This window comes from Manihot esculenta, chromosome 12 (genome assembly GCF_001659605.2).
Source record: "Manihot esculenta cultivar AM560-2 chromosome 12, M.esculenta_v8, whole genome shotgun sequence".
Classification (NCBI taxonomy): Eukaryota; Viridiplantae; Streptophyta; class Magnoliopsida; order Malpighiales; family Euphorbiaceae; genus Manihot; species Manihot esculenta.
The window spans coordinates 33,728,643-33,838,628 of record NC_035172.2 but is presented as its reverse complement, the minus strand read 5'-3'; the positions used below and the strand labels follow the sequence as shown (position 1 = coordinate 33,838,628).

The 109,986-nt window shown below is 31.6% G+C and overlaps 6 protein-coding genes across 15 annotated transcripts; 2 read left to right on the top strand and 4 right to left on the bottom strand.

Annotated features, from left to right (window-relative positions):
* Window positions 1-22,714: 22,714 nt before the first annotated feature.
* On the top strand, window positions 22,715-24,593 carry LOC110627430 (probable 3-beta-hydroxysteroid-Delta(8),Delta(7)-isomerase). The gene is made up of 4 exons (XM_021773731.2): window positions 22,715-22,921; window positions 23,595-23,741; window positions 23,811-23,919; window positions 24,148-24,593. The coding sequence occupies exons 1-4, from the start codon at window positions 22,780-22,782 to the stop codon at window positions 24,410-24,412; spliced, it is 663 nt and encodes a 220-aa protein (XP_021629423.1). The 5' UTR covers window positions 22,715-22,779; the 3' UTR covers window positions 24,413-24,593.
* A 1,700-nt stretch (window positions 24,594-26,293) lies between these two features.
* LOC110627977 (myosin-13) lies at window positions 26,294-29,546 on the bottom strand. Of its 6 annotated transcripts, none has more exons than XM_043948592.1 (3): window positions 29,413-29,545; window positions 28,674-28,785; window positions 26,294-28,581 (listed from the first exon to the last, which is right to left on the bottom strand). In XM_043948592.1, the coding sequence occupies exon 3, from the start codon at window positions 28,528-28,530 to the stop codon at window positions 26,485-26,487; it is 2,046 nt and encodes a 681-aa protein (XP_043804527.1). In that variant the 5' UTR covers window positions 28,531-28,581; window positions 28,674-28,785; window positions 29,413-29,545; the 3' UTR covers window positions 26,294-26,484. The 6 variants fall into 6 exon arrangements, with proteins under 6 accessions (XP_043804527.1, XP_043804526.1, XP_043804528.1 ...); XM_043948591.1 differs by having other exon boundaries at window positions 28,881-29,465; XM_043948590.1 differs by having other exon boundaries at window positions 26,295-28,554; window positions 28,674-29,194; window positions 29,413-29,546.
* A 131-nt stretch (window positions 29,547-29,677) lies between these two features.
* On the bottom strand, window positions 29,678-45,174 carry LOC110627978 (protein SCAI). Of its 4 annotated transcripts, none has more exons than XM_021774403.1 (9): window positions 44,562-45,173; window positions 42,037-42,243; window positions 41,652-41,921; window positions 41,013-41,079; window positions 40,746-40,937; window positions 40,554-40,645; window positions 30,835-31,017; window positions 30,611-30,747; window positions 29,678-30,531 (listed from the first exon to the last, which is right to left on the bottom strand). In XM_021774403.1, exons 1-9 carry the CDS (start codon window positions 45,051-45,053, stop codon window positions 30,345-30,347), a joined length of 1,827 nt encoding a protein of 608 aa, XP_021630095.1. In that variant the 5' UTR covers window positions 45,054-45,173; the 3' UTR covers window positions 29,678-30,344. The 4 variants fall into 4 exon arrangements, 1 of the variants encoding a protein (XP_021630095.1); XR_002489943.2 differs by having other exon boundaries at window positions 30,331-30,531; window positions 40,550-40,645; window positions 44,562-45,174; XR_006347887.1 differs by lacking the exons at window positions 29,678-30,531; window positions 30,611-30,747 and adding an exon at window positions 34,315-38,924 and having other exon boundaries at window positions 30,885-31,017; window positions 40,550-40,645; window positions 44,562-45,174.
* An 8,726-nt stretch (window positions 45,175-53,900) lies between these two features.
* On the top strand, window positions 53,901-67,428 carry LOC110628226 (LMBR1 domain-containing protein 2 homolog A). 2 transcript variants are annotated; one of them, XM_021774781.2, is made up of 14 exons: window positions 53,901-54,190; window positions 54,805-54,881; window positions 59,094-59,252; window positions 59,588-59,804; window positions 60,358-60,444; window positions 60,522-60,661; window positions 63,955-64,035; window positions 64,139-64,203; window positions 64,829-65,004; window positions 65,097-65,227; window positions 65,318-65,399; window positions 65,836-66,049; window positions 66,186-66,286; window positions 66,517-67,428. In XM_021774781.2, exons 1-14 carry the CDS (start codon window positions 54,023-54,025, stop codon window positions 67,006-67,008), a joined length of 2,190 nt encoding a protein of 729 aa, XP_021630473.1. In that variant the 5' UTR covers window positions 53,901-54,022; the 3' UTR covers window positions 67,009-67,428. The 2 variants fall into 2 exon arrangements, with proteins under 2 accessions (XP_021630473.1, XP_021630475.1); XM_021774783.2 differs by having other exon boundaries at window positions 54,130-54,190; window positions 59,116-59,252.
* Window positions 67,429-78,534: 11,106 nt separating this feature from the next.
* On the bottom strand, window positions 78,535-78,999 carry LOC110627642. The gene has a single exon (XM_021773987.1). The coding sequence runs from the start codon at window positions 78,997-78,999 to the stop codon at window positions 78,535-78,537; it is 465 nt and encodes a 154-aa protein (XP_021629679.1).
* A 27,539-nt stretch (window positions 79,000-106,538) lies between these two features.
* On the bottom strand, window positions 106,539-108,813 carry LOC110628083 (homeobox-leucine zipper protein ATHB-6). Its single transcript, XM_021774551.2, has 3 exons — window positions 108,200-108,813; window positions 107,586-107,962; window positions 106,539-107,497 (listed from the first exon to the last, which is right to left on the bottom strand). Exons 1-3 carry the CDS (start codon window positions 108,258-108,260, stop codon window positions 107,009-107,011), a joined length of 927 nt encoding a protein of 308 aa, XP_021630243.1. The 5' UTR covers window positions 108,261-108,813; the 3' UTR covers window positions 106,539-107,008.
* Between the last annotated feature and the right edge of the window lie 1,173 nt (window positions 108,814-109,986).

The following is a 109,986-nucleotide window of genomic DNA, read 5'->3' as shown; positions in this document are numbered from 1 at the left end:
TAATTTTTTTATATAATTTTTTCATTTTTAACAATTTTGTGAAGCAAGTTAATTGAGCTAAGTTTTTTTTCTTTTAAATTATTTCAACGTTTGTGAAGCAAGCTATTTAAAATTTTTCTTTACCTAAACTGATTTAAAATTTTTAGTTTATGCCAAACTCTGACAAAGCACATCACCATTTTCTCCAGAATTGATTTAGAATTTTATGTGTAAGTTGGACTTCATGAAAGAAATCATTATCCATAAACATTGGATTTGATGATAACTAGGAATAGATAATAGTTTTTTTTGTCCAAAAATAATAGATTCAAGTTAAGGAAAGTATACATATGGAGATTTTTAATTTTTTAAACAAATCCATACTTATAATGTATTTCTGTGAATATAATGTTTTCTTTAAAAAACATTTACTATTTAGTTCCTATTTTTTACTAAAATTATGACTTAATCCCTTGATTTTAGAAATTAGGTTATTTGCTCTGTTTTAATTCCATGAAAATGATAGGTGAAACAGTTTACCTGTTAATAATATAACCATTATTTGGAATGTCAAATTTTGAAAAAATTCAAAAAAAAAAATTTATTTTTTAAATTTTTATATTGGACAAAATCAATAATATAAGAATTTTATTTTTTTAAATTCTTGTGAGAATTAATTTTGAATTAAAAGTAAATTTTGTCAAAATTGTTAGAATTTTGCAAGAGATGATTTCACTTAAAGTTATTTATATCAAAATTACTTGATTAGCCCTTAATTTTTTTTGTTTGTTTTAATTTTAAATTTATTTCTTATTTTTAATTAATAATTGCTCTTTTAATTTAATAGTGACTATTAATACTTAATACATTTATAATTAATATTAAAAGTTTATTATATAATTTTTTAATTTTTTTTAAAAAAATCATATTTTTAAAAATGAAAAATTATATAAAATTCATATTTTAAATATTATAAAAATATTAACAGAAAAATATTGAATGTGGTAATGATTCTTATTTATAAGAATAAATATTTATGGTTAGTTTAAAAATAATAAGAATGATGAATAAATTAAATCAATTTAAATTTTATTATTAATCTGTGTTTGGTTGCCGAGACTCTAATAATATATAACTAATAATATATAACATTTAAGTTAAGTCAAAACACTAAAATCTTTTTTTGAAAGTAACCAAAACACTAATACCTTGTTTGGTTTAATCGTGTTATTTTTAATTTTTCAGGAGTAATTTAATTAAATTGAGATAAGTAAGTTATTTCTGATTCTTGAAGAAAAATATCAACCAAACAGAAACAATTTTTATATTTATAGAAAATTTGAAATTCCCTAATTGAATTACTCTCAATCAAATAAAGTCTAAATTTTATCATTTATCATTTCATAACTATTTTTATTTTTTTTATAATAATATTTAATTATTAAATTAATGGATATTAAAAAAATCCATCTCCCTAATATTTAGTGTTTGGTAGACACTAATTGTATTTCTTTAACTTATTTCTTTATATTTTTAACAAATTTATAGATTTAATTTCTAATATACAACATCTTCTTATTGTTACTTTTCACTATTTTTTATACCGTATTGTATATTTGTTATATTCATAATAATATTATTAATTATTTGTGATGTGTTAAAAAATACCATTAATTTATTAATTTAAGAATAATTTATATCTTTTATTATTGATTTATTAAAAAGATATTAATTTATCTTAATTTATGATTCATATTAGTATTTGAATAATGTTTATTCCAATATTTTCTTATTATTTTGTATTTAATAATTAATTGTATATTTATTTTATACTGAACAATTTTACTTTGAATAACCATATCAATTACCAACTATTAACGGCTAATATCTAAATACTAACCGCTATTAAAACAATTAACCTACTTAAATAGCTACCCACTGTTCAAACCACTGTTATGCCGATGAGGGCTAAATTAGCACTTAGACTTTCACCCCTGCTACAGGTTCAATGCACTTGGACAAACCAGTTTCATGGCAAAAACCTTTCAGGAGCAACAAAAACCATCTAAATCCTGTCCAAAACTCAACAAAACTACTCTAAAAAACTCAAGATCAGATGCACAAGATAAACAATTACACTGCAAAAAAAAATGGACAAAAGCAAAATCCATATTGTTTTCTGCATACCCATCAAGACTACAAGATAGCACTATTTCCTATAAAATTGAACTCAAAATGCGATCCAAACATTATGAAGAACAAATTCAGTTGCAATTCAACCGAATTCAATATCAAAAAAAAAAAAAAAAAAAAAGCAGCTAAAAGCATAACTATAGGAATTGAGTTCACCTGAACATGAAGCGTATTTCCAACACTTTAAAGACTCCTTTTCGAGCTTCAATTGGGCATCAATGAACATGTTCATCCTCTAGCTCCACCATTTGCTGTTGCGTGGAGCTCTCGATTTTCTCATTTCGATGCCTGCATGCTTCGATCTCCTCATCAAATTATCCAGAGGAAGCAAAAGGAGTGGCAATAGTTGGATTAATAAAGGGAGAAATGTGGAAAGAGCCCAAGGGTTTCTGCTTCCACGACGAGGAATGGGAAAAAAATTTATCTCAGCTCGTTATGGTTAAGATGAGTTCATTTATGCTTTGATTGGATCGAGGGAAGAGAGTGGGGGAGAAAAGAACACAAAGGAAAGGAAAGGAAATTTTTTTTGAAAAAAATTTTTGTTTGGACAATTATTAGAAGAGAGAAAAAATGAGAAATAAAGGGATATTGTATTCCCCTTTTGGTGGGAAATGGAGAGGTATGGACAGAATCTAAGGCAGCGTTTGATTTTAAATTATCTATTTTTAGAAAGTATTTTTTATAAAAAATAATTTTTTATGATAAAAATATATTTTTTATAAAATAGCTTTATCTCTTAATTTATTATATTTTAAATTATATTAAATACTTTTCAAATATCTATTCCCAAGCTTTATACATCCACTTGTGTACTCGAAATCTGGAAACATGCACGAGGCTTTAAGCCTTAATTTTCTAACCAGAAGTCCTTATTAAAACAACACATTAAAGTATTTGGATTCAGAAAGAGAGGGATGATAAATTGAATCATGAGTATTGATAGTTACAGATGCATAAATATAGCTAGGCCTCCTTGATTTCTTTTGGAAACACATGAAAATTTTTCCAGCAAGGCCAATTTCTCTCACCAACTGCCAACACTCGGTTTTGGTGCGTGTCTCTCTCGTAAAATAGTCTATAAAATGACAACTCTCGCTCTGGTCCACCACCCTTTCGATTGATTTGATTCTTCACGGCTTCAATTTGAGTTTTGAAAAGTAATGGGGTTTGATGTATATATCAAATCATGCTTTTGATTAGAAACCGTCCAATTTGGATTTGGGTAATGAGCCTAAATCTGGATGATTAGGTAAGCTTCTTGCTCATCCGGATTTGGATATGTTGGTCCGATCTTGACCGGTTTATGAACGTTAAATTATGTAAGGCATGTCTTATTTCAGCGTACCCAACAAAAGATCTTAAAGGGACACTTCCTCACTTGTGGTTTGGTTTTGTGCCACACCTACATCCAGTGGCGGAGCTTCCCTTTGATAGGACACCATGCAGCACCACCGGCTGCGCCGCTGCGGCACCTTCATTCTCTTCAAAGCATTTTTCAATCGCCGGTACAAAATATTTTTCGGTCATTAGTACGGCACGGACCCCTTGCCGTACCGTCCCTCCGCCCCTGCCTACACCTCCATAACATATAAAATCTAATCAAATAATGTTAATATTTTAATGGCTTATTATAAAATTTGTGAGAACAGGGAATAATGTTAGAGAATAAATAGGCCTTATAATAATAGTAGTTTTTATTACTATGAAGTGTCCATTACGAAATATACTTTTTAAATTTTAATTGATAAAATATATAAATTAATTTTTACAACTTGACATAAATAAAAATTTCTATATAATAAATCTAAATTCTAAAATAAATAAATTTTCTTGTGATTGACAAATGACTTTTTATTATATTTTTTCTATTTGTCTATTTTACCCATATCTTATTATTACTATTAATTAATAAATAATTCTTATTTTTTTTAAAAAAAAAGTGACTTTTCAATTTAATAGTAATTAATATGCATATTGAATAAAATATTATTAGTTTTATTATTATCCCTAATAAACATATGATCTTTTAGTTTCATAATATTTAATGTAAGAAATTTAAATACAACTACTATATATATATTGGGATGAACATTCGGTCGGTTCGGTTCAAAATCGAATCGAACCGAATAAATCGAAAATTAAAATTTTAGTATTTATGAAAATCGAATCAAATCGATTTTGATTAAAAATCGAATCGAACTGAACCGATTTGATTCGGTTCAATTCAATTCGATTTGATCAATTTCGATTTTTAATAATTTTTTTATTTTTTATATTTTATTTTTAATATTTTAAAATTTAATTAAAATATTTTAATCTGAATATAATTTCATTTCGCTATATTAATGAAAATAATATATTATTATCACTAATCGGTTCGGTTCGATTTTTTCGATTTTTTTCTGATCAAAACTGAACCGAACTGAAATAACCGAAATTTTTAAAATTAAAAATCAAATCGAACCGAATTGAATAAAAAACCAAATCAAATTTTAAAATTGATGAGGATTAGATAAAATAGTTTGTCTAGTGAATTAGGCACTGTTGACATAGCTCAGGAAGTAATTAATTTATAAATTACACTTGGATGAAAAGTTGAGGGCAATGTTGGCTAGGGTCACATAGCCGACCCTTGTTCCGTAGCCACATCAAGCAAGTGACCTTTTGGCACCATTACTGGTGTGGTCCAAGTTCCCTGGAAGTGCAGGACTTGTTCCGATTGATGGGTGTGGATTAGATTCAAACAGCACTACAACAACTCACTCCACTCCCATATATAGGACAATTGGATTTATCATCCACTCAGATTCTCAGATATTTATTCACAATTCTACTACATTATGTAATAATAAGTAATCTAGCAATCTTTATATTTTAGAGTATTATTTACGATTGATAACTAGCTCACTTCCAATTCAAATATGAGATATGAAACACTTCTAATTTTTTTTTTAAAAAAAATAGTTTTATTTCCTTATTTGACTTATCATTTTAACCTATTACTTTAACATGTACCTTAAATATTGAAAGGAACACAACAGCTGCCTAAGTCAAGATGAAAATGACAAATTTTGGAAGCATCAATCCCCTTTCATAAGGTAGTAGAAACCTTAAATTTTTAGAACAGTCAAATTATTCAGCATGCTCAACTATTCTCCTGGCTGGAGGTGGAACAAGATCCAAGCATGTGCTTGGGGTCTTAACACAAAGATTAACTTGTGCATGATAAAATTTAGCTTTCACATGCCAATAATTTTTATTCTTCTTCGAGTCATAAGTTTTAAACCTATTCGGTAATAATTCTCAGATTCGTATTTTAGTATTTTAAATACTAATATTTAGAGGTCAAGGAGATAGATTATAATATTTTTTTTATACAATTTTTTTCATTTTTAACAATTTTGTGAAGCAAGTTAATTGAGCTAAGTTTTTTTTTCTTTTAAATTATTTCAACGTTTGTGAAGCAAGCTATTTAAAATTTTTCTTTACCTAAACTGATTTAAAATTTTTAGTTTATGCCAAACTCTGACAAAGCACATCACCATTTTCTCCAAAGAATTGATTTAGAATTTTATGTGTAAGTTGGACTTCATGAAAGAAATCATTATCCATAAACATTGGATTTGATTATAACTAGGAATAGATAATAGTTTTTTTGTCCAAAAATAATAGATTCAAGTTAAGGAAAGTATACATATGGAGATTTTTAATTTTTTAAACAAATCCATACTTATAATGTATTTCTGTGAATATAATGTTTTCTTTAAAAAACATTTACTATTTAGTTCCTATTTTTTACTAAAATTATGACTTAATCCCTTGATTTTAGAAATTAGGTTATTTGCTCTGTTTTAATTCCATGAAAATGATAGGTGAAACAGTTTACCTGTTAATAATATAACCATTATTTGGAATGTCAAATTTTGAAAAAAATTCAAAAAAAATAAATTTATTTTTTAAATTTTTATATTGGACAAAATCAATAATATAAGAATTTTATTTTTTTAAATTCTTGTGAGAATTAATTTTGAATTAAAAGTAAATTTTGACAAAATTGTTAGAATTTTGCAAGAGATGATTTCACTTAAAGTTATTTATATCAAAATTACTTGATTAGCCCTTAATTTTTTTTTGTTTGTTTTAATTTTAAATTTATTTCTTATTTTTAATTAATAATTGCTCTTTTAATTTAATAGTGACTATTAATACTTAATACATTTATAATTAATATTAAAAGTTTATTATATAATTTTTTAATTTTTTTTTAAAAAATATATTTTTAATAATAAAAAATTATATAAAATTCATATTTTAAATATTATAAAAATATTAACAGAAAAATATTGAATGTGGTAATGATTCTTATTTATAAGAATAAATATTTATGGTTAGTTTAAAAATAATAAGAATGATGAATAAATTAAATCAATTTAAATTTTATTATTAATCTGTGTTTGGTTGCCGAGACTCTAATAATATATAACTAATAATATATAACATTTAAGTTAAGTCAAAACACTAAAATCTTTTTTTGAAAGTAACCAAAACACTAATACCTTGTTTGGTTTAATCGTGTTATTTTTAATTTTTCAGGAGTAATTTAATTAAATTGAGATAAGTAAGTTATTTCTGATTCTTGAAGAAAAATATCAACCAAACAGAAACAATTTTTATATTTATAGAAAATTTGAAATTCCCTAATTGAATTACTCTCAATCAAATAAAGTCTAAATTTTATCATTTATCATTTCATAACTATTTTTATTTTTTTTATAATAATATTTAATTATTAAATTAATGGATATTAAAAAAATCCATCTCCCTAATATTTAGTGTTTGGTAGACACTAATTGTATTTCTTTAACTTATTTCTTTATATTTTTAACAAATTTATAGATTTAATTTCTAATATACAACATCTTCTTATTGTTACTTTTCACTATTTTTTATACCGTATTGTATATTTGTTATATTCATAATAATATTATTAATTATTTGTGATGTGTTAAAAAATACCATTAATTTATTAATTTAAGAATAATTTATATCTTTTATTATTGATTTATTAAAAAGATATTAATTTATCTTAATTTATGATTCATATTAGTATTTGAATAATGTTTATTCCAATATTTTCTTATTATTTTGTATTTAATAATTAATTGTATATTTATTTTATACTGAACAATTTTACTTTGAATAACCATATCAATTACCAACTATTAACGGCTAATATCTAAATACTAACCGCTATTAAAACAATTAACCTACTTAAATAGCTACCCACTGTTCAAACCACTGTTATGCCGATGAGGGCTAAATTAGCACTTAGACTTTCACCCCTGCTACAGGTTCAATGCACTTGGACAAACCAGTTTCATGGCAAAAACCTTTCAGGAGCAACAAAAACCATCTAAATCCTGTCCAAAACTCAACAAAACTACTCTAAAAAACTCAAGATCAGATGCACAAGATAAACAATTACACTGCAAAAAAAAATGGACAAAAGCAAAATCCATATTGTTTTCTGCATACCCATCAAGACTACAAGATAGCACTATTTCCTATAAAATTGAACTCAAAATGCGATCCAAACATTATGAAGAACAAATTCAGTTGCAATTCAACCGAATTCAATATCAAAAAAAAAAAAAAAAAAAAAGCAGCTAAAAGCATAACTATAGGAATTGAGTTCACCTGAACATGAAGCGTATTTCCAACACTTTAAAGACTCCTTTTCGAGCTTCAATTGGGCATCAATGAACATGTTCATCCTCTAGCTCCACCATTTGCTGTTGCGTGGAGCTCTCGATTTTCTCATTTCGATGCCTGCATGCTTCGATCTCCTCATCAAATTATCCAGAGGAAGCAAAAGGAGTGGCAATAGTTGGATTAATAAAGGGAGAAATGTGGAAAGAGCCCAAGGGTTTCTGCTTCCACGACGAGGAATGGGAAAAAAATTTATCTCAGCTCGTTATGGTTAAGATGAGTTCATTTATGCTTTGATTGGATCGAGGGAAGAGAGTGGGGGAGAAAATAACAGAAAGGAAAGGAAATTCTTTTTAAAAAAATTTTTGTTTGGACAATTATTAGAAGAGAGAAAAAATGAGAAATAAAGGGATATTGTATTCCCCTTTTGGTGGGAAATGGAGAGGTATGGACAGAATCTAAGGCAGCGTTTGATTTTAAATTATCTATTTTTAGAAAGTATTTTTTCTAAAAAATAATTTTTTATGATAAAAATATATTTTTTTTATAAAATAGCTTTTTAAAAAATAAATAAAGTAAACTTATTTTTAAATTTTAAAAAATAATAATGTATTTAATATAATTTAAAATATAATAAATTACGAGATAAATTAATAAATTCTATTACACTTAATTAGAAAAATATAATTTACTAAAAATAATTGAGATAAATTACTTTTTTTTACAAAAAAAAATAAAATACTGTACTCAGAAAATTTATTTTAGCAATGCAAATTAAATAATAAAATATAGTCAATATAAAATTTTTAATTATTTTATGACCTTCTTTATTTACATGGTTAACATATTATCTATAAACTCCTTTAATATTTAAATTATTATTTACAATTGTGAATAAATATGTATTTAATTATACATGTATATTAAAAATAATTTGATGATCGACACGTGGCCATATGTGTATTACTTGAAAAATAAGTTGATAATCGATTGATTTTAAAATTAAATTATTTATATAGCTTATCTCTTTTACTAAATTTAAAATTATATTAGTATTTTTTTATAAGGAGATAGGGGAGTGGGGCATTTCAAAACTAAAAAAAATAATAATAATATAAAAAAGGAAATTTAATAAAAAAAATTGACAGACATGTAATTAAATAATATTGTAATACAAAATTTAATTGTATTTAATATAAATAATTAAAAACTTAGATCATTAATAAAATTTTCCATTATAATTCTAAAATCAAAATATATAAAAAAAAACATTATTACTCTTAGTATGAGAAATCTTAATGGTTTTCAATTTTAAAAAATATATTAAAATATTTATAAATTTTTAAAAAATTAATCATCTCATTAATTTTAATTATTAAGTATTAGAAAAAATTTAAAATATTTCCTAGAAACTTTTTAAAATTTAAAATATTTGAATATATTTTTTAAAAATTTATAAATTAATAAATAAATTTCTCCACATGCACCGAATTAATAAACACTTAATTGTTAATATTAAAAAAAAGGCTATTTAATAAATTTTTTAAAATTTTAAAATTATTTTTAATATATATTTTAAAATTGATAAACAACAGTATACTTTTTAAAATATAGTATTATAACTTATAACTCTCTTTTTATTTTTTTAATAATAAATAATTTAGTCTTAATTTTTATTTTATTAATAAAATAATTTTTTTATTAAATTTACGAATAATCAACTACTAATAAAAAAATCAACTCAAATTAAAAAAATTAAATTATTATAAATTATTAAATTTTAAAAAATTAAAATATTATTAAAATTTAAATGACTAAATTATTACAATCTAATAATAAATTTAAATAAAATTATTATTTTATTAATATAATGAAATTTTATGAATTAAATTATTTATTATTAAAATAGAAGGGACTAAACAGTAAATTTTTTTAAATTTTAGGGATCATATTATAAATTATCAACCAATAGTAGAAATCTAAAAATTTAAGTTAGGGCTTGTTTTTTTTTTAATATGCTTTTCGATTTTACTCATTTTATAAAAATTTATATATTTTTTTAAAACATACCCAACTTATATTAATAAATTCAAAATAAATATATTTTGAAGAAATACACTCTAAGCATTGGAACTTGACAAAAAAAGGTTACTATAGTTAATAAATGAGCATAATGATTTGCTATAGAAAAATTTATATCTATATAATTATTAAAGATAAAGTTCTTAATTCAGTTTTAAAATAATATTAAAAATTTATTTGTATAAATTTTTTCAAGTTGAATTAATTTGTTCACCTTAAAATTTTTTTAAAAAATATTAAATAATTTAACTTATTACTCATATAAATAATATTTGATTTTATATGTATTTAAAATATTTTTTAAAAAATTAAATAATCTAAAATCTATTAAATAGTTTAATCACTACTTATAGAAATTTTTTTTTCTAAAAATTAAAATTTTATTTTCATAATTATAAATAATCTACCATAAAATTTCAATGGGATAAATAGAGGGTTTTTTGCAAAATTAGGAGCGGGAAAATAAAAATTTATGGATATGGGGTTGGAAAACATTTATTTGCTGATTAGGGGTTTGTCTGCCACATGGCAGGCGAAAAGAGCGTGCTTCTCAAAGAAGTGCCAAATGAAGTCTTGGCGCCTATTAAAGAGGCGTCAAGCATGGCCTAACGGCTCTGGCACCTCTTTGAGAAGCGCTAAGTGTGGCCTGACAGCCCTGGCGCCTTTCAAAGAGGCGCCAGAGCAATTCCTGGTGGCCCTAACGCTCCTCAAATAAGCGCCAAGGCAAGTCCTCGCTTTCAAAAATATATTATTATTTTAATATATTATAAATAATAAATTAATAATATGGAATTTGTATATATTAAAACTAAAACTATAATAAATGTACATACTTTGTATTAATGTTTAAATAAAATTAATAATTTATAATGAAAAAAATAGTGAATTTAATAATGATATAACTAAATTTAATTTAAAAAATAAGAATAAAATTAATAATAATTAAATTTAATTATACAAAAATTCACATTAATATTCTCAATGATGTCTAATGATGACCATGCAAATGATCGCCCGTGCCACAATGTCGTGGTCTCCTCTCATTGGAACATCTTGTGTTGTACCGACGCCCGTCAAATGATGGCTCATGTTGAGTCTCTTGAGAATTTCCAACATCATCGTCAGCCATAGATATATTTAAATCAGGAGATTGAGATCGATGTCTTGAACTCTCCCCAACAACTGGATCCTGAGTTGCAAAGCCGAAATCTCCTGAATAAGGGGTTGCAGAAAATAACTCAGGAAAATCCGAAGAAAACAAGCTAAGTTGGCTTGAGGGATCATCCAGTGATTGTCGAGGGAATGCTGGAAAAACAGACTCTGATGGAGTATGTGGTTGCGCAGGGGAGAAGAAGTCGAACGACGTGCTAGCCATGCCTTCCCCTCCAGTCTGATCGTAATTGGAAGGAGTTGGAGTAAACAACTGAAAAGGCATAGAAGAAGGTCCTGGTGTCCATCCTGTATTCTGACTCTGAAAATCGTCTCCATAAGTGGGCATTTGTGAAGATTGGCCCAATTCTGTATATGAGCCGTATGGATGGAATGCAACCGGTGATGGTATCTGCATTACACCAGGATTGGCGTAGGCCGTGGAATCTCCGTCTGCCTTGATGGCCTGGTAGTGTGGCGACGATGTCGTGGAGGATTCCTGGAGGAGGAGGGTGCGTCATGTACGTCATCTGGAAGCGGTTGGGAAGGTGGCGTCGGTTGTGGAGGTGGTATTTGGAAAATGCGATCGAACAAACGAAGTGCATGAAACATTGAATTAACCGCATTTCCAATCTTGTCTACTGTTGGGTGACGAACTTGACTCGCCCATAAGCGGCAGTTCTCCAGACCATCCTCCTGCAAAATGTATTTATTAAGATATCTATCCCAAAAGTTAAGTAATGTAAATATTTATATAATTAATACAAAAATCATAGTGACTCGCCCATTACCACAGCGCCGATTGATGCACCCTTTTGAGACACCCACCGACGTGCATTCATTCTGTACCATTCCATATACTGTGAATGGTAATGTAATGGCTGGGTCATAGTATTGCTGGCGACAATCCGTCAGTGTCTTGATTCCCAGAGCGTAATCCAATGTTGGTTCTCAGCCATCTAGTTGGTAGCTGATGAAGTTAATTTTATTGAATGCATATCATCTGTTTGACGTGGTGGTTGTGGAATAGGTTGAGAAAATCCAAACTGTCTCAACACCCTGTCAGGTTGATGCCACTCAACAATATGAAAACAAATCAGTGGAACAACCGATCTCCATATTTGTCTACCCTGTAGACAGTAATCTGGCATAGCATCCACCACAAGTTCAGAGTATGGCTCCCATATAAACTGTGCAGATAAGATAATGTCAAAGGTAAAAATTATATAATTTGAATTGACATGTAATTTAAAGGTATAGAATGATGACCTCTTTGGCTTCCATGCGGTCAAGTTGGTACCGAAGTTGCACTAGCACATGCGTTGTAATTTTGGTAATACTTCTAGCATTACTCCACCTACACAATTTATAGTTTGGAATTAGTAACAAGATGTTGGATTTGATAGTATAGTAGTACACAATTTACAGCATATACCGACTGCCAATCGGTATATCTGGAAGGGGATGTATCTGGGAGATGGTAGGGGCTATTGTTTTTATTCTGTCCCATGCCCAAATCTGTAAAATATGCAGTGGCCCGCCAACTTGCTGCACTTGTGGTGATGTTGCTCTGCAAAGCTCTTTATAAAGCCAAGCAAGGCAGGTTGCACCCCAACTATATTGACCACAGGTGTTGAAATTAGCGAGTAGTGGCAAAAACATTAGATTGACCCTATGAGCAGACCGATCAACGAATAGCGATCCACCTATTAGCCGTAATAGGAAAGCCCGAGCATGCCTCTGAATAGTAACATCATTAGCGTACTTTGGAATTTGGTCAAAGTTATCTCTCAACCAGGTGAGTGCAACAGTATTTCCCTTCATAACTTCTCGATCCGGGACCAACCCAAGCAAATCTTGACATAGTAATTGCCAAGGCTATCCTGTAGTCCCAGTAATAGCATTGCCATCAATAGACAATCCAGATATCAGTCCCATATCTTGAAGTGTAACAGTACACTCTCCATGGGGTAACATGAAAGTATGTGTTTCTGATCTCCATCTCTCAACCAAAGCCATTATGAGGTGGTGATCTAAATGGAAGAAGCCTAATCGAACAGCTCCGTAAAATCCACTAGCACGAAGATAAGGGATAAGCCTGTCATCAATATCATGACCGTGTAATACGGTAGAGGATCGTCAGCATGTGATTACACCAGCCTCTTGTTGATCATCCCACACGACTTGGGACCTATGAGATGCTTGGAGATATAGCAATGAAGTATCACGTGGTCCTGGGTTGATGAATAATCTACTGTCATTTGAGCCGTCCATTCCTGCAAAGGGTTATTATAACTATCAATTCCTTATGTCAATAATTTTAATTGCTAGACATGAGGATAACATAACAGAAATAAAAGAATAATGTGAATTTATAAGGCAATTCTTTGTTTTGGTACAAGTGATGAAGACATAAACCTGACCTCCTAAACCTGACCTCCTAAACCCTAAAACTCAACCTGATTACCTCAGCCCTAAACCCTAAATCCTAAACCTTAAATCATAAATCGTAAACCTTACCTAGTAAACCCTAAATCCTAAATTATGAATCCTAAACTAAAAAATAGATATCCTAAACCCTAAACTCGATGGTAAAGACATTAGTTTAGATAACAAAGACAGTACATGGAAATGAGCTATTAACATATACACAATTTTATCATCTAGTAACCATCTTCTACCCGTTGCTCAGAAAATAAATGACATATTATTGTCAATATGTTAACATATTACATAACACGATAAATGCATGTAGACATTTCAACAGTATTTCAGTAGACAATGTGGCAAATATTTTGTAAAATCACCACAATCATTGTCACTATAATCAGACAGGTAATTATCGTGTACGTTGAAATTGCTGGAACATGATAACTGACTATCGTCGTATACACTTGGAAATTCACTTTGTTCAGCATGATATTTATCTAGCCTCATCTCCATAAGCCTAATTTCCTTAAGTAGTTGATCCTTGAGTTTATTAACTTCTTTACATGTATTACGAGCCATGTCTACCGATGTAGCTTTTGGAATAGGCAACTCATGGTAGCCACAATAAGCTTCCAATTCGCATCGAATCTCCCACAAACGTTGCCAATCAGGTTGAGGAGCAATTGTCGCATTTCCAAAATCAGAAATTTTTTTGGAATGATATCCGACAAATATATGGTTAGCAAAACCTTATTCCAAACAAGCATTAATTGGTTGATTTGAAAAACATCGCTTGTGACCATACCATGAACAATTGTTTGGATCAATATATTTATCTATTAGAGTGTTATGACTATTATCTTTTCTCTTTCCTCTGCTTGATTGGCATGCTGATGACTCACGAAGATCTTTGGAGGATGACATTTTCTGGATGTAATATGCGTAAAATGTTAAATGGTTAAATGTCATAAACAATCAAGGAATCATAACAAATTACAGATATTTGCATAAAATAGGAATGTGAAAATCATAAATTTTTATTCACAGTACATGTCTTTTTATTATGTCCCAATTGGCCACATATAGAACAGTGATTTTTTATAGGAATATTAACTTTTGCACCCCTCCAATCTATTTAATTCTGAATCTTCGATGACTTTGGACGCCCTTTTTTCCTAATTCGGTTCTTGTTTGGAATTAGTGATAATTCATAATTTGCAGGCCAATAGTCTGAATTACCTAATGGAATGAACATGTCTTCGTAATATTTAATTGACATTTCGAGAGTGTAGTAGCTATCAACGAATTGCTTATAATCCACAGACCTCGACATGCAGGCTGCTATGGCATGTGAACATGGAATACGTATCTCTTGAAATTTACCACAAGTACAGGTCCCTTCTATAAGCTTAACAACTTGTTTTTGACCTGATTTAGCACTTCGAACTTCGACAACCAAATCATCACGATTAAATGTCGTAACACGATAGCCATTTGCTGACTGTGCATTTTTTTGTATGATTTCACCAATTGACTGGGTGAATCTATAGCCATCTTGTTGCTACCGAAGAAATTGACTCCTTCTTGTATCGAAGTAATGCGCATATCGATAAAATATTTTTTCAACCATTGCTGTAATAGATAAAGCTCGAAAGCCTTTCAACATTCCATTGACAGACTCAATGGTGTTAGTCGTCATTGATCCATATCGCTTTCCACCATCGTGGGAACGAGTCCACTTCTCCAAAGCAATCTTCACAGCCCATTCAAAGGTCTCGAGATTGACTTCCTTAATTTTATTCACCGCATCATAGAATTTTCTCTTTTGGTTATGATTAGCTGTTACGGTAAAAATATATCATTGAATATAAATAGGTTGTATACAATAAAAATTTTAATTTAAAATAAGTACACGCAAATGAAGTTTTACCAGCCTTTCGCAAACATTCCTTCATTGTTGCATTCTTGAATTTTGTGTTGTAATGGCTCAAAATGTGTTGTATGCAGTATCGATGGTGTCCACTTGGTGGTTGCCACCAATCCTGTTCCATAGATTTCTTAATTCCAATGTGACGATCAGAAATGACACATAAATCTTCGCGTTCTGTGACATAAGCTCTCAAACAAGACATAAGCTCTCAAACAAGACATAAGCTCTCAAACAAGACATGAACCATCCCCAATTATTTGAATCCTCCTTCTCGACAATTGCAAAAGCCAATGGAAATATCTGATTATTTCCATCAAGCCCTGTTGCACACAATATACACCCACTATATTTACCGTAAAGAATATACCGTCAACAAAAATTACTGGTCGACAATGCTTGAATCCTTCAATAGATTGACGATAAGCCCAAAACATGCAATCAAATACACGAGAAGTACGATCCAAACGATCGTTTATGTAATGGGAATCATCTTCAATTATGAATGTAACGACCCAAAATCAGACCACTACCGGCGCTAGGATCCAGATCGACTTAAGGTCGCCGGGACCCGTAGCAAGCCTAGCATACAACCTGTCATACCTGATAAATCCCATACATGATCATACATTTTCATAAAACTTAAACTTTTTCATACACCGAGCTTGACCTGTGCATGCACTAATACTGAATACATAAAAACCCCACACTAGAGCCCTCATCAAATGCTCTAGTGGGGCAACATATCATATATCAAGCTTGGTTTACATCACATTAACAAAACATTACATAAAGATCATGTATCAAAAGGGATTAACCATAAACTCTAGGGTCAAGCACAATACTAATCCTCAATGCAATTCTAACAATATCTTACATTACATTATATTATCTTTCATGTCCATAACTAACTATCACATACACTATGCCTTTACTCTTGCTGACCTCTTGGTCTATCCCGAACCTGCAAGCCTGGGGGTTAAGGGAAAGGGGTGAGCTACTAGAGCCCAGTGAGCAGAATAGTAAAACAATATATTAAAATCTATGCTTTCATGAAATGCATCACATCACAAACAATTCACATCAAGGATGGACTTGTCACCAATAGCCCTCTACACATTCCAATGGTGCCAGGGGGCGTAGAATGGGCCCCACTGGTCTTTCTCTTACTCTGTGCCAGGGGCGTAGAATGGGCCTCACTGGACTTCTGTACCGTATCATCGTCATCATATCATATCGAGGGCTAATGGGTCATCCAACATCCATCCACATCAATATCATAGAATGCAATGCAACATATTCGTGATTTCTAACGCAAACAACCTAGTATATATCATGGCATTCGTGATGCATGAACATGCTCAAAATTTATTTGCTTTGAAACATAAAGATCCATTCTACTCACCTCAGGCTGACTCTGAACAGACTCTGAAGCAGCTATCTCACTGCTGGGGTCCTCGGTTCCTCGGGTCTGAACCTACACAGGTGGACTCAAATGAGGGACCAAACATACACTAACATGACTCTAAACATCTCCCCAAAATCCCCCTAAAATATCATAAAACAATCATAGAAAACATGCAAAGGAAGGCTGGACAGGGCACTTTCGGCGACAGGTTCGACGGCCGAAAGTCCCTCCAGAGCCGAAAGTCACCCACCTTCGGCGGCAGGTTCGGCGGTCGAAACTCCCCTCCAGAGCCGAAAGTCCAAACTTTCGGGGGTAGGGTTCAGTAGCCAGAACTGCCTCCCTAGGCAGGTTCGGCAGCCAGAACTACCTCCCCAAGCAGGTTCGGCAGCCAGAACTACCTCTCCAAGTAGGTTCGGTGGCCGAACATGGCTTCGGCAGCCGAACCTGAGTTCGGCAGCCGAACCTGAGTTCTTCCAGAATGGGAGAACTCAAGCCTCTCATGCACATTTTGCCTCCCAAACCCTCCAAACTCATGCACAACACTCCCAAGCATGCATAAACACTTATTCAAGCATATAGGGGCTTAAAACTAGCCTATACCCCAACAACAACAACATATAGCATACAATAAACATACATTTCATCATTTGCTCACATAAACCCTAACATTTACAACTACTCTAATCATGCATCCAATGCCCTTCAAACCTCTCAAAACTTACTAAAAATATAAAACAAAGGTAGGATCTACTCTTACCTCTTGAAAAAATCGAGAGGAGAGGCGATCCAAACTTGGAGTTGTGGAGAAATGGCTCCGGGGTCTCCAAGTTTCCAAACTTCGATCTTTGCTCAAAAATCTTCAAAACCAAGTTAAAACTCATCAAAAACATGAATGATTTGAAGGAAGACATCAAAACTAACCATGGAAGGGCATGGACTCACCTTTGCCCGAAAATGGAGGAGAAAACTCGCTCATTTTCGGACATGGGGCCTTTTATAGGTGGCTGGCCAGACCACCTTCGGGGGCCAAAGGTGCTTCCTAAACTGCACCATGTTCGGCCGGCGGCTGAACTTGGCTTTCCTTGGTACTTTTCTTTCAAAAACTCAATTTCTTTCTTACTTAAAACCTTAAAACACATGAAAACATTTTAGAAAAACATATTTTACCCTTCTAGAGGTTTCCAACATCCGAGATTCCACCGAAAAATAGGAATTCCGATGCCAGGGTCTAGCCGGGTATTACAACGAAGATCGAACCAGGATTGAAGTGGCACACTGCATTCATGTACTTACGGAGCCTTCCATACGATTCATCCCATCCACCAAAAATTTTTCTAATTGCAAATTGTTTTGCCTTCCATGTCTTTAAATATGATGGTTCATATCCAATTTTATCTCTAACTTCTGCCTGAAGTGTTTTTATTTTAATGTGTGGCTGTTCTTCTATCATAGGCAAAATAAATTGACATACAAATTTATTATCCAATTGAGGATGGTCTTTTTCAACCATTGGATTAGAACAAGTATGCAGCCCATTATACGATACAATTCTCCAAACCTCAGATCCCTCCTTCATTGATGCACACAGATGCCATTTATAGTTATGTTTTTTATATTTGCATTTAATACTATATGTTTTTCTCTTTGTCTCATCAGAACAAAACTGATGATGTCTACGCAAATGATACTCCTTTGATGCTGCCATGAAAACATCTCTGTTTGGAAAAATCATCCCAACAGAAAACTCCATATTCGGACTCCAAAACATATCAGTCGGTGGCTTTGCATAAGGGTCTACACGCATTAATTCAAAATCTATTTCTGAAAATGGGGGTGGATGCACAAGTGGCAAAATAGGATTAGTATATTGAGCAACAACATTATCATCACCTGATAATAATTCGTCGTCCTCAATCCAACCACTTTCGTACTCGTTAATGTCAAAATCAGATAATCTCTCTGAATCAACATATTCATCAACTTCATCCACAAATTCATTGACAATATTATCAACACTATTAAAGTTAAAGTCTTCAGTACAAAATGGACTAGTTGGACATACTATAATTTCATCTTGCTCTTCAGTATTCGGACGCAAAATACAGTGTGAACTCATTTTTGGATCATTAGTATAAGAGGGACCAGCACAATCATCTTTCTGATTTATATGAATATCTCTAACGACATCGACATAAAAAATTATACTTTCAGATCCTAGTATACAGATGTAATCGAACATCATCTCTACATCGGCATCATTGAGCAGCTTAACTAGTTCAAATTTGTAATCGTTATCACTAATAATTGGTTTCTTATATTCAATCTTGCATATGAATTGATTATGGTCTGACAAATTTATAGAACGAACTATTTTCAAAAGAAGATTCTCATAAGTCAACCTTTGTTTCATACGGAAGAAATTGTGCTGGCCACCAACATAGTCGTAACCTAATTCAGTTATAATAACATGACCATCCCAGTGTACAATTCCATAAGTCGGAAAACTCATTTTTGTCAAATCTAGTCTATATTTCAAACATAACAAAGATAGAGTAAGTATTTAATTAACATTAAAAATTAAGTGCAATATAATTACTCATACCTGTTTATTTTGAATAATGTGATCTAATAGCCTTACAATGAAAATTGTCTACCAAACTGCAATATTAATTTAAATTTTATATTTAGCACCAAATACATTATATCTTTACATAAATATCATTAAAATAAATATATTATATCATAAAAATTAGCGCATAATAATAATTATATTACACCACATAAATTATTAAATAAATATATTAAATAATGTAACTAACCTTCACAAATTCTTTAAGATTGAAAGGAGGGTGTATTGAGATTGGAAATGAAAATTGTGAGGGAATTTGAGTAGAGTGGAGGAGAGTGAATGTGAGGAGTTGAGTAAGGTTGGAAAATGATGTGAGTAAGGGTGGGGTGGGATGGGCAGGGTTTTATCAATGGAAACCTAGCGCCATTTAAAGCGGCGCCAGGCTTTCCTGTCGCTCGAAGACCGCCTCGGGACTGCATCCTGGCACCACTTTAAGTGGTGCCAGGATGCAGTCTTCTAGCAGTCTCGAGGCGTCTACTGGTACATGCCTCGGGACTGCATCCTGGCGCCACTTTCTCTGCCATGAAGAGAAATCTCTTCATGGCAGAGAATATTTGCCATGAACAAAACCTGGCGCCAAGTCCTTGCGCCAAATAATTAATCTGCATTGTTATACATAAATTTATATGTATATATACATACATATCTTATTTTACTACTCTTAACTCACTTTTTTTTCTTTTGAATTTTGAAATGTTCGTATATTTTTAATATATATTTTTCTAATTTATTGGTGTTGTATTTTTTATGATTATAATATTTCAAATAAAAATTTTAAAATGAGTACAAATTTAGTTATATAGTAATGTGCCTTATAAAATGAATAGAACATTCAGCTTTTTTTTTTTCTCCATAATTATCAAAATAACATGGTATAATTTAATAGAATGTTATTCTTTTATTAAAAATTTAATATTTTACATATGTAAGTTAAAATTATAATTTTTAATATCTTTAAATTTTTAATGCATTTATAATTAATTACAATTAAATTAACTATATATATATATTTTTTATTTTAAACCTTATTATTTAAGACCAATTACTTACATATTATACTTTATACATTTTATTCTAAAGCCTGTTTTTAAATAATTATTAAATCAAATTTTTACTAATAAATTTAGAATAAAAATATTAATATTAAATATACGTAACACAATAAAATATACATTTTAAAATAAAAAAATATTACAAATTTAAAATACTAACTAATTACATAGATTTTAATTTTTCTATTTATTTTTACATTTTTCAAATTTGCGCCCTTCGCTTGAACGTTTAGCGGATTTAAATATTCTTCCCCTTCTTTGTTCCAAATAATCATATATATTCGCTTTATAACTTGTACATTCACCTCCTCCTGAAATTAATAAGTCAGTAAGTATACTGTTAAAAATATACATTACATTAAATATTAAGTTTAACTAAATATGTACCTCTTAATCTTCTATTCTCTCTTTTACAGAATTCTTTTTGCAAAATAGGAAGACTGTATTGCAGACGCATCCAAGGTGCATAATCTAATTTTTCATAAATATGAAAATAATAATTGACTATATCAGAATAACTTTTTATTTCGGATTTTGACCAAATAAAACTTAAAATCTTAAAATAACATAACGGAATAGTTTCAATCAAAATATCAACCATTTCTATATTCCGCATATTATAATCAGAACAAATTATTTCTTGCAACTAATAATTAAGCCATAAAATATGTTGAAAAAAATTGCTTTGAGAATCTATTCTTAATTTATATATTTCTCTCCACATTTTTTTCACTCTATTTTTAGCTAATTTACCTCGTAAAACTTTTGGAACAACATAAATATGAGCCATAAATCAATTAAAACAGAAAAAAGAAGAGAATAAAGAAGTGTGAAAATAAATCACCAGGAAAGAAATAAGTAAAAGGAGAGGGAAAAATGAGAAACCATAGGGGAAAATGAGATTGGTGGTGGAGGGGGTATTTATAGGATAAGGTGAAGAGTATATATAGGGTGGGCCGGAATATGTTGGCGCCTCTTTAAGAGGCGCCAGGATGGGTTGGCGCCTCTTAAAGAGGCGCCAGGTCTGTGAATTTCCGAGGCGCCAGGGTCAGGCTGGCACTTCTTTAAGAAGCGCCAGCCTGACCCTGGGAAGCATCAGGCCAAGCTTTCCGAGGCGCCAGGGTCAAGCTGGCGCTTCTTTAAGAAGTGCCAACCTGTCTGGGAAGTGTCAGGCAACCCTTTCCGAGGCGCCAGGGTCATGCTGGCACTTCTTTAAGAAGCGCCAGACTGTCTGAAAAGCATCAGGCCACGCTTGGCGCCTCTTTGATAGGCGCCAAGACTTTATCTGGCGCTTCTCGCCTTTCAAAGAGGTGCCAGGCTCTCTTTTCGCCTGCCACGTGGCAGGCGAACCCCTAATCGGCAAATAAATGTTTTTCAACCCCAAATCCACAAATTTTTATTCCCCCGCCCCTAATTTTGCAAAAAGCCCATAAATAGATATATACAAAACTATCACTTTTTAGCTATAAAATAGTTTAAAAAGGAAAAAAATAATTAAAATACTTAAAGTTTAAATTTTAAAAATTAAAAGTAAATTTTTTTAATTAAAAAATAATAAAATAAGGTGAACGTTGTAAAAATAATATTTAAATTATTATTATATATATGAAAGAATTATTATTTAGTTTCCATATTTTTAAAAAATTTATTAATTTATTTCTATATTAGAATCGCTTGAATAAAATGTTATTGTATTTTATAAAATTAAATTATTTATTAATTTATAAAAAATATCAATCAATTTATTTTAATTTTAGTTAGAAACACAAACTCATATATATATATACATATATTTAAATTTATAAATTTTAAATAATACATAGTTAAAATTGTATAAACTAAATAATTTATAAATTTTTAGTAAAAAATTAATAATTTTGATTTTATAAAATAAAAAATTATAATTATATAATTTTAAATAGAAATCAACTATTAATTTTTTTTATATATATAAATTTGGAGATTTAATAATAATTTTATTTATTTATTTAGAATTAAGATAAAATTACTTAAATAGCACTAAAATTCTTTAAGAAGTCTAGAGGCCCGACGTCCGCCACTGAATTAATGATTTCCTAGGTTTTATTTTATTCATGGACTAGCTAGTAATTTTGTTTTTCAAATAAAAAAATAAATGAACCGCCGACTATTTTAAAGTTGAAAATCGAATACCAATCACAAGCGAAGGCCAAGTAGTAGCAGAAAGAGACGACGACCAAAAATGGAGGGGCAGCCGCATCCTTACGTTCCGAGAGATCTGAAGCTGCCGGATTATGTGCCCGTAGTCCTCTCTCAGTCCACCATCGTTGGCGTCTATGCAATTTCTTCCTTTGTCGTTGTCTCTCTCGTGTGGATACTTTCTGGTAATTTAACTGTGTTTTCTGCTCACCTAAATGCTTGCTGATCTACATTTGATTTTTGAGTCATTAATCTTTATCATTGGAATCAGAGTTCATTAAAAAGAATCACCAGCCTTGAATTAGAATCTAGCATCATGCATTTCTATTACGTCTTTCTCATCTCAGATCCCTCCACAATTCCCACTTCAGTGTTTGTTATTATGACTGTGTGAGCCTAATTGCTGCAAGCTAAACATGTGTTGCAGTCGAAATCCCAATCCTGCAAAAAGTGATGGTAATATTGGAAGATAAACGAAGAAATTTATATTTAAATGTATTTGTAATTTAGATCTATATGTATATGCAATTTAGATCTAAATGTACATTTAAATTTAAAAAAATTGATGGTCAAAACTCGATGAGTTAAATTTTTATCCTCTGATAATCATCTCCTTTGTCATGCACATTGGCAACTCGTCCTTGCCAGTTGATGGAGGAAAGCAAGTAAGCTGCATCTTGTAATTTGCTTTGGAAGCTTTACTGCTGGTTTCATCTCGTTGCTGGTGTAACTTTTCATTGAATCCTGATTCTTTTTTTTTTTTTTAAATATCTTCAGTGTGTTGCTAGCTTGTCCTAGTTTGTTTAAAGTGAATCTAATTACCCGGCTTACTGGATTAGCTTGTTCTTCCTATGCCAGGAAGGTCCCACAAAATAGCAAAAATTGATAGATGGCTCATGTGCTGGTGGGCTTTTACTGGTCTCACGCATATGATTCTTGAGGGCTATTTTGTTTTCTCTCCCGAGTTTTACAAGGAGAAGACCCCTTTTTATCTGGCTGAAGTTTGTGAGTCTCCCTGCGCTTTCTTTTTCTGTTACGTTAAATGCATATGTTACTCATATTTACTGCTGACAGGGAAAGAATACAGCAAAGGTGATTCAAGATATGCAGCAAGGGATGCTGGAATAGTTGCCGTGGAAGGATTGACTGCAGTATTAGAGGGTCCAGCTAGCATTCTGGCAGTGTATGATTTATTTTCAAGAACAATACTTTTTATTTTTCTGGTGTTATTTATGAAATAAGACCAGGCTATCTATTTATTATTGGGAAAAAACCTAGATCTAGTCATTCATAGATCTAAGATATAAACATGTACGTCCTACCATATATGTTGTGCCTTATATATATAATGGATATTTTACCTTCGCCCACCATTTTATTCATAGCAGAATTATTTGTTGACACTTGGCAGATATGCAATTGCTATGGGGAAGTCATATAGCTACATACTTCAGCTTGCCATTTCTCTGGGGCAGCTCTATGGAACTGCTGTGTATTTCATAACTTCGTTCTTGGACGGCGATAACTATTCTTCAAGTCCTTATTACTACTATGCATACTATGTTGGTGCAAATGCCTCCTGGGTTGTTATACCATTACTTATTTGTATTCGTTGTTGGAAGAAAATTTGTTCAGCATTTCAGGTGCAAGGCCAGAAAAAGACCAAAAGTCGCTGAGAGATGCAGAGAATATCTCACTTCAAGACACAAACGAGATCATTTGGCTTGATGTTTGTTCAGTAACTCTTTTATTAGTTCATTGTTGTCTAGTATGTAGCTTGAAACATCAATTTAATTTTGGGAATTCAATATGCATTTTTATCCAAATAATCAAGTAAAAACAATTAGCTGGATGCAATAGCTTGCCATTCTCTGCAACATTTATAGATGCACAGGTATATGTGATCATAAGCTTCAAAATGCTGGTAGACATTTTATATCAAGTTATCAATAGGAGCATTTTGGATGCCCTTTTTGTTGGGATCGCCGTAAAGCTCTTATTAGAATCTTTAGATTTTTGGTAGTGCAGAAGCATAAGTGCTTTTGCAGAAAAGTATTGCTGTTTGTTGATCATGTATTTACTCTGAGCTCAGACGAATTTGATTGGTTTTCAAATGTAGAAAGATGGATTCGTTCATTAAAAGGGCTGAACATTTTTGTTAGCCTAAGGGATGGAATGATGAAGTATTTCCTCTTTCCTCCTCCAATAAAGTGGTTATTTTTTTAATATTATAATTTTAATAAGTTTAGAACTTTAATAAATTAAAAAATACAGTAAATATATGATAAGTTAATACCAGAAAATACAAAAGTACGAATATATATTTGATAAAATAAAATAATTTAAATTTCTACATGATGAATAAATACATTACATGAGAAACTAGAAAAAAAATTAACTATGATACTGGAAGAAATGAGCAAGACGTCTGATTGCTTTATTAATCCTTTTTTTTTGCGGAAAATACTTGTCTGAAGTCTGAATTCAGAATCAAAATACTGACAAACAAATGGATAGAGTTTATTTTTGGGAAATTTATAATTTAATTTCTAAGTATTAACAAACAAATTGATTCGTTTATTTTTGGAAGATTTATAATTTAATTTCTGAGTATTATCATTATTAACAAGTCAGTTTCTGCATTTACAAAAACTTATTAAAACGTCCTTATTTTTTTTCTCTGTTAATGAAATAGTCATTCCATCCAACCAAAATATAATAAAAGACTAAATTACCCTCTCTCTTCTCCTTCTCCTTCTCCTTCTTTGATTCTTCCTCTTTTTATTTTTCTTCTTCTTCAATTCTTCTTCGGTTTTTTTTTTCTTTTTCTTTTTCTTCTTCAAAGCAGAAGAGAGAGGTGATTTTTCTTCTTCTTCTTTATTATCATCATCTTCTTCTTTTTTTTTTCTTTCTTTCTCTTCTTTTCTTTTTTTTTCTCCTTTTTCTTCTTCTTCTTCTTCTTATCTTTTTTCTTCTTCTTTTTCTTTTTCTTCTTCTTTTTATAAGAGAAAGATGTACTATTTCGTTGATGGGAGAAACGATAAAAATATTTTAATAGATTTGAGAAAAGATAAGAATATTTTAATAAATTTGAAAAAAGATAATAACATTTTAATAGATTTCTAAAAATTGATAATGACGTTTTAATAGATTTTTAAAAATATAGATACTAATTTGTTAATAACGACAATACCTGAGAACTAAATAAGTAGTTTTATTTGAAGGCAAAATTAGATTTTAAAAATTTTATATTCCATCACTTATTTCGTTAATAGAGAAAAAAAATATAAAAATATTTTAATAAATTTCTAAAAATATAAAACGTGACTTGTTAATAACGGAAGTATCCAAAAATTAAATAATAAATCTCCCTTTATTTTCATACATGTTTATGCCTATCCCCTCTCTTTTTGGAGAGAGAACCTTTTTCATATATTGCTGATCAAATGCTTTTCTTGGTTAAAAAGGCAGTCCATGTTAGAAAATGATAACACAAAATGAGCTAAACAATCAACATCAGCAAAATATTTTTCAACTTAATTATACACACTCATTAATTTTATTTTATTTTTCAAGTAACAGTATAACATAGATAATGAGAATTGAAATATTCACAATATAGACACTAGTAAATAATTAAATATATACCTTTACCCTATAATTTAAAAGAATAAAAAAATTAAAACAAAAAATCAAATGTAAATAAATCAGAGCTACAAGCTGTTGGAGATTTAAATAGAAACAACGTTTATTCGCCAACAGAAGCTTCCTTTTTTAGAGCTTCACCGGCGAGTGGTGAAGACTCCTTCTTGTGATCTTCAGAACCAGCAGAGGAGGGTTCCTTTTTGTGAGATTCACCACCGGCTGATGAAGGTTCTTTCTTGTGAGTTTGATCACCACCCAATGATGAATCCCTTCTGTGAACAACTTTTCTCCTTGTTATAATATCTCCAAATCTTCTTAACAATGCCTTCTTCTTCTTGGGGTTCCTTTCATTCTCCCCATCATCAATATGAGTCCCATCTAGATGTTCTAAATCTTCAGCATTTATTGATTCATCATCTGTAAATGTAGAGGACTTTCTCCGATGGTGGTAGTGGTGGTGGTGGTTGTTTTGGTGGTGATTAGCTGCTGCTGCTGCTGTTGATACAGGTGAATCTACATCAAATATTGATCCTTTAAGGGGATCTACATTCTCTGAATCCTCATTCTCCTCGTTATCTTCATTGTTCTTTTCAGAAATTTTATGATCCTCCTGTGTTTCCTTGTGTTTAGGATGAATTATTAGATCCTTGAGATTAAGGCTAAAAGCATTGCTCAGTTTCCTTTCTTTATGGGCTATCTCCTTCTCTGTGGAGATCTCTGGCTTGAGCTTTTGTTCTTGTTCCTTATCTTCAGCTTTACATTCTTTTCCTGTAGCTTCAGCCAACAGTCGCTTCAACTCTTTGATATTCTCAGTAGCTGTAACTTCATTGGCTCTAAGATTTTCGTTCTCTCGAGTAATGAAGATAAAAGCATCATCTTTTTCAGCCAGCATATCTTTGAGTTGGGAATTTTCTGATTGAGCAATTGCTGCAGCTTCTTTTGCTGCATTAGCTTCATTCAAAGCCTGTTTAAGTATATCTCGCAGATTCTGATTTTCTTGTTTTGATGTTACGTTCAAGTTCTCGGCTGCAGTAAGTGCTTCAAGGAGTCTATTGTTCTCTTCTTGTGCCGCAGCTTTTTCATCCTCAGCTTGTTTGATACAATTTACAAAGCCCATTTCTTTACCATTCCAAGCTAGAAGTGTCTCCTCCGCCTCTACTCTCAACCGATCAGCCGTGTTCCGGTGAAGATCAGCCCCTTTCCTTGCTTCATCCAATAGAGTTCTATGCTTCTCCTTGGTTCTCTTGAACTTCTGTTTCCATTCTTCTGATTCCTTTTTCAACCTCTCTAGCTCAACTTCAGTTTCGATTAGCTTCTCTTTGGATTGGTGGGCTTCTGTTGCAACTTCTTTTAGTGCTATTGCTAAGTCATCCAAGGCGTCCTTGTTGTTCCCCTCAGCTTCAGTTGCTAGCTTCAGTTCATGTTTAAGCGATTCAATCTCTTTAACCAATCTTTCAGCCTTAGCTGCTGAAAGTTTCTCACGTTCCTGAGCTTTAGCCAGATACTCATTGGCAAACACAAGTTCCGATTTTAGACTCGCTAATTCTCTGTTGAATGGAGACTTATCATCTTTTTTCTTCTCTGGTGAACCCAATTTGTCAACTTCATCATGGAGGGTGGTGACCTCAAGCTTCGACTCTTCAAGCATTATCTTGGTTAGCTCAAGCCGTTTTGTTTGAGCAGCCAAAGAATCTAACATTTTCGTTTCTGAATCCCTGCCTGCTCTTATTTCTGTCTCCAGTTCCTTAATTCTTTCTTTGCTTTTGGACAACAAATCTAATGCATGAGTCTCAGAGAATTGAGCCTTACCTATCTCCTCTTTCAGTTTCCGCACTAAGGCATCTTTCTCTGCAAATTTAGCTTCCAATTCCTTGGCCCTCTCAACTTGAGACGCAATGGCTGCCTCTTTGATCTTTAACTCTTCATTGGATTTTGATAACGATTCTATTGTGGAATTTAGGTCTGAAAATACATCATCAACAACCTTTCTATTGGACGTTGCTTCATTTTGTTTTCCATTGGCTTCATTAGCTGCCTTTTTCATCTCTTTCAGCTCGTTATGGAATCTCTCTTTTTCTCCTTCTGCTGCAGCCAATCTTTCTTTGATATTCATAAGCTCCTTCTCCAGTTGCCCAGCATCCTTCTGCATCTTGGAATCTAAGAAAATTGGTTTCTAACCACAAGTATCAAAAACCCACCACTATATTATCAAATGGTTGTTATGATTATGTTCAGAAGGTAAACAAAAACTTAAAGAATAAAAGAAGAATGGGAGGGGAGAAGTTTGTTTACCATGGATAAGTCTTCAAGTGATGGATCGTAGCTTTTGCTATGTCTTGATGCAGGGATAGACTTGGAAACAACCAATGAAGGAGTCTTCAATGAAATCAATAAAGACCCGAATCTGAAAATTTACATATAATATCACCAATGAAAAGCCAAATACAAGGAGAAAAAAAAAATTAAAGACAAAGAATGGAACAAGGAAGAGCAACCCACCAAGGCCAAATCTCCCTAAAACGGGAACAAATGAAAAAGATATGGAGCAGAAAAGGAGAGGAATGAAATGCATGGAAGTTTCAAGGGAAGATGAAGGAAGATAAATGGAAGGAAAACTTGGAGTTATTCTTGGTAATGTATTAAGTTGATATATTTGGAAAAATCAATAAATGGATTTCAAAATATAGCTATTGTCGTGGAGAAATTCTAGAGAGAGAAAAAAGCGGGGTACAGAGAGAGAAAATTGGGTTAGGTTGTGTTATGTATGAATAACCAAAGTTGGCGGATTCTCCAGTAAGATGAACCTATGGCTGCTGCAAAATTGAACCAAATGTAATATTAAAGGTATTAAAACCATTACAATATGATAAAGAAGTTTCCAATGTTGACCCAATTGCCTTGTTTTTATCTGATGGTTGACGTGGTCATTGGAGAATTAACCACAATAACTGTCATTATTATATCTTTCTTTTAGAAAGAACCTGGACAACAGTTCAGAATTAGTGAGAAAGATCTTTCTCCTTTTCTTTACCTTCAAAGGACAGTTGAAAATTGGCGAGAATGGTTAATAATAGGATCTATAATTGTGCTGATGTTTCCTAGATGAAGTGCCTCCTATCTGGCTTGATTCTACAACCCTTGTTTACTTTCTGCAAGGAACATTATTTTCTGAGGAAAAATTATCGGATTCTAATTGTCCAAACAAAAGAGACGTACTTTCAGATCCACAGTACAAAATGTATTAAAAAAAATTAAATTAAATAAATGCTTGTTCACCTCGCATCAATTACAATACATTAAAAAAATGATAAAATAAACAGGACATCACATTACACTTGTCAAAAGGAAGAGCCGAAACAACCGAGACCAAATACAGGAGCATTAAGCAGAGTCCAGCTTGCAACAAGTACATCTATTTTTAAGGTATTCTGCAAATCCTACTACTCGATTTAATTACATCTGCCTTTTAAGCAGCTTCTCCAAGAATAATATGAAACAACTGTAAAAGGTAAGAAGGAAACAAACCATTTTGACTACCTGATTTCTTATACAAAGATACAAAAAGATGACTAGCACTGCTTCAAAATAGCTCTTAACAAACCATAATAACGATTAGATTATTACACCAATCAGCCCCTAAAGAATTAAACTATACTTACACACCAGCAAATCTTCGAGCATCCAGCTAACCATTACAGCAAACCAGTATACGATTTCAGCCTAGTTGCCGAGAACTTGGCAAGGTCGCACATATGGGTGATAAAACAAGCAGAAGCAACCATGCTCGTTGAGACATTCTTCACTTGCCAACTCAAGTTCCATCACAAGTTATATCTCTCTTAATTTCCCCTAAAAAGCCAAGTTTCAACTTCAATAAGATGCCTTTTCTCATCAAATGGATGGAATTTGAGTCTCAGAGCCTGAATTTTATCCCTCAAATTTTTTTCTCAACAGCTTGTGATTCTAATTGTCATCAAAATGAAAATAATGAGCAACATTTAGGTGATTTGAAAGTCGTTGGACTGCTGAACGCACAACTTCAGAGCTTGGAGACACAGAACTGGGAAGATGGGGCAGGCAAACAGGCAGATATTGCTCATAGTCTCTTGGAGAGCAGAAGGTAGATAGAACAGAACGGCAGAATATAAATCTGGACACATATTCCATAAACATATCAGGTTTAGCTAAAATTTAATGACATCCAAAAATAAAACGAGAGAGATATACACCTGAGAATAAGCCTTCTCAGAAACGGGTCAGATAAAACTTGAGCCCAAACAAGATCTAGGCTATTTGATGTGCACAGAACCACCTCCCACTTGGAGAATGCACTGGAGATTATCTCCTCAGCATCATTGTAAACATCCTAAAAGCAGAGACCACTTAACAAAGAAGACCAAGTAGGAACAGTAGGATTGTCACATTGACTGAAAACATTACACAATCAACTTACTGTATCAGCATCAACAGATGAGAGGCCAACCATCTGATGAAAAGCTTGTAGAGGAGCAGTTAAAAAAAAGGTAAACTGACTTCCACTATGCGTTGTATCAACACAAGCTAAATTCTTGAATGCTGGCTTCAAAGGCGAAAGTAGCAATGCAGATGGCTCTCCCCTTTCTGCACCATGCAAGGCCTGAGAATCATCCAGAATTCACATGTAAGCTGACAATCAAGAAATGGAAAGGCATAAGAAATGCAGAAATCTGGAAATTCGACACCTCAGGACAATTAAGTTCTAGATGATTTTGCTTCAAATATTCCTTTTCCAAATAGGAAGGGAAAAAATTTTACATCTATATATATATATATATATATATATATCTAGGTTCTAAAATAGGCTATAAAGAGGTTGATAAATGACATGTTTAGGTTCATATAGTTATGCCAAGTGGCAATCTTAAACATGTAAATTTGTGTCAAGTAGCACAACATGACATGTTTTATTTTTATTTTTATTTTTATATTTAATAATATTACTAATTAATATGCCCATAATAAATGTAATTTATTATCTTCATTATTACAATTTATATATGACTTTTTAATTTCTTACCACTACTATAAGTATGTGACTTTTTAATTTTCTATCATTACTATTAACATGTGACTTTTTAATTTCCTACAACTTTTTTAGTATAATATATTAATCACAATAAAATAAAAATTTTAACATATATATTTTATTTTTATTTTTAGTAATAAAGAAATTATAAAAAAAATTATAACCAATATTATTAATTAGTTGATACTACATGTTTTTCAGCTCATATGCGAATAATAACAAATATATGAGAAATTACTAAGTGCACAATTAACCCAACATAATTATGTCATATAGCATAAATTTATAATTTTTTATACATTTTAAATTTTATTTTTATATAGAATAATAATTAATATATATGTTAAATATAATTTATTACTTTTATCATCATTATTAATGTATGACTTTTAAATTTCTTACTTTTTGATATAATAAGTACAATTTATTATATTGATCGTTACTAACCTTTTGATTTTCTACTATTTTTTAATATAATATATTATTGATATTATAATAAAAGTTTTATTGTATTTTATTATAAAAAAATTATTTTATTTTTTATTTTAATAATAATATAATGTTAAAAATATATTTATAAAAATTAGCTAACTACCATATAAAAAGATGTTTAAATAATAAAAATAAATCACTGTTAATAAATAAATAAATAAATATATATATATATATATATATAAGTCCATTCTCGCAATAGTGTTAGTTTATTGATTTGACAATTTTTTGAAATCATATCTAATATAATCTAATTAACAAATGTCATATATTTTTGTTCTTCTAATATGAATAATTATATAGAATATATATATATATATATATATATATAATCGATTAAAATTATTATAAAAAATATTAATTATGATAAAACATAAACAATTAAAGAATTAATAGAACTAATAGCATAAAACATTATCAAATTAAAATTTTATTCAATTCAAATAACTTGTAAAAAATAAATAGATATAAATAATTAAAGTATAATAACAAGTAGAATAGTATTTGTAATACTCTAAATCACGCGTTACATACTTTGAACAACTAAGTTATTAAATCTGAATTATTATAATTTACTATATTAATAATTGTGATAATTTTAGTCTCTTCACTTTCTATAAAATATAACATCCGTATGTCCATTCTATATAAAACTCACTAATATAATCTCCTTCCTTCACACGACTCTATTTCCTTCATTTTCAATTGGTTCATATTTTAAAATTTTTTTCTTATTGTTCTTTTTATATCTGGCATAGATGCGTGGCTTTATAACTCTTGCCAGTCAACTCAATCCTCTTGGATAGATAGGAGTTGAATGAGAGTTATTCAAATATTGGGATTTTTTATTCAAGTGATTCTACTCCTCCACTGCCACCATCAATGCTGTCACCACTATTGAAACTTAGTAAACTTTATTTTCCTAGAGATATAGTTTCTTAAATAAAATAATGTTATTAAATATTAATAATATATGATAGTAAGTAATAAAATTTTTAATTTTATTTGATATAATTAAATTTATTGATGCATGGTTTTGTACTTGATTAATATTTGAAATCTTTAAATTTCTTACTCTAGAATTGAAAATCATGTATATTAATTAGTCCCCTATAATTATTTTTTTGTTGTTTTATAGTAATAAATTACATATAAAATATTTTAATACCCGCACAATGTGCAGACTAGTTTTTGTAGAAAGGCAACACATTTAAATGCATGTCATAGAGCTCAAATCCTTTCATTGAGTCCCGACTCGGTACATAAACAAATGAATCCCATCAACTCCCAAGCTTAATACTTTCTTTATAGGAATAGTAATGAGTTCGGTATCCGCAAATATTGTCCCATACCCATTTGACAAATTTACTGCCCAAACTTGATCAAACTCATACAGGTGAAACAATCGATACATGCTGGGGATAGACATAGCACTGGACAGATTAGGAAGGCAAGGACAACCAACCTGAGAGTAGATAACTCCAGTCATCAGATCGGATGATTGCATGGAAGTATTCAATTAAGGAGGAACTGGTTCGAGTAAAGGATGTTGGAAAACTGATGAATAAAGAAGAGAGCGAGTCCGACTCAATATGAGAGGTAGCAAGCAGGTAGATAACTCAATATAAGATGACCGGGTGGAAGCGTCAGGAAAGGAGGAAGGCCAACCGGTTTGAGTAAAGGAGATTGGACAACCAAGTGAATAAAGAAGAGCGTATTGTAGGCTCAATAGAAGAGGTAGCAACTAGCTTCACGTATTTCTTCATATCTTAATTACAGGAGTTGAACAGTAATTTTCTCTTATCAAATCCAAGATCATAGAAATGAATTATGTAATTCCTTAATCAATTGTAATATCAAATAGGGATCACTAGTATGTACATTTATATATGGATTGAATAAGAAAGGAGTGGAAAATTTTCATGTCATAATTCTTTTGCTTTGTAAAGGCCGCTAGCTCCCTCGTCTCATGCACAATAGGTAGGGAAAAGAACAACTCCAAGTTTCCTTTAGCAAGCAATTGTCCTTTGACGTTGTTGAAATTCCTTTTATAAATAGCCTAGACTTATACTGATTGGGTGCATAATTATGTGATATAATTGAAATAAGATTAAGCTATATTAAGATTCTTTCTGTAAATAGTCTAAATTTATAATAATAATTAGAGATATGATTATATAATATGATTGAAATATGATTCGGCTATAATTAAAAAATTAATTTATTTTCTTGCATGGTACGTACTCTTGTAAGTAGTATATATACCCCGATTAGCTTAAGGGGAATAATCAAGTATTTTTTCCTCAAAACTTCTGCTTTCTTCTTCTTTTTTTCATCATCTGTTTTATGGTTTCAGAGCCAAGAAACTTGGTTTACCTGTGAGTAGCAGATCTGCCACTTTGCTTTGGAGACTTTCTAGAAATCAATTGGTCGCACCACCTAGGCCATCCTCCTCGTTGGCTTCCGATTGGCTTCCCGGTGAAGCACCGCCGCCAAAATCGGTCCCATGCGCCTCCACACCGCTCAAAGCAATCTGTCTCATGAACCATCCTCCAGCGACTGTTTCATGCCGGCGAATCTTCCTCCAAATCTCCTTGTTTGGCAGATTCAAGTCCCTATTCAGTCCCTTATTCCAAAATCTCTCTTGACATGTCTCAGAAGAAAAACACCCTCAATATAGGTTCTAAGTCCCTTAAACCTTTCTTTTCAATTTGCTACGGTGAAATTGCAAGGAAGTAATAATTATATGTCTTGAGTTGCATCCATAGACTTATGTTTTTTAGAACAGAGGTATGATGATTATTTAACAAAAAATGCCACTGATATCACTACCACTAATAGAATCAATTGGGTTAAGATGATACTCAATTATGTAGTCTTCTATGGCATTCGTTAGATCCAAACTTGTTGTAAGATTTGGACTAAGACCAAAACATTATATACTAATGACATACAACGCATCCATAAGGTTGTGTCAGATATGGTTCACTTACAACAGAATCATCAAGATATCACTAGTTACTTGAGTCAAGTAGAAACTCTGAAAGATGAATTTAATTCTCTTATGCCTTTTACTGATTATGTTGATGCGCAAGAAAAATAACGTGATAAATTCTTTATGGTTTTGGCATTAATTGGACTGCGATCTGACCTTTGCTCTGTAAAAGATCAAATTTTGATTGGTTTAGTTATTCTAACTTTAAACGATGTGTCAGCTAGGCTCTTACGTATTTCCCTTAGTAAGAGTGACGCTGCAGATATGAAATTCTCAGTTTTGACTGTGCAACAAGGGAATCAAGGATAAGTAGGAAATCACAAAGGTAAAGGGAAAAAGTTTCATTGCTCCTATTGAGATAAGAAAAGTCACACACGGAATACATGTTGGGTATTGCATGGCCGACCACCACGGTCTAATCAACCCGATAATACTGGCAAGTCAGCAGCTCATCTTGCCCAATCTAATGAAGAAGGCCTGCTTCTACAACCTACCAATAAATCTCAGGAACTAGATTCAATCACTTTAACTAAAGAAGACTATAAAAAATACTTGCAGATCCAAACAGCTAAGCAACATCATCCATCTTCCACCATTGCTCACTTCGGTTATTACTTTGCTTGTCTAACTAAGTCTTCACCTGTTGATCCATGAATCTTAGACTCTGGTGCTTCTGATCACATCTCTGGTAATCATAATCTTTTCTCTACTCTTGTTTCACATTCCACACCATCTAAAGTCACCTTAACTAATGGTTCACAAACTCAAGTTATAAAATAGAAAAAATACAACTTCTTCCTTCTATTTCCTTAACTATTGTCTTGTTCACTCTCGAATGTCTATATAATTTAATCTCCATTAGTAAATTGGCCAAAAATCTTAATTATTCAGTAACCTTTACTTCTGATTCTGTTGTGGTGCAGGACCGGAGTACTGGGAAAATGATTGAAACAGGATCTGAGTCACAATGATTCTACTACCTCTCAACCTCTCTAGTTGCTTTTATTTCTACCACTTCCGTTGAGCTTATTCATAACCGTTTGGAACATCCTAGTCTTATCAAATTGCAGAAATTGTCCCTAGTCTCTCTTCTTTGTCTTCTTTAGCATGTGAGTCATGTCAATTTGGAAAACAAACTCAGGCTTCATTTCCCTAGCAAGACAATAACAGGGCCACCTCGATGTTTGACATTGTTCATTCAAACATTTGGGGTCCAAGTCGTGTTAGTACAACTTTGGGATTTCAGTATTTTGTTACATTTATTGAAGATTATTCTCGTTGCACTTCGTTTTTTTTAATGAAGAATCGCTTTGAGTTATTATCCATTTTTTAAAAATTGTGTTGAAATACATAATCAATTTGTTTTTCGCATTAAGATTTTGCATAGTGATAATGAACGATAATATCTTTCCTCTTCTTTTTCTCATTTTTTGTCTAATCAGGGTATTACTCACCAGACTTTTTGTGCCCATACTCCTCAACAAAATGGTGTTGCTTAGCGAAAAAATAGACATTTGATTAAAACCGCCCGCACCTTACTCATACATCATAATGTTCCGTTGCGTTTTTGGGGCGAGGCAGTCCTTAGTGCCTGCTACTTGATCAATCGTATGTCTTCTTCTGTTTTGCAGTATCAGAGTCCTAATTCAGTTCTCTTTCCTAACCAGACCTCCAACCAGTTGTCTCTACGAGTTTTTGAATGTATATATGTTGTTCATGATCACACCCACTAGTAAAGACAAACTCCAGCCCAAATCAGTTAAATGTGTTTTTCTCGGCTTCAAAAAGGTTACAAATGCTATGATCCCACTATTAACAGATATTTTGTCTCTGCAGATGTCACCCTTTTTGAAACCTCCCCTTACTTTTCTTCTTGTCCAACGCACAAAACCTTCGTTCCTAGAGTTTTGCCTATACCTTTAACTCTTATCTCTCCTTGGCCTCACGTCATTCCATCTCCCACTCCTACACCACCTCTTCAGGTCTACACACGTCGGCCTCACCCATCCGCTAATAACAATGATACTTCTGTCCCTGATGCAGATACTTCTAATGACTCACCTCCAGTTCCATCGTCACCTACTTTGGTCATGCCTATAGTAGCAACAGCTACTCCTCTTGCTCTCCGAAAAGGTATTCGCTCTTCTCAAAATCCTCATCCCATTTATAATTTTGTGAGTTACCATCGTTTGTCTCCTTCCTATTATACTTTTATTTCCACCATGTCTGTTGTTTCTATACCCAAGACAGTTAAAAAAGCATTGGATCATTATGGTTAGTGTAATGCAATAGTTGAGGAGATGACTGCTTTTCATAATTATGGAACTTGAAAACTGATCTCTTTACCACCTGACAAGTCTACTATTGGTTGTCGATGGGTGTACACAGTTAAGGTGGGATCTTATGGCAAAATTGATCGCCTTAAAGCTCGTCTTATAGCTAAAGGTTACACATAGATTTTTGGGCTTAATTACAGTGGTACTTTCTCTTCAGTAGCAAAAATAGCTTCTGTTCGCCTCCTTCTCTCATTGGCTACAATTAATCACTGAACCCTTCATCAACTGGACATTGAAAATTTCTTTCTTCATGCAGAGCTTACCGAAGAAGTTTATATGGAGCAACCTTCAAGGCTTATTGCGTTGCCGGGGGAAATCAGGCCTAGCATGTCGTCTTCGACGCTATTTATATGGTCTATGACAGTCTCCAAGAGCATGGTTTGAATGATTCAGCACTGTAGTTCACAAGTTTGAAATGTCTAAAAATAAATCTGATCATTCCGTATTTATTCGTCATAATGATGATAGATGCATTTACTTAGTAGTCTATGTTGATGGCATTGTCATCACAAGAAATTATCATAATGGAATCTCTCAGCTTGATCAACATTTGTTCAGTCATTTCCAAACTAAAGATCTAGAAAAATTGAAGTATTTCTTGGGGATTGAAGTAGCACAGTCTAAAACAGGTATTGCGATCTCTCAACGGAAATATGCTTTAGATATATTAGAAGAAACGGACATGTTAGACTATAGACATGTGGACACTCCTATGGATCCAAATGTCAAACTTGTTCCTAAACAGGGAGAGCCACTTAAAGATATACAGAAAATTAGTTGGCAAGCTCAACTATCTCACTATCACGCAACTAGATATTTCCTTTATTGTAAGTGTGGTTAGTCAATTTCTCCAAACCCCATACAGTAGTCACTGGAACACAGTCATCTGCATTCTTAGATATATGAAAGTAGCTCCAAGACAGGCTTTACTCTATGAGAACAAGAGTCACTCATAAATTGTTGGCTAGTCTGATGCAGATTGGACAAGTTTCTCTTTCGGATAGACAATTTATTTCAGGATATTGTATTATAATTGGAGGGAATATTATATCTTGGAAAAGTAAAAAACAGGGTATGATTGTAAGATCAAGTGCAGAAGAAGAATATCGAATTATGGCTTTAGTAACATGCGAACTCATTTAATTGAAGCAACTTCTTCAGGAATTGAAGTATAGCTACATTTGCCAAATGAAACTGATATGTGATAATCAAATTGCTTTCCATATTGTATCAAATCTAGTTTTTCATGACATGTTTTCACAAAATCCCTTCGAGATTCATGAGTCGAGTATATTTGTAACAAGCTTGGAGCATATGACATATACGCTCCAGCTTGAGGGAAAGTGTTGAGATAATTTTTGTAAATGGCTTAAATTTGTAGTGATTGTGTGCATAATTATGTGATATGATTAGGCTATAACTAGGAGATTATTTTATTTTATTTTCTATTGTATATTCTTATAAGTAGTATATATACTCCAATTGATTTAAGGGAAATCATCAAGTATCTCTCTCAAATTCTCTGCTTCCCTCTCCTTTTCATCTTCAAACGTGAACCATAATCCGAGACTGCATCATAAACCCAATTAAAATATATGCCTTACAACTTGTAGCCGCTCCAAGTCCGATTAACATTACTCATATACCACCAAAACCTGTCCAAACCAATTTAATATTTTAAATAAATTTAAAACATATTTAGTTAATAATTTATATTCCAGACATTTACTAGGCTTATAAAATGCACCGGTATATAAATCTAGCCACGGTCCGGTCGGACTGCGAAACTAATTGGAACCGGCTCGAGTCAAACCCAGAACTGGCACGGTCAAACTGTTCCTGTCCAAGATCCACACTGCAACCGCTTAGTAAGGGGCCAGTTACGGGCCTCCCCTATTGAGCCAAGAATGGAACTGGACAGGAACCGCCCCAATTCAAAAAAAAAATATTTATTTAAAAATATTTTTTAAAAAAAAGTACATTCCTTGGTTTGGTTTCCTATATATATATATATATATATTTTTACTATTGAAACTAAATAAATGAAGTTTTATAAATCTACATTTTATAAATTTATGTATTTTTGTATAGAATGTTAAATTGATAATATTATTGTAATTTCAAAATATTTCAAATTGGGGATGAACCAAAACTGGACTCAAACTGTTTTGAACCATATAACTGGATTTTAACTGAAATCATTTCAATCCGGAACCATTTTGAACCAAAAATGATTCGAACAGTGAAGGCCAATGAACCAGTGGTTTTGGCCCAAAACCGAACCGGAAGCAGCCCATGGGCGAGTCACCAGTACAGAAGTGTGATAAAATAGCAGAAAAGAAGTGAGGAAAAGAAGGGGGAGACCTCAGTTGATACAGAGGGAAATAAAGTCTTGAAAATTAATGTAGAAATGATGTCAAACAGAGTTGAATGGCGACAAAATATCAAAATAGCTATCCTCAACTAATACGAGATTAAAACTTAGTAGTCATTGTTGTTGATACTATGGAAGTTGACAAATGATACCATATAAAATATTTATTTAAAAAGCATCCAAATAAAGTGCATGCTGGCTTTACAAGCAGCCAAACTGCCAAAACAATGTACATATTCATGGCCAATGTTTAATCTTCTAGGATAACATGCTCAAGTGAAATTTATTGTGCATCAATTAAATAGTAGTCCCTCCGTCCCATAATTTTTATCTATCTTTCCTTTTTTAGACTATAGTAATATATAAACTGACTATTATAACTCTATTTAATTTTATCTTAATTCCAAAAAACCTCTCAAAACATCTCTTAATATTTAATAAAACTTAATGTATTTAAAATGAGTATAATTGAAAAATTAATAAAAAATCATATTTCTTAATATGTGTGAAAAGTAGAGTAGACAAAAATTATGGGACAGAGGGAGTACTATCTAAGCATTGAATTGGTAACTTCCTATTTCATATTAATGCACATGTAATATAGTGATGTGCACATCACCAGGTGCAGGGTTCACAACTCTTACCACTTCTTAAATAATTTCATTTTTGCCAAATCTCAAATTAATAGTGTCACCTGTATAAATCATGCTAAAACTTCCAGGTTACTAATTGGAAGAACAACTTTAGACATCTAAGGTAAACTATAAAAACAAAATACTTTAGACATTAAGCTGATCCTGAAATAAAGTCTTGCTCAGAAGGCCACAAGTTTTTGGTTTATCAACTATGCAATTCAGCAGCACAAATTAAAATCACCTAAGAAGCGATGCACAAGTTATGACAAACCTGCCTTGAATGCATGGCTGCTGTCACTATCAATAATCAAGAAAAGTGGTCTTCTAGTAAAAGGAATTATATCACCAGGATAAAGGGCATTTGGACCTGAAATATGAAAGCAGAATTCATACAGTGAAAAAAAGCATAGGTAGCAGAAAACATAGAGAAGTAATTGTCCTTTAACTTGGAATAATAAATCACCTACCAGCAGTTCCTCTGGGACCTAACCATAGGTAATGGTCATTATGATCACTCGAATCTCTCTTGCCATTAGAATGAGATTCAGATGCAGAACTATTTTGCTCACTGAACATTCCAGAACCAACTTTGTTTTTTGAAGACTTTCTTGACCCTCCAGAACTTTCCACATAAGAAGTATTACTTTGGCCCGCCTTCCCTGCACAAGGATTCATTTAGTCATAAAAACTTACATGGCCAGCAGAATCTAGAGCAAACGGAAGCTAAAATTAACCTGAGACTGAAAAATATATCAGCACAATGCCTTCAGGTGGAAGCTCCTCACAAATTGTTGCCATAACCTGCCCACAAAGTATGTAGTTTAACATTAGCCTTAATTATTATAAATCCACAACAAAAACGAACATGAAGAAGTACACAAGAAATAAATGTTAAAATGGTCATAACTAGTATTAGCACTACTTACTGAATCTCAAAGAGACTATATATTCTTTGTATACATTATATGTAACCTGTATTAAGTTTATCCAGTTGTCCCACTGATATTTCTTTACTTCTTACTGGAGAAACAATTGATAACAGACTAAAATTGATAGGAACTACTATTCACAAGGAAAATATAATATTTGACATTTATAAAGTTGAACTGGACAGAATATACATATAGACAACAATATGCTACAGCATAAATTGACTGTACACTGCATTTTGAAATGAGGCAGAAATCATTCACCATTTCACCAACAATTATAGCATCAGAGAAGGCCTAGCTACAAGGAATTATTCATAATAACCACCCAAATATGAGTAGTATATAACTACTTCAATATGAAAGTAGACATACCAATGTAATTGCCCATCCAATGCAAGTTAACCTTAAAAAACATAATCAAGTAAGAGCTCCAAATCTAACCGCTAGAAAATGTGTCACTGAAGGACGATAAAGAACAGCTTTCCTAGGATTTGATGGTAAAGTTGGATCCGTCAAATCTGCAGCCAGGTTTAAATCTATTAGTCCAGAAGCTCCAGAATGATCAGTTACAGTGCCATTCTCATATGGTTCAACTGGACGCTTTTGGTAGACTGATTCGACTGTATGCTTTTGGTAGAAAGATCCACTTGGCTCCCATTCCAAGCATTGCAGCATTCTGTAAGTGTCCAAAGTAATTTCTGCAAATTTAATCTGAAAATTACAAATAAGGCTGTAAATATATCTGTGTGCATAAGAAATTCCTAATTATTAAACTCCAAATGAAGATAATCAACATAGAATCACACAAACATCAAAAACTTGTCACCTCATTCCGGTGATAGCTTGTCAGGATTGCATCTTGAAACTTTAGGACCTTCCTCACATGGAAACGAGCCACATATGGACGAGAAGTTGGATGTGAATCAAACAAGACACAATAACGCAAAGGCCTGACACTTGCAAAGGCAGTATCAGCTTCCATAAAGCGGACAATTTCTTGCACCACTAACTTCCACTCTTTGAAATTTGTTTCCTGAGAATACATGATCCAGAACACAATGTCATGCCATTAGCAAGTACCAGCTAAAACTCATACAGTAAATTGCTCATTAGAGCTCTAAGGCACAAACACATGCAGGCACATGTGTACTTAAAGAGTTAGCTTAGAATAATAATAAATGCCTCCAAATTCATCATCAAGGGATTAACTTTCTACTAAATGATTTAGCATATAAATTTGAAATTTCTCTATTATCATTCCTATTTTTTTAAAAAAGTATTTAGATTGTTCAATTTACGAGAAGATAAATTTATTTTATATATATGAGCAGAAAAGAACAGAATAGTATATGTAGTCAGCAAACTGCAATTAGTATGGAGAGTAAGTCTTATAATTTTGCACCTCATCTTACCCATCCGATATAATATAATTCTCAATCTGATTAATGATAATCAATTATGGCATTTGAGTCATAGAAAGGGAACTAAACCAAACAAGGTAATATCAATGATTCTGAGCTTTTCAAAGTCCCTTTGCTAATGGTCCACAAATATGTAAAAGAAGAGTAGAAAACTAGGGAAAAAAGGTCCCTTCACCATGTCACTTTCAGCTTTTCATTTCTTCAAAACTTTTAAATTAAACAATCAGAACTTAAAGAGTTAACATTCACATGATCCATGCACCCATACACTTTTTGACTTTTTGCCTTGCATGATCTTAAGCGGTTTAATTTGAAGGGTTGTAACTTTTTCTATCAGTCACACACGCCAAATTGTTTGAACTCATAAAGAATTATCATATTAGTGCCACAAAATCTTCTAAACTCAGGCTACTTTCCCCCCTTATCTTTCATCTCCTTTCTTCTCCTTCCTGCTAAAACATGGAACTAAAAACCCACACTGCCAGCCAGTTGCCCAGCAATCCAGGAAGCTCAGCAATGGCAGGGTGTTTTTTCTTAATGGAAAATTCTAACTTCATTAAGAAACAAAGTGATCATTACATCCAGATTAATGGAGGAATTAATACCCTCCTAGACATCTATATCTCACATATGCTCAAAGTCAACTTTTTCCTATTTCTATTAGCTCCTCTATTCACAAGAAAAAAAAAATGCCAGAGGATAGATCAGCCATATAAATTGAATCACCAATAACATTTTAAAATAGGGGAAATCTTCCTTGTGCCTAAGGAAATAATTTGCAGTTTTAAGATTTCCACTAACCCATCCAACTCTCAAACCTCAGTAGCTCCATTTCCACCCAAAAAATACCCAAACAAGTAGCCAGACCGCAGCAACCTTTAGTGAATAAGATACCAATTACCAATACAGTTGGTTCTACAAATTGCCCATTCTCAGTATAGAACATTACGACTCCCACCTTAACTTTTATCAATTTTTAGAACAGTAATTAATTCAGCAACTTAGTTGAATCACATGCATCCTTCCTTCAAAATTGCATATGTGCAACTGGACAACTACGGCCATAGAGTTTGGTGACTCAACTGTCCTTCAAGTGCAGGAAACTAAATGCCATATCTAACTTGCAGGACCCATGATACCTACTTGATGGATCTAAGTAATATGGGTTCGCATAACATAGCATCACCTACATTCAGAAAATAATAAAAAACTTCTAAAAAAAAGTAAATAAAGGAACAATCTAGGTATGCCTTTCTCTCCTAGAAGTGAAAACTAGTTAAGTCTCATTAGGTTAAGGCTCCATTTCTGAAAAACCTAAAATAGTTGTCTGGTTTATGGCTTTAATCTTCCAAGAAAAACAAAAAAATAGGCAATCCTAGTTTTCTAACAAGAACAGAGCTCTGTTAGTAGCAGAAGTTAAATAATTCTCTGTTCCATGGTTATAGTTTTCCGGATAAACCAAAGAAACGTGGGAGTCTAGTTTTTATCAAATTTGAACTAATTCCTCACACATAAAATAATTAGTCCAATTTCACAAATTCCACAAAGAAAACGTTTGATTGCTAATTAAGCAATGCCCACCTAAAACCCGGTTCGGCCATCATCACCAAAAGAGCTAGTCCTGACCAAAAAGAAATTCCTCCATCTCCAATTCCACAAATTCCCTTATTTCATATCTCAACCTCCATAAAATCTACGAGCTAAAACAAAAGGTTACCACATAAATCTATAAAAAGACTTTCAGTGCCAAAATAATCAAATTTTTAGTCTCCAGACACTACCGAGCACTTAGGAAAAAAAAAAAAGAATAGACCACCAAAACAGAGCAAGACCTGAAGAGACAAATAATTGCAACCAAAAAAGGCACCAAATAAACACATTTTTAGCAACTAATGATTTTTTCAAAAAATTATTAAAAATTAAAAAGTACCCGGAAATTTGACTTGCTATCATCAACAAGAGCTCTAAACCTGTCGGCAAGAAATTGAACCATCTCGGTCCGGTTCAAAATCAAGGAAACGAGCAAAAACCGCGCGTAAAACCTCAACTCCTTAAATCTCACACCGAGATCCTTAGCTTTAGCTCCTTCAAAGTATTTTCGATGCAAAATCGCCTCATAGAACACGTAGGCTTCGACTAAGAACCTCGCATCACTGGTCCTCATGTACTGATTAAAGTATAGCTGGCCGATCCGGCTAGCGATCTCACCTATTTCCCACCGGTTGAGACCGGCCTCAACTAGCTTCGACCTGTTCTCTTGCTGGTACTTCCATAGCCGCATGTAGGGCTTGAAAACCTTCTGGAAGTAGTTGTTTTGAGCATGCCCGTACGACGGGAGGTCACGGACGCGAGCGAACTTCTTGTCAGCGCTCTCCACCAGAGCTCTGAAGGTCTGTGAAACGACGTCGCTCTCGGTGGCCATGAACGGAAGGAGGCGTCACTACCGGAGGTGGTTGGTGGTTATCATCGGTAAACGTGCAGAGCTCCAGAGAGAGCAAGTAAACTTCGCCTTTATTGTTTTTTTTTTCAGGTGCGAGCTGTGGATATATATATATATATATATGGTGTCAGCGTGATATATACACTTTGCTTCTTGGCTTTATTTTAGTAATTTTATATTCGCTTTTTCGATTTTCTTAATTAATAATTTTATTTTTTTTAATCGCAAATTACTAATTTTAGTGAATTCACGGAATTACAGTGGCGGCGTAGAGAGAGAAGCTGACCGGTTAGGCGACTGATACTGGCATTCTTGAGAGGAGAAGAGAGAGAGACTGTCGTCACGCGAATATTGTGAAGGGGAAATGCTTGTGTGCTCTAAGTTGCAACTAAGATTGTTTACTTTTGATCGTCAATGTAGATCCGACGTTCGAGAAAGGAGTAGAAAACAACTAGTCGAGAGCTTTTCGTTTTTGCTTAATGCCCTTACGTTCTGACCTTTTTTTATTTACACCCCCTAATTTTCGTAAAATTAAATTAAAAATAGTCTAATTAGTTTTTCTATCAATTTTATCAAAATTATTAAATTTAAAACTTTTATATTTTTAAATTAAATACTATTTCATGCATTAAATAGAACATAATTTAACAAATAAAGGTTTATAGACAAGACTCAAAAATTTAAAATTATGAAAATAGTTTTTTTCTTAAATAAAATTATCCACATGTCAATTTATATTATACAAGCAATACTATTCCGGAAAATTTAAGACCTCTCAAAAATTCAAACCTAATTCCTCCCATGCATTGACTTTTTGCAATGGTGAATTTTGTGATATTGACTATAATAGGGAATCCAAGGATCTTAGCTGTTGCTTCTAAATAATTACGACTACTGATCTGTATTGACTATTGAATAATAAATAATGCATAATATTTGTAGTATTATTAATCATAAGAGTAATTAAGTTGAATGATAATTGAATTTGCTATTGACTCTTGTTAAAATGATAATCTTGCATAATTGTAAAATATGAAAAGAATATAATTTTGCATTAAGCACTCCACTCATCTCTGTAATTTTGATTAATATTCACGTATAAAATTTCTTATTGCCCATTTATTATAAGAAAATAATAATTTCAATTTATTTCTATTCATTTATTTTTTTTAATTAAGGATTAAGAGAGTGAAATTTTAAATCTCTCAAATTTACTCAGATGTATTTACTATCATATTAAATCTGTGAGTGTTATTCATTTAAAATTTTATGTCTTCAATAAATTATAAGTTAAGAATATAATTTTTTAATTATGGTCTAATTTTAAAAATTCTAACCATAACATATGTAAAGAAAAATACATAAATGAAGAATATCAAAGAGATTATGATAGACAAAATGAAAAAAAAAAAAAAGAAAGAAAGGGAAATAAGCTTTGTGGTAGACCAAAATTGGAAGAAGAAAACAATTCATGTTGAGGGTATAAATTGGATAGGCACTTGGCAGAGGAATGTGGTGATGCAGCCAGTAGTAGCTAGTGGCTTCACCTCAACCTGAAAGGAATGTTTCTTTGCAGAAGACAAATTAGCTTTTTCTTTTTTTTCCCCTAAAAATTCCCATATTATATGTGGCAAATTATATGATGCATCATAATCATAAAGTAAAAGAAGGGAATTCTACATGCATTTGTTGCACATGCATTTAGTTAATAAATAAATTAAAATTATAATAAATCTTATATTTATTTATATATTTCATTAATTGGATATACATATATTCGTAAGAATTTTCCCAAAAGAATTTGGACGCCGACCCACTTCCCACCCATCCTTCCAATGAAAAAAATCCAAATCCTCACATGAGCTGCCAGATTATATCCTTTCAATTCTATTTGTATTTGTCAACAAAAACCAACTCAACTCATTGTGTGTTTGACCGCTGGTGAAAGTCTAATGATAATATTAGCAATAATTTTGCATGATGTTCTTAAGTATATGCATTTAATACTTTTGATGATTGTCGGATCTTCTATATCAGAGGTAAGTGGGACAAGGATGAGGTCTAATGAGGAAAATAAGTCCAAAATCCACCAAACCCTTCTAAAATAAATCAGTTCAGATTGTGTGTCTCAGTCCAGTCAGAGAATCAGACCGGATAGATCTCACACACTGACCTTTTTGAAAGAAACTTAGCCTAATAATGTGATCAGAGAAATGAAAACAAGTTCAGTCACTTCGCAATTCTATCCGCATACGCGTCGGAAGGAATTAAATGACCGTCTGGCGTAGAAAGGAGTTCTGACATATCCGTGCATACAGATCTGATCTAAGTAATAGAGACAGGTGATACTGTAGTAGAAAGGCGGTTAGACATTATTAGTGGATAAAAGAAAAATGAATAAAAATAAATAAATGTCTTTCTCTCCATCTAATCTCACATGACCACTTTAAATTCTATTTTCTCGATCTCAAAATATTAACTTTAATATAATTTTATATTCAGTCCAAAAATTTTGATCTATTGATTATTTTTTATTGGTTTCGGATAATAAAGTGTTCATAATTCATATATCGCTATTTAAACTACGGCAATAAAATTTAGTTGTACAGTACATCTTTCTTTAGTAGCTTGACACCCAACCTCACAAGACTCATAAACTTTCTCCAATGACTAAGGGATGAATTTAACATTTAGCAATAATTAATATGAAAAATAGACCATCAATTGAAACAGAAATTAAACAAAAAGAGAAAGAATTAGAAAAGTGTGGCTAGGCCAGCTAGAGCGTATATAGCCCACGTTGATTTGGATTCGGGGAAAAAAAGTCAGAGCAACTTAATAATTGATGTCTCATAATATAGTTGTCTTGTTATGCTCAATTATTTACATAGACCTGCATTATTAATTTATTTTTCTTATTAAAATAACTCTTTATAATGTTTATTACATGCTCGTGACGTCTCTATTGGTTAACCATCACTAATTTTTAAATCTTAGCTAAGCTCAAATAAAATTTTTTTGTGTCTAATAATATTCTATCCGTCTTATAAATTTTATTTATTTTATATTATATATATATTAATTAATTATTTAATTATATTTATTTTAAATATATTAAATTTTATTAAATATTAAAAAAAGGATACCTGCTATTTTTGACCCTTTAATTCTAGAGACGTTAGCATGCAGAAAAACAGTAGTCAGGGCAAAAGCTTACAAGTTCAGGAATGTAATTTTCAAATAAAATTCTTTTACGACAATTCAAACAATCAATTCCGTCCGACAAGCATAGCAAACAGACATTATACATAACATTCGTAGATTCGCCTTGGATGTTCTAAGAATAGAATTCACCTTTGCATGATATCACGCTAATCAAGCATGACTTCTATGGTGATTAGAGACCCAAAATTTGTTTTGAATCCAATGTATCAACTTTTAATATTCTCGTTTTTTTTTTAAAAATTTTTTAAAATAATAAAAAAATAATAAAAATTATGAAATGAATGAAATAATATTTATAAAACTATATATTTTTTAGATAGCAGTCAGAAATTTAAAATTTATCGACCTAATTAATTTAAATTCACAACGAATAAATATATTAAAAGGATAAAATAATAATTTATATTTAAGATTCAATGTTGAAACTTTTTATTAAGAGATAAGAAACTGTTACTATTTTACACCATCTCTTAGAAATCATAATTATGAAATGTATATATTTTAAATATGGAAAATATATGCATATATTTTAAATATGGAAAATATATGCTTTAGTTATGAAGCTTCTTGCATGGGACCTAAAAAAAAGGCAATCAAATGTGGACAATTTATATGAATCCAAAGGAGTAAAGGAAAGGAACAAACAAGTTCTTCCAAACAAGCTGATGAAATTAAGCTTCTACATGTGTGTGTATGTGTATGTTCTCAACTGTAGTTGACCTATTGGGAAAAATAATAATAATAAAGGTAAAAGAAATATAACGTCGTTTTAGACATAAATTCTAATGGTATAGTGAGATACTATTAGGTTTATCGTTAATTCGATTTGTTTTAAAGTCAAATTCAATTTAATAAATTAAAATTTGAAATTAAAGTATTTATAAAAATTAAAATCTAAATTGAACTGATTTATTCGTTTCGATTCGATCGGTTAAATTTTTTAATTTTTATATTTTATTTTAATTATTTTATAATTTAATTAAATTAATTCAACCTTGCTTAAGATCTAATATTCCTATGTTATGAAAAAAATATAATACTGATAAGTAATCGATTTGATTTGATTTTTTATGATTAAAATCGAACTAAATTTAAATAGCTGAATTTTTTAAAAATTAAAATTTTCTAAGACTAAAACCTAACCAAATAGAAACAACTAAACTTTTTGAAAATTAAAACTGAACCAATCGAATAATTTATAAAATCGAACTAAATTTTTAAATTAATTCAGTTTAATCAATTATTTTAATTTAAACCAAGTACTGCTCACATTAAATACTATAAATCCGTTCTTCTTAATTAGTAGTATTAAGTTCTAACCAAAAGACAAAATCACATAAGAAAATTTTGTACCTACTCATGATAGTATCCAATGCTAATCCAATGGCTCGAATCAATAACTTTTAGATATGAGTAATTTAAATAAAGGTATATAATAGGCATGAAACTTGAAACCAAACATGTATAATGCTTGTCTTCACAAAAAAGTTACTTTTCCCCATCAATGGAAATTTCTTGCACCGAATAGCATTGTTTTCCTTTTGTTTGATTTGGGATTGGAGTACTATAGTATTATATTTCTTACCAGACATTTTCTTTTATAAGAAGTCTTAAATTGTAAGTAGCACGTATTTGGGTTGTCATTTAGTATATTGATTTATTTGATTAGAGAAGAAGAGGTGGGGAGGACATGGACAGATCGGCACCACAATAAGCAAACATGTAAGAAGAATAATAGAGATTATTGGGATTATCGTGGGAGGGAGTGGTTGGACGTTGATTGCCTGAATTGGGTTTTCTTGCACAACAATATAATATAAATATTACGAAAAATAGGGAAAAAGAAAATTAAAATTGGTAATTCGAATCTCATATCAAAATTAATGAGTCTGGTTAAAATTACAAAACAATAATAAATAAATAAAGTTGAAAATCTTCTTGCCTTAGTCTCAATCTGAATAGAAGGCTGAGATTTAGTTTTGCAAATTTCAATGGAAGTCGTTTTCTTTTGCTTTATTAGGTAGAATGGTTCTCGAACCATTAATGTTGTATCCTTTTCTCTCAACATGTTATGTCATGCCACAGGCAGTTTTTTGGATTTTAATGCTTAGTTTTTGTTTTCCATTTATCTTCTTTCAAAATTCTGAAACCTCGTAAACTAAGAGATAATTTAGAAATTTGAATTCATTTTAAATTTTATTATTTATTAATTTTAGATAATATCTTCTGGATTCTTATTTTGCAGTGAGTATCATGACAACATATATAATAAAAATGGCGGTATTGAACAACTTTATGATTTTTTAAAATTTATAATTCAGTTTTTGGATATTATCATTATTAATAATTCAATTTTTTTAATTTAAAAAATTTATTAAAATATTATTATATTTTATTTTCATTAACAAAATAATCACTCTATCTATTTATACCATTAAAAATATAGCAAAATACTAAATTTCCCTTGTTCTTCTTCTCCTCCTTTTTTTTCTCCTCCTCATTCTTCATCGATTCTTTCTCATTTCCTTCTTTTTTATTCTTCTTCAATTTTTCTTTTTATTTATTTTTAATGAAGATGAGGAGGAGGCGATTTTTTTTTCTTTTCTTTCTTCTCCTTTATCATTATCTTATTATTATTATTATTTTTTCTTCTTTTTGGAGAAAGAGGAGGAGGATGGACAATTTCATTGACGGAAAGAAAAGACATTTTAATAGTTATGAAAAAAAATAATAATGTTTTAATATATTTATGAAAATATAGAGATTGATTTGTTAAAAATAGCAATATTCAATTACTAAACAAAGGGTTTTATTTAAGAGCAAAATTAGATTTTAAAAATATTTTCTCTAATATTTTATCTATTTTTAATGAAAAAGAGAATAAAAGAATTATTCCGTTGACGAAAATAAAAAATAAAAAAATTTTAATATATTTTTAAAAATATAGAAATTGACTTATTAATAACGGCAATACTCAAAAACTAAATAATAAATATCTCTTTTATAAATAAAAGATGCATTTTGAAATTTAAATAAATCACTTGCACTGTGAATTCTACTGAATTTTTTTTTCTACCATAGAATAATAATGCCATTAATTAATAATCTCTTTTGTTAAAAAGAAAAAGGAATTAACAGCCACGTGCGGTGGTGATGATAGCCAATGAAAGAAATAGTTAATCAATGGACAAAGATAAAAAGAAAAAAATAAGCATGAGTGTTAGCTTTGGAAAAGAGGCCATCCATTGATTGCTCCTCTGCACATAAAGATCAAAGAAAGAAATGGGAAGCCAATGGCCACCAAACAAAGTGGATAAAAACATGAAAAAAAGCCAATTGAGAATCTTCGAAAGCATCTTACCAATTAGAGGGGTCAAAAGAGGGAGGTGGGAAGTGATAAAAAAGGAGCAGCTAATGATGAAGATAGGGAAGGCCAGCAAAAGCAATTAGCCTTCAGACTTGTGCACAGTGGCCAATGGCCAGTGGTGTTTTGTACTTTTTGAACGGCCATACTCATCTGGCGGGTGTGGACCAGCTGGTTTCTGTGCTGCTGGGGATGGGGATCAATGGTTGTGTGGCTGAAACAGGACACTCTGACACAGATTTGCAGGTGTTGGTTGGAAGGTTTATTCATCAGTATTTTTCATGCATGCAAGTCTCAGTACAACGGCAACGGTTGTGCTATTTTTGTAGGTATTGGATCCAATTGAATTTTATTGAGGTTGAGTAATATATAATTACGTTGGAGAAAAATAAATATTTTATATAGATTATTAATTAAAATATATTAAATTAAATGAATTTAAATAATTTAAAATTAATTAAAATTATTATAGAATTATAGATTAATAAATAATTTATTTTTGATATGTATAACTAAAACGGCAAAATATAAAATCTCCTCTAAAGTTTGTAGAGAGATTTTTCTCTGTTTTAGGCTACCAAATCTTTTTTTTGCCGAGTCTTTGTGGCTGAAGGGGCAGGGGATGACTTCCCTCTAACCCCATAGAAGGTAGGTTTTCCTTCCTATACTGGTCTAAATAGCTTGTTTGGTTTGCATATTGACAGGTTAATGGAGTTTTATATAGGGAATTTCTTTTAGGACTTGCAAAGCTATTAATGGTATTGTGAATGCCACGAGGGTCTGATTCTAACAGTTGGATCAATATCACGCCTGCTTGCATGCTTTTTTGGTGACCTTAAATACCAAATTTGGTGAAGGAGCTTTGGCACTAACCTCCATCGGCTGTGGATCTTTTTGTTTCTCTTTTTTGGATGCTCCAATCTCAGTCCTCCTTGGCTGAACCTCATAAATCTTGAAGGAAGGCATAGGTTCCCTTCAGTGTTGCTCTCAGATTGACAGTGGAAAAGACGATAGTGAGAGTTTGACAGAGATTCTTAAAGACTTCTTGAGTTGAGGTTTGAGTGATGGGTTTAGGCCTAAAGTTGTGCTGTTTTGGGCCTATTGTCTTCTTTATTTTTTTTATATTAGGATAAAGCCCAACTACTTTATAATGAATTTTTATATACCTTAAAAAAATATATTAGAAAAAAATTTAAAAATTTAAAAATTTTTATATTTAAGTTTAAAATTTTAAATTTTGAATAATAAAATTAAAATTTTCTCATTTAGTCTCAATTATAATTAATAAAAATAAATTGAATATGGAAAGTTATTAAAAAATTATAATATAATTTCTAAAATTTTATTTGATTAATAAAATAATTCTTAAAATACATATTTTTATTTAATAATGTCCTTTTTTATTAATCTCACTATTCACTTCTCATTCTTATTTTTATACAATAAAATTTAATGAAAATTTAAAATATAAAAAAATTATAGTATAAAATATATAATATTTTATTTTATTTAATATTATTGATATGAAATATAGTTTTTTATCGAATTAACAAATAAATTAATATACATTATACGTATAATTTTTAAATAAATAATAATATAAAAATATTAAATATTTCAAATAATTTAGAAGAATCGTAATTGATAAATTTAAATTTTTATAAAAATTATAAAAAGAATAATTACAGAAATGATTTTATACAGTAAAATATATATATTTAATATTATTAATATAATATATATATATTTATATATTAAAAATATATAAAAAATATAAATATTTAATGAAATATTTTAATATATAATATTTATATAGTGAAAATTTATTTATAATAAATATTTATTTAATATTATATATAATAAATATAAAGTAAATTTATTTTTAATATAAAATTTAAATTAAAAGACTATATATTTATTAATATAAAATTTTAGAAATTATATTATAATTTATTATTAATTTTTTATATTTAATTTAATTTTTTTAAGTATAATTGTGATAAGTTGAGAAAGATTTAATTTTATTATATAAAATTTTAAATTTAAAATATAAATATGAATTAATATAAATATTTGAATTTTTTTTATTTAATATAGTTTTTGAGAAATAATTTTATATGAGTTATAAATTTTTTTAATTAAAATTAAATAATTAAAATCGAAATAAATATAAAAAATTGATTTTATATGAAAAGTAAAAATAATAAATTTTTTTTTATACAATAGTCTTGCAGACATCGGGCCTATTGAGATCCGTATTACCGGGTCCCTTTACAATTTCTTCGTCTTCCCCAAGTAAGGGTGGGAAACAGAGACATTTTTATCAACAACGTGAGAGAGATCGTTGAAGAGACGGGGGGAGATGTGGGTTTTTAGCCTGATTTCGCTGCCTATTACCCTAGGCATGGTGATTTTGACGTTGAGGTACTTCGCCGGCCCGGAGGTGCCTCGCTATGTCCTCTTCACCGTTGGATACACCTGGTTCTGTTCTCTCTCCATTATCATCCTTGTACCAGCTGATATCTATACGGTACTTGCAATTCCATCGTGATTTAACTTGTGTCATTTTCTTATACATGTGTGTAAACTTTGTTAATTTTCATTTTCTTTTACATGTATGTAAACTTTGTTAATTTTCATTTTCTTTTTCTAAAAGAAAAAGTTGAATTGCAATTTCTTCTGTTTCTTCTCTAGACCTTAATTGAGTGTTGGTTCATTTGAGCCATTTGGTTTCCTTGAAGATACCTTATGAAAAGAAGTGCAGCCTCATTTTATTATCTTAGCTAAAAACTCAGTTTGACTTATTTAAATGTGTCAACGGGAGAAGCTATGATGTACCCTTTTTATAATTTTTATTTTTGGTTAGTTTAAGAAAACTGGAGCTGAATAGGTTTTGAGTTTCAGTTTTGTTGAGTTTCCTTAAATGGTATTCAAGATAAACATTTTGATCGTGCTTAAAACTAGTATCTCATTCAATCCTCTTGGAGTTCACGTTGTCTGATTTTAGATATGAGAAATCCTATCGAGTTTCTACTTCCTGTTAGTTATTCCTGTCCCGTATCGTTTTAAGGCACTGGTACTGATCGTTTGATAGGGTTTTCAAAACATTCACTAATTTAGCTGAGTGTTTTATTGTGTGTTCAGACAAAATTTTATCTTGACAATGGAGGCATTTCTTTCTTTTGGAGCTTGGCCTATTGGAGTACATTTTTACTTACATGGTATGTCCCATTCTAAACTTGCACTTTTTTATTTTTATCCTTCTTTCTTTCCTTTTATTTACCATTCTGAGTCATAATGCTGAATATGGCACCATGTAAAGAGTTTCTATAATTTTGTTATTGAAAATGATGATGAAAAAAAGGAGAGGGAAGCAAAAGTTTTGAGAGAAAAATACTTGATGATTCCATTGAGGTATATATATTCATTACAAGAATATATAGTAGGTAAGAAAATAAATTAATTCTCTAATTATAGTCTAATCATATCCCATTCATATTCCTAATTATGTACACAATCACTATAAATCCAAGAAGTATCTCAACACTCCCTTCAAGCTAGAGCGAATATGTCATATGCTCCAACCTTGTTATAAATATATTTGATTCATGAATATCAGCTAGTTGATCATTTGAGTTGACAAAGCTAGTAGAAATGCATCCTAACTCAATCTTTTGCCTAATAAAATAGCAATCCACCTCTATATGTTTTGTTCTCTCATGAAAAATTGGATTTGATGCAATATGGAGGGCATTTTGATTATCACATATCAGCTTCATTTGGCCAATATCGCTATATTTCAATTCCTGAAGGAGTTGCTTCGACCAAATAAGTTCACATGTTGCCAAAGCCATAGCTCGATATTCTTCTTCTGCACTTGATTTTGCACCCTGTCTTTTATTTTTTGCAAGATATAAGATTCCCTTCAATCATAACATAATATCCTGAAGGAGATTGTCTATCTGAAGGGGAACATGCCCAATTTGCATTAGAATAGCCAACAATTTGTGAGCCATCCTTGTCTTCTTAGAGTAGACCCTGTTTTGGAGCTCCTTTGATATATTTAAGAATGCAAATGATTGCATTCTAGTGACTACTGTATGAGGTTTGTAGGAATTGACTAATTACATTCACAGCAAAGGAAATATCTGGTCGCTTGATAGTGAGATAATTGAGCTTGCCAGCTAATCTTCTATATCTAACAGGATCTTTAAGTGACTCTCCCTGTTCAGGAACAAGTTTGACATTTGAATCTATGGGAGTGTCCACATGTTTACAGTCTAATATGCATGTTTCTTCAATATATCCAAAGCATATTTCCATTGAGAAATCGTAATATCTGTTTAGACTGTACCGCTTCAATCTCCAAGAAATACTTCAATTTCTCCAGATCTTTAGTTTGTAAATGACTGAACAAATATTGCTTAAGCTGAGAGATTCCATCACAATCATTTTCTGTAATGGTAATATCATCAACATAGACCATCAAGTAGATGCATCTATCACCTATCACTGTTATGATAAAAAAATACGGAATGATCAGAATTACTTCAAGACATTTCAAACTGTTGAATTACAGTGCTGAATCGTCCAAATCATGCTACTGGAGACTATTTTAGACCATACAAGGATTGTCGAAGACGACATACTAAGCTTGACTCCCCCTGAGCAACAAACCCCTGGAGGTTGCTCCATATAGACTTTTTTGGCGAGCTCACCATGAAGAAAGGCATTTTTAATGTCCAGTTGATGAAAGGTCCAGTAATTCATTACAGCCAATGAGATAAGGAGGTGAATAGAAACTATTTTGGGTACTGAAGAGAAAGTATCACTGTAATCAAGTAAAAAAATCTGTGTGTAACCTTTAGCTACAAGGCGAGCTTTAAGGCGATCAATTTTGCCATCAGGTCCCCCCTTAACTGTGTAAACCCATCGAAAACCAACGATAGACTTGCTAGGTGGTAAAGATACCAGTTCTCAAGTTCCATTATTATGAAGAGCAGTCATCTCCTCAACTATTGCATTACACAAATTAAGATGATCCAATGCTTCTCTAACTGTCTTGGGTATAGAAACAACAGATACAATGGAAACAAAGTATAATAGGAAGGAGACAAACAATGGTAACTCACAAAATTATAAATGGGATGAGGATTTCGAGAAGAGCGAATACCTTTTCGAAGAGCAAGAGGAGTAGCTGTTGCTACTGAAGGCATAACCGAAATAGGTGATGATGGAACTGGAGGTGAGTCATTAGAAGTACCTGCATCAAGTATCATTGTTATTAGCAGATAGGTGAAGCCGACGTGTGTCGACTTGAAGAGGTGGTGTAGGAGTGGGAGATAGATTGACTTGAGGTCTAGGAGAGATAAGAGTTGAAGGTATTGACAAAACTCTAGGAACAAAGGTTTTGTGCGTTGGACTAAAAGAAAAGTAAGGGGAGGTTTCAAAAAAGGTGACATTTGCAGAGACAAAATATCTATTAGTAGTGAGATTATAGCATTTATAACCTTTTTGAAGCCGAGAATAGCTGAGAAAGACACATTTAATTAATTTAGGCTGGAGTTTGTCTTTATCAGGGGTATGATCATGAGCAAAACATATACATCCAAAAACTCGCAGAGACAACTGGTTGGAGGTCTTGGTTAGGAAAGAGAATCAAATGAGGACTCTGATGCTGCAAAACAGAGGAAAGCATACGGTTGATTAAGTAGCAGGCATTAAGGACTGTCCTGCCCCAAAAACACAGCGGAACATTATGATGTATGTGTAAGGTGCTGACTGTTTCAATCAAATGCTGATTTGTTCACTTCGCAACACTATTTTGTTGAGGACTATGGGCACAAAAAGTCTGGTGAGTAACACTCTTAGTAAACAAGAAATGAGAAAAAGAAGAGGAAAGATATTCTCGTACATTATCACTATGCAATACCTTATGCGAATACCAAATTGATTATGTATTTTAGTACAAAATTTTTGAAAAATGGAGAATAACTCAGAGCTATTCTTCATTAAAAAAAGCCAGTGCAATGAGAATAATTATCAATAAAAGTAATAAAATAATGAAATTCTAAGGTTGTATTGACACGACTTGGACCTCAAATGTCTGAATGAACAATGTCAAACATCGAGGTGGCCTTATTATTACTCACTTGGGAAATGAAGCCTAAGTGTGTTTTTCAAGTTGACATGACTCACATGCTAAATAAGACAAAGAAGAAAGACTATGGACAATTTTCTGCAATTTGAAAAGACTAGGATGTCCCAAACGGTTATGAATAAGCTCAGCGGAAGTGGTAGAAATAAAAGCAGCTGGAGAAGTGGAGAGATGGTATAATCCTTGTGACTAAGATCCTTTTCTAATCATTCTCCCAGTACTCCGGTCCTACACCACAACAGAATTAGCAGTAAAGGTTACTGAACAATTAAGATTTTTAGTCAATTTGCTAATAGAGATTAAATTATATAGATATTCAGGAGTGAACAAGATAGTAGTTAAGGAAATAGAAAGGAGTTGTACTTTTCCTATTCCTTTAACTTGAATTTGTGAACCATTAGCTAAGGTGACTTTAGATAGTGTGGAAGGTGAAACAAGAGTACAGAAAAGATTGTGATTACTAGAGATGTGATCAGAAGCACCAAAGTCTAGGATCCATGGACCAACAGGTGAAAACTTAGTTAGACAAGCAAAGAAATTACCAGAATGAGCAATGCCGAAAGATGAAGGATGTTGCTTAGCTGTTTGGAACTGCAAGTATTCTTTATAGTCTTTTCCAGTTAAAGTGATTAAACTGCAATTGGGGTATATATACTGTCTACAAGAATACATACTAGGTAAGAAAATAAATTAATTCCCTAATTATAGTCTAATGATATCTCAATCATGTCACATAATCGCATCCCTAATTATGTACAGCAGTTGATGTACCCTTGCTTGAACACACAGTAAAAATCCTGCCATTCAGTTATTGAACTTATGGATAAAGATATAGAAAAAAAAATACAATTGTTTAAATAACTTAAGTGAACTAACTTTATTGACCGGATTCGCATATTTCCATTGCACATGCAGCTGAAAGAAAATTGACTTAGTTCTGACAGACATGCATGAGAAACAATAGATTTCTGTGAGATGGCATTTTCTTTATTTCTCATGCATATATATTTTCATTTTCCATTTAGCTTTCACTTTGTCTTCTATATATTAAACATGGTCACATCCTCCCTGCCTGTGTCTGAACAAAATGGATCATATCAGTTTTCAAGGTGTAGGCAGCTTTTATAGGAAGCACAGAGAGGGAAAGTTATAAATACTTTTCCTTAAATACCATTTTGTTTGGTGATAATATTTTTCTTAAGGACAGTTGTAAATAGTTTTTTAGTCTTTAGATGCATAATTCCTCATTTACCTATATCATGTTATCTCTAAGCAGGGCTGTGGTGCCCCTTATTCAGGGTTTTGAAGATGCTGGAGACTTCACTGTGACAGAAAGATTAAAGACGAGTATACGCGCTAACTTGGTTTTCTATTTAATTGTGGGATCTATTGGACTTTTTGGACTTGTTCTCCTCATCTTGATGAAAAAAATAAGGTTTCTTATACCCTCCTAAAGTTCTTTGGACTACACTATTATGCTTACTTTATATTCTTAGTTTTGCAGTTTCCACGTGTTGTTAGTTCTTAATGTATTTGCATTTTCTTTAGAATCTCCTACATCTTTTCTTTCATTTACGTGCTGAATAAATCTATCTAGTATTCTTTCTGCTCTGCATATTGAATGAATCAGTTATTCACAATCATGTTATATGGACATGGAACAGTGATTAATGCATGTACCATATGGCGGTATACATCACTAAATACAATTCATTTTCAGTCTTTGAAAAATTGGTTAGGCATCATATTCTTTGCTATCTTTATTGACAGAAGTGGAAGTAATGTGCTTGGTGTTGCCATGGCATGCTCAAATACATTTGGACTAGTTACAGGTGCCTTTCTTCTTGGTTTTGGTTTGAGTGAAATTCCTAAGAGTCTGTGGAAAAATGCGGATTGGACAACCCGCCAAAAGGTTCTTACTCATAAAATTGCCAAAATGGCTGTGAAACTTGATGACGCTCATCAAGAACTTTCAAATGCTATTGTAGTAAGTGTCCTTTTAACCCAGCCCCCACCCCACTCTGCTTCTTTGTCTTGTTAAAAAAAAAAGGGTTATAAGTAGCATTTTGTTTTTATATCTCACAAACATGCCTTTATTTTCTGTAATCTTTAAGTTTTTTTTTTAGGCTTTGTCTGGAAAAATATTCTTTTCTTGGCATTGTAGAGTTCTTCCTCCCCCTCCCTAATCATTTATACTTCATCAGAATTTTTTTTTAAAAAAAAAAAGACATTGGAAATAGTGTATGTTTCAGTAATTAATGTTATTAAGCAATTTCTGATGTTTTCTTTCCTCCTCCTCCTTCCTCTTCTTCCTTTTTTGGGCTAAATAAGCATGTAATCTTTCTCTCAGTTCTTTTTTTTGCATATAATTTTTGGTGCAGCTATTCTGGTTATTTTAAATTATTTTCCAAGAGAATGGGAATTTCAAATTGTTTTTACATTTGCATAAAAATTTCAGTTTCATATGCATCAATGTGGTAGCATTCTAACTTGTTCTTTTTGCTTGCTTGTTCCTCAATTTATTTTGTTATCTTTCATAGGTTGCTCAGGCAACATCCAATCAGATGTCCAAGCGTGATCCTTTGAGACCGTATATGAATGTTATAGATAACATGTTATCTCAAATGGTAGTTCTAATTCTCTCTCCACTTGCTATATTGAGGCGTTTCTTCAAATGTTTTCAGTATTATATACTATTTTGTAGTTCAGGGAAGATCCATCCTTTAAACCACAAGGTGGCCGGCTGGGAGAAAATGATATGGACTATGATACGGATGAGAAATCTATGGCAACACTTAGACGTCATCTTAGGGGAGCTCGTGAGGGCTATTGCCGCTATAAAAGGTAAACTTGTTTGGTAAAATGAAAAAGTAGTAGTTGTTAGATGGTAGGTGTCCTAGCAGTTTTTTATTGCAAAATTATTCTTTTTAAATTAATTTTTATGTTATTCTTTTTAAATTAATTTTTATGTGATGAAATGATTTACATTTGATTAAAATTATAAATGATTATTGAAATATTATGTGTAAGCTTTGCTATAACTGCTAAGATCATGTTTAACAAGAGAAAATGTTTATTATGAACATATAAAAATTTATTATAGTCCTTGATTAATATTTGTTACTACTTTTTCATTTTTTACAACATGTTAAAGGTAAAAGTGATATAAGATAAATGGTAATAATTTTAAAAAGAATATTATATCTGTTATAGGTTATAGGAAGTAAATATATTAATATAGGAAGTAAATATTGATAGATGGATCAGTTGTTTAATATTAGGGATTGTATAATTATAGGTTTGATTTTCATTCCTGTTTAGATATCGTCTCATGTGTAAATAAGTTGTAATTTCTATCGTGAAAAACAACAAATATTATCATTCTACATGGTATCAGAGCCATTCTCGTAGAGATTTAATTTTTTTTTTTTAACTCTTTGACCAAGTTAATCTCAATCAATAAGTAAGATGTAAGTTGCATAAAACATTAAAATAACTAATCATATTTCAAAGGGGAAAAAGAAAAAAAGGATCAACTTTCGAATAATTAATCCACTAATAACAACAAAATAATGTGAAATTCTCGTGCCCTATGAAGCCAACCTGAAATATAACCTCTGCAGCCTTTAAAGTCTCATGAATATCCTCGTCATGTTTCCTTATAGCATGCATTCTCATCTGATTCATTTCTGGTCGATCTTGTGGATTATCACTTAAACAGGCTAAGGCACAAGTAATCATTTCATCCATTTCAATTTTGTTGTACTCCTTCAATCTCTTGTCGACAAAATCATAATTGCCATCGGACCGAACACTTTTAAGTTGAGGTACCATTGAACTATATCAGCAACAGTTTCTTTCCCAGTTATCATCTCCACAAGCATCAGACCATAATAATAAACACTGGTCTTCTGGGTAAACTCCCCACTATTAGCACTTTCAGGAGCCGTACATCTAACAGATTTGCAAGTAGCAGAGAAATCTGAAAAAAACTTTTCACGTCCATACTCTGCAAACTTTGGTAGAAAATCATTATCAATTAGAAAGTCATCTATCCAATCCTTTGTTATATCTCTGTTATAGAATTTACCTTGCTCTAACAGAAAACACAATAATTCTGCAACGCTATCCAAGATTGACATTCTGGTTTTCCAGTCCAAAGTTGATTGCTCTTCTCTCGTGAACAGTACCAATGAACAGTACCGAAAAAAAAAACGCCTCCACCCAATATACGAACGGCAAACAAACCTCAGATCTGACAAAGGGGACGGTGTGACAATTCCAGCGACAGTGAGATCCAAATGTGCAGAGCTAGTGGGCCTGTGAGGAAAGGGCTACCCGTGTGAGACGAGGTGGAGCCGCCAAGGTACTAGCGAACTACAATGCCCGAGGGTCCGGTCTTGGTTTAACAATTGTATTCGATTCAGTTGCGATGAGGATGTCGCAAATTTAGTAGGGGGGTGTGACGTCCACCTGCTAGCTTGTAGATTCCGTCTAACGTTTGGAGATTTAGGACTCTGTTCATCGGGTTACAAATAAAGGGTAACATTTGGAGACTTAGAGCTCTATTCATTTGGGTTACTCATAAAGGGTAACATTTGGAGACTTAGAACTCTGTTCATCGGGGTTATCCATAAAGGGTAACATTTAGAGACTCAGGACTATTTATTTGGATTATTCATAAAGGGTAACATTTGGAGATTTGGGCTCTGTTCATCGGGCATTGTTCACGGGAATTGTTCATCGGGTACTGTTCACGGAAATTGTTCATCGGGTACTATTCACGGGAATTGTTCATCGGGTACTGGTCATCGGTTACTATTTACGAGTACTGTTTACGGGTACTATTTTTTTTATCCTTTGTTTATTTTGATTGTTTTGGGTTGGTTGTCTTTATAGCTGAAGTTAAAACCAATGTGATTATTATGATGATTAAAATCACGGAACACAAATTAAATAGATCTAATTTTTTGGATTGGAGTAAAACTATCCGTATTTATTTACGAAGTATTGAAATGGATGATCATCTTACCAAGAATCCTTCAACTGATGAAACTCGTAGAGATTGGATGAGGGATGATACTCGTTTGTTTCTGCAGATTTGAAATTTTATTCATAGTGAGGTGATTAGTCTTATTAATCATTTTGAATTTGTTAAAGAATTAATGGAGTATTTGGAATTTCTATATTCTGGCAAAGGGAATATTTTCCGTATTTATGATGTGTGTAAGGCGTTTTATCAAACTGAGAAAATGTGGTCTTTTGTTCTAGTACTGAACCTGAATGTTGAGTCATGGCAAAAGCTGTTTGTGAAGTTTTGTGGGTGCGTCAACTATTGGAAGAAGTCAAGTTCACAAATTCGGTGTCTGTGAAATTGTATGGGACGAGTTGATTATACATGTAACAAGTTGGGCATTATTAACATTTATGCTCCAACTTGAGGGGGAGTATTATAGGTTATAAGAAGTAAATATGTTAATACAGGAAGTAAATATTGATAGATGGATCAGTTGCTTAATTTTAGGGATTGTATAATTACAGGTTTGATTTTCTTTCCTGTTTAGATATCGTCTCTGCATAAATAGGTTGTAATCTCTATCGTGAAAAACAACAAATATTATCATTCTACAATATCCTTAATGTCATTTGCTTATCAACAAGAGCTAGGGAAGCTTTACCAATCTGTAATTCCAGCTAACAGCTATTGGCTACAAGTTATTATTTATCAATAATAATGGCCCTTAATGATAATGTGTAATTGTTGATAAGATTTGTGAATTTCTTAGGAGGGAGGAAGGATAGCAGTCAGAATCTCTTATTTAGATTGCCACCTATGACATGACACTTTAGTTTTTAATAATTTCTGGCGTAGAAGAATACTTTTCATGGGACATTCTGTGTTTTTTATCACTGTAGTTTATCTGTGAATGTTTCAGATTTGTGATTTTTGGCTTAGAAGTATCATGAAATTATTGTGGAGGGTGCTTAACACTTCCAATGCGTTTCTTGTGAATGTTGTCAAACAATAATTTTGGATTACTCATGATTTGATTTTGTTTTGTGTATCAGTTTGGAATAGTGCCTTTGAACTCTCATTTCGCAATGTTTGTTGCCTGTATCTAAATTATTTTCTGCAGTGAGTACATGACCTTTGTCCTGGAAGCCCTTGAACTGGAAGACACAATAAAAAATTTTGAACATGGCAGTTCAACTAGATGGTTTGCTTCTGACTACGTTTCCTATTTTCATATAGTTCTTTCTTTACCTGTTGCAAGCTGCAAAATGTTTTCTGGGACCTAATACCTTCACATGCTATTACAGGAAATATATTTCCAGCTTCAGACCTGCTCGAACTGGTAAATTGGGGGCTTTCTTCGATAGAATGGGTAATCACCACATCTGTTAACCCATTTGTTCCTGTTTGATTTTAGATTGTATGTTATGAGGACTGTTTCTATTTTTTTAGAACTTTTTTCAAGAGTCATGATTCTGTTATGTAATTCAACAAAACAGACATCATTTTCTTTCAAGATAATGGAAAACAGGTGCTTTATGATCTGAATTTTTTCTGTTATTAAGTGATGATGTTGATGTATGATTGCCTTGGGGGGTTCTGATCTTGTTGGTTGTTCAGTCATTCATAGCTTGGGATAATTTGGGATTTGTAATTAGGGTTTATCATTTATTTGATGGCCACATAACATTATTGCTCAACCAGGAAAATTATTTGGTGATTTTTTTGTAAAAGATAAGAGGAAGGAAAATTAATAAGCTGAGATCATAATGCCATAATATTCAATAGTCACCCGACTATGGTCAACGATGGGTTTGTCTTGCCCCTATATATATATATATTGCATTTTGTTATTTATGTAATATTTTAATGAATCCCATTTGCTGGTAGTTGGATTTTTTTATTCAGTTGCTTTTTATTCAGTTGCTCAGTTGTATCGGAAAATATTAGCATTGTCTTGAATCAGAAATTCTTGAAAAATATGTGCTTGCTTGCAGAATTTTTTTGGCGATGCATCCTAAGAAAGCAATTTGAGAAGCTCTTGGCTATTATACTGGGTACTATGTCAGCTGCAATTCTTTTGGCTGAAGCAACTCTGCTACCATCTAGAGTTAAGCTCTCACTTTTTTCAATTCTTATAAAGTCTATGGGAAAGCAAGAGCTTTTTGTGCAGGTACATTCTCATCTTCTGTTGGATAATTCTATTATTGGTTTTATTCCCTATATGATGATATGTTTTACTATTCTCTGCTGTTTACTCTTCAGGTCTGGGCTCTTATACCTTTGATGTATATGTGCATCTGCACATACTACTCTTTGTTCAAAATTGGAATGCTAATGTTTTATTCATTAACACCTAGGCAGACAAGCTCAGTCAGCTTGCTCATGATATGCTCGTACGTATTTCCTTGGAGATATGTTATCATCAAGTCTTATTCCAAGAAACCATGGTGATGTCTAATATTGATAAATAACATGTTGCTTAGGATGGTTGCTCGGTATGCTCCTCCAATTTCGTACAATTTTCTCAATCTCATCAGTCTTGATGCTAAAACAATATTTGAAACAGTAAGTCCCCTTGTAGTTCTCATATATGTGCGGGTGGATGCACGTATGCACGTATATCTTGTGATAGGAGAAACTGAATCAAAATGAAGTATTACCTGATATCTATTTAATCTGTTTACTCATTGAACACTTTTATCTTGCTATCTCATCTGGTACCAATGCCCATATGTGGGAATCATGTACAAGGATACTTAGAGTGTGCATATGGTACATAAACTTTTAAGAAGTATTCAAATTCTAGTCTGGCTTAATTGTCTTCTGTTTTTTATGTGAACACTTTCACTTTGGGGGAACCTTGCTTTATTGGATAATGAGAAGATCTTTTAGATGTTTGGCTAACAGTGTTATTTCCTTGGGAATTTCCCATGTTCTCTCCTATTTCTCATCTTCTCCTCACATCAATCACTTTTGGCATAAAATTTTTCATTACTTGCAGCGGATGGGCAAAATTGATGATGTTTTAGAGATCTTTGGAAGTGGATTTAACAAAATCTATCCTCTCATAATGGTCTTGTACACCCTGTTGGTTGCTAGTAATTTCTTTGACCATGTGATTGGTTTCTTTGGAAGCTGGAAGATATTTAGTTTTCAACCTGAAGTTGATGATACTAATGGATTTGACCCATCAGGATTAATTATCCTACAGAAAGGTAACTGCTCTGACCACGTTTTAATAGTAATGCAGGATGCAATATACGGATTCTTGAAATTTAGTTGCACGTTTATATGTGTGGAAGTTTATAAGTATTCTATCTCCCTGTATCTGTGTGTGTGTGTCCTTTGCAGAGCGAACTTGGCTGGAACAAGGACAAAGCGTGGGTGAGCATGTTATCCCACTGGCAAGAAACTTTAACAGTGTGGATATGGAGTCTGGCAGCAATAATGCAGTATGGATTCACTTTTTAAATGATAATGGCATTTTCTTGTTTTTGTTTCTCAATTTTTTTTAATGTTATTCCCATATAAAACACAATTTGACTGGACTAGTAATACTCGCTGATCGTTTTGGAATAGTGAGGTTTGGTTAATGGGATTCTATCATGTGATCGCTATATTTCTTTTGCTTGATCCTCCTAAAACAATATTGCATCGTCTAACTACCAAGTGAAATTCACAGGATAAGACTGCTGTTGAAATGAAGGCAACAAATAGTTTAGTCACTGATGCTGCAGAGGGAAGCACATCAACACCTTCAAAAGGAGGCGGCCGCAGATACAGCACCACCAAAGAAGCTTTTGGCAACAAATATGGTTACTGGAGAGAACAAAGTAGACATGCCAATATTAGGCCTGTGGAGAGCAACATTGCCTCTGCCAAGGTGTCATTGCTTGATGGGGGCAACTCAGAATCCAACGACACACCAGGAGGACCATCTGGTTTGGCAATAAAATGGGAATCAATGAAGAATGGTTTTCAAAGATTTAAGGCAAACATAGGGGCCAAAAGATTTCTTCCTTTACGCCATATCCAGGAAACTAAACTCGTCTCCCGCAATTCATCATTCGAGCCTCTTGATGAAATATTCCAAAGATTAAAACAGCCATCCAATGACCATGGAAGTAACAGCGATGATGATGTGAATGGGCTGATATCAGGCCCTGGAAGATAACGGTAGATTTGTCCACAGAATAGGAACACATGGTTGTTATAGAAATTGAAACACAAAGATGTACAGATAAAGAATGATGCTCAGCGTCCCTGAAGATTTTTCCTGAATTTGGGAGGATGCGATCTGCCAGATGGAGACCTCATACATACATGAGATGAGAATTGAGAAACTCGGATGATATCGTCGCATGGAAGGAAAAACACGAGGGGAGAAAAAAATATACATTTATGTTCATGATTATTAATTGACCACCTGTAGGAGGAACTTGGTATTTCGATTCCATCTGTAGAAAACATTATTCACAATGTTTGCAATGCTTTTTTAACATTTTTTTTTTTGTTTACAGATTGGTGGATAGGTTTAGTGCCTTTGCCGACCAATGTTGAGATTATTTCTATATATTGAGATTATTTCTGTAAATAACCTAGATTTGTAGTAATAATTAGGGATATGATTGTGTGATATGATTGGGATATGATTAGGCTATAATTAGGGAATTAATTTATTTTCTTACCTTGTATGTACTCTTGTAAGTAGTATATATACCCCAATTGGCTTGATGGGAATAATCAAACATTTTCTCTCAAATCTTCTACTCTCTTTTTTTTCTTTTCATCAAAGTTTCATGGTATCAGAGTCAAGAAATTTGGTTCACCTTTGAGTAGCAGACCTGTCACCTTACTTTGATGACTTTCTGGAAATCAGTTAGTCTCACCACCCAGCCCATTCCCCACACCGGCCTCCGATCTATTTTTCGGCGAAGCACTGCCTCCGGACGGGCCTCCACGCGCCACCCTGCGCAGATTGCTTCCGGCCACGCGCCGGCGCATGCACCACTTTCCGGCGACCCTTTCACGCCGGCGATCCTTCTCCCAGCTTCGCCCGGCTCCGGCGACCACAGCCTAGTAGGTTCGGTTGTCAGATCAGCCTGCCTTCACACGTCCGTCATCCACGCGCGGATGCGTGCACATCCTCCGGTGACCGTTTCACGCCGGCGACTCTTCCTTCAGCCTCGTCCGACGCCGGCGACCCCAGCCCAGTAAGTCCGGTCGTCAGATTTACTGTTCACAGGCACTCTTTTTGGCAGATTCGGCTCCTTTTTGCAGATTCGGGTCTCTATTTGATCCCTTGTTGTTTCAGAATTTCTCTCGACATGTCTGAGAAGCAAAACGCCCTCAATACAGGTTCTGAGTCTCTTAAACCTGTCTTTTCAATTGCTACGGTTAACTTGCAAGGGAATAATAATTATGTGTCTTGGGCTGCATCCGTAGAATTATGGTTTGTGGGACAGGGATATAATGATTATTTAACAAAAAATGCCATTGATATCACTGTCACTGATAGATCCAACTGGGTTAAGATTGATGCTCAACTATGTAGTCTTTTGTGGTATTCATTGGATCCAAAATTGCTTGCGTTGTTTCAATCTTGTAAAACTTGTTGTAAGATTTGGACTAAGGCCAAAACGTTGTATACTAATGATATACAACGCATCTATAAGCTTGTGTCAGATATTAGGGGTGAGCAGTATTCGGTTCAAACCGAAAAAATCGACCGAATTGAACCGATTTGAAAATTTGATTCGGTTTTTTAGAAATTTCGGTTCGGTTTTTAATTTCAGAAATTTTGGTTATTTCGGTTCGGTTCGGTTTTGATCAGAAAAAAACCAAAAAAACCGAACCGATTAGTGATAATAATATATTTTTTCAATAATATAGAGAAATTAAATCATATTAAGATTAAAATATTTTAATTAAATTTTAAAATATTAAAAATAAAGTGTAAAAAATAAAAAAAATATTAAAAATCGAAACCAATCAAACCAAACCGAATCGAACCGAATCAGACCGGTTTGATTCGATTCAGTTTCTGACCAAAATCGGTTCTGTTCGGTTTTCATAAACACTAAAATTTTGGTTTTCGATTTATTCGGTTTGGTTCGGTTTTGAACCGAACTGACCGAATGCTCACCCCTATCAAATATGGTTCACTTACAACAAAATCATCAGGATATGGCTAGTTACTTGGGTCAAGTAGACACTCTGAAAGATGAATTTAATTCTCTTATGCCCCTTACTAATGATGTTGATGCGCATGAAGGACAACGTGATAAATTTTTTATGGTTTTGGCATTAATTGGATTGCGATATGACTTTTGCTCTGTGAAAGATCAAATTTTGACTGGTTCAGTTATTCCAACTTTAGAAGATGTGTCAGCTAGGCTCTTACGTATTTCCCTTAGTAAGAGTGATGCTACAGATATGGAATCCTCAGTTTTGGCTGTACAAGGAAATCAAGGACAAGGAGGCAATCGCAAAGGTAAAGGAAAGAAATTTCATTGCACTTATTGTGATAAAAAGGGTCACACACGGGATGCATGTTGGGCACTACATGGCCGACCACCACGGTCCAATCAATCTGACAATACTGGTAAGCCGGCAGCCCATCTAGCCCAATCTAATGAAGAAGGTCTACTTCCACAACCTACCAATAAATCTCAGAACCTAGATTCAATTACTTTAATTGGAGAGGACTATAAAAAATACTTGCAGTTCCAAGCAGTTAAGCAACATCCTCCATCTACCAGCATTGCTCACTCCGGTAATTCATTTGCTTGTCTAACTAAGTCTTCACCTGTTGGTCCATGGATCCTAGACTCTGGTGCTTCTGATCACATCTCTGGTAATCACAATCTTTTCTCTACTCTTGTTTCATCTTCTACACCATCTAAAGTCACCCTAGGTAATGGTTCACAAACTCAAGTTAAAAGAATAGGAGATGTATAACTTCTTCCTTCTATTTCCTTAACTACCGTCTTGTTTACTCCTGAATATCCATATAATTTAATCTCCATTAGCAAATTGACCAAAAATCTTAATTGTTCAGTAACCTTTACTGCTAATTCTGTTGTTGTGCAGGACCGGAGTACTGGGAGAATGATTGGAACAGGATCTGAGTCACAAGGTGTAACGAATGATTGGAACAGGATCTGAGTCACAAGGTGTAACGACCCGAAAATCGGACCGCTACCGGCGCTAGGATCCAGATCGACATAAGGTCGCCGGGACTCGTAGCAAGCCTAACATATATTCTGTATACTTATTAAATTCCATACATGATCAAACATATACATAAAAATTTAAACTTTTCCTTTCATTTACCAAGCTTAACATGTGCATGCACAAACTCATAAACATAAAACCCCACATTATTCATAAACTCAACATTAATCTAAACATGCATTTCTACCCCATAACCCCTCAAAACTTGCTTAAAATATACAAAAAAGGTAGGATCTAAGCTTACCTCTTGAAGATCGAGAGGAGAGACGATCCTAACTTGGAGATGGGAGAAATCTAGCTCCTTGGGTCTCTGATAAGCGGTTGTCAAAGCCGTAAAAAATAAACCTATTAAAAAATCAACAATAATCTTGTAGATAGTGGCAATAGGGTCGAACCACAGAGAATTGATACTAATGATTTTCCTAATAATGACTAGGTCAAGTAAATAACAAGTAATTAAAAGAGGGGGGTTTTGAGTTGATGGATTAACATTAAATAGCAAAAGAAAGCAATAATTTAAAGTTTGAGTAAATCAATAAGAGAAAAGCTTCTAGTTGAAGTATGGATCTATTTCAAATTGTTTAGAATTGATAATTGATTCTTTAATACTCCTATTTATCTCAATAAATTAGTTTAGGATGTGGAAGACGCTTCTCACAATCCAAATTCCTCCTTAGTTCTAGTTTGATTAGAAAACGTTCGCTAATCAAACACTAGTTAACAAGTTGCCAAGGAACGTCCTTGGGGCCTTTGGCATCGAACAACTGTTAACTGCATTAAGACTTAGAGAAACCTAACTCTAACCTTGCCAACCGCGTGGCTAAGTTTAGATCATGCAACTTGATTAAATTTGTGTTTAAATAATATAAGCAATTACAGACTTAAATCATTCAAACAATTTGTTACTTAAGCAATTTAAAAGCAATGGGCCCTTATTGATTCTAAAAGCAAAGCAACAATTATGGAAAGATCAAATTGCATAAATATTGAAAATAAATAGAAGTTTAACAATGGAGATTTAAATCTCCCAATTCATCACAAAATCTGAAATTCACCAACTTCAACTAGAAAAGAAGGAAATTAGCCACTCATGGTGGACTAAATACACAAAAGATGAAAAGAAAGGAAAGACAGAAGCTGCAGAGTTTCTGGCGAGGGGAGAAGATGCTGAGTAGCTGATCAGAAGATGCCCCTTGTTGGTTTGGAGGCTGCCCTTTTATAGCTGAAGAATTCCATCCTTCTAGGGTTTTGAAATTCCTTTTTAATTTGGCTTGTGATTCTTCTTTTGATATTGAATTTAATTGCAACTGGAATTTCTTAGGTGAGAAACTCTTTCGTGGCTCTTGGAATTGTGTTGGTAGTGATTGAGTTGGATTTGGACTTCTGAAAATTCAAAATTTGGTTCCCTGCTGTTTTCCAGCCTCTGCTGTCAATTTCTGCTGTCAAGGTGATTTGGGCAGTTTCTGCGAGTGATTTGGGCAAATCACTTGTCCAATTTGCCCCAATCGCTCTCTGGGATTCAGTCCAGTTTCTGTCTCTATCTCTTCGAGTGATTTGGCCAGTTTCTGCGAGTGATTTGGGCAAATCAATTTGACCCAATCACTTTTCCAGCTTTTTCTTCACTTTTTCTCCAACTTTCCAATTTCTTCCTTTTTCTGTAAAAACATAACAAAAACACAAATTAAGCTAGAAAAATGTGTAAATAAACAGTAATAAATATAATAAAAATGTGGCTAAATTATGCTTGATCAGTCTCCAAGCTCCAAAACTTGATTTTAGCTTCAAAAATCTTCAAAACCAAGGTAACACTTGTTAAAACTTGAAAGATTTGAGGAAAATCATCAAAACCAACCATGAGAGGGCATGGACTCACCTGTAACAGCCCGGAAACCGAACTGCTACCGGCACTAGGATCCAGATCGACTTAAGGTCGCCGGGACCCGTAGTAAGCCTGTTATCCTGTCTGTGTACCTGTGAAATCCCACACATGATCATCCATGTTTGTCAAACATAAAAACTTTTCTTCATTCCAAGGCTTAACCTGTGCATGCACTATCTCTGTTCTCTACCAATCCCTACTAGAGCTCCTCATTGCTCTAGGCGAATAAAACTCATAATGTTAAGCCTGGTTTTCTCATACACACACAACAATATATAAACATACACTGATCATGTGAAAACACAAAAAGGGATTACAACTCTTATAAGTCAAGCACCATGCTATACACTGTACATATACACTATCTCTATACATTTACATATCCACACTAGCTATTACAAAAGTACTCTTTCTGTACCCTGCTGACCTCCCTCTGACCTCTGAACCTGCACAACTGGAGTTAGGGGAGAGGGATGAGCTACTAGAGCCCAGTGAGTAGAACAGTAATAAAGAACAGGTGATAAAACATGCTCTCATGCAATGTAGCACATCACAAGTAATCACATCTCAGCATGGACGGATCAACACTCCCTCTATATCATATGCCTGGTCCCCGTAGGGCTGTTCCAGGTCTTTGTGCCTGGTCCCCGTAGGGCTGTTCCAGGTCTTTGTGCCTGGTCCCCGTAGGGCTGTTCCAGGTCTTTATGCCTGGTCCCCGTAGGGCTGTTCCAGGTCTTTCCTTTGAGGGCTATTGAATCCTTACTATGTCCATACAGTCATAGAATCAAGGATAAATGCAATGCATCATCTTCGTGTACACTAATGCACTCAGCCTATAGCATAGTCATGATGCATGAAACATGATAAAATGTCCATTTCTCATATTAAAACATTAAAGTAAGTTCCACTCACCTCTGGCTAACTCTGTGCTAACTCTGCAAGTTTTGACCTTGTACTCACTGCTGCTCTCTGGGGTTCTTCTGGTCCGTTCCTACACAGCTGGACACAAATGAGGGACCAAACTAACTCAAGAACATTTCTAAGAAACTCCCCAAAACCCTTCTAAAACATCCTAGAACATTCACAGAAAACATGCAAAAGAAGGCTGGACAGGGCACTTTCGGCGGCAGGTTCGGCGGCCGAAACCCCTCTCCAGAGACGAAACTCATGCATGTTCGGCGGCACCTTCGGCGGCCGAAGGTCTCGTCCAGAGATGAAACTCACATACTTTCGGCGGCCGAACTCCCTCTTTCGGCGGCCGAAAGTCCCTTTTCTAAACCGAAAGCCTAGCTTTCGGGGGCAACCTTTGGCAGCCGAAACTGCCTTCACAAGGGGTTCGGCGGCCGAACCTTCCTTCGGCGGCCGAACCTGGTTTTTCTCCAGGGGACAGAACCTTGCTCTGTTTCATGCAAACTTTGCCCAAAAACCTATAACATGCATATCAACGACTCCCAACTAGCACATACACATAGATATGCACAAAGGGGTCTCAAACTATCCTAAAACCCCAAACAAACACATCTAACAACACTGAAACATGCTTCAACTCAAAGATCATAAAAAACCTCACCTACACCTAAACATGCATACTACCCATACAAACTTCATAAAACCTTTAAAACTCATCAAAGAAGCTCAGGATCTTCACTTACCTCTTAAAGAACTTGAGGATGAAGGATCCTAATGTGGAGATATGAAGAAAATCTCTTCCTCCAAAGCTCCGCTTCTTTTGCTCAAAACCTTCAAAAATCACCAAAACGCTTAAAACCCTTGAAAGATTTGATGAAAATCATGGAAAACATGAAAGTCAATGTGAGAAGGTTTTGGCTCACCTCTGGCTGCAAGTGGAGGAGAAAATACCCTCCTCTCACCGACCTTTGGCCCTTTTATAGGTGGCTGGCCAGACCACCTTCGGCAGCCGAACGTGAATCCGAAACCATGCAATGTTCGGTGGCCGAAAGTGACCTTCGGCGGCCGAACCTTTGCAGTTCTCCCTTGTTGCTTTTCATTCCAAAACTCTTTTCCTTTAACACTTTAAAACATTAAAACATGTTAAACTACCTTAGAAAACATATGTATTACCCTTCTAGAGGGTTCTGACATCCGAGATTCCACCGGACTATAGGAATTCTGATGCCGGACTCTAGCCGGGTATTACATCACCATTGGCCGAAAATAGGGGAGAAAGCTCGCCCATTTTCGGCCATGGGGCCTTTTATAGGTGGCTGGCCAGACCACCTTCGGAAGCCGAAGGTGACTCCAAAACTCATGCATGTTCGGCGGCCGAACCTAGATTTCCCTCTATGGTCTTTTTCATTCAAAACTCAATTTCTTTCTTATTTAAAACCATAAAATACATGAAAACATTTTATAAAAACATGGTTTTACCCTTCTAGAGGTTTTTGACATCCGAAATTCCACCAGACGGTAGGAATTCCGATACCGGAGTCTAGCCGGGTATTACACAAGGATTGTACCACCTTTCCACCTCTTCAGTTGCTTTTGTTTCTACTACGTCCGCTGAGATGTCCTAGTCTTCTCAAATTGCAGAAAATCGTCCCCAGTCTTTCTTCTTTGTCTTCTTTGTCATGTGAGTCATGTCAACTTGGGAAACAAACTCGGGCTTCATTTCCCAAGCGAGTCAATAACAGGGCCACTTCGATGTTTGATATTGTTCATTCAGATATTTGGGGTCCAAGTCGTGTCAGTACAACTTTAGAATTTCAATATTTTGTTACTTTTATTGATGATTATTCTCGTTGCACTTGGTTGTTTTTAATGAAGAATCGATCTGAGTTATTCTCCATTTTTCAAAAATTTTGTGCTGAGATACATAATCAATTTGGTGTTCGCATTAAGGTTTTGCGTAGTGATAATGCACGAGAATATCTTTCCTCCTCTTTTTCTCATTTCTTGTCTATTCAGGGTATTACTCACTAGACTCCTTGTGCCCATACTCCTCAACAAAATGGTGTTGCCGAGTGCAAAAATCGGCATTTGATTGAAACCGCCCGCACCTTACTTATACATCATAATGTTCCGCTGCGTTTTTGGGGCGAGGCGGTCCTTACTGCCTGCTATTTGATCAATCGTATGCCTTCCTCTGTTTTGCAGCATCAGAGTCCTCATTCGGTTCTCTTTCCTAACCAAACCTCCAACCAGTTGTCACTGCGAGTTTTTGGATGTATATGTTTTGTTCATGATCATACCCCTGGTAAAGACAAACTCCAGCCCAAATCAGTTAAATGCGTCTTTCTTGGCTATTCTCGGCTTCAAAAAGGTTACAAATGCTATGATCCCACTACTAAAAGATATTTTGTCTCTGCAGATGTCACCTTTTTTGAAACCTCTCCTTACTTTTCTTCTAGTCCAACACATAAAACCTTTGTTCCTAGCGCTTTGCCTGTACCTACACCTCTTATATCTCCTTGGCCTCATGTCAGTCCACCCCTTCAGGTCTACACCCGTCGGACCCACCCATCTGCTACTAACACTGATACTTCTCTCCCTGATGCAGGTACTTCTAGTGACTCACCTCCAGTTCCATCTTCACCTCCTTTGATCATGCCTTCAGTAGCAACAACTACTCCTCCTCTTGCTCTCCAAAAAGGTATTCGCTCTTCTCGCAATCCACATCCCATTTATAATTTTATGAGTTATCATCGTTTGTCTCCTTCCTATTATACTTTTATTTCCACCATGTCTGTTGTTTCTATACCCAAGACAGTTAGAGAAGTATTGGATTATCCTAGTTGGTGTAATGCAATGGTTGAGGAGATAACTGCTCTTCATAATAATGGAACTTGGAAACTGGTCTCTTTACCACCTGGCAAGTCTACTATTGGCTGTCGATGGGTTTACACAGTTAAGGTGAGACCTGATGGCAAAATTGATTGCCTTAAAGCTCTCCTTGTAGCTAAAGGTTACACTCAGATTTATGGACTTGATTACAGTGATACTTTCTCTCCAGTAGCCAAAATAGCTTATGTTGGTCTCCTTATCTCACTGGCTACAATTAATCACTGGGCCCTTCATCAACTGGACATTAAAAATGCATTTCTTCATAGAGAACTCGCCGAAGAAGTCTATATGGAGCAACCTCCGGGGTTTGTTGCTCAGGGGGAGTCAGACTTAGTATGTCGTCTTCGACGCTCATTGTATGGTCTAAAACAGTCTCCAAAAGCATGGTTCGGGCGATTCAGCAATGTAGTTCAACAGTTTGAAATGTCTCGAAGTGATTCTGATCATTCCGTGTTTTTTCGACATAATGGCAATAGATGCATCTACTTGGTGGTCTATGTTGATCATATTGTTATTACAGGAAATGATCATGATGGAATCTCTCAGCTTAAACAACATTTGTTCAGTCATTTCCAAACTAAAGACCTTGAAAAATTGAAGTATTTCTTAGGGATTAAAGTGGCACAATCTAAAACAGGTATCGCAATTTCTCAATGAAAATATGCTTTGGACATATTGGAAGAAACATACATGTTAAACTGTAGACATGTGGATACTCCCATGGATCCAAATGTCAAACTGGTTCCTGAACAAGGGGAACCACTAAAAGACCCTGCTAGATACAGAAGATTGGTCGGCAAGCTCAATTATCTCACTATCACTCGACCAGATATTTCTTTTGCTGTAAGTGTAGTTAGTCAATTTCTTCAAAATCCACATAATAGTCACTGGGATGCAGTCATTCGCATTCTCAGATATGTCAAAGGAGCTCCAGGATAAGGACTACTCTATGAGGACAAGGGTCACTCACAAATTGTTGGCTATTCTGATGCAGACTGGGCAGGTTCTCCTTCAGATAGACAATCTACTTCAGGATATTGTATTATGATTGGATGGAATCTTATATCCTAGAAAAGTAAAAAACAGAGTGTGGTAGCAAGATCAAGTGCAGAAGCAGAATATCGAGCTATGGCTTTAAGGACATGTGAACTCATTTGGTTGAAACAACTCCTTCAGGAATTGAAATATAGCGATACTGGTCAAATGAAGTTGATATGTGATAATCAAGCAGCTCTCCATATTGCATCAAATCCAGTTTTTCATGAGAGGACGAAGCATATAGAGGTGGATTGCCACTTTATTAGGCAAAAGATTGAGTCCGGATACATTTCTATTAGCTTTGTCAACTCAAATGATCAACTAGCTGATGTGTTCACAAAATCACTTCGAGGATCACGAATAGAGTATATTTGTAACAAGCTTGGAGCATATGATATGTACGCTCCAGCTTGAGGGGGAGTGTTGAGGTTATTTCTATATATTGAGATTATTTCTGTAAATAACCTAGATTTGTAGTGATAATTAGGGATATGATTGTGTGATATGATTGGAATATGATTAGGCTATAATTAGGAAATTAATTTATTTTCTTACCTTGTATGTACTCTTGTAAGTAGTATATATACCCCAATTGGCTTGATGAGAATAATCAAGCATTTTCTTTCAAATCTTCTACTCTATTTTTCTTCTTTTCATCAAAGTTTCACCAACCAACAAAGAGTGACAGGCCTTTTCTAACACTTTGAAAGGTGGCATATGCATCTTGAAATGTATGTTTAGCAAGCACAAAGCTTTTTCAATTGATTAAAATTTGGTCTTCTTGTTCACTTTTCTTCTCAAAGGGATCACTCTCTCAAACTAAATCAATTAAAGAAGAGGTCATTGTCTGTATACATGTCAGATTTTTGGCATATTTGTGGCCGTCTCGCTTTATTTCAAAGCGGTGGATTCCGCTAAAGGTCATAAATAAAATGGTGGAAAGGTTTTTAATAATATTGATGAGATTAACATAATCCCATATCACTAATTTTGAGGACTATTAATATAATTAGTTGAGAAATACTAGTTATATTTAAAGTGATTGTTTAATATTTTTTATCGTATTAATTTAAAAGTATAATAATAAATGATAATTAAGAAAAAATTAAAATAAATAAAAATTATAAAATGGATGTAATAGTAATTTATAAGCTAGAAACTCGACAGTTGAATCTTGTTCATGCAAATAATTTAAAGAAAAAACCAACTTTTCAATATTAAAGCTCGAGAGACGGAAAAATAAAAAGCCACATAATAACAATAGAAATGATGAGAGAATGGAACACGGCTTTTAATTTTCCAAGTCCAAATTCCACACGTTAGGTTTAGCATACGTGTGAAAATGAACAAGCCAAGAACCTCTCAAAGACTTTGACCAGTTGCACCAACCTCGCTACCTTTTCCAATAATTAATATTACAAACACACTCACACGGAAATACAACAATAAGCAAACGCATCAAGAGAATGTGTAAAACGTTTGATTTTAATGCTTGCGATCGATCACAAGTATTCATCTTCAATTACTTGGTGGGAAAAGAAAAGAAAAGAAAAGGAAAGAAAAGGAAGGAAAATTTTGGAGGAGAAGAATCATAAATTCCCAGAAAACTTTTTGATAAGATTCATGTAAAGGAAAAGACAAAAGATTCAGATGTTCATATATAAATAAAACACAAAAATAAAGCTATAAACATCTTATAATTTCTAAAAAGCTTTCTCCTTCTCATCATTTTTTGAAGCAAAATATCTATACATTCAACGCAAACTTTCCCGGAAAATTAACCTCCTTATTCTTTCCTTTCAAATGAAGCAACTTTGACCAAAACCCTTTCTTCTTATTCTTCTTCGTCCCATGTTTCACATCTCCAACAAGGCTGCTTCTTGCCACAAAAGCCACCGATCTACTTTTCTTTAACCCATTTCCTGCACTTACCCTAAACGATATGGAACCCATAATATCAGACATGTTTCGTTGATGATGATATTGATGATTATGAAGACCTGGAGATAAATGGTTTGAAGAATAAGCAGATGAAAACGACATCGAAGAAGAAGAAGAAGGTCCAGCCATGGCTGCCGCTGCTTCTTTCTCACCGGAAACAACTATATAAAGTTGAGATAATCTTTCTCTTAAACATGATGGACAAACTCCTTGCTTTTGATTGTGATATGGGTGATCTTTGCATGCTTTCTCTGAATCTGAGAAACCCATCAGTTTTCTCTGAAGATCTAACGAGACCCAAATCTTAGATTTTGTTTTTTGGATCGCTACTGTTTAGCTTGACGTGATTCTCTTCGGTGTGGTTGGGTCTCTTTATATCTGGTCGTATGGGTGTAGACTGTAAAGAAAATATGTTTGTTTTCCGAGAAAGAGCTTTGTCTGGATTGGTCGGTCTAGAATCAGCGACAGCTACTCTCACAGCCCATTTAATGGATTATCACCGTAAACCTCAATCCAAGCTCATAATTAAAAACAAATTTTTTTTATATAAAAAAAAATCCCTTTTTGCAATAAAATAACTATGTATTTTTAATGAATTATACTATTTTAAATTAAATAATATAATTAATTTTTTGCATTTTGTATAAATTTTTATATAAATATTCAATTCAATTTTATTTTTATACGAGATTAAATCAATATTATATAATATTTTGAACAAACGTTTAATCTTTTAATTAATTAGTGTTTATAGCCAGCAGAACAGTTGGACAGCCTTGAAGTTCAACAATCAACAGCTAAATGGACGGCGGGGATTGAAAGTAAAAGACAAACAAGGGACCCACAAGTAGTTGATTAGATATCAGAACGTGTTGCCGCTGTGCACGTGGACACGGAGGTATATAGAGTTGAGCCACGCGAGTCACTAGGAGGTGAAAAGTCAGAGTCAGCCGCACGTGGATGATTTTATTGGTGTTCGTTAATAGTTTTTGTCTTTTGGTAAAACAACCTCGACAAAAACGTTGGGTTGTATGATTAGTAGCACAGTTTCTTCGTGCTACTCCTTCTCACGTGGCTTTGTTGTGTTCCTACACCATCCTCAACGCTAACAAATATTATTATTCTAGGGCTTATTTTGCTTCCTTATTCATTTATCAATTATTTAAATAATTTATAATATAATATCTAAAATTTAATAAAAAATAACAATTTTATAACGTGTTTAGTCATAAAATTCATATCAAATCCTTATTTATTTTAAGAATTCTTTTTTTTTTTAACATAAATTTAAGCAAGCAAATTCAAGATTTTACAATTTAATGTTGTTGGACTTAGGGCTGAGCATAAATCGGTTTAAATCGAAAAATCGAACTGAACCGATTGATTTCGGTTTAATAGTTCGGTTAATCAAAAAGTTCGGTTCGGTTCGATTTAAACGTGTTAAATAACCGAAAAATCGAAAAACCGATTTTTAATATATTTTTATTATTTAAAACACTGTTTTGATTTATATTTTTAAATTTTATATGGATTTATATGAATTTTTTAAATATTATCCTTATATATTCAGATAATTTTTATTGATAAATTTATGTGAAATATTTATTGAATTATTTTACTGAAATTAAAAGAAAAAAATTTTAAAAAATATAGATTTCGGTTTGAATCGAACCGAACTGATTTTTATCGATTTGATTCGATTCGGTTATATTTTTATAATCGGTTTTTTCGATTTTTAATATTTTTACAATTTGATTTTCGGTTTTTTCAGTTCGGTTCAATTCGAAATCGAACCGACCGATTGCACAGCCCTAGTTGGACTAAGAGTTGTTGATAAAAACATTAATTTTAAACTTTGTAAAAGAATATCTTAACAAAAATAAATTGAAATGTGCCTAAAATAAACTTAAACAATATTGATTGCGAATATAAAATATAAAAAGATAATTTGACTATTAAGTGAAACGTGTCTAAAAATTTTAATTATTCTTTGAAATGGTTTTATAATTCAAGAATCAATACATGCTTTCGATTAATATAAATTGGCAATAGGTATCTTTCAACATCCCACTCTACCCACATCCCCTCATGTATATATATAAAATTTATTATTTAGTCTTATAGTGTAGAAAAAAAATCGATTTGTGATTACTCAATTTGTAAAAGAGAAAAGATGATATGGTTAGAGTCTATGAATAGTTATTTTACCGCAAGTCAGTAAATTGATAAAATAAGTGAATATAATATATTGTTTTAAATTAAAAATAAATATATAAAAATATATATTTTGAATTCTATACTTATTTAATTTTATAAAAATTTAAAAATATGATTGATACCAGTTAGTAAACCGAGGATTGCATAGATGTAATGAGATTCTATTATAATATATGTACTTATTATAATTTTCTATGAACACTCGACTTGTTGAAAAGAGTGCGAACTTTATTAAAGTATTGCGCGTGGTATAATGTTTTAGTCTTTCTTTTTATGGATAACACCTTTGCAATTATGCATTATTAAATTCTTATCATGTGACCCTATTTTATGATAACAGTTCATTATTTTTAAGCGGTTATTATATTGTAATAATAGAGAAATTTATTAATTAATTATTTAATTTTAAAAAATATGTTAAAATATTTTTAAAATTTTAATAAATTTATTAATTAATTTTTATGTTAATTTTAACAATTAAATTTTATAAATAAATATAAATACCCTTAATACAAATGAACTAATTAATATATATTTGTATAAAATTAATAAATTAATTAATAAATTTTTTCACAGCACAAAAATTAAATGATAAAACTAATAAATTGACTAATTAATAGAATTTTTAAATTTTTAAGAACATGTATTTTTTAAAATTATTAATCAATTAATAAGTTTTCTTTTAATAGTAAAATTACTGATTAGTAAAATTTTAAAATTTTATAAATATTTTAATATAATTTTTAAAATAGATAACCAACTAATAAGTTTTTATTTTAACGGTAAAAGTAATAAAATTATTAATTAATAGATTTTTTAAAATATTATAAATATTTTAATATATCTTTCAAAATTATTAATTAATTAATTAATTTTTTCAAATAGTAAATTTTTTTGAATATATATATAAATAAATAAATAATATTTATTTAAATTTAATTTATCATAGATCTAACACAATTTCAAAATATAAACAGATAAGCCCTTTATATAAAAAAATAGTTGAACCCACTGCAATATTTTTCGAGTACACGGTGAATCTAATTCACTCAAAAATTTCCCAAAATATAAAACTAAGTTCCTAAATTCATTGCATACGATAGTTGATACAAGACCCAAGATTGCTAGAACATTTAGAAGGCAATGTGAGATGTACGTGTACATGCATGCACTTATGGTTTTAGGGTTTTGGGCCCCTTTTTCTATATCTCTTATTATTTTGTTGAGATTGGGCCTTCTTGGGTATTGGAATTTATATACTCACTTCTCTATATTTTTGGGCTTTGAGTCTTCTTCCTTAATTGGATTTCTCATGGCCTAGGGCTCTTCCCTTGAAGAATTCCATATGTATATACATCAGTTCCATAATAAAATATTATCTGCTTTTTCTTATGAAAATTATAGGTTGCAAAGAAATCAAAGCATTATTTTTGCAATGGGGAGTAGATGAGTGGTGTTTTCAGAAGAAGAGACCCATCATATTCCATGTCTTATTCACATTTAAAGCTATCTCATCACTTGTCAAAATTGGGCATTTTCAAACTTCAATTGCACAAAAAAAATCAATTCAATTTGTTACTCTGCATGGCAGCTCCACCTTTGATATATGAAATTCATGCACTTTTTTAAAAAATAATCGAAAAACCGGCACGTGTTTTTCTTTAACCTGGCTGTGCACTGAGAGGGTTGGTTGGTCTTCATCCTTTTTAGGGCATTTTGCCCCAATTGCCTTCTGGATATGGAAGGGCTACAGCCCCTTCGGCTTGGTGACCTCTCAAGAAATGGACAGCTTTTGGTCTGAATGTGTCCATCACAGCTTCCGTCATTGTAATGAAAAGAAGTGAGAGGCTCTTGTACTTGCTTATCCAAGGTAGGCCAACCCTTGCTCACATTTCACATCTCATTTTCCTCTCTCTCTCTCTCTCTCTCTCTCTTTTCGTATCAATCTGCAACTTGCACCTCTTATAATCATTATTTTAATATTTAATTTATTTATAATGACGATAAATAAATATCTTTAAAATACTCTCTGTGCAAATGAATATTCAATTTAATAATATATTTAGGATTTAGACAATTTTTTTACTATATATAATTATATATTTTAATAAATAATTTATTTTATATTTAATAAAATTATAATTTTAATTGTTAATTAAAATTTATTGGTCATGGCAATGATTAATAGCTTATTTTTAATTAAATTAAAAGAGGTGTATAAAATTAATAGATGACATGAAATTTAATCTCTTTGAGTAAATTTACCATTCAATGGGTGACCAGGTGGACCGAAGCTTGTTCAACAAAGAAATGGGCACCGAATGGAGGATACAGGCTAATTGGCTCAAGCCGTTTGAGAAATATTAACATATATATATATCATAAAAAAAATTTTAAATTTTCCATATATTTCAAATTATATATTATTTTATTTTAAAGATAATAATTTATTTGCTAGTTGGAAAAATAAAATTTATTAATTTAGAAAAAAATTTAATAATGAAGCAATATAAGTATATGATATGTTAAAAAATAATATAAATTTATTATTTTAACTGTATGAATTATATTTTTTTAATTATACAAAAATAACTATAGATTTGAAATTTTAAAAATACAATTAAATAAGTTAAATATATATTTATAGACTAAAATTTAAAAAGAAGGAACTAAAATAAACTAAAATTATGAATTTTTGAAATATTTTAACCAATAAAAAAGAGCGGAAAATGGGGCCATTGCCAAAACAACGGGCACGGAAATCCAGGGGTAGCCTCACTTGCGGAGATGCTTTTATAGCGATCTGTGCATTTGACGAAAAAGACATTTCTCCACTTCATGCATTGCGCGGAGCTGCCCAAAATCACTCACCAAATTTGGAACATTATACATTTCGAGTTAGTAGTAATTTAATTATTTAAAATATTTAAATGTAAAAAAAAAGCTAAATTAAACTGTAGGTATAAAGTTTATTTAATAATTTAATTTTCCATTATTTCTATTAAAGATTAATTCAATTTGATATATTTTTCTAAAGGGATGTATAAGCTTGCAGAGGTTAAATTGGTGTGAGTGAATATACGGTAGTGGAGAATGGGCCCAAAAATGGATAGAAAACGAGTTGCCGAGTATAGACGAGACACAGATGCAGGCAGGGCGTGGAAAAAGCTATTGAGCCGATCCAAAAGCCAACCCCTTTCTTTTCCTCTTTTCATTTTCTTACATTTACACATGTGATGTGACTTCATATGTGTCCTCCTGGGCTCCACCTCTCACCAACCATGTGAACTTGCTGGGCCCCACTTTCTTTTGCCTTTTCCATTTTTCCCTATCCCACGCGCCTCTTCTCAGCTGCCCCTCCACGCTTTCTCTGCTTCACTGAAAGACACTTGTCAGTTGTCTCCTTATATGTGATATGACCATCGTCTTATACACCCTTGTGCTCACAATTCAGATTTCAATGGTAAAGTAAATTTTACAATCGAAAGTAATACCGACTTATTGGCGATTAGCTTTTAAATTCGAGATTTAATAATAAATAATTAATTTTATTCAATTTCAAATATTGCATATGATTAAATTATATAAAAATAAAATCCAAGAAGGAGGCTGTTGGTTTATACGCGCCGTTGAGTGACAAGCGGGAGCACATTGGTCTCTCGTGGGCCAAGAAAGGGTATAGGTTGTCAACTATTGCTTTCAGTGGGCCCATTGGGCTCCACCATGACGTTTGTTCTCTCTTTATTATTCCCAACTATTTCTCTCTTTTTGGATTTACAAACATATCCAAATTCTCTTGCAAAATTTCTATTTATATTAGCCTTTTTTAAAGTTTTAAAAATCTTGTTGTAACCGTTTGAAATCTTCAAAATTTTATTATCTGCCCTTCTAATACTTTTAATTTGAAAATTTTCAATTCAATCAATATTTAAGTTTTTTATTGTTACTATAATTAATTTTAGTGGGTAGAAGAGATTAGGAGTGAACAGTATTCAGTTCAAACAAAAAAAATCAATCAAATCGAATTAATTTAAAAATTTAATTCGATTTTTTATTTATTTCGATTTAATTTAATTTTTAATTTTAAAAATTTTATTTATTTCGATTTGATTCAATTTTAATCAGAAAAAATAGAAAAAATGAATCGAACCGATTAGTAATAATAATATATTATTTTCAATAATACAAAAAAATTAGATTATATTAAAATTAAAATATTTATATTAGCTTTTTTAAATTTTAAAAATCTTGCACTCGCTTGTGAAAACTGGTGATAAGTATATCTGTATAAATCTAAGAGATCTCCTATTTTTCTTCGTCAATTTCCATTTTAAAAAAAAAATCTTGTTGTTACTGTTTAAAATCTTCAAAATTTTATTATCTGCCCTTCTAATATTTTTAATTTAAAAATTTTCAATTAACTCTTAATATTTGAGTTTTTTATTTTTACTATAATTAATTTTAGTGGGGTAGAAGAGATTGACAATGTGACAAATTAAAGGGGATTAAACCCTAGAAGAGAGAATAAAACAAAAAAAAAAAGAAAGAAAATAATATTGCTTGTATCAGTTTATATTTTAGTGAAAAATATATAAATTAAAAAAAAAAACAAAGAGTTCACATGATGCTTGAAATAAAAAATTGCAGGGAATAATCCTGGGATCTGCTGCTTTGAGCACTGAGATGTATCTGTCAGAATAATTAATTGTAATTAAAAAATTATTTACACACTCTTTAATATTGAAAATTAGATTAAACATGATTTAAAATCTTATTCAAGACAAAACATGAGATCATAGGAATCCTTTCCATTGGATTTTCTTAATGCAATTCTATTTATTTATTTATTGTTAATACCATAGGATTTGAATAATTATTAAAGTAATTATGGTTATGACTAGATTAAGAAGGAAATTAACCAATGAGAAGACTATATATGGACATGTTGGAAATAGTGCACATGCTAAGTTTGGTGGGTAAGCAACATCAACATGTCAATGCTAAATAAAATTTTATACCTAATTAGAAGTTAGTCATATTAATTTCATGCACCAACTTTCCAATTTTATTTCTAATTTCTATCCTTCTTCTAAGTGATAAGTCATTCTAAGCCTTCTAAAAAAAACACTCAAAAGCAATAAGCAAAGTTATAGTTGAATTATGAGAATATATAAGCAAACATTCTAAGCCTTCTCAATCAACTAATTAATTAAGTACACCTACAAATAATTATGATTAATGTTGAAAAATTATGCATTTCATATGATAAATTGACCACTTTATTTTAGTCTAATTACTTAATTTATAGTCTTCAGGAGAGGATATATATAATTGGGGGGCAAGCTTTTATTTCAGGTAGAAAATGAGGTATTGTTAAAATTGGTGACTTAGACTATTCCAATTTATTATACGAGTGTTTTTCTTTTGCCAGCTTTCTTGTGTGAAGAGTTTCAAAGTATGATGAATTCTTTTTGATGGAGTTCAAATGGTAATGGTCAAAGGAAAATCTATTGGTTGTCGTAGGACAGTATATGTGTTGCTGAAGAATTTGGTGGTATGGGGTTTAGGAATCTATCTGCCTTTAATTTAGTTACACTTGGAAAGTAAGGTTGGAGACTTATCTCATTAAAGTACTCTTTTTTATCGTGTGCTTAAAGCTAAATATTTTCTTGATGGTAATTTTCTTGAGATAGAGATGGGTTCTAATCCTAATTTCATTTGGAGGAGTCTTTTGTAGTCTAAATATTTGCTAAATGCTAGTGTTAGATGGAGGATAGAAAATGACTCTTTAATAAATATTTAGAGAGACTCATGGCTTCCCTATTAGAATAAGTTTTTCATTCAAACTCTACTGATTGATGGTTTGCCTGAGTTTAAGGTTTCAGGCTTAATTAATGAGGGTGATCATAGTTGGAATGAGCACATGCTTTTTGAGCTTTTTGTTTTTGAGGATGTATATAGTATTTTTTGTATTCCTCTTAATGTGATTGGTTGTATGTATAGGTAAATTAGGGATAAGAAATATTCTAACAAGTCTGGATACCGTGTTGGTATTAGTAATGATGAAAGGCTATCTCAGTTCATAGTTCTAGGAGAGTGGAAGAGGATTTGAAAGCTTCATACTATTAATGATGAAGGGGCTATCTCAGTTCATGGTTCTATGGGTACCATGTTACTATTAGTAAGAACTTTTTTTTGAAGAGATTTAAGAGAGATTCTACCATCTCAAATAAACTTAGCTAGTAGGTCTGTTGATTGAAGTGTGAATTGTCCTAAATGTGGCATGGTTAAGGATGAGTCGCATATTTTTTTGCATTGTCCTATTTTTATAGAGTGTGGAACCTTCTTAATTTAAGGATGGATTTGATTTCTTTTACCTCTTTGCAAAGCTTTTTCAAATGTATGGTGAGTTTTTTGGACTCCACCCTTATGGGCAAAGTTGGCACCACAATGTGCAGTATATAATATTATAAAAATTTGCTAGTGTACTAGAGTTAGGTTGCTAGTTGCCTGGTATTCATGATATTGTTCAAGTAGGTTCTTCAATCTTTTGACTGAACGGCAATCTATTCGTGTGAGTAACTAAGAGTTTTTAATCCTTATAATTCATTCTAGTCAGTAAAAACTTATGGTTAACAGAATAAAATATTATGTAGATTTTACAATATATAGAAACTTAAATTTTATCTCTTTTGGAGCTATTATTAAGAATGCTAACGGTCTTTTTATCTTTAATTTATTCGGCACTTATAATGGTTTCTGTCTGTCTAATCTTACTGAAACTTTTTTTTCAATGGAGATGGAAGAATATATATATACATATATATTTAATAGCGTCACAATCAGTAAATTAATTTAAAAATTTATGAAATAAAATTTTATTTTATTTAAATAAAAGTCTGATAGAATTTGATGTTATAAAATAAAATTTATTATTTAAATAAATTAAAGCCATTTAATTAGCCGGGTGTATATCGCAATTCTGGTCAAGTTGATGGGGATTGCTGACGAAAGAGATAGGGACCTAAGTGTTCCTTTCTCTAATCTTTAGCAATAAATCCAAAATTTTCAAATTGTGCCTTGATTAGTATATTTCTTTTTAGTGTATAGTTTTTCAATGTCATGTCCCCACCATCAACTATAAGACACACATCAAACTTTTTTTTTTTTCTAAAAATAAAAGTTGATGGAAGAGCTGTCTTCTTACATTAAATCATATTATATTTTTTAAAATAAAATAATATTTTTAATTAGTATTACATATATATATTATAAGGGAAATCCAGTATTTCTTGCTGGAAATATCTTCAAATAAGCACAAAAGAGGATAATTCAAGAAGTATGAAATAGATATTCTTGTTGGCTTGATTTTTGTAGCTTCTCAATTTTCTTCTTTTATTCCTTTTTTACAAAATTGGTGTTTTCCTCTGGCTAAGTTTGTGGCTTGATTTCACAAATTTATTAAATCCATATTTTTATTTGTATTATTAAATGGAATAACTATAAAAAATATTCTGAATTATTTGTGATTTAATAAATAAATAAATTAATTAATATATTTTAAACTAATCAATTAAATTTATTTATATTCTACCAATGAATATATCATATCATTATTTTAATCGGTATTAAAAATTAATATTTTAATATAATTAATAATTATTAAAAAACTTTAAACTTTATAAATTTTAATATTATACCTATTTTTTTAACAAATATACCTTAAATTAGTTTTTTAATTTAATTTGATTTTTAATTTTAATTCGCTTTATTTATAGTTATATTATTAACTCTTCTTTTTTATATTAATAAGTATAACTTTTTGTATAGTTATATTATTAACTCTAATAAATTAAGGGGCACAATTCTCTTCTATTTGAAAAATTAGCTATATTTATTATATTCACTCTAATTAAATTGAAAGTTAATAATCAAATTAATAAATTTAAAGTAATTAAATTCATTAGATAAAATATAAATTGTAATAATAAATTATATTAAATTTAGCTATTTTTTATTAATTAGACTGATTATTTACTTCAATTCTATTAAAATATATATAATAAGTATAATTAATTTTTCAGAAGTAAAAGTCATTATTTTTTATTTACTAGTGGTATTGTTATCATACCACTTATAACTATACAAAAAATTATAATTGTCGATGTAAAAAAACAGAAAAATAAATTATGGCCTTTTAGAAATGTATTATCGAAAGTTATAAATAAATTGAATTAAAATTAAAAATTAAATAAATTAAAAAATTAATTTCGAATGTATTTATTAAAAATAAGTTGAGGATATAATTATTGAAATTGATAAATTTTTAAATATTTTAAATAATTATTTATTTAAATTATATTAAAATATCAATTTTTGTGCTGAATATGATGATTAGGTATGATTCTGCTATATTTAACGATAAATTTAATGGTTGGATATAAATAAATTTAGTTGATTGGTTTAGAATATAATAATTAATTTTATAATTTGATATATATCTCTTAAAACATAAATAATTGACTTTTTTATCACTATTTTTTATTAGATTAATAGTTTAATTTTTTTTTTCTAATTTTCTTATTATTAATGATGGGGAAGATTCCGAAGAAAATAAATTGTTCCTAGTTGGAGGTTTTATAATTGGTTCATTTACACTACACAAATACACTAATGATAAAGTATTTGAATTAAAATGATAATTTTTTAATAAAATATATTTAATTATTATTGTTAATATATAAAATAATTAATAAGAGTATATCAATTTATTGTATCAATAAAATAAAAGTATTAATTAATTATACATCATACATAATAAATAAAAATAAAATTTTAAAAATAATATATTTTAAAAGTATATCTAGCTTACCTGCAAATCTGGCTCATAAGAAGACAGTGAAGCTAAATAAACAAATTAGGAGCAAAATTCTTAGTAATTTCACTCTTTTGTAACTTTTAAGGGACTAGAGCTCCTTTCAAAATCTCAAACTTACCATGCTAAACAGGATCGAGAATCTTGCACATCAAAACAACATTCAGCAAATGGATAAAGGCATTGTCATCTTTGGTGACCCGTTCTCACTTTCTAAGATGTCTACAAACTCAAAAGTCTCCACTAGTAACCAAGTGTTTTTGCATCCTTTCACCAAAACATCACAAAATAGGCACATAATTGAACTTCTCGTTAATCGACAAACTACACCATAAAAAAAAAAAAAATAAAAGCAGCATACAGAATATCTCTAAATAATCCTTCGCCCTAAAACTCACTTGCAAAACAACCAAAATAAAATCAAATATCTACAACCCAACTCAATGGTCGGCAAAGAAACCTATGTCCAAATTTAGAAAAGAATGTATTTTTCTGTTTAAAAGTGTAATACCCGGCTAAACTCTAGTGTCAGAATTTTAACTTTTCGATGAAATCTCCATTGAAATCCGCAATATCGAAATTGAAAACTTTAGAAGGGTAAAATAAGTTTTTATAAAATAAATTTTAAGTATTTTAAAATGTGTTAAAAAAAATTTTCAAATCATTAAGGTTCAGCCGCCAAACACAAATTAGCAGACCCAACTATAAAAGACTTCCAATCCGATTTTTAGATGAGTTTTTCTTTATTCTTTCAGGCAGAGGTGAACCTAAAACCTCTTGATGATTTTCACTTTATTTTTTCATAAATCTTTTAGAAATTCATAAGTTACCTATATTTTGAAGAATCAAGTTTAATTCTCAAGGTTTTTGGCCATCGAACCCTTTGGAGCTCATCTCTTTCTCCTTCTCAACTTCTTTCTTGTTGTGTTATGCCTTCTCCGAAGAGGTAAGTTGGACCCTCAATTTTCTTTTAGTTTTGAGAAGTTTATAAACTACTTTAAGCATTTTATTGCATGCAAAGGTTGAGTTTTTAGTTTAAGGAAAAGTTTGAGAGTTGGATGAGTTTTCTTGATTTGATGGTCTTGTTGAATGCATGTTGAAGTTGAGGATAGTTTTAAGTGATTGTTTGTATTTTGAGTTATAAATATATGGTTTTGAGTTGTTGCATGTGAGTTTGGGTGCGTTTGAAGGCTATTGGCTAAGAAAGAATCGAGTTTCGCATTGCAGAAGAACCTAAGTTCGGCCGTCAAACCTGCCTGTGAAAGTTGCCTTTTGGCTACCCAACCTACCTCTAAAGGTTTGACCTTTAGATCGTATGGGGAGTTTAGGCCGCTGAACCTGCCGCCAAAAGTCCCCTGTCTAACCGTTTTTAGCTCGTTTTCCACATATTTTCTCACATATTTTTAGGGGTTTGTTGGAGTAGTTTCAAGTGTTGTAAAAGTTATGTTTGATCCTTCATTTAAGTCCATTTGTGTAGAATCGGACTTGGGAGACTGTAGAGGCCAATAGTAAGACAACTGCTTCAGAGTTAGGTTTGTGTCAGTTAGAGGTGAGTAGAACTAAATTAAACTATTATTTTAAAAAAATCAAACATTTTAAGCATGCTAATGCATCACGAATGCCATATGTATATGATTAGATTGTTTTGCATTATAAATCATGAATATGATTCATTGTACGATTAATTATTGTTGTGAATGGATGTTGGATGACCTATTAACCTTCGACTATGCTATGATATGTTACGACGGATACGGAAGACCAGGGTGCCCATTCTATGCCCCTAGTACTATGGATATGTTATGTTATGTTTAAGAGGAAGTCCTGAAGAGTATTTGTTGTGGGTCAGACATTATTAGAATTAGGGAGTGTTACTGGTGATAAGTCCATTCTGATGTGAATAAATGTGTTATGACGCATTCATACGATCATATATTTTATTAAATTTTTTTATGATTATGTTTTTGCTCACTAGCTCTAATAGTTTATCCTTTTCTCCTAACCCCAGGTTTGCAGTACTAGAGTTAGCTATGAAGATCAACAGTGTTTTATGGTATAGTTCTGATATAATAGTTATAGTTGTGGACATGAAATAAATTGTGGTTTAGAATTATGTTTTATCCGAGTTTTCTTTTATAATCCTTTTGTTCATGATCTTATTATGTAGGAGTTTTAAAGTTTAAACTATATTTGAACCAAACTGAGGCATGTATTGATGACTATACTGGAGTATTTGATGAGTGTTTTAGTATGAGTTTTATATTTTTTAATTATGTTGCATGCACTTGATGCGCATATTGAGTTTTGATTCATGAGATAGAAATATTTTTATATTTTTTAATTATGTTGCATGCACATGATGCACATATTGAGTTTTGATTCATGAGATAGAAATATTTTTATATATATTTTTGATCATGTTTGGGATTATATCAAGTGTAACAGGATGTATAGTAGGCTTACTACGGGCTCCGGCGATCATAAGTCAATCTGAACTCTAACTCCGATAGCGATTTGGTATCTGAATCGTTATAGAAAAAGTAAGAAAAAGTTAACTAGGCGGCAAAGAGCAAGGGCCTAGTACCCAAAGAAATTCTCTCTTATTTGGTAGTTATATACATTAACCTGTATGAAAACTGAAAACTAGATAGCATTTCAATTTCAAAACTTAATCTCTCTTTATTTTATAGAGAGAGAGTTTTTCTCTCATCGTTGAGAGGTCGTCTGAGACATTAGGCCTTTCTTCTGCCAGCTACCTACTTGCCCCTGCCCTTCCTCGCCCGGACGTGGTTGTGCTCCCTCCCTTATGGACGAGGTTATACATAGGTTGTTTTTGTTTTAGCAGGCAGTTCTTAATGGAGAGAGTCCTTCTTTCGACCTTTCGACCTACCTAGTTGTTGCATATAGTTGTGTGTGCTTTCTTGCAGTTTTCCATTCTAGATCGAAGTGTCAAAGGCAACATGTTTATTGCGAAGTTCTTCGTTCTTCCTTCTCCGACGGCCTTCTTTGTTTTGGTAACACCTCGGCTTTAGAGATGGTTTGCATGACATGATCGAGGAAGCAGTCTTCCCTTTCATACGCATCTTGCACCTTCTTTGCTCGACTCGATAGATATGTTGTTCTTCCTTATTTCTCTGTTTCTTTTATTTCGAAAAGGCCTACAAATGCTTTGGGGTGGGTGGATCTTGAGCTTTATATGTATGCTTCAATTTTAATTGTCTTTCTTGAGGTTCCGTCTTCCTGCATTGGTGACGACAATAACAATAATTACAGAGATAAAACCGACAGTCTTTTGGACCTGTCCAGGTTAGGGAGTCGAATTGAGTTTGGATCGTTGGCCCTAGGGTTCATAGTTCTTTTCTTATGTTTTTTCTTGATCTTTTAATTATAGTGTTTCATATATTTATAACGCAGATTTTGGCCTTTTATTTATAAATTTTATTTTTGATAAATAAACTCTTAGAAATTAAATTAATTATTTTTTAGAAATGTAACTAAATAGTAGTTTTAACTAATAGTAGGAGTATCTTATGCACGTCATATTATTTATTTGTTTCTAATTTTAAATTAACTTTAATATTAAGAAATACTAAAAAAATAACAAAATTGTCAAAAATCAAATAATTAATTTTTAATTCAAAAAAAAAAATCAATTGAGTAGTCAAATCATGCCAGTCATTTTGTTGAATAGGTTTAAATACAATATATAAAACAATAAAATTTTTTAATGAAATAGAAAAAAATAATTAAAAATTAAAATAAAATATTTTCAGATTGAATAATGAATTAGGGCATGGTAGTTGGAGCAGAGTGTCTTAAAGAAACAATGTATAAAATGAAGAAGTGGCATACAAACTGACCTATCATGTGGTCCACTGCATGGAAATAATTATAATTTATTTGCAAATTTGTTGAATTTTTTTCCAGGATGTTCTGGTGAAGGTCTCATTCTCACTTTTATTTATTATTATTATGTTCCCTGTCAATTAAAGTTTCACCCATTTTTATTTTATAATTCACATTAATGCTGCATCAACCTCCATTTGATTTCTTTTTTTCTAATTAAATTATAAAATATGGGTTTTTTTTTAAAAAAAAAAAAGAAATTAAATGACACAAACCTTGTGGTAATCCTAAATTAAATAGGTAAGCTAGCCAGTAGCCACTTCTTAGAAGAATAAATGAATAATTAAAATCCATGTCTATGAGGTCACTTTCCTAATTACGTGGAGATAATATATCCAATTTCAACATTTTCTAATTTGAGTAACCCTAATCATTTTCCATGATAATCACCCATAGCTTCATTAATTCTGTAAATGTCTACATTAACCTGTAATTAATTTAATATGATTTTACAATATGTGTATTTTTAAAAAATTAACTATGAATTTGGCTTTACTTGTTATTAATAAATATTTTCTCCGATGGTTACCATGCTTTTGTCAAATGGTCTATCAATGATAATTCTTCTAAAAACGTCTCTTAAATATCTATTAGTGTTTTATAAAATTTAATAGATTTAATATGAATATAATTAAAAAATTAATATAAATTTTTTAATATATATAAAAAATAAAATGAAAATAAATTATAGAATGAAAATGATAGTTGGAAACTTATTTAATACTCCAGTAAATATTCTAAAACACTCACAGATTTAATTTGATAATAAATATATTTAAATAAATTTGAGAGATATTAGATTCTACCCTTTAATATTCAAAAGTAGAAAAACAAAAATCACGGAGATAGTAGGTGCCCAACACATTAAAGGAGGATGTGGCTATGGCTAATATCCAACGGCTGGGCCTGCTAGGTGGCTGGTTGTTTTCTTCTTTTTGGATAATTCTATTTTTGTTTAGAAAAATTAATATTTAAGTTTTATGGTATAATTTTTTTTTAATTTTAAAAAATATATTAAAATAATTTTAATATTTTAAAAAATTTATTAACTAATTTTTTTCGTTAATTTTATTATTAAATATTTTATTATTTAATCCTATAATTTTAAAAAAATTTATTAGTGAGCTCTTATAATTTTTTAAAAATTTGTTAATTATCAAAACTTTTCCTCCTCGAAAAATTACTTGAAGGTAAATAATTTCTTTATTTAAAAAAAATATTTTCTATATTTTAAAAGTATTATTAATATTTTTATAAATAATTTTGTTGATATATTTTATTTTTAAATTAAAATTAAATAATAAAAAATAATTTTTTAAAATAAATATTTTCAAAAAAAATTATTTTTTATAAAAATATTTTTTGAATATAAATTATTTTCTATTAACAAATGAAGCGTAACTATTAATCAAATAACAACAATAAGATCCATAATGAATTTAAATTACTTATGATAAGTTTTAATTAAATTTAAAATAGTTTTGAAATGTGAAAATACTAATTAAATTTAAATCTAAATATAATAAATTTTATAAATTGCTATTAAAACAATACATGCGGTTGGGAGTGTTAAATTTCATTTTAGTCCAATTGTATAATTTATCCTTTTATTTTACCCTTTAATTTTAATTTAATTTTATTTAATTTTTAAAAGATAAAATAATTTAATTTTTATAATTGATATTATTCACATTATAAAAATTAAATTAAATAATTAAAAATTAAAAGGATAATATATATTTTATTTTAATTTATAGAGATTAAATTATTTAAAATTTATAAATTAAAAAAATAAATAAAATTAAAAAATAAAATAATTTCTCATAAAAAGATGAGAGATAAAGTATTATTTGATGTCCACCTAGCTATATGATTCATCAATTACAAAAAATTTTTAAAAAATAAAAGTAAAATATCAGTTTTTTTTAAAATTTTTATAATGGTTAAAAAAGGCAGCCAAGTCATGAGCCAACGTAACGGCTAAGTCGAAGAGTTGTTCAAAACAAGAGAGAAAAAGGAAAGAGTGGGAAGGTCAAAGATGTTGACCATATGATTTAAATGGTAAGGAAGGAGCCGTTTGCCAGCGCACAAGAACAAAGTGCGTCAGTCACACTCATGAAATTTGTCTTGAACGGCGCCGTCTCATTCAAACTTCATCACTGTCTCTTTCACCTAATTACTTCTACGCCACCCGCCCTCCAAACTCATCCTTCCTTTTCTTTTTTTATTTAAAAAAAAAAAATGTTTTCACGAGTATCATGCTCCAGTTTTCTGCCCTTTTCTAGAACACAAGCTTTTTTTTTTTTTAATATAGTTTTAGAAATTAAATTCGAAAAATAATATTAAATTTACCATTAAGATATTAGCTTTCTTAATCAAGTCGATTAGCAGCTTAATTATAATTTAGCTCACACAAAGAGAAGAGTCTGCCCAATCAACTACGCAAAATGAATAATCATAAACCAACCCATATGAACATATTGATTTTGATGCTGCACTATGCATTTATAAAAACATAAAGGTCCCCATCACATTGAGGATCATGATGCCCTATGCACATCACCATTCTTTAATTACTTGATTTTTTCTTTATATATTATTTAAATACGTGCTGTTAAAATTAAATTAAATCAAATATTTAAAAATATTTAATTTATTACCATCACTAAATAAAAATTAATAAATTAAATAATAGTGTATATAATTAATATAGTTATAGGGATAGAGATCCAATACCCAAAAAGATATAGCCTTGGTGTAGACACTTTAGAGCTTAGAGCATATCTTAAGATTCCCTAATGCTTTACAGACAACATTAAATCCTTGATTTCTTTTAATTAATTTGAAAAAAAAATTCATAAAAAATTTAAACAAGCTAAATATGAAATTAAATATTTAAAATTTCATAAGAAGATGAACTCATATATTTACAGATTTAGTCTAATGATAAGTGTATTTAAATAAATCTGAGAGGTTTTAAGATCTATTTCTGATTCTCAATTTTCATTAAAAAAAAAGTTTTATAAGAGGGTCATTTCGGGACTTTCACTACTTCTACTAGGTTGATAGAGAAAGTTGTGGCATGCTTCTTGGCTAAGAGGTCCATTTCATAGTTATCTTAGATATAACAAGGAAAGAGATGTAGCTTCCTGCCCAATAATTAATAATGGTTTTGCTGATTAAATTTCCGTTTCGTGCTAAATATAATTTAACTGGTGGATTAGCCAGAAATTTTTATTATTCTTCATTCTCAAATGGTCTGATAAAACTGACACATGCATATTATTCTTGATTCACAACGTAAAGGATTCATGCACTTGAATTCAAAAATAAAGTATTAATTCTCTATAGCTATGCATGAAGAAAGTGGAGCATGCCACCCTATATGTTAGCTGCTTCCATAATTAATTACAGATAAGAGAACAAAACTAGCTAGGGTTAGGGTTTCCTTTTCTTTTTTTAATTAATTAAGTAAAGAGAGGTGAGTGGGGGTAGGGGATCCCTATTAAAATAACTTAACGTGAAGCACCTGAAGCCAGAAAATGAAGCAACAAAGAGAGATTCTAATTTTATTATTATTTTTTATTTTTTTATTAAATATTGGGTTCATAATAATAATACTTAATTTTCAAATAGTAACAGTATGGAGCAATAGCTAGAGATGTGAAAATGGAAGCAAAGAGACACATTCTTATCTTCTTCCATCTCCAGCTTTCCTGCAAATTTCTACGTGACAAGGACTAGGGATGAAAACGACATGGTTTGTTCCATTAAAGAAGATAAAAACAAAGAACAAGGGCCCACATCACATGCATCCACCAATCACTGATACAAAGAGAACGGACCCCACAAAAGAGGGACCACTCTTCCCCCACAATTTCAAATCAAGAAAAAACATTACTATTTAGTCTAATAAATTTATCAGTTCACCTCTTTATTTTAAAAATTATTTTAAAAAATTTATCAATTAATTTATTCATTAATTTTACTCATTAAATATTTTATTATTTAATTTATATAATTTTAAAAAAATTATTAATTCTTTAATTGGATTCTCTTCTGTTACCCACAGGGCATATCAAACATCTGCATCACAGCATAAGAAAAAAAAAAAAAAAGGGAAATGGAAAAGTGAAGCAGTCAATAAAGTCCAATTCCATGGCTCGCCATTCACAGGTGAAAAGCGAACCACCTTATATAAATAAAGGGGCCATATGCAGCTGCAGTCTATACAAGATCATGCGCCTTCACCATCAATTAATTAATATATGCCCCATTGGGTTCGCCCATTTTCTTGAGCCATCACCATCTGCTGTTAACCCTAACTCTCTGTTTTTATTAATGATTTTATCACAGTAGTCCATCAATTTTAAATGCATTTTTAATTTAATAATTAATAATTATTTTTTTTCTTTTAATTTTAAAAATCTAAAAAATAGAGATTTCAATTTCAGCGTTATGCTATATTATACCCATCAATACTTGTTCAATCTATTATTAAATTAATATTATTCAACTTATTGAATTTATATTAAATAAAAAATAATAAAATTTTTTTTTTCCATAATGTGTAAAAGATATTTGTTATAGATTTGATGAAGACAGGTTAGGTTTAAAAGTGTTGATCCTTCTCATAGATTGAAGAAGACAAGTTAGATTAACTATTTTGAATGTGTAATGAAATGAATGACATGTTAGGTTTGAGAAGCAATCACTTAAGGGAGACAACAATTGGGTATGCCTAAATTTCTTATTTCAATATGTCTCCTCTTATTTCAAGAGAGGCAATTTTGGCTGGAATATGTCTAATATTTATTTTCTTTCTATATTTGAAGCATCATCCACACCACATTTGGGGTTTGATGATTCAAGGTCTTAAATTATTTACTTTCAAAATTTATTTTACTTAGAGTCCTTTATTTTTTTTAAAAAATTAATAATTATGGATCGATTTTGATCCCGGCGAGCGGCTCTAATATCAACTGTATAGTTTTATTTAATTTTTTAATTCTAATTTTGAGTGATTGAGATTAGGTAATGGATCTTGTCATTTGAACGTCTTTTGTGGTTGATAAGTAAGGAAAGACTTCATTTTAATCTAATTTTATCTTTAACACTGTAGGAAGAAACTTGACCGTCAATAATAATAAATTACGAACCGTGCTAATACGTCTACGCCTAGCGATTCACGCTTCATTGATTTTTTATTTAATTGAATTTATATTTATAACAGAGATGATAGTGCTAAGTGATTTTTGATGGTTACAGTAATTTTTGTTAAAATTTAATTTTATAGTTCACTGATCTTTTATTTAATTGAATTTAAATTTATGATAGAGACGATGTAATTTTTGATGGCTACAGAAGTTCCTATTAGGGTTTAGTTTTATTTGGCTTTTTGAGTTTGTGATTATAGTTAGTTTACCTCTTTACTGAACTTGTTTTTCTTCTGATTTATCGAACTTTTAATGTAATTAATTTTATATAATAAAAATAAAAAAGAATGTAATTAATTTTATATGGTAAAAAAAAAAAGAAAAGAAAAGGGGTCCCATCACCCTACACGTGTAGATGAAAAGATACAAACAAAGCACAAACAATCACGAAAAGCAAAAGTCAGAACATGTGCATTAGATCAGAGAGCTGAGCGGGTTTTGCGCATCTTGCCAAAATCGTACGCTCACAATTGAATGCATTCCGATTTTAAAGGCAAAAGACTATTGCCTTTTTCCCACTCCCCACTTCACCGTTACGTGCCTTTCTTTTTTTATTTTACTTTTCTGAAAAATATAATTTGATTTTTAAAGAAAAATTAGCTGATAAAATAAAAATTTATTATCCCAGTTAAATTAGCCGAAACTTTGATTAAGATTTTCAATTTATTTTATATATTTTTAAAATTCGAATCTTTAAAATTTTTCTAAATCCTGCGTTTTTCAATTTAGGAAATTCTAAGAATTCATTTATGAAGAGAGATAAATGAAAATTGTCAATAATTTATTTTATAATATATTTAAATGATTGATAAATTGTGAATAATTTATTTTATTTATTAAAATTAATTAATAAATTTAATTATTATTTTCTTATTATATATATTAAAAAAAATTCAGGAATGGTGAAAAGTAAGTGTATAAGATGACAAAAGTGAGGTAGGGATGAATTGAAATGGGACCATCTAAAAGCTATGCCTCCCAACACTTACATGTACGAAGACTTTATTAGGTTTAAATAATTTATTTTTTTTTTAAAAATTATTTTTTACTTTTTAAAAATAATTTAATTAAATTAGAAAAAATAAATTTATTTTTCTCTTTATTAAAAAATAAAATATATTTTATTTTATTTTTATAAAATATATAATATTATAATAATGAGAAATTACTAATTAATTTTTTAATTTTAAAAAATAAATTAAAATATTTTTAAGATTTTAAAGTCTACCCATTAACCACTTCATTAATTTTTACAGATAAATGCTATAAAAAAAATTAAAATACACGAAGATTTTTTATAAATATCTAATTAAATTAATGAAAGTTAATTATTTAGCTCATAAAATTTCAATTTGTTATTTTAATGGTTAATTATATATTAATTAGGCTATTGAACAGTGAAAGCCAAATTATTAAATTACTACTTTCCAATTATTTGTATGAATATCTTGTTTAAACATATAAAGTAAAATTAACATTAGAATGTCTGATTCATTTCATAAAAAAAATTAAATAAATTTTAATAAAATTATACATAATTTCATTTAAAAAAAACTTTTTAAATTAAAAATAAATTGAACTCTTTTATAAAAAAATAAATTGAACTCTTTTATAAAAAAATAAATTGAATTTTTATAAAATTTTTATTTTAGAATTAAATATTTTATACGATTTTTTCGAATGAATTATTAATTAATAAATTGATTAATTAAATATATATATATATAATTTAACGCACTCACAAATTTAGTCTGATGATAAATGCATCTAAGTAAATCTGAGAGTTTTCAGGATATAATCTCTCGATCCTTAATTTTCATTTCAAAAAAAAATTAAAAGTCGAGTGTATTTAATTGTTATTATATAAAATTAATGCAACTAATCTAATTATTTTTTTATCACATTTTTTTCTAAAATAAATTCTATTCTTTGATTTTAAATTTAATCCTAATTTTTAATTTTGAAAAATTAATTCAAAATTAAAATTTTTGTAATTATTTTATCCTAATTTATAATCTGATTTACGAAGAGTATGTCATTATTGAACTGGCTTGCTAAAATAGTATTTTTAATTATTAAAATGAGTCTTATTTTGACACATAAACAACTATAATTATTTTTTAATCATAAGGCATATTTATAATTTTTCCATGGTTAAAAAAGCCCTAAATTGGAATATTCTATTCCAATTTCAGATCCACGATAGGAGAATTAGTTTTAAGCTTAATGATTTCAGAATGATCAAACTCACTGAGAAGCATTAACAAAGTGGTGTTCATCGAAATGAAAGTGAAAAATCAAAATAAAAAGACAATAAATTAAAAAAGGAGATATTTAATTATATATAATTAAAGAAGAGTCAATTTGAGATAAAAATTTGTCTTGCTATTCAGAATAGAGATTGAGATCGCACAAAATAGAGGATAAAAATAGTTATTTAAATTTGAACAATACTAAAATTAGATACCATATCAGATAATTAAAAAATATAGCTAACTGAAATTAGTTGGATTTGGAAATTGATGACTTTATTCAGATATTACAATATGTCGATAATCTGATCTACTTTGCAATCATACTAATTTAATGACTCAATATCTTTTAAATAGGTATTATAAAAAAGTTAATAAAATATCAATAACAAAAATGAGAAAATAATATTACTACAGTGGACGTGACTTGACTCAATAACAGATAAGAAAATGGAAACTAAAAAATTTGGACAAAAAATAACTAATAAAGACTAAATTAAACTAACGTTAACTATGTACTAATTTTAAATCAATTTTCAATACACTGCCTTAATTCAAAATTGCACACTCCAAGTTGATTTCTGAAATAGACATGTTTGTCTTGAAAAAGTGACTTTGTGAGAATATCTTTCACTTGATTATTTGTACTGCAAGAATCCTTCTTAACCAAATTCCTTGACATACTGATGAAATTGCAGCTACATATTCATTTTCTTGAACTTTACAACTTTTAAACCATGAAATAAGATCAAAGGTGTTATAATAATCCACACTTTATTACTATAAATATTCTTTTACCATAAGTTGAGCTTTTTGGTTTTGAAATTGCCTTTTACTTGAAACTTTGTTCTAAAGACCCATTTAACTCTAATGGCTTTCTTGTCTTTAGAAAGATCCTCCAATTTCTAAATTTCATTCCTTTGAATTAGTGTAATTTCATCTTTCATAGTATTGTACTACTCTTCTTTCTCCACTGCTTTTTTAAAAGTTATTAGATCAGCTACAAACAATACTTGTGAAGTCTCATAAATTTCAGCCAATGATCCGAAACTTCTTGGAGGAGTTTAATTTTCAAATGAAGATGAGTTTGCTGAAATTGAATAAGTAGCTTGTTATATTTCAATTGAACTTTTAATCTGTACGCTGTCTGAATTTTCTTGCCAAGGCCAACTTGCCTCTTCATCAAAGACAACATTTCTGCTCACAATTATTTTACCACTAATAGTATTATATAACCTATATACTTTAGATTGAATATAATAACTAATAAAAATACATTTTATTGATTTATCATAAGTTTGCTATAATTATGAGAATAAATCAAAGCATAGGTAATACAATAAAAAATTTTCAAATGGCTCACCGGGAGTCTTTTACCACTCCAAGCTTCAAATGGTGTTTTGTTCAAAATAATCTTTGTTAGTGATGAATTCAGCAGGTAAACAACAATTGCAATACTTTCTTCCCAAAAACCATCTGGTAATCTTTTGGCCTTTAACAAACTTCTTACCATTTCCACCACCGTGCAATTTTTTTGTTCAGCCACTCCATTTTGCTCTGAAGTATATGGAGCTACTAATTCTTTGTGAATGCTTTCATCTTCATAACATTGATTAAATTCATGGGACATGAACTCTCATCCTCTATCGATTCGACATGTTTTTACACTTTGCCCACTTTGCTTCTCAGCAAGTGTCTTAAATTTCTTGAAAACCATAAAAGTTTTTAACTTGGATTGCAGAAAATACACTCAGCTCATCTGGCTGAAATTATCTGTGAACAATAAAAAATATTTGCTCTCACCAAAGTTTTCATGGAACCACACAAGTCAACATGCACAAGCTCAAGAATTCAGTTGCTCTTCTAGACTTTCTCATAGGAAATGATTTTTTACACTGTTTCCCATAAATACATAATTTACACAAATTTAGAGACTCTATTTTAGGTAATCCAAAAACCATATGTTTTTTACTCAACAACTGGAGACCCTTTACACACAAATGTCCATACCGTAAGTGCCACAATATGGACTCACTACTCTCTTTGACAATAAGAGCATGATTCTCAACACTAGATACTTCAAGAGGAAACAATTTATTTTTAGACATAGAAACAGTGACTATAATCTGATTTGATTTTTTATCTCTAATTTCACATGACTTATCATCAAATAAAATAGAATATCCACAACCCATGAGTTGCTCAATACTCAATAAATTTTGTGTTAAATCTGAAATGAAATAGACATTGTGCAAGAGCTTTACATTACTGTTGCTATTTTTAATTACTATGGTGCCTTTGCCATCAACATGCATTTGCTTGTCATCAGCAAGGTTTATTGTCAACTTGTATGACTCATCAAGCTCTTTAAATAATGAATTTATGCCGATCATATGATTAGAGGGTGTAAACGAATCAAACTGTTCATGAGCTATTCGAGACTCGGCTCGATAAAAGCTTGATCGGGCTCTACTTGTTTTCTAATCGAGCCGAGTTCGAGCTCACTTTTTAGGCTCGTTTAATAAACGAGCCGAGCTTAAACTTAGCAGTATTCGGCTCATTTAACCTCGTGAGCTCGACTCATTTTCAGGCTCGCAAATAGACTCGTGAACAGACTCGCGAATAGACTTGTGAACAGGCTCGCAAACAAGCTCTTAAACATGCTTGTTTGCCAATACCAATCCCACATCGAAAGTTGAAGGGATATGGAGGATTGTGACTTCTCTATAAAAGGTAACCATTCTACATTCTTTTTAATTAACAATCCTTCTACATTCTTTTTTATTAGTTTTGGGTTTGAGAAATTTCAATTAAATAAAAAAATTTAATTTAAAAGTCTCTTAATGATTTTATAATTTAAATTTGTTTATAATTTAAATGAATTTGAATTATATTGAGCTTGTGTATAATATAATTGAGTTCAAATTCGAACTTTATAATCGAGCTTAAATGAGCTCAAATTCGAGTTTTTTGAGTGGAGTTTGAGTTGGCTCGTTAATGTGATAACGAGCTTATTACGAATCGAGCTCGAACCAAGCTCGAGTTTAATATTTATTTTATGAATTGAGCTCGAGTTTATAAATGAAACTCGAGTCAAGCTCGAGCTTTTAAATTTATTTTTTAATCGAGCCTGAACTTATCAAAGTTCGGCTCGGCTCGGTTCGATTACAACCCTTCTACTATCTAAAAACTAAATATCACCTGAAGTTATTCTACTGTCTTTATAAGCCATAAACAACTTAGTCTTCTCTTCCTCTTCTGCATAATTAGCTTGTTGATTTCGTTTTCAACAATTTGCTTTTATATGCCCATATTTTTTGCAGTAATAGCATTGGATACTGCTTCTGCTAGTTTCTTGATTCTCTGTTCTTTGTTCATGCTGCTCATTTCTTTTCCCATCGCCTCTACCAAGATCATTTCTGCCACGACCTCCTCTGTCTATGTATCATCCTTTTTCACGTCCTCTGATTGCTACCACAACATGATTAAACTTTGGGATTAAACTCCTTAACATCTTTGCAATAACAGTTTAATCTGAGATTTCTTCTCTATAAGACCTCATTTGATTAACAATTGCAGCCGCTCTTGAGAGAAAATCTTGTAGTGTCTCTCCACTCTTCATTTGGAAGGTTTCGAAATCACGATGAAGGGATTGAAGTTTAATCGTGATTGTCTTAGAATTACCTTAGTACGCCGTCTGCAAGGTCGCCCAAGCATTTTTACTAGTAGTTGCTACTGCAGTTTTTGAAAAAAACTGACTTGTTCATAGCTTGCTGAATGAAAAATAATGCTTTGGAATCCTTCTTCTTATTTTCCTTCAATCTGGTCTCTTCATTTGGGTCAAGATACCCTTTCTCAACTAAGTCCCACAAATCTTGAGACTTAAACAGAGTTTTCATCTTGATACTCCAAAATTCAAAATTTTCACCTTTGAAAACAGGAATTGCAGGTTGAGAAATACTCACAGCGTTGCCATTTGATGCCATGAGTTAACACCCAATGTTATGAATGAACGAGGCTTTTGATACCACTTTTGTTCGGGAAAGGGAATTGACGACAGAGAATAAAATTAATTATCTAAATTTGAACGAATGTTGAAATTAGATAATATACCAGATAGTTAAAAAAATATAGCTAACCGGAACTAGCAAATTGGATTTGAAAATTGACAACTTTATTCAGAGATTGTAATATATCTGACAGTCTGACAGTCTAATCTGCTTTGCACTGCGTTTACACTTCAATACTAACTTAACGACTCAGTGCCTTTTAATTAGACATTACAAAAAAACTAATAAAATATTAATAACAAAAATAAGAAGATAATGCCATTACAATGGACGTAATTTGACTCAATAACAGACAAGAAAATAAAATCTAAAAAACCTAAACAAAAAACAATTAACAAAAACTAAACCAAACTACGGTTTAACCATGTGCTAATTGTAAATCAATCTTCAATACCTACCTCCTCATGAGGCAGTAGCTTACTAGGAAATTCAACAAATGATGGTATTGCAGCTCTGAGGCAAAACGGTCGTGCAATATAAATTTAGGATAGAAGCAGCAGGCCGAGCCTTGTCGACGATGGAGAATAAGTTGTTGCTCCTTGTGGTCAAAATTTGGCAGCAACGCCAATCCCGACAAATCCTTTAATAGAAATGGAAGATGCTTTCACAACTCATGAGCTCGGAGCTGGAGCAGCAGCTAATAAGTGACGATCACAATGGTATTGGGCACGCCTGGCTGTTCGCCTTTCTCTCTTGTACGCATTTTGATGGCCTCCTAGCGCTTGTGAGTTGGTAAAGCTCGCCAGAAAAAATGACTTTCTAATTTCCTGCTTTCTGCATAATTTTGTGTAGAAATTAGAATATGGTATTTCAATTTATGATTTTCTAATCATGGAAAATAGAAATTATAAATATATTCTATAGTTAAGAAGTAATCATAGTTGTAACATAATATTTTATTATAATTTTTTGAATTGTAAAAAATTTCTATGGTTTAATATTTTACATTATTTTTATTTAAATCGATCAGAATACATTATTCTTATATATATATATATTTATAGAAATTAGTAGAATATATTATAAGGGGTAGTAAGAACAAAAATATAATTTTTGTTTCCGAAAGTGACAAGAATAGTAAGTACCAGGAAGAAAGCTCTTCTGTATTACATGCTCAAGGATGCATTTCGCAGCTTTTTCTAAACTAAAATTTTCCGTGAAAATTCTTGAAATTTTCCCTTTCCAAGCCACCAACTTATGATAAATAATAAGAAGAGAAAAAGCATTGATAGAATTTAAAGTGGGAAAAAAATCAAAGGAGAAAAGAAAAAAAAAGAAGAAAGATAAAGAGAAGCATGATTATTTCTCCATTACAAGAATTCTTCCCCTATAGTTTCAAGGATCGGATGATTTCTTCTTAATAACTTTTTTACAGCAAAGCGCTCCATCAATTACGACCTAATCATTCCCGCACGGCTTATAACACAAAATCTACGCCCATTTATGGTCACCTAAGCCCACGTGCTCTCTCTCTCTCTCTTACTTAGCTCCAAGAACTTTCTTTTCCAATTTTTTTTTTTGCCATTTTTGTCCATCCCCTTCCTTTGATTCTTTCTTTTCTTATGTTCTTCTTCCTTTGAATGTTCATGGACCCAGTTCTCCAATTTTCACCTTTTCCTCAATGGAGATTAAAGTAAAGAGCTTTAGATTACATAGATACTTTCATTTCCAATTTACAAAATCCTTGGAGCTAAGATACCACCACCGCCCACTATTTTTCTTTCTTTCTTTTTTTTTTTTTGTTTAATTCCATTGATCTGGACAGTACCATTGAAGAGTAGGGGCTTGCTCATCTGAGAAGAAATTGCATGCCTCTTCACTGCTAAAGAAATTGTGTTCTTCCATCTTCACAAACTGGGTTACATATGGGTTCGCTTTTGTGAACTGGAACGATGATGATGATGATGATGGTGGTGGAGGAGACATCATTAACTGGTGGTTTTGGAGAATCCCAGATGAGGAAATGGCTGGATTTGGACTGTTATCTTCGTTTAAGATCGCGCTTGAGTCGCTATCTGAGGATCCATCTTTGAAGTCTGGGAAAAGAGAAGCTCCCTGTACTCCATTGTTTTTGCTGTTGAAGCTCTCGTAATTCAGGTCTTTTATCTCTGATGCGAGAAGAGCTGGCTCTTCACTCGCTTTGTCGTCGGATTCAGCCAAGAGTATTTCCTCTTTAACAGAAACATTGCTCTCTGTGTTCTCTTCGTTGAGTTTCGCCTTCAGTTCTCTTATCTGCAACATAAACAATCTTTAAAAGATCAGCTTGCTTTGCTTTTATAAGTAAGGAAAATAAAAAAAGAGCATTGAGTTGACAACTTGCCTCTTTAAGTAAAGCTTCATTTTCATGTTGGAGGGACTCAAAATTGGCCTTGAGAGCTTCGTAATTGGCTTTGAGAACTCCATAGTCTCTTTCCAATTGCTTGGTTTTCCATCGGGCACGGCGGTTTTGAAACCAAACAGCGACTTGTCTTGGTTGCAAGCCAAGTTCTTGGGCTAGCTTCACTTTTCTCTCTGGTTCAAGCTTGTTTTCAACCTCAAAGTTCTTCTCCAAGGCCTTAACTTGATCTACACTTAATCGCCGTTTCTTCTCAGATACATGGCCTGATTCTTCTACACAAGCTTCTTCATCTAAGCTATCCAACATGGATTGAAACTCTCTCCCATAAACATGGTTGCCGTTTCTCGGACTGTGCTCGTCTAAAGACAAATAATTAAGAAAGAACAAACAAGTTAGTGGATGAATCAAAGCTTTATACCCAAGAGAATAAAGCAAAAGACAAGTTAAAAAGCAAGGCAAGTCTTGAAAAGGAAAAAAATAGTTAGAATTTTAGGTGATTATATTCAGAAAGAAGAAGACAAGCCACATGGGTTGTGTCTGAAATTTTGACATGAAGCATTAAAAAAGTGAGAAATTAATGGGTTCTCTGTAAGAACCTGTGGTTGGGCAGATAGACATCAAAGCACCAAGGGAATCAGAGCTGCCAAGTCTCTTCATGACTCTGAAAGAAAGGAAGAAAATAACTCTACAACAAAAACCAGATCTTTTGCTTTGAGATCAATTCCTCCTACTAGCTTAATTTGTGGATTTCAGTGAGAGATTCTTTAGAATTCTTTTAAGGTACAAGGTTTTTTCACTTGTAAGAAGAATTTTTGTGTATGCAACTGCTGTATACAACTGCACCACAACTGCTCTCTATTGTCTCTCCCATCTCTCTCCAAAACTTCTACGGCTGCTGCTTCTCCTCCCTCTGCACCCATCCAAAAAAGAAATAAACAACACAAACAAGCAAAGCTTTCTCTCAAAGCCAAAACAAAACCCAACCCACAAGAGAAGTTATCAAAATCATGCACTCAAGAAAAAACCATACTCTCTCTCTCTTCCCCCTCACTCTCTCTCTCTCTCTACTTCATTGCTCAATCAAATTTTTATTTTAGCTAAGACTTTTGAATTCTGCAACCAATAGTCTATGGCTGTTCATCTACAAAGAAACCAGAAAGAGAGAGAGAGAGAGATGAGTAAACAAGCTCACAACCCAGCTGGCCTTTCACAATCTCTTTGTCTTTAAATAAACCAAATGAGGGTCTTGAATACAGAGTATATGGTTAAAATCTGACTTGGGTTAGGTAAACAGAAAATGAAATGAACCCAAAATTCAATCCAAATGAAAATTTTGGTTTACCGGATATTGCCGGTTTTGGTTTCCGGCTCTTTCAATTTCGTGGTGAAAGAGTGGTTTTTTTTTTTTTTTTTTTTTTTTTTTGGTTTTTTGTTTTTTGTAATGAAATAGGGATCTGAACTCTGAAGCTTTTAGCTCTTAACGGCTCGGCTGCAGTTTAGCTGATGGAGATTTGTTGCGTCAGCGGATCATAAGCCGTCTCACTACGGCCTGGTCGGTGCGATTAATCGGGGATTTCGTAAAACTTGTCCTACGCAATTAGCACACAGGATTATTTCGCATTATTTTATTTTGCTTATTAATACAATTTTTTTTATAAAATTTAAATTATTTAGCAATATTTTTTAGTAAATTACAGATTAATTTATGATATATTACTTATTAAAAATTATTTACTCTCTGTAATTTAGAAATTATTAACAAAATAACTTTATATTCAAATTTAGTCTAATTTTATTGAAAAAAGTTATTTTCATTTTTATCAATTTTTAATTTGAAATAATTACAACTTTATCGTGTATTTAATTATTAAATTGGTCTTTTTTATATCCAAATTTCACATTTCAGTAATTATATTGGATAAAAATATTTATATAATTATTTTAATATATATTTTGCAAATATAAAATCATATATTTTATTTATTAACTATTGTTAAACATTTAGAAAACATAATATTTAAAATTCAGAAAAAATCTAATTAAATATTATTTTAATATTTTATTTAAATAATTTTTTTCTAAAAATTATGATGAAATAATTTGTAAAATTATTTTCTTATTGAAAATTATCACTATAAATGAACTTAATATTCATGAGACCAAAAATCATAATATAGAATTGAAAATTCAGACAAGATATTTCTAGTTAATTATGTTTTTAATATATTATATTTAAATAATTAAATTAAATTATTTTAAAATAAATTAAAAATCATTTATGTCTTACAAAATGAATAGTTTCAAACCAAGTCTTTAAAACCAAACCAAAATTGAACCAAAATCGACTACAAGCAAAACTGGCTTTTTTTTTTTTTTTTTTTTT

Coding starts and splice junctions, on each gene's coding strand:
- LOC110627430 (XM_021773731.2), top strand. CDS start 22,780: ATGGAGGGGCAGCCGCATCCTTACGTTCCGAGAGATCTGAAGCTGCCG. Junction 22,922..23,594: donor TCTCGTGTGGATACTTTCTG/GTAATTTAACTG, acceptor TTCCTATGCCAG/GAAGGTCCCACAAAATAGCA. Junction 23,920..24,147: donor CCAGCTAGCATTCTGGCAGT/GTATGATTTATT, acceptor GACACTTGGCAG/ATATGCAATTGCTATGGGGA.
- LOC110627978 (XM_021774403.1), bottom strand. CDS start 45,053: ATGGCCACCGAGAGCGACGTCGTTTCACAGACCTTCAGAGCTCTGGTG. Junction 42,244..44,561: donor ATAGCAAGTCAAATTTCCGG/GTACTTTTTAAT, acceptor ATGTATTCTCAG/GAAACAAATTTCAAAGAGTG. Junction 40,646..40,745: donor AGGTCCCAGAGGAACTGCTG/GTAGGTGATTTA, acceptor TTCATATTTCAG/GTCCAAATGCCCTTTATCCT.
- LOC110628226 (XM_021774781.2), top strand. CDS start 54,023: ATGTGGGTTTTTAGCCTGATTTCGCTGCCTATTACCCTAGGCATGGTG. Junction 54,191..54,804: donor TACCAGCTGATATCTATACG/GTACTTGCAATT, acceptor TTGTGTGTTCAG/ACAAAATTTTATCTTGACAA. Junction 64,036..64,138: donor CATGGCAGTTCAACTAGATG/GTTTGCTTCTGA, acceptor ATGCTATTACAG/GAAATATATTTCCAGCTTCA.
- LOC110627642 (XM_021773987.1), bottom strand. CDS start 78,999: ATGGGTTTCTCAGATTCAGAGAAAGCATGCAAAGATCACCCATATCAC.
- LOC110628083 (XM_021774551.2), bottom strand. CDS start 108,260: ATGAAGAGACTTGGCAGCTCTGATTCCCTTGGTGCTTTGATGTCTATC. Junction 107,963..108,199: donor GTCTATCTGCCCAACCACAG/GTTCTTACAGAG, acceptor ATTTGTCTTTAG/ACGAGCACAGTCCGAGAAAC. Junction 107,498..107,585: donor ATGAAGCTTTACTTAAAGAG/GCAAGTTGTCAA, acceptor TTTATGTTGCAG/ATAAGAGAACTGAAGGCGAA.